We start from the raw sequence: 144,179 nt of genomic DNA, 5'->3' as shown, positions 1-144,179 counted from the left end.
AAGCACAAGAGAAGCTAGTACACATGGTCAACCATCAAACTCTATCGAATATGAGCTAAAAAGTTACTGAGGCAAAGATGATACTTACCTTACAGCATGGCTTTCTATCTATGCTTAAGTAGGCATTACAGTAGGGCTTTCTATCCTCCCTTCAGTAGGCCTAACAAGAAGTTCTTTAGTAGGTCATATCCCTAACACTAAATCAGCCATTATATCTTACTATTGATGCTGCTTTTTCATCTCGCAACCTTTTTTTTTTTTTTTTTTTGTGTCATTCCTTGCAGCAATAGGAGCATTTCATCTTTGCCTTAGTTCTACTCATCCTCTTCCTGCTACATTCTTCATCTCCTTTTAGCCTTCCTATTTGCTTCTTCAGTAGCAAAGGTAGAGAGGTTTCATGATTTGTTGGCTCCCAAAATTTGTTACTTCTGATAGGCTGCATCATGAATTGGTACAAAGCAAGATATGAGCTTTTTTTGTACCAATTATTTAGGTAATCATCTGGGTTTTCTTGCTTCATCTGAATAGCACAAATGATATGATCACAGGGAATTCCATTCAGTTGCTAGGCTCGACATGAACACTTTCTTCTATCCAGCTTGACAACATACTCATCATGATTTTAATAATCTCATATCCATTATCTCTATTCTAAACTGGATGGTAGAACCTACTAGCAACAATGTTTGCATTCAATCTTTTCACAATCCTAGGACCACAGTCTCTAGTCCACTTTGTAGCCTCATCTTTTTGCCTATGTAGTCTAGTCATGACCATAACTCGAATATCATCAAGCATGTTGATAATTGGTTTGCACCTGACCTTTGAAATTCTGCCATCGAAAGCTTTACTAAGGTTGTTATCAATAATATCGCATTTGAACTCTTCACTGAAGAAGGCTCGACACTAGTGCTTAGCTTCTATTTGAAGAGTGCATCAAAACTTTTCTTTGTCAGCTACAACAATCCCTATTTGGCTAATCTAAAATCAACCATGTTGGTACTCTTCGCTATCTACCAGAACTGCTTCTTTGAAGTTCTTCCTTATACTCACTCGTCAATATTTTCATCACCATCATCTTAACTCTCTTGCATTGATTCATTGACACATTAACCCCTAATTAATCATTCACTAACAATTGAAATTAAGGACTTTTGATCTCGGGCATTGCTTTGATAGTTTTGAAAAAATGCTTTAATAACCACACACTTGTTACCATTTTATTGTTAAATATAATTGGACAAGTATGCTTCTCTTGGAATGACCTAATTTAGAATGACCCATTCTTACTCAGCGTGCCATAGAGCTTTCATGAACAATTGGGTTGTAAGCACTTAGCTCTTACAAATTCCTTCGTGTTTCTAATGAATTCAACGCTCCTCTGTTTAGCAATGAAGTTCTTGACAACAGCTTCCTTGAACTATTTGACATCGTCAAATCTCACGCCCACAAACAAAACAGGTTTATCAACAGTTGGATCATAGCAAGGATACTTACTTTTTCTTCTACGAGCAGATTCTTCATCATTATTGTCAAGCTCATTCTCCAAACCAGCAACTTCATCGATGTAGCTTTCTTCATCTTCACTTTTATTACCTTCAACTGGAGCTCTATCCCTATTTACTAGCTCAAGCCTCTTTGCTGAAGTTGTAATTTTTTTTTCTGAGAAATTTTCTTTGCTTTTGTCTTGATTGTGCGAGTTCATCATCATCTTTGTCACTTGGGAAATTTACTGAAACCAAATATTCATCTTCCGATTCACTTGATATAGCAATTTCTCATTCTAATCCAATGAAGTTTTCATCGTTCACATCTTCACCCAATATTTTAAGACATCTCCCTATTTATTCATCTCTATCAATATGACTTCTCCCCCTCTCATTTTGCCCTTCATCTAACCTAAACTCATCCCCGACCTAATTACTCACTTGATAGGATCCCTCATTTCTCCTCTTTGAGTGGTGGTCTACTCATCCTCATCCCCATCCTCATCCTCATCCTCACCATCCTTATTATCACTATAATACTCAACATATATTCTAGCTTCTTCATAGTGAAGATAATGGTAAATGATATCTTTAATACCATTATCGTCATTAAAAAGTCTCAAATCATCCTTCAATTCCTTCCCAGGAACACCGTAATGTAGTTTTTGCACTTTGCATCGTAAAAAATACACAAAATCCCTCAAAAAATCAATATATGATGGCTTCCGAACATTGACATAGATAGTACCTTTATTTCTACTAGTATATTCCCAATCCTTGGTGTCAATAACAAACTCTCCACCATAGCAAACAATGACGCCCACCTGATTCTCGTCCATATCAATGCTGCACCTAATGGAAAAAAAAAAAAAAAAAAAGTCATTAGTTTTTGGGACCACATGACAGAATGAGCAACTTCACATGCATGTCCTTGTCGTTTTGTTGTCAAGAAACTAATGCGACCAATTTATTCAATTTGGTGCCTTTACAGAAACAAAGGAAACCGAATTGAATAAACAAAGTAAGGTCCCCACCACCCTTTTTTCAATTCAATCACATTCGATCCCCACAGAAGCAATCCAATTAACTAAACAAAGTAAGGTCCCACCATTGTTTCCCCCTGAGTCGAGCTCCATTTTCCCCTTCACGCCCTATTTTTCTATTCGGTCCCCACAAAAAGAAAAAAAACGAATGAACAACAAAACCCTCAATTTTTCTATTCAGTCCCCATAAAAGTGAGATCCCCACCACTTTCCCCACCACTTTTTCCCTGAGTCGAGCCCTTAATTTGTCCTCCGCGCCCTAACTTGCCTGTCGAAACCCTACATTTTTCACTAAATTAACCCACGTAGAGAATATGACAAACCTGAGTGAGCGAGAGTTGGGGATGCAGCCAGCGAACGACTATAAACAACGGCGCAACTATAGTGGTGGCCAAGCAACGGCAGGCGAGTGAACGACGGTGGGTGAGCAAGCTACGGCCAGCATCGAGCAAGAATTGTATATGAACCCTATTTTACTCCCTCTTCAGCGACACCATTTTTTGCCATAGAGCAATGTGGCATCGTTTTGTAAGTGAATCCACATAAAATGGTATAAAATGACGTTGTTTCTTACGAAGAAAGGAAAACGGCGTCGTTTTATGCCATCCACCGTGGACAATCTTAAGCCACGTTAACTTTTTTTTTTTAATATAAAATCAATGTAATCATTTTGGCCAAAATCTCTTGCTGGTGGCACCAAAGTAATCGTTTTTTCTCCGATTTGGCACTTAAGTGATCCGACGGTGTTGACACCTAAATTTTCCCATTTTTCATTTAGGATTTAATTGTCTACAGATTATGAATTAGCCACTAAAAATAAAATAAAAACAAAAACAAACAAACAAACAAAAAAAAAAAATTTAAAAAAAAATTAATTAAAAATTAAAAAAATTAAAAAAAAATTAAAAAATTTCGAAAATCCAAAAAATGTAGGTTTTGTTTAGGAATGGCCATGTATTGCATTTATAGTGTATTTAGGCCTTAAATTGCTTGTATTGATTATATTGCATGTTTAATTCACCTATTTAAGTATGTTTGCAATTGCTTAGTGGTATGTGTTAATTTTACTGCAATTAAGATCTTGGTAGTTATGATTTACTTTAATGATTACGCACCTGCATGATCACCTCACATGTTAGTGGATAAATATGAAATCAATCCAAATTGCCTGCCAAAAATCATTTTGTTAAAATGAACAAGATTAGGTACCGAAAGGGCACTAATTGGTTAATTAGTGTAATCAAGTCCCCGAACCTAAATTCTCTGGTTGCGTAGGAAGTGAGGCACACGCTCATGCCTCACTTGGTTTCTAGCCGACCCTAATAGGCTAGTGGCGACTCCTTTTGTGCAAAATTTCTTAAGAATATCCCAACGTCACGCGGGGTATGGGCTTGAGAAATTTTTGACATCAAACCTGTTCCCTCCCCCCGAGGGTAGGTCGCGACAGACGGAAATTTTTGACATCAAAGTAAGTGTCGTACACAACTTTTGGCATTGATAGTGTACTTATCCCATTTTAAAATGAATGTAAATTAAGTTTATAAGTGACCCCGAGTTAAAATCATGCTCATTGACCACTGTCCCAGGTTTTGGAGAAATTTTGGTAACTAGTTCAATCTCCTCATTGGTATCACCCTCTAGTATATAATGGTCGACTTTAGCTTTATAGAACTTCGGCAGCTAACCTACCATTTTCTTATTAAATGCTCGTTGATGATGTTTCCCCTAGTTGGCCTTTTTTCACGTTATTCAAACTTGGCTTCTGAGGTCATCCATGGCATTAACGCACACCTAACTTTCCCAAGGACAATTTGTTTTCCAGTTGGAGTCATCCCTATTCACTACTTGATTACTCCCTCCATTCACTCATTTTCCTTATTCTATCCTATGCCATACCAAGCTCATGGGTTGATCCAATCTGAATTCATCCCTAGCTCCTTGTTTCTCTTTTCCAGTTTTCTCACTCGCCACGTGGAACAGCCTTTTCCTTTTCCATGGCGCACTTTATTTCCATCCCCCTTTTCTGAGTCCTAGTTTGTCTCGATCCGCTTTTGAGAGGACTGGTCCGCTTCTTGGGTTTAGTTTTAAATCACTCTCCAAAAGGTGGATCCCCTAGCACTTTTACCATTCTTGACATGATGTTAGGTTTTCATTCACCATAGAGGTCCCTGCGTTGCTCTTGTCGTGGTTGATAGTTCGTCATGGCGATGACATTAGATAATGCAACCTTGAGAAAGCATTTTCTGAATGGCTACTATACTAACATTAGGACAATGCCAACCTTGCCAATCTTGGCGTGGCTAGCATGTATACCAACCTCCATAATATGATGGTGAGGCTTTTGGATAATGACGGGCCGGTCCTCTTTTATCCTCAGTCCTATGCTGGCATCGAGTGCACATATAGACCATGCACCCTTCTTTTACCTCTAATGCCAATCATCCACACATTCACTGGCAAAGGATACCCATCTACACCCATCTTTTCTTTCCCTTTCCTTCCTCAGCAGATTTCAATTGTCCACCATGTAGTTATTCCCGTATCACTTTTTTGATAACAATACAGTTATGAACTTATGAGCATTATAACTCCTCAAATGGTGCCGCTTATAGTACTTGTTATTCTTCATTTCCTTAGATGTTTGATTTTTATGACCTTCTAGCAACTATATTCGTCTATTTTTTTTAACAAGAAATCAAAATTTTGGTCAGCTTTGAAACGTGGAATGAAAAAGTTGGCTTTCCTAAGCTTTTGGCATTATAGTTTCTTGGGTCCAGTTCGACATAAGTTCTAAACATTCGTATGGCTTCCCCATAGTTTATTTCATCATTGTTATTTTGCATTGGTCTTTTACCTCCAAAATCAATTACAGTGGCAAAATGTTCTTTAGCCTAATAAAATTGATGATTTTTTTCTTTCATCAACTATTCATACTTCACCACGGGTTGCCAACTAAAATAAGTTCATAAACACTTGACCCTCAAACTTTTCCCAAAAAATTACTGTAAACCATTGTATGCAATTTCTGTAGAAAATTATGCACATGAGCAATTAATCAATCAAGAAGAATTGGATCCATATATGATTCTAAAATACTAAGATCAATAAACACAGTAGAATTAAAGCATGCCTATTTGAGCCATTGTGTCAGAAATTTAAGTGAAAAATTGGAGGATAAGTGTATTATATATTGCTTTTCAACGATTAATGATATACAATCCGGTTCCTGTTTATAATACATAGGAGCAAAATTATCTTAGGAAGAAAAATATACATAATGTGGAAAAGAAATATTTCCTAATACACAATATTCTAATTTTCTAACAATAGACTAATCAGCATCAATGAAAATCAATGTCAAGATGGCAACAATATCTTCAACACTCCCCCTGAAATCGGCGGTCTATACACATCCAGAATGCCTAATTTGCTCAATAGATATAAATGTTGCCTTTGACATAAAGGTTTAGTGAAGATGTCCACGGGCTACTCCGTAGTTCTTATCCCTCTTGTCTTGATCAATTCGTCTTGAATTTTGTCTCTGACGAAATGGCAATCGACTTCTATATGCTTTGTCCTCTTATGGAAAATTGGTTTCGCTGCAAGTTTAAGCGCAGCATCATTATCACAAAATAGAACAGTTGGTTCCTTTATCCAAATGCCAAGATCTTGGAGTAATCCTCTTTTCTAGACTATCTCACAATTGGTCTTCGCCATTGCTCGATATTCCTCCTCAGTAGATGATAACGAAACGGTTGTAGTCATAAGTTGCCAATTTGTTTTGGATTATGCATAAACTGGCTAAGGATCTGCACTGCATAACATATGTCGGGTCTGGTCATGGTTAAGTTTATAAGCTTCCCAACAAGTCTCTGATAAATGAAAGGATCTTTGAGTAAAGGATCCTCATCCAAGGGTGATAAACCCTTATCATACTCAGCTGTAGTCAGTTTGACATTCTATTCAATTGGGATAATAGCTTGTTTGGATCCCGAAAGTTCGGCTTCTAATATGATCTCCGAGACAAACTTGTGTTGGCTGAGATGGATACCCTTATCTGATCGTGCAATCTCTATCCCAAGAAAATATTTGAGAGGCCGCAAATCCTTAATGTGAAAGCTCGAAGCAAATACCGCTTAGACTTCTTGATGACAGTCTCATCATTCCCCATAATAAGTATGTCATCAACATATATAAGTAAATTGATGCTATACCTTATCTCCATGTGAATAAGTTATAGTCATGTTTGGACTGCTGGAATTTTGCAGCTGTGGCTGCATTGATAAATTTCGCATACCATTGACGAGAAGCTTGTTTGAGTCCGTATAGGGATTTACAGAGACAACACACTCAGTCCTCTCCCTGTCTACATAAACCTGGCAGAAGGTCCATGTAGATTTCCTCTTCAAGATCACCATGAAGGAATGCATTATGAACATCCATCTAATGAAGAGGCTAATCACAAATAGCAGCAATAGAGAAAAATGAACGTGTAGTGACTTCCTTTGCTACTGGAGAAAAGGTTTCAGTGTAATCAAAACCTTCTTGTTAAGTAAACCCCTTAGCCACTAGTCTTGCTTTTATAACGCTCAATTGAACCATCTGCCTTGTATTTGATCTTGTATACCCACTTGCACCCAATTGACTTCCGATGAGTGGGTAAATGAACTATGTCCCAAGTCTTATTCTCTGTTAGAGCTTGCAATTCATCCGCCATTGCTTGTTGCCAACAAGGGTCTCATATAGCTTCTTCATATGAAGATGGCTCCTATCCTTAAGATATTTTACTAATGCAACACATGTGCTCTGGTGAAAGATTAGCAAAGCTAACATATAATGAGACAAGGTATTGTGTACCAGATGACTTCATTGTAGGGCAATGTAGTCTACTATCCAAGTGAGCAGTCGAGTAATGCGATTTGAATGTCGAGGGGCAGCTGGTGTGATTGATGGAGCACACTCATGTGATCCAGGGGAGATATCATCCAAAGATGTTGGTGATGAAGAACTACAAGAGATGTTGATATCCCTTCCTATGGAAAATCTGGAGTCATGTCATGTATATCTGATGGTGAGCCTGCATCGTATTTCGGAGGTGAAGATTCAATGGGAGATACATGAGGAATCTAAGTGGGAGTCGAGATATCGTCATCAGCCAGAAATTGGCAACTCTCAATAGTTGGATCATTTGGTTAAGAAGATAATTCTTCTTGAAAAAGGAAAACATCCTCATGGAATATAACATCTCCATTGACGAAGAAGTGTTGGGTGGAAAGATCATATACTGAATATCCCTTCTGAAGATTAGGATATCCCATGAAAACACATTTGATGGCACAAGGTCCAAGTTTGTCACAAGTGCCTATGGTGGATGCATAACATAAACAACCAAATGCACAAAGATGGCGAATATCGGGATATTTCCCCAAAACCAATTCGATTGGACTTTTGCCATTGAGGATCCTAGATGGCATCCTATTGATCAAGTATGCTGCCATGACCACATAGTCTCCCTAGAACATTTTAGGAATAGAAGCTTGATATTTGAGGGCACAAGCAACTTCTAGGAGATGACGATGTTTTCTTTCGACAACACCATTCTACTAAGGGGTATATGTGCAAGAACTTTCGTGAAGAATGCCATTTGCATTGACCAAGGCTGAACATTCACAATTAAAAAATTCCCGAGCATTGTCAATGCAAATTCGTTGTATGAATTTATGAAACTGATTTTTGATGAGGCTGAAAAAATCTCTTAGGTAAAAAGGAACTTGGGCCTTGGACTACATTAAGAAACCCAAGTTGCTCGTGTATGATCGTCCACAATTGTGAGAAAGAAGCGGGATCCGTCACGATGTGGAATGTGATATGGTCCCTAGATATCCATGTGCAAAAGAGAGAAAGCTGTTTTGGCACGAGAAGTGCTTTGTGGAAAAAGTAATCATGATTGTTTAGCTAAAGGACAAACATGACACTTTGGATGAGGAAAAGATGTTCTATGCCCTAACCGCTGATGAAATAAAATACTTTTATTGATGCCGGCATTGCATAGAGTGCCCTTATTTAATGGAAAATGTAAAAAAAAAAAATGGAAGAGTAGCCCAGAAATAAAGCCCCTCATGATTGCTACCAAAGCCCATCAGTTTCCCAGTCGAAAGGGCCTGAAAGAAACAAATGTCAGAATTGAAAAGGACTTGACAGGAGTTATCTTCACAAAGTTTCAACACAAAGATTAGGTTAAATTGGAATTTGGGAATGAGTAAGACATTTTTTAGAGTAATGGAAGGACTAAGCTGAGTGTCCACAATCTTAGTGACAAATGTGTCTTCCCCATTTGGAAGCTATACGAATGTATGAGGAGATGCTTTATAGGTTTTAGAAAGAAAACGTTAATTTCAAACTATGCGGTCACTAGCACCTGAATCAATAATTCATGCTTTATTGGAAATAGAGCTTAAGTAGTGAGAAGTACCTACATAGCTGCTCATTTTTTCCTCTGTTTCCAGTTGACTTATAATGCTCATAATCTGCTGTAGTTGATCTTTGTTGATAGGTTGGTAAGCCTTTGCATGTGCTGCAATAGAGATTTCTCGTCCTTTCTTTTCTTTTTCTCCTGGTTTTCCATGCAACTTCCAATAATTTCCTCGAGTATGATAGGGGTGTTTGCAATAATCACAAAATTTACCTTTTCCTTTAGAATTCTTGGCATATGATTTATGGAAGATGATGAAGAATTCTGTCCATTTGATCCTTTCCAAGCTAGTGTCGATGTGGCTCGATTTGGGCCGTTTGATCTTGGAGCCACAAGGATAAAACTAGAGCCGTCTAATCGGGCAGGATTGTTGAGCCCATCGTCCGATTGAGCAAAATAATGTGGGCCGTCCATTTGAGAGATTAGATCTGGACCATTTGTGCTTAATGGGTAACATGCCCGTCCTAGGTCGTTGGATTGCCGAATCCAATCTTGGCCGTCCATCCGAAATGAAGATGGGTTCTCATCTTCTTTCTCCATAAGCCTTATTCCTTGCATAGCTACTGCCTTGCTCGATCCCCTGAAGACTCCATGATCGGACCTTGCCACGAGTAGGCGCTGGTCTGGCGTCGCTTTGGCCACAAGAACAACCCGATCTCCAACCTTGAGGTACTCCGTTGAAGCTAGCTATTGTGATTCCTCCTATACTACAAGCTGATAGATCCGGCCAAGTGGAGGAACCGGCTCCATATCAAGAATTTGGTTGCGAAATAGCAGGTAAGTTTCATTTCGGATCAACAAATAATGTGTCACTTTCTCTCTTTCTCTAATTGCTTGGTATTGAGCTAGGGTTTCTTTTGGCCCTTGAAGTTTCTTTTCTGCCTCTTCTAATTCGTTCCACAACACCGACAGTTTATTGAAAATGGTCGAAATAGATAGATTTCTTTGTTTTAGCTCCAATAGGGCTTGGATTATCGAGAAAATTCTAGCCTTATTGAGCTTGCCATACATTTCTTGTATGCTTTTCAAGAATTGGTGAGCGTCCTCGGTCGGAGGAAGTCTAGCGGCGACCTCTGGCGTGAGGCAATTACCAATCCAAGTTCGAACTAACTGGTTGAATTTCTTCAATGCCGAGCTAGTCATTCATCGGCTGAAATGGGTATGGATCCATTTATAAAGCCATCTTTGTCCTTTGTTATAAGTGTCTGCCAAAGCTCCCGGGACCAAACGGAGTAGTTCTCCGATCCCAAGAGTTGCTGCAAAATCAGGCAAAGCTTGGGTCCATCGATGGCGGTTGTGTACAAGCCGTCTCCTGGTTTTGGCCGGTCGCCGAAGGTGCCTGCAAAAGGAAAAAAACTGAGTTTGAATCCCAAGTAAAGGAGACCCATCAAACCCAAGAGATTCGAGTTCGGATAGGACCGAGCAGATTCGAATCCTGGGTTGAACTCGAGTCCTACTGTTGAGCCTCCTCCTGGTCCGACGATCTTTGTGTGGGTCCTTTCTATAGAACCTGTAGTGCTCTAGGCTGGTTGAACTTGAATAGGAATCCATTGTACATATGGACCCTGAAAAAATTGCCCCGGATTGGGCTGAACCGAACGCTGTCGCACTTCATTGAGTTGTGTTTGATCCCGTTCTTGTGTCTAGTTTTCTATTACCGGATCTAGATGTTGATCCGAAGGTGAATCTAGATTTGATGTTGGAGGAGGCTTCTAGATCTTGAGAGACTCTAGATTTGGTTGTTGGGTTTCTCGGCATACCGTTCCTACTGCTTATCTAGCTCAAAAAAAAATTGCAAGATGGGGGCAAAAGTTCTACAGGATGGGAGCAAATTTTCTGCAAAATCGAGGGTGAAAGGTGGAAAAAAAATGAAGAGTTTAAAGAAAAATGGAGCGGAAGCTAGAAGACTCGCTTTGATACCATGTTAGAAATTTGAGTGAAAAATTAGAGGATAAGTTTATTGTATATTGCTTTTCACTGATTAATGATATACAATATGGTTCTTGTTTATAATACATAGGAGCAAAACTATCTTAGGAAGAAAAATATACATAATGTGGAAAAGAAATATTCCTAATACTTAATATTCTAATTTTCCAACAATAGACTAATCAGCATCAATTAAAATCAATGTCAAGATGGCAACGGTATCTTCAACACATTGCTACACTTGAAGAAAAATATATCACTCTGATAATCAGAGATCTATTGGAATGCCGGATCTTCTTCTCTATAACATATTTCAATATAGCAACTTTCAATGAGATTCAAACAATTGATAGGTATAACCACCCTTTTATATGCCAGAGAGGGGACCTAACAAATCATAATCTATAGTATGTCAACTGGGCTCTTCCCATTACGAGCTTTAGTTAAACACAATTGTCTACACTTTGCTACTTAACTAAGCCCGTTATTAATAGATACCAAAACTCAATTCAATAAGATTACTCAAGGGTTTAATAGTTATTGAAATATTCATTAACCCGATTATTTAAAATAAAAAATTAATTAATTAATGTAAGCCCATATTATAGAAAATTTCCATCAATTTCAACATACTAAGCAGTTGACATTTCCCTCTTGGAGATATGGACTTGTTTTTGCATACCAACATGCTCTTACCTAGCTTATGCCTGACCCCATTCTAAATGGATTGTCTGCCAATCGTCTCTACTACCAGTGCTTGCTAGTGCTTTATAGATGGTCATAGTTTGTATTGTGAGTTGACTCTTCTTAGGAACTCTGGCTAATCTCTAGTAATCACAGCAGTTGAACATCTAGATTATGATACAAACTAGCAATCATTGGTTTGAGCACTTCAACCATGTTTTTAAGCGTAACACCTGCATTTTGTATAAGCTATGATTTGTTTCTTGCCTAAACATGTTCATATCCACATCAATCATGTCAACAATTAAATTAGAGCCTTGCGGGACTAGCCAACTCATTTTCTGCAATATCTACTCTCAAATTTTCCTCAGCATTTTGATAAGGTTCATCTTTTAAAGAAACTTGCACATTTCATCTAGCATTATGTCTCACTAGCTCTTCGCTTTGGGTCCAACCAAGCGTGCTAAAATGTATTTCCTCCAAAATTCGCTAATGAGTGTTAGGTCTCTCAAGGAAGACTCCTCAATGGAAAGCAAGCTCATTGAGGACTAGCCTAAACATGCTCATATCCACATTAGCCATGCCGACATTAACATTAGAGTCATGCGAACTAGTGAGCTAATTGTCTCCAATATCTACACTCACATGTTCATTAGCATCTTGATTAAATGCATCTTCTACAGCAGCTTACGTGTTTCGTCAAGCATTACTTCTCATTGGTTTATTTTGCTCTGGGTGCAATCAGACGTGCCAAATTGTATTTGTCCCAAGATTCACTAAATGGGTGTCGGCCCTCTCAAGGAAGACTCCTGAATGAAAACCAAGCTCAGAATTGGCAACTATGAAAACAACATAATACTGTTGTTTATAAGACAATTTACATCTCAGAAAGGCACATGACCAAGTTTTTGAATGACTCACGGCTAAAAACCGACAACACAAGTTCAAATCAGACTCATAAGAGCTAGAGTTTGGTAAAATGAAAGAAAAGAAACAAGAAACTTGAATGATATTCATAAATCTTGCGATTTAGTTGTGTCATTCAAGTTTTGAGCTTGCTTTTAAAATATTTGGTTCCTTGCTCGCCATGCCATTGGTGATTATCACGTGCCTCATTGCTTCTTAAATGAGTTTGGTGGTCTTCCTTGCTCCTCAATCTTCGAAATCGGCACCTGTCTTTCTCCGTAGCTGTCGGGTTGGCATTGTTGAGGTTTGGCACGGTTGTTCACTGCGCCCCAAAATATTGTGGATGCTCCGCAACTAACTCTAATTTTTTTGAGTTGACATCGAAAAAGTCTAGTATCTTTAGCTGATCAATTATGAGATTCTAGGGTTTTTATTTGTATCTAATTCTCTCATACTAGCACTACTGAAATGTGGTGTTGTCCACCAACCTCCTCTTAGATTTTATAGATTTTCGCAACTTCCTTAGTCCCCATCATGAAAGTTTGGCACGTTCGCAAGCCAATAGCTTACTGTTCTTCAACAAAAAAGTGGAGTAATCACCCAAAAAGTCATAAATCTATTGTATAAATGTCAATTCAATTATAAACATTTCTATATAGGTCAATTTAGTCCTAATTATTATGATAATTAGCCAATTTTGCTCGAAAGCGCTGACGTGAACCCTAATCATTCTACATGACATGACTGACGTAGAATGACCAACATTAACATAAATAATTTCTACAATTTTTTTTTATAATTCTTTTCCTTTATTTGCTTTCTTTTGACTATGGTCGGCAACCCTTGCTTGAAGCCCTCATTAGCCATAAGGCAAGGGCTTTCGGCCCGTCACTCAGATTTGGTGAGGGTTACACCATTTAGATCTCACAAGGGTGTTACAACCCCTGCCCATAACCAGTGAGGGCTGTAGTACCCTTGCTTAGTGCCGACAAGGGTGTCCCAACCCTTATATGTTCGCCTACCATTGCCAAGGCTGTCAATTGGCATAGGGAAATAAGGAAAAATAAATAAAAGGGAAAAGGAAAGGAAAATGAAGCAAAGGAAAAAAAATAAAATAAGTTATCCACGTCAGCATCAGTTGTACCACATGGGATGGCTAGTGTTTTCCCGCTAACATTGGCCAGAAGGATTATATTAGCATATTGTTAAATGATTTAGAATTAAATTAATCAAATTAAAAAGGTTTAAGAGTAAATTGACATCCGTATAATATATTTAGAACTTTGTTGATAATTTTCTTGTGAAAAAGTTTGATGCTTTTCTCATGTCAGCTGTGTCAAATTTTTGTGCTTACATAAGTAAAGGGATAAGAACAGTAAGAGTGTCAAAACTAGTGAGCGCCAAAACTTTTTCTTCACTAACTTAAGTGCAACATTGAAGTAAAATCGTTAAGTTAAGTGTTATTTCCAACCAAGCATCCCATGCAGATTTTTATTTATTTTTTTGCTTTTTCCTTTAAGGCCAGCGAAGATTACCCGATGGTCATTGGTGACTCTTGCCAGCCGTGAAACCCTCGTCTAATCTAGGTGAAGCTGTCAAGGCCTTGCCAGCTATTGGCGAGGCCGCGAGGGCCCTTATTGGCTTTGGGCAATAGCGGGTGAGGGTTCTTGCAGCCTCGCCTATTACCAACGAAGCCATGACGCTTGCGCCTAAGGCCTTCACCTCAAGGGCAAGGTAGTGAAGGCCCTTGTCAATGGCTAGCAAGGCCTCAATAGCCTCACCTAGGGCCTTCGCGACAGTAGGCAAGGTGGCCCTTGCCCAATCTAGATGAGGATTTTGTAGCTGGCGAACCCTTGCTGAACCTTAAGGAAAAAAAAAAAAAAATATTTAAAAAATTGTCAACATCAACGTCAATAAATCCAAGTTAGATAATTAGCATCTATGTCAGATTTTCTAGCAAGACAAATCAAAAATGAAACTCAAGTGATTTATTTTTTAAATTTGTGACACTTAAGTAAACGATTTTTCTTTTTCGTAGACTTTCGCCCAACTCTCCCTTCCGGGTACTGTTCACAAATCCTCCCTTCCTCTCTCGTGTGAACATTGTTCTTTCAACCGATTCTATAGCTCGTTCCGGAGTTCTGGTGATCTGTTGGTGCCGATTCTCGGTGGCTCGGTTTCTCTAAGCCTCATTTCCATCTTTACCGAATCTTTTTGGTTGGATTATCCTATTCAAGTAACAATGCTCATTCTCTATTAAGGTTCTGTGGGTTTCTTCTTTCTACTAGTTTTGTTGGGCTTTGCACCCAATTTTGACCATGGATACACCTACAAATGAGCTTGTCATTTCGTTGGAGGCCCAGGAAGCTGGGCGTCAAGGCCACCCATGGACAGGGGAAAATCCATTGTTTCTGAAGCAGAGCCCTCTGCCCCTCCTGCTTCAGCAACTCACAAGGTTGCTGGTATGTAAATAGCTAATTTTCAACCCCAAAGTAGCCATTCACGAGCCCCTCAAGGACGAGCTCCTATTCGAGTCGCCTCTTCTCGTGTTGCTATAAAGCAGCCGGCTCGGTCTTCAGCAAGTGTGGCTAAATCGGCCACCAAATGATACAATCTCACTTACATGCCTCAAGATATCATTGATTGCAAACCAGTTGTGCGTATTTCACAGGAAATACTGGAGGCTAGCAACCCCAAGTGGTGGGAATGTTTGGTCGGCTACTACGTTGGCAAGAAACTACCCTTCAAGCTAACAAAGATCGCCTTGAAGCATGTCTGAGGCCCCTACTTATTGGAAGTTATGGCAAATGTTGATGGGTTTTACTTCTTCCACATTTCGGATCCTTAGTTCCGTAGGAAAATACTCGAAAGTGGCCCACTTACGGTGGCTAAGGTGCCGCTTATACTCTAGCAGCGGCACCCAATGATGGAGCTCAAGAGAGGCCTCCACAAGTCAGTCCCAATTTGGGTTCGTTTGAGAAATATCCCCTACTCTCTTTGGTCGACTATAGGCATTAGCGCCATCACTAGCGCTATTGGCAGGCCTCTTTATGTGGATCAATAGATGGAACTTATGAAGATGATTTCCCATGTGCACGTCTATGTGGAGATCAGTACGAACCACGCCCCTTGTAAGTCAATCCCTGTTGATCTTAATGGAGTAACCCGCCTAGTAAGTGTTGAATATGAGTGGAAGCCTATTATTTGCCACTCTTGTCGATCCTTTGGCCATAGATATGATCCTCTTAATGCCATTCTTGGTTTTGGAATTACGCCTGACACCAACCTCAAGTCGAAAACAGAAGAAGATTGATAGAGCTCTTGTCAACTCTTCATGGAGCATTGTTTTCTCCTTTTCTGAGGCGTCTTTTCTCCTGCCTGGAATTTCGGATCACTCCCCCATGGTCATTAGAATCTTCCCTACTCCTCACTTGAGGAAGTCTCTTAAATTCTTCAATTTTTGGATGAAACACCCAACTTTCAGTCAGATTGTTCGACAAACTTGAGACATTCCAGTGACTGGAACGGCTATGTTCATCCTCTGTTACAAGCTGAAACGGCTGAAAGCTAGGCTTAAGCAACTCAATAAAGACTCTTTCTTCGACATCTCATCCAGGACCGCTAAAGCTAGAACTGCTTTAGCTTCCATCTATGAGGCTCTTCAACTAGATCCCTTCAACCAAGACTTGGTTGACGGTGAAAGAGACCATCTCCAGGTTTTTATGGACCTCTATCTCCAGGAAGAAATGTTCTAGAGATAGAAATCCAGAATTCAATGGTTGAAGGAGGGAGACCTCAATACTAAGTTCTTCCATCATTTCGTTAGCAGAAGACAACTCCATAATAGAATCTTATTGGTGAGAGATGAAGCTGGGAATATGATTCGGGATTTGCCTCTTATTCACTAGCATTTTGTCTCCCATTTTGAAGGTCTTCTTGCACCTTCTAACCTCTCTACCCTTCCCTCGATCCAAGAAATCTACTCGATGTTGGCACATTTTCTTAGTGATGATCAGGTGCTTCTTCTCTCTAAGCCTGTTCTCGTTACCTTCTGGTAAGGCTCCTGGTTCTAATGGATTTGGTGTGGAGTTCTGCAAGCATAGCTGGGACATTGTTGGCCTATCGGTAATCTTTGACAATTAATGACTTTTTTAGTTCAGGCAAATTCCTCCGTGAGATTAACAACATTATCCTAGCCTTGATACCGAAATGCCCTAATGCTACATCGGTCAATGATTATAGATTTATTGCTTGCTGCTATACCATCTATAAATGTATCATTAAGATTATGGCAAATCTAATGGCTTTTGTCTTGCCGTCAATCATTAGCCCTCCACATAATGCTTTTGTTCATGGACAACGCATTAGTGATAATATCCTTTTAGCCCAGGAACTTTTTGCAGGCTTTCACTCGCAGCCTTATTTGCCTAAATGTGTCATCAAAGTCGACTTTCGCAAGGCGTATGATACAATGAATTAGGAGTTTATTGAGCTAACAACGCAAGCATTTGGTTTTCCCATGCACTTGATTAAGCTGATTATGATATGCATCCGGACGCCTAAATTCTCAGTCTCTCTCAACGGTGAGCTCCATGGCTTCTTTCCCAGTGGTGAAGGAATCAAACAAGGTGATCCCATGTCACCTTACCTATTTACTATGGTGATGGAGGTATTTACAGGTATCCTTAACTTGCAAACTACCCACCCTACTTTCAAGTTTTTTTGGAGATGTAGGCATTAGCAACTTTCTCATTTATTTTTTACAGATGATATCCTGCTCTTTGTTGAAGCAAATATGCATTCCTTATCTATTCTAAAGACTACAATTAATAGGTTCTCCCTCTGGAGTGGTTTAATTCCAAACAAGCATAAAAGTGAGAGTTTCTTTTCTGGAGTCTCCCTTGAAGCCCGTAACCTCTTTACAGACTTCCTTGGATTTCAAGTAGGCTCATTGCCATTTCGGTATTTGGGTGTGCTGATTATTCCTTCAAGACTTCACAAGGTCGATTGCTCTACATTGGTCAATACAATCACATCAAGAGTGCAGCTGTGGACATAGCGCTTTCTCCCATTTGTGGGCTGGCTACAACTTATCAAGTCAGTCCTTTATTCTATCCAAGTCTATTGGGCTAACGTCTTTATTCTACCAAAGTCAATGCTTGATAAAATTGAACAAATCCTGCGCCAATTCCTTTGGAAGGGTCTGAACCTAGGAACAGGAGATGCCAAAGTTGCTTGGAATGATGTTTGCCTCCCAAAGAATGAAGGAGGCCTGGGTATTAGGAGATTGCGTGAAAGCAACAAGGTGACCATGCTTAAACACATATGGTTCTTATTCACGGATAATGAATTTTTATGGTGCAAATGGATCCACACCACCTTTTTGAAGAATAAGAACTTCTGGATAGCTGCAAAACCAACTTGCTGCTCTTGGTCATGGAAGAAGTTGCTTGACCTTCAGCAGGACTTCCGCCAAATCTTTTGTTGGTGGGTAGGCAATGGACGATCCATATCCTTTTGGTTTGATAATTGGCACCCTAGAGGACCCCTCAATCTTATCTTCTTTGACCTAGACATCTACCTCTCGAATTTACCAAGGAAAGCTTTGGTCGCTAATTTATTTTTTTTCTAGTGCAGCTTCTAAACTTATGAATGATATCGCTTCATGGAATGAGCCCCTACCTATTCTTAATCAAGTACATGATCGTTTCTGTTGGTTGCCCCATCGGACTGGAGTTTTCATTGCTACTTCGGCTTGGGATGTCATTTGGCCGAGAGGTCAATCCATGGTTTGGGCCCCTCTTATTTGGAACAGCTCACTAGTTCCCCGGCATCAGTTCCTTTTGTGGTTGATTTCTAGGAATAGACTGCCCACTCAGGTTATGCTTCTTGCTTATGGTAGAATCCCCGATGCTAATTGTGCTTTTTGCTTTTGTCGACCTGATTCTGTTGATCATCTCTTCTTTAGGTGTAGCATTATTGGGGCTTTTGCTCTTTTTTAGGCAGCTAGATGTAATCTTCCTTGGCAAAACAACTCGTGGAGGGATAATCTTTGGTGGGCCATTTAGTATTTATTTGGTGATTCCTTTCACATCATCATGTCTCAATTCGCTTTTGCAACTTTATGTGATTATTTGGAAGGAAATGAATAATATCATTTCCCATAATCAAACGTGCCAGCTATGAAGGAAGGGCTTGACAAGGTTGTTAGGAATAAGGCATTAACCTTCCATTAGGTGCCGGATTCTCCTGCCAATAGAAGATTATAGTAGTCCTGGAGCCTTAACCCATCTATCTTTTTGGATTGAGTTGTCTTCTTCTTTCTGTATTGTCTTTGTTTTGTGGAGGGAGTTTCCCTTCCTTTTATTTCTTGATTGGTTACCATGACACCCTTGCACCCTTGTTGATAGTCCTTTTGTCATATTGGGTGCAAGGCCTTCTATTGGTGTTAGGTCTCATTTCTTTTGTATATTCTTGTTTCAGGTGAAAGTTTATATACACATTACCTTTACCAAAAAAAAAAAAAAAAATTGCATTCAAATGAGTACCATACGAAAGTTTTGATATTTCTAGTTTTTTTTTTTTTTTTTTTGGTCGGTTACTTCTAGTATTCTTAATTCCAAGTAAACCATTAGTTCACCATATCATTGAGTACTGATTCCTTAAATCAATATCCTTGTATCAAATATTATTCTCTAGCATGACAAACAATGTCATCCTATGTCTAGTAAAAACACTAGCACGCATGGATGATGAAAAAATATTGAATATAGTTGTGATTGACAACTCACGTTTATGCTAGTAGAGTTAATGAGCGACATGTGTCACACTTGGCCCCACTTGTCAGAAATTGGCAAAGTCTCTCTCCCTCCACGGTCTCTCTCCCTCCCAACTCATGCTTTACCCTCGAGGAGGGTCCTAGGTGATCAGCTATCGATAGTGGTCACCCCCCTCTTGGTCAACGGTGGAGCCCATGGTGGTGAAATCATGGTGGATCTGGGATGCTAAAATGACGAGCTCCGCCGTCGCCCTCCAAGCACCACACCAAGATCGCCATTATTGGGTTAGCAACGGCGGCATGGCCATCGCCTAGACCATCCTCACCCAAGACCTCGCCAATGAGCTAAGCCCCATCGATGCCTAGCCCAACAAGCTCTGCGGCAAGATGCTTGACCTCCAACAGGCCACCGCCTTCCTCCACGAACCAAGATCTTGGCCTCCATCGACTACTCCGTCACCGGCCGGCGATTGAGGTCAAGATCTTGACGAAGGAAAGACCAACTTCCATAAATGCCGAGATCTCAGCCTCCGTTTCTGAAGGGAAGAGACGGAGCAGAGATGAGACGGAGGAAGGAGAAAGTGGGAAGAAGGCGAGAGAGAGATTTGTGAAATATCTAAAATGTGGGCCCACGGGACACGTATCAATCAACATATGGGCTGTTATATTGTTGAGTGTCAATCATAAGTATACCCAATATGTTCTCCATGGATTATAGCGCGCCTTCACAGGTTCAAAGATCCAACATGAATAAAAAGTTAATATAAATGCATAGATAGAGTGTATTGGGATGTCAATTATAGTTAACTGCGATTCTATGTTAAAATTTAGGTAATATATATTCCATCATTTTTATTCGGTAAAAACAAAAACAAAAAAAGTCCCTCGAAGTTAATCATGAATACTGTCAATAATAAAAACTATCTTCTCCACCTGCAATTTTTTTCTTAGAGATTGGTACCTATGGTGCATTTGTTTGGGGAAAATTTTATGAAAAAGGAAAATACTCTCAATAAATCATTTTTCAAGGAAAAACTTAGTTTTCTTTTGTTTGGTGTGCAACCAAAAACGTTCTCTAGTGTTTGGATCTTATTTGGAAAATAATTTAAATCTCATGACTTTATCTCACGAAAAAAAAACTCATTTTTTAATAACTTTTATTTTTCTTTTTTTTCTTTATCTTTCTTTCTTACTCCTCCACTTGTTATCAGGCTTTGGCGACGATCGCAATAGGCCACTGATGTTATCGCTGAGACCCAATGAGGGCTAACTTAGCCTAGATCTAGCGAGGCTCGAGCTCGCTTTAGGGTGGCCCTCCTGGCCTACACCGGCTCACACCTATTGTTGGTCACTGAGGCATGGCGATCGGTGAAGAAGGAAGAAGGAAAAGAAAAAAGAAAAAGAAAGAAAAGGAAAAAAGAAAAGAAAAATATCTAAAAAATCAATTTTTTTAAATAAAAGAAAAAAAAATATCAAAAATTTAAGATGAACAATTCTGAAAAGTGTTTTCACATTCTTAGATTTAGGAATTCACTTTCCTAATTACATATATAAATATTTTCTCTAATCAAAAAATATTTTCGGTTGATTAATCATTTTTAGTGAACCAAAAAAGTGAAAGTTCAGAAAACTAATTCCGAGAAAACACTTTCCTTCAAACAAATGTATCCTTAAATTACTTTTATCAAATCGTGCAACTTTAAATTTCTAAGCCTAATATTATTGCAGTGCGGGGCGAGGAGAGTATGATAATCCATGACTATTATGGTTTGGGACGGGATAAATTAAGTATGACCTGCGTCGAGCATGACGGACAATGGGTCACTGTCGAGCCAACACCCGCTCCGCCCCATTTCCATATTCGAGAGTGTACTAATTCTTTTTCTTTTTTCTTTATGAGAGAGATTGTATGAGATTGCAATGCCAAAACGAAATCAATTGCTTTACGTAGAGTCCACTTCTTAATGAAGCAATTGATCAACGCATTGACTAATGCTGTCACACCAATGTACCGTGTTCAGCAAACGCGCCCTAGTCCTACTCCTAAACGTAGATAAGATGATGACTCTGATGACTAACCTTCCCTAGATAGGTTAAGTCAAAAAGAGTAGGAGCTACCGCCATTCACCGCCACCACCAGTAAAGACCTTCTCTTTCTCTGACTTCTCCGTTGGATTTTCTCATGCTGACATTTTTATTAGGGGTGTGCAATCCAGCCCTATTCTGGAATCAAATCGGACATAACCAAACTGACTAATTTTGGGTTATTATTTTAGATTGGTCCGTTTCCCAACTTCAAAAATATAGAATTGGAATCGGTTTACTTGAGAAACCAGACTGAGTAGACCAATAGGCCGATCAAAATCTCTTAAATTTTTGTAATTCTTAAATAAACTCTAATTAATTATTTTTTTTTAATTCTCACCTGTAGCGTATAAAGGAAACAAAAAAGAAAAAATCACCCTTAATAAAAGAAACAAAAGAATAAATCATCCTTAATTTAACTCTCACTTGTGGCTTACATATTTTCCAGAGTAGGAATCGACCTATTTTAGGATCGATCACCCTTCATTTTTGCCATAATAAACGGCACCAAATAGGGAACAAAGAATGGAATAAAATCATAATCATAATTTACCAACGAAGCTTCCTGATCATTACCATCTCCATCTCCCAACCCAAGAAAAAGAAACACCGCAAAAGAAAAGGGGAAAGAAGAACCCCAGCTTTACAACATTCAACTCGGAATGAATTTGGAATCAGCGGACAAAATCTCGACGCCGTCGTTGCCGACGACCGAGCTCGCCTTGATTGCGAGATCGCACAAATCGGGGAGCCTCAGGGGCTTGTGGGCGAGAGCCAGCGGCAGCAAGAAGTAGATTTGGCCGGCCTGCAGCTCTTCTTCCTCGGCGACCTGAGGCGGGCAAGAATCGAGGGACAGCGACTCGGAGCTGCAGAGGAAGAAGCTCGGGTTCTGGGAGGTGATGAGCCTCGCTTGCAGCGGCTCTTTGTACTGTCGAACTTTGCCGTCGGCTCGGACGATCTTGACTGTTGCTGCCGATGACCCTTTTGAGCATTCTCGTGTCTGATGAGATCGCTTTGTGCTTCGGGAAGAAAGGCAAGCGCCCATTATGACTCGCGTGCGATTTAGAGAGAGAGAGAGAGAGTCGTTGGTTTCGATGTATGGATGAGAAGACCGCGGAAAGAATGCAGGAATGGGCTCCGAGGGTAAAGGTTTTCAGTTTTCCGTTCATATCATAAACGGGTTGACACTAATAACAAGAAACGTGTGATATACATGTTTCTTCTAACCCGATTGCCTTAATAACGACACGTCATGACCCGTTTGGTTATCCAGGCCAACATGAAATTAGCATCAACATAACACTTTTAGATATATTTAGGTGCGTTTAAATATGTTTAGACACATTTATGTATAGACGCATTTATGCACGTCCAATAAATACATATTTACAAGTACAAATAAGAATTCTCATCTTAAACTAGTCGTCTTGTATAAACAGCTTAATAAACATGGCGTGTTTCCTATCGCAATTATTAAACATTTTATATCAGATTAGGCCTAAATTTGACACGATTCCATTACAAGAGACATGAAGACATGAGCACCCATCCCCAAAAATGAGTCTATAATCCCTCTTTGCGATTTTTTGCCTTTCTCTTTCAATCTCTCTCCCCCATTTCTCTCGAATGCAAGGGGATAATCTCCAAATCAATTCTAAATTCGTTATAACATGTCATATATATGTTGATCTTTCAATAAGGACACGTCAAGACTTGTTTGGAAATACAAGTCAACATGTCATTGGCATCTACATAAGACTTTTAGATATATTTAGACACGTTTATGCGCATCTAATAAATACATACTTACAAGTACATGTGATCATTCATATCTTAGACAAGTTGTCTTGCATAACCCGATTAATAAACAATTTATATCAAATTAGACCTAAATTTGACATGATTCCATTACAAGACGACATGAAGACATGAACAATCAACCCTAAAAATGAGTCCGAGTCCCTCCTTGCGATTCTCTGCCTTCTCTTTTTAGCTCTCTCCTCGTTACTATCTCTTTCCACCATCTCTCTCGATTGCAAGGGGATAATTATCAAATCAACTTAAATTTGTTATAACGTGTCATCTATGTGATGATCTTTTAAACAGATTTCATTAATAAGGACACGTCAAGCCCTCTTTGGTATTACAGGTCAACATGTTATAGCATTAATGTAACACTTTTATATATGTATAGATGCATTTAAATATTTTTAGACACATTTATGTGCACCCAATAGATACATATTTACACGTATATGTGAGAATTCATATCTTAAACAAGTCATCTTGCATGACCCTCTTAATAAACATGTTGTGTTTTCTGATACGTTTAATAAACATGTCATATCAAATTAGACTTAAATTTGACACAATTCAAATATGAGAGGATATGAAGACATGAACCATCAACCCAAAAAATAAATCTATAATCCCTCCTTACGATTCTCTCTCTTCTCTTTCTAGGTCTCTCCTCACTATTATCTCTATCAGTTGAAAGGTGATAATTACCAAATTAATCCTAAATTTATTATACAGATATCAATTCAATCATAAATATTTCAATATAATCTTTCATATTTACACAAAATTCATAGATATTCCGTTCGGTCAATTGTCGCAGGAAATTGTTGACGTGTTATCTAATCATCATTAATTAGCGATAAAACATGTATGACTCTTGATGATATGATGCCGTTTTGCATATATTATTTTCTCTTCTTTCCTTTTTTGTGCTACTGTGTGCCTCCACATAAATTGGCTTCGGCCAGGGCAAAATGGGCCGGGCCTGGGGTCGCTGGGATCCCCAGGAGATCCTTAAAATTCAGCCACATTCTCGTCATTTTCGGCACTTCCTGTTCTCAACTATAATGTGTAAAAGGTATACATCAAAACATCAAACCAAATACTTCCTTTACAAATTTATTGTTAACCCTAGGAAGTTTAGTGATTACAAGCCTTTACACCGGCAACTTCCAACCAACCAACAAAACCAATAGTGGATGAGGGTTAATCTAAACTTCACTAATGCCAGGACAAACTCTCATCTCCAATGTAACCTCGAACCGAACATGACGATTCTCCATACTACGAGCCTGAAAAAGGTTAAACCACGATGGGGTGAGATATAAATATCTCAGTGAGTGAACTCCCTAGACCTCGCGTAGGGAAGTCATTCACCTCGGAAACACCTAAACGTGCAAGTTATCTATCGACGACGGATCAAAAGCAAAGCAACCTCTACTTTGCCTTGACTATAATACAAATCGTTATCCCACTTCCATAAACAATTCTTTAAACACCTCATACACTCAGGAGCCAAACATAAAAACGTGCAATATAACATAGTCATGCAGCCATGCCATGCAATAATCTAGACCTGCTCATATATTAATCTCATATCACACATGTGCCGACTATAGCATCACTTCTCAAAACATGCATTTGTGCACTCATGCACTTTTCACACAACCATGTCCAAATTATTATGGCCACTCAGGACCCAAGGCTAACCCGAAGGTTCGCAGTCATCCGGCATAACTGGGTATCATCCCGCCCCATCAGGCACGGCATCATCCCCCGTATGCATACGCCTCAGGACAACATTCCAATAAGGAGCTTCGTTCCGAAATCCATCCACGAACGGCATCCCCTTGACTTGGGGGCATCCAAACTTAATCGGGTATCGTCCCGCATAATCATATGCATCAAGGTATTTAGGTGATCACACGAGCATACATTCACCCCGCATAATCATACACATCAGGGTATTTAAGTGATCACATGAGCATACAACACTCCAAACTTAATTAGGCGTCGTCCCGCATAATCATACGCATCAGGATGGCCATCATCCCGCATAATCATACGCATTAGGGTATTTAAGTAATCACATGAGTATACAACACTCCAAATTTAATTAGGTATCATCCCGCATAATCATACGCATTAGGACGGAGCCATCACCCCGCATAATCATACACATCAGGGTATTTAGGTGATCACACGAGCATACATCACTCCAAGCTCATTTCATATCTTTCTCATTAATCGATGGAAGAGTATGTAATGCTCATACAATATGCGACAACACTAATTCCATACAACCATATCATGCTATCATGCCATGTGATCACATCTCAATCATGCATTTGTCAAATTAATCACACTTCTATCTCATGGCATATTATCTCATAACAGTGTTTTGAACACTTCATCATACTATCTTGTTACATATTCATACATACACTCTAATTAGTCACATACCATCATGTTATACTTGTATCTCATATCATATCACCCAAGTACATCGCTTGAACACTTCAACATGCCATCTTTCCACATATCTCACATGCTTATTAATTGGCTAGAATCAACGAATACCCTAACCTTTAGTATTTTCCCATTCTAATAGGTACATAAGTATGCACTATATTCAACTTTAGCGACCAACAATAAATCAATAAATTAGGATTCATGGCATATAGAACTCTCATCAAGGTAAGATAAATCGTTACAATTGTGTATAAGTTATCAAAATAATCTATCACATGCCTTCATAACCTATACAATGACTTATTTCACATTATTATAACATGTCATCATAACTAACACTCATCACATATCACAACATAATAACTTATCATATCTCCACTTATAACATTTCAATAACTTATCAGATATTAGGAAGGCTTATCACGATAACCTATCGCAGTCTACGATATTCTATCAAGATAACCTATCGGAAACACATGATAACCTATCGCGATAACTTATCGGCAAAGCATGATAACCTATCCCGATAACCTATCGACAAAGCATGACATCATATCCCGATAACCTATCGGCAAAGCATGATAACCTATCCAAACCCTATGATCACTTATCATGCAAAACCCACTTATCACATCAAAAAAACATCATTTAACATTAATCTAGCCCTAAACTAACTCCAAAAGTGCAATAACAGCCCTATCAAGAGCTAGAAAGCCACTCACTCTCGATTCCAAGCTCAGCAAGTGATAGCGAAGGTGTGACAAGAGTTGGATGGTTGCTGTGGCGCTTAGCGATGGCTAATTGGCTGTCGATAGCCCACGGAAAGACTAGAACAACCAAGGAATAGTAGCACATGACTTGAGGGAGGTCCAGCAATGGCTTGGGACTTGTGGCCAACACGTGGGAACGACGGCACGGTGAGATGTCGCGACAAGAGTAGCCCTGAGAGCTTAATGGTGGACGGTGTCTCATGGCCACACAACCAAGAGGAAAATGAGAGAGAAATGGGTATGAGATGAGGGAGAGTGATGGAGCAAATTTGTCCAAATGAGGGGTAGAGAGAGAAAGTGAGAGAAATGATGGACAAAGAGGAAAACTTGGGGAAGAAGTGGCCATTCAATGCCCCTTGACTTATTGTTCTAACTTGGGGAGCAAGAACACATCTTGGCCCTCCATCCCAACTTGGGGAGCAAGAATAAATCATATCCCTCAATCTTGCCACAAAAGTCAAAGCCTTTTTAGAAGCTAGGTTATTATTCACACGCACTATTCATGTATGTTACTATTCACCACATGGGCAGGTCCAAGATGACCCAATTGTCTTAATGGGCTTGGCCTTGGGCTTGATAAACTTGGGCTTGGGCTTAGTTAATCCAATTTGGGCCTAAAAGGGCAAAAATGTAATTACCATCTATTTGGGCCCTTGTGGACGAAATTTAAAGGGAAAGTGGCCCATTGGGCCTTTCCAAATTCGTGGGCCCCCATTGGGCTTCTAATTTCCGGCCCAATTCCACTTATCCAAAATTCAAGGTTTATTGATAAATAAGGAATTTGATTAAGTAATGTCCCTCATTGATCCTTATGATTGAGTTGTCAATCCATGGTTAAGTTCTCTGGTCGTGTGCATTGAAATCCTAAATTGCCTTTCCCAATAGGTTTAATACTCTTGAATGGCTCACAAACCAATTCAAAGTCTAATTCTACTAATTTCGCATTGATAGAAGTAAAACCCTTATTATATCTTTCCAAAATAAGGTCGAATTTTGAGGATGTCACAATTTAGGTTTGCAGAAATTGACTTGGACATTACTAAAACTATACGAGGGAAAAAAAAAAACAAACACCACAATTTTGCAATAATCTATTATGAGGATATTGTCCTTCTTCGTTTAGATACAAGCCTTTTCTTCTCAAGCATCCATGTAAGAAGAAAAGTGCATTTTAATATTCCACATGGTCCTTAAACCTTTAAAAAAAAAATATTTAATGTGATTCCTAAATTATTTTTTTCTTTTTAATTTAATTCCGAAACTTTGATCAATGTATAGCTTCTGTTAAGTATATTGCCACGTCACCTTTATTTTTCAAAGGTGCACTGCCACGTCAGTCTTTAGTGAACCAAAATAATGATGTGGATTGCAGTGCCATTTTCCTAAATCAACCAATCTGTTTTAACCGTATGTATGCCATGTGGACGCCGTCATGGTAAATCTAATATCAGGTTATAATAGTTGTAACAAATAATTGCATTGGAATTTTTAACAAAAGGACTAAATTGAGCAGATTTTCCAAAAATTCACGGAGTAGATTGAACAACAATAAGTTCAGGGACGTACAAACCATATGTATGGCATAGGGATGATAATATGGCAAGTCTAACTTCAACTTAAGAGAAATTATAGTCACTTGAGCTAATGGCATTATAAATTTTAACAAAATGACTATATTGAGTAGATTTTTTAGAATTCACGGACTAGAATTAATAAAATTAAGTTGATTGACCACTTTGAATATTGAAGAGAAGTTCTTGAACTATCTATATCATTATCAAATTTTGAAAAAGAGAAAGCCCTGGTTGATTTGGCATACTAATTAGAGCGAGGATTAAATACGGTATTTTATCGTGAAAATGTTTGATGAATATGAATTTGCCATTGTTGAAGGCACATTTCTAATATAATTCTATCAAATAAATAAAAGTGAATACATAAACAAAAAGGCATATGGTTTTGGTCAACCAAAATGTCAATTTTACTACTTCGATGATCATAAAGTAATGCATTGTAAATACCTGAACGTTAAATCATGATTTTTATGAATGCCCGAACTTTTTTCCTATTCAAATATGTACCTCAACTTTCAATATCGGTTTGATGTGATGCTTTCGTTGAATGGAGCGCCACATTACGCGTTTCATATCAACGAATATTGCCAAACTCAAAATTGATTTTAAAAAAAAAAAAATCATGACGGACCTTCTTGTCAACTTTCATCTCGATTGGCAACATTTTTTTTTTTTTTTTTTTTTGAACAAGAGGAACCTTGCACCGACAAAGCACCGGCGCAGCCGTAAACCCCTAGTTCTTTTCTTTCCTAATCATAATCCCCACATAGCACCTATTCCTTCCCTCCTCCACCAGAGGGCCAAGGATCTGGCCATCAACCTTTTTCTTTCCTTTTCTTTCCTAATCATAATCCCCCCGCACCTATTCCTTCCCTCCTCTGAGTTGGCCATCACCATCGTGGTGGCTATCAGAGTTAGCTGGACCTTACCACCATCGCCATCAATGCCACCAAACCAGCATCAGAAGAAGGTAACCATTCACCTACGAATAGAGAATTCATAGAGAAGAACTTATATTGGTATCTCAATTTCAATTCAAACCTGGGTTTGATTAACATTCCATGTTCTGAGAAATATTTATCATCCGAAAATAGAAAATCATGGAAAAATCCAAGCGACTCTTTTTCTTAGAGGAATTATTTCATTGTGGCTTGACTCCAAATGATTTCCATCGAATAAAATCGAATTTGAGGCCGTAAGTTTTTCTGAGGCACGAGATTCCGGTCGTCTTCACTACTACTCGATCAAGTTATTGTTGTAGGAATTCTCTATTATTTAGTGTTTGCTGTCCACGTGCACCATTTCATAAATAAAGAGGCCGAGCGTTCGTGAATTTCAAGCCCATCACACATTTGTTTTGTGGTTTTTTTTTTTCCTACTCACATGGGTATCTCTAATTGGATGATGTTGGTAAGGCAAAGCTGATTTAGATAATGCATCTACTATTATAAATTAGGCTTAAGAGTCCTCTAATAAGCACTAGATTTCTTTAGATCAGCATCGTCATCAAGAATGAAATTCACGTGCAGATTGGTTGGCTAATTATGCATACTTCAAATGGCTACGAAACAGGAACATTATCAAAAAGTCTTTAAAATATTGCAATTGTGTTTGTTCAGTCCTAAACTTTTTTTTTTTTTTGGGGGGAAGGGGGCAATTAATTCTAAACCTTTTACATAGTGTCAATTCAATCCACTTGGCTAATTTTGATCGGACGGCACTAACATGAACAACAATTGTTCTATGTGGAGCCGCTAGTGTTGACATGAAATTTTTTTAATAATATTTGAATATTAATTTATTTATTTTTCTTTTTCTTTTCTTTTTTTTTCCCTTCATTCTTCCTCCAACTAGTCTCTAACTCGATGACTAACTAGAGGCAAAGCTAACAAGGGACCTCGCTAGCCTCAAGCAAGTCTTGCCTAGCCCATAGTGAGGTTCAAATCCTCACCAAAGGCCACAAGGGTGGCCTTGCCCGTGCCACTCACCAGGCTTGTGAGGCTCACCCTCTCCAACCATGGGCAAGGTCGTTGCCTAGCGAGGGCAAGCTAGGCAAGGCTACCCTCATGGCCTTTGTCAAGGCCTAAGCCTCGCCAGGGGCAAGCAAGGCCCACCTTAGGTCAACCTCACTAGCCCTCACCTTTAAAAAATTGTCGAACCAACAATTAGAGGAGGAATAAGAGAAGAAAAAAAAAAGGAAAAAGAAAAGAATAAACAAATAAATAATTTGAAAAATATTAAAATATTATTAAAATTTGTCCATATTAACGCCAATGGTGCCATATAGAATTAATCGACATCCATGTTAGCGCCAATCAGCCAAAATTAGCCGAACGGATAGAATTAGCATAAATGCAAGGTTTTGGACTCAATTAACACACACAAAAATAGGTTTAAGACTGAATTGGCACAATTACAATAGGTTTAAAACTTTTTAGTAATTTTCCCACCAAAAAACTTCTCTTAGATTGTCTCATCCTTTAAATTAAGTCATTTTCAATATCCGTTCAAGAAAGATTGTTCATTCCAAACTCTTTTTCAAGTATTATCATTTGTTGGGCGTCAACGTCTTTTCTCCAATGCATGAGTTTTTGGATGGCGATGAGGCAACCATCCATGTCTCGTGAAGTGGGATAAAGATAGATATGGTGAGCCTTGCCTCATGACCCCACCTTGCTTGGCTCCACAATCTTCGTTTGATGAATTCTCATCCCTTAGTTTCTTTAGATAATTTGCTAAATTTTGATAGTATATGTATTTTGGAAAAATTATCAAATCATTCCTAAACCTATCATATGGTGTCAAATTGTCGATTTAGTTATAGATTTTTCAATTTTTCCAATTTAGTCCTAAATTTTTGCATAGAATTTCAGTTTTTTCATCAATAAACGCTGACATGATAGTCCACTCAGCGCCAATTGTCATTTGTGGTATAGCCAACGTCTAAAGTGAATAACTTTAAAGCTCCGTTTATTTTGCAAAAAAAATTATTTGAAAAAAAAAATATTTTTCTCAAAATGATCGTATGTATCATTTGGAATAATTAATTAATAAAAAAATTATTATCAACAACAATTTATATCTAAACATTTTCTGAACAATGAAAATATTTTGCATTCATTCATTTTATAAGTGATATAAGTGATTGTTTTCAGGAATACAACTTTCCAATTACTCATTTTCCATGACACAAATGAAGCCCGAGTAAAATGACATCACTCTGCTTGATATATTAATTTTCTCAGATATTTTCCCCTTTATTACTGTTCACCTTCTTTCTCTCCTCCCCCTCTTTCTTATTGTTCATTTCGTCTCGCTCAAGCTAGGAGGCGCTATGGTCGAGCTCAAGGGTTTGGGTCCTCTACCGAGCACGTCAATTCTAGTACAGATGGCGACCTACCTCGGCAGGGAGCGGCGCCCGGCCGCAAGCTGGAGCTTGCGACCTCCATTTTGGCTGTTAACGGCGGCCCTCGAAACCGACGCTGGCCAAGTCAAGCCTCGGCTAACCCGTTTGGATCTCAGATCAACGTAGACCCCACGCTGACTGAGTCCCCCAAGCCGAGCCTTGGACCTCACCTGTCCCTATCGCCACACCTCCTAAGCATCGTTCCAGGATAGAATCGGAAATTGAGAACTAAGTTCTAAGACATGCAAGTTTAATTCTAAGTTTCAAGCGAAATCAGAAACTTAGAAGTTAGAGCGAGTTTTTGTGTTTTTCTTATTTTATGTATCCACGCAATTTGAGTCCAATAATAAGTATGCAATCTAAAACCGTTAGTCTGAATTTTTATTTCCAGCAATATCTATTACTAAGATTTTTACTTTATTAAAATTTCATAATCTTCATATGTTTAAGTATGAATTGTAATCAATAAATTGTAGTAAATTGTGGTCATTAGTTTAATTAAAAGTACCGAGTGAAACCTAAAAATATCATGGAACCTATCACAGGAGGATAGGTTCCAAGTTCCTCGACATGCGGTCTACATTTAAGGTTCCAAAATTAGAGAGTAGATACTATGAATCTGGAACCTAAATTTGTTCGCCTTTATCGTCAACGGCGACGAGGAGCAACTACGAGTCGCGTTGCACTTCAGATGGCCGATTGTTGGTGTCTGAGTGAGCTGCAGACATGGCTTCAACGCTTTGGGAAGATGAATAGTAACCAAAAAATTGAAAAAGAGAAAAGATATTAAAAAAAAAAATAAAAACAGAAGAAAATTTTCAGAAAATTTTAAAAAGTATGTAAAACAGCATAATTTTGATTGAGTTCTTTCACGTCAGACGCCGATCATGCTACATAAAATAGTCAACTAATTGGATTGACACGCTAATGTTTCTGGCAAAATTGACCAGAAGAAATTATATTGAAAGCTCCAACTACATTAACAAATTTAAAAAGTCTAGAATTAAACTCACATCGGTGCTATAATTTGAAATTGACTTGGTACCTTTCCTCTTTCTTTTTGCCTCTTCATTTCTTATTCAAATCACGAATGCTTCCACTACCCATGAAGTTGGAGATGGGGTAGATAAACTTTCCTTGCATGAGGAACGGGAACAAGGACGTAGATGCGAACTCTAACACCCGTCTTAGCCCCCATCGCCGCCCCAACTCTAAAGCCGGTTAGTTGAAATCAGCATATCCGTCACTGCCGGCAAGAGCCTGACTAATTTGCCACCCATAGACTCGCAACCAATGTCGGAGACTAATGTCCCAACGATTAATAATTTAAAAATCAAATTTCTGGGGATCAAATTTCTTGTTGGCTCTAAGACACATCAGCTCCAATTAGCCGAATTTGAAGTCAAAAGGGAATTACTTTGGAAAACTATCCAAGTTTGGGTATTCCATTGGGTAAATTCAAAGTCGAAGGACTTAATTGCAGATGACGCACATGTTTGAAAAGCTAAAATGGAGTATTTTTTCAGAGAGAGAGAGAGAGAGAGAGAGAGAGAGAGAGAGAGAGAGAGAGAGAGAGAGAGAGAGAGAGAGAGAGAGAGAGAGAGAGATATATATATATATATGAAAAATTAATTCCACACGCACTTAAAAGGGTGCTCGGTTGACTCTTGTTTCGCCATGCCCAAAATATAAAAGAGGTTTCGCAATTAAAATTGTAAATATTGTGTTCTGAAAAATATGACAACAGAGGTGAACTTTAATTGTGAACATTGATATATATTATAGATCTGAGATGTTCATTAGTGAATGCCACTTCGGTTCCAATATGTTAGACCGAAAGCTGAAAGCTAATAGAAGTTATCTCAAATTCACTTTCGTGTTTTCATTTGCTTATCTCACAAAGCCGCTCGCAAGAATGGCTATTTCTCCGTACTATGTATAATAGCCATTTCGTTGTTCGGTTTAAAAAATTAAAGTAAAAATAGCCATTTGACTGGAATAGCTATCATATAGAGCAGGAATAGTTATTCCATGCGACAAAGAATAGCATTAATTTTGCGAAAATGACAGTCTCTAAATTTTTGCCCAATATGCAGTTTGGTCCATAAACTTTTAATTTATTCAATGTAACATCTAAACTTTTGATGCATGTTCAATACAGTCCTTGAACTATATGAAAAAATCAGTATAGTCCTTTCATTAATTCAATATCAGGGAGTACATTGAACGTTTTTATATAGCTCATGGACTATATTAAAAATATACAAAAAGTTCAAAGAGTACATTAAGTTCGGGGATCACATCTCATATCGGATGAAAGTTCAGGGATTACATTGAAGAAATTAAAAATTTATTGATCAAATTACACAATGGGACAAAAGTTCAGGGACCATTTGTGTCATTATCCCTTTGGTTTTTTATTTCACAACAACCTTGAAATAACTATAACTAGATAAAACTTACAACCACTTTAAATTAAAATTATTTAACTAATAGAATTTGAATTACCAACTTAATATAACTTATATTCTAAATATAGTTTGTAATTATGAAGTAACTAATCATAATAATAGTTATCAAAATTTAGTTTGTGATAATTGTTAATAATTATTGTGTAATCTTTAAACAATATCATTATTGATCATAGTTTCAAAATTTGATAACCCTAGGAGTTTCAAATTATCATTTATATTCATGGTAAATGGGAAGTAATAATATTGTTTATAGTGTAAAATTTTTGAAATATGATAAATAATAGGAAGTTGACACTAAAAGTGTCATGACTTTCCTAAATTGCTCACTTTAGAACAATCAAAACTTTTCGAACGATTACTTGAATGTCATTCAGTAAAATATAAACGATCACTTCAATGCTATTAATGATTCAAGTAATTGGAAAATCCAAGATAACATTATTTAAAAATTAAGGATCCGATGTGACTTGGCACCAAAATAAAGTCGGCAAAATAAGAGCTAAACAACGCGGTCTATCATATACATGTTTGCCCCCAGTTGTCCTCACTTATTGGGCAATTTACACCACAACATCCAAACCGAAAGAAAAGCCAATTTCCCCCTAATCCTTCTCTCTCTCGCCTTCGTCTTTAGTCACCGTCGGCCTCTATACCGGGCCCCATAGCGTGGACCACCGTTGTAAACTCCCGACCCCGTGCAAGTGGCCCGAGCGTCACCCATCAGCCAGCCCACGATTCGTGTCCTTGTCTCTCTCCTCCAGGGTCGCGACCACTGCAGATGGCGTCGCTGGAGCCTCTCCATGGGCAAAACCAAATCGAAGGTTGCCCGTGGCTAGTAAACCTGGATCTGGGCTCAGCGACATCGAACCTGACATCCCGAGCCAAGGTCCGATGCGCGATGCACGAGGACAGAGGGTCGGGCTTGTTGGCTTGGGGATCGATGCTCAAGGCAACGCCTGGTGGCTCGTTGCCGAGCTTGCGACAACAGCGGGAGCGGCGACGAGGCAGGGAGCTGTAGTGTTCAAAATGCTTGGCTGGAGATTCATAACCTTTAATTTCTCTAAGTGCGACTAAGTCAACATCATTGAACTCTTCCTCTGTCAAATTTCATGGAGTCGGTGTCCTTCGAGTACGATGAGAACTACCTTTTTTGCTGTAGATGATATGTGAGCCCCTCCTCTCGCTCCTGCTCAGTGCTCACGTCACGAACTTTGCCAAGAAATTGAAACTGACTACTCATTGGGAGTCGAACGCATTAAAGCTAAGGTTACGTTTTTTCAAATCGGTTTAGCCTTTCGACCAAAAAAAAAAAAATCGGTTTAGCCTAAATTCCTCACACAAGTCCACGTTGGACTTCAAATTTATTTTATTTTTTTCAAAGAGCTAAGGACTTATAAATTCATTAAAAGAGCCATGCAAGTGACACGGGTCGGTAGTTTCTTAACCGCAAAATAACCCGTGCGGTGCTTGGCAAGTGGCAATCGCCAAGTTAGCCTTTCTTCTATAATTGTTCCAAAGAACAATATAACAAATAGCTTCTTTATACGAGATCATACTAGGCTTAGTTTCACTCGGGCGTCTAGTTCATCAAATGAGACAACAAATTGCTTTGGGCTCAACCCTTGGTTTTGGCCTGCCATGACCTTATCAGGAAAGTGATATCAGCTCCCAACTAGTTTGTGCACGCAAGGTCAACCCTACCCTCAAAGCTCCTAAGTAATACAATATTTTTATATTATAACTCCTAGCACCAACCATCTTAACGCCACTTTCCACGGACCAGTTGTGTTCATCCCCTCTACGTCCTCACTCTTCATTCAATAACCCCAAGCTTTGCTCCCAAGAATTTACGGGTACGGAGAATCACAGACCGTAACAAACTCCCCCACTCAATTCCGCAACACCCTCGTTCTAGGTTGTTCTATTGCTTCCCTGTGTTTCCCTAACCATCAATGCCACTCCTTATGACTTCAATAGATGGCAATGCTTGCCCAATAAAACAAGTCACTCCAATCCATTGTTTGCTTCCCCCTATCAAAGCTTTTCGCAAATCTCTAGTCATTTGTGCTCCTCGACAAGTGTGGCACCCCTAGCCAACTACACCCTTGTGGCAGCACTTTCTTTCGCCTGTGAAGCTCCTCCTAATCTCTGCAAGCTAACAAAGGGTCTCCCTTGGTAGAAACATGATCGCGGACCTCTTCTTAAGATTTTCCTATTGATCCAGAACGTTATCCTCATTCAACAAGCAATCCGGTTCCTTCCTATGCCCCCATTACCATCCTAGAAGCTAGACAAGAGCCACACATTGTCTGAGCTCCTCTGGCCCCGACAATCACTCTTCGCCTTCACAAGACCAGGAAGACCACAAGCTTATCCCCGAATCACCCACCTATTGGAAGGATCCCCACTATGATACCATTTTTCATGGGTCGATAGTTCCTTGGCCGCAAAATAAACCATGCGGTGCCTAGCAAGCGGAAGTGGCCAAGCCAACCTTCTTTCTATAATTGTTCTAGAGAATAATATGGCAAAAAACTTCTTTATATGAGATCGTACCATGCCCAATTTCGCTCGGGCGTCTAGTCCATCGAGTGAGATAATGAATCTCTTTAGGCTCAACAATTAATTTCAGCCTATCATGGCTTCATCAGGAAAGCGGCATCAGCTCTCGTAATATAATTCTTCTATTATAAAACTCTTAGCACCAACCGTCCTAACGCTATTCCCACGGACCAGTTTTGTTCATCCCCTCTGCATCCTCACTCTTCACTAGATAACCCTAAACTTCACTCTCAAGGGTTCACGGGTACGGGAGAATCACAGATTGTGACACAAGACTCTTTGTTGAAATATGCCATCGGATGCAATAAAGTGGTCATTTTTAACCATGTTGGCAATCATGTGATTTTTCAAAAAATTTGACACTAAAATAGACTTCATAAGATTATTATGGTACTTATAGTATCAATTTCCCGATGAATAAGTATTGAGGCAACTTTCCAAGAATCTGGCTTTCATTATCCCATGGATTTTAACTGACAAAAACTGTTTTGGATATTCGGATGGTATCCCTTTCTTGTGCAATTATAGTGAATCATATAAAAAACTTTGTCCCCAAACATTGAATAAATAGATATGCTAAGGGGTTCTCTGGGCTTTGACTCTCTCTTAGTAACTATCTGAAGTGATTAGGTTTATACTCCATGTCCTTAAATGACGATAAAGCTGATGATTGATTAGTGAACCCCAACGTGGATAAATAGTGGGTCGAAATATGTAAGGAAAAAATCTCATGATCAAACTATTTCTTTGGTGGAAATTGCTATTGAGATTAATCTGTGAGAAGAGAGACTGCGTGTGAAGTCTGGCGTTATGGCATAGTAATGTGGTCTTGAGTTGGTTAGTAATGGTGGTTGCGTACATAGCTACAAGTTGATCACCGTGAACTTGAGATACGTTCGCGCAAAATATGATACTTGATTAAATGAGAGGATTGCTTGCATTGAAACTCACGTGTGAGGATTAGAGAAATTCCCTCGTCAAAGATTGGTATGTTATTGACTGGTTAATATATATTAATTGATCCATAATTTATTAATTTAAGCTTGAGTGAAGTCTAATTGAATATATCAAAGGGCTTGAACTTAATCTCTCCCGGTGATCTCTTAAAAGCATTGATATCGGTTTTTGCAATGCATCCCAACAATAATGTAGGTGTTGTACCTATTTCATAATCATAAGTACCGCAATTAAACTATATCCAACAAAAGTACAATTGTCACTCTTTAACCATTTTTCCGCCCTTTCTAACTATATATACTTTGAAGGTGCATTTGTTTCAAGAAATATTTCATAATTAAGAAAAATATTTTAAGGAAATCATTTTTTAGAAAAATATTTTCCCATTTTCAGGTTAGAGAAATTCATTTTCCAAACCTTGAGCTTGCATTTTTTTTCTTACTTTAAATGGTTTTCCATTGACTGGTCATTTTTAGCATATCAAACACGTGAAAGTCTAAAAATTAATTTGCAAAAAAAAAAAAAAAAATTCACTCAAATAAACATATTATTAATTTTGAGTATTCTCATATTGTTAGATTTGACTTCTTTTTACGATTTTAGTGCTTGATTGAAATCTTTCTTGTATAGCATAAGTTCAATTGCAGATTTCTCCCAATCCGCTTAGTTCCGCCATTTCATGTTGTCATAATTCTTTTTCCTATTTTCGTGTTCACTTTTTGTTAGGTTGACATCGCCTTAAAAGAAGGCCATTGTAACCGAAGATGAAAATGTGTTCTCTTAAAACCCATAAGGGTCCAATCTGATTGAACTTTAATTTTTTAAAACCCACCGTTTGTGTTTATTGATCTATTATGGGGTTCTTTAAAAAACTGCTTTAAATCAATGGCAGTCTTATTCCGATCAAAAAAAAAAAATGTTTAAACTTCTCACATGGACTCTGAATCTATAGAGTTGAGTCGAATAATGGATTTACAACCCATTTCGACACCTCTACACAGAAGAACTCAATAAACAGATTACTAGTCGTTGCATATATTTAAATTTCTATTTCAAGAGGAGTATGGATATTTGTACAAACACAAGGAGCCTATGAAGAGGAGAGCCAAATACCCTAATTTGGTTATTCCATTAATGGATGATTAATAGTCATTCCAAAGTCCCAAGTAGATGCTTCATAATGTGAATAGGACTCTCCATTAGCGCGAAAACTGAAAAGGTCCTTCACTTTATTCCATCATAAATAGAACGACTCTTCCTAGTCAGTTTTCCCTGTGATTCGACTTTTCCTTCAAGTATTGTCCCAGTTATCAGAATATTAAAAGATAGGGAAAAAAAAACAGAAGATCAATGCAAGCTGCCATTTTAAGTACAGTATCCTATGCAGACTATGTTGTAGTGCTAAAACTCCTACTAGCATCTGCTCGTTCCTAATTTTTCTAGATTCTATTGCAATTCCTGCGGTGTCATTGTGGTCAAGTTATTTCATTTCGCTAACTACAAAGCTCGTGTCTAGCGTTGCGATGTTTCAAACTAATAGTGTCGGCACCCGTATGATGTTCGAGCTTCTCCAATGTTCGTATCAAACTCCGATGATTTTCTCGCGTCGTTTTCACCCACCAACCAGCCAATCCCGTTTCTCGATCCATCTGAATGTGGATAATAATGATAATGATGATGTAACAAGTGGAGACTTTGAGGAGATGGAGCCATGCGCTCCTGTGTCTTTCTTTCTGTTGGGTAATACAAGTTGCCGAGAGGAGGAAAGGAACAAGAAAGAGGAAGAAAAGAGAGGACATTAGCTGGATCCAAAGTTATTCTCTGCTCTCGAGGGGACCCAAGAACCATCAATAATGCGCCTCACAAAAAGGAGGGACGAAAGATAAATAAATTGGGCTAGTGGGAAATGGAGAATGTGCCAAATAGAGATTTCTTTTATTATAATTTCTGCAACTCTCGTGCAAAGTGTCGTAATTTTACAGGATGGTTACCATGAGCAAAGACAGAGATTGGCCCCCACCCCCGAAAACTGTGGCGGAGCCCCCAAAATTGTCCAAAAGGAATCTCCACGGTGGCGCTGCAGATGAGGAAAGTGATTGCATTATGGCATTTCTCAGATCCTTTTCACTAGTCAGCAGCATCTGACGTGCAGCGCATGGCACTTGGAAGCTTCTTCTGTATTGGGGCCAACTCCTTGCCATTCGTCTCGTTTAAATTTTTTATGATACATGGGAATGGATTAGGTCGATTCGTGCTATCGCCGTCAGACATCGTCGTCTTCGGTCACTGCATTTATGGAGTACTAGGCTGTCTTGTAGCTCAAGGTGGGGAAGGCACTGTGGAGATGCACCTCCCCGAAGTTAAGTGCATGCGGACTCATCAACAGCTAAGAAGGTTGTACCAATGTCCGGGAAAAGTAAATTCACGGGAAAGGTCTCGAAGCTCACTTCCTGCCATATCCTAGGTTAATAAGTGCCCCGAGCCATTAGGCGTCCTCCCTTATATCGCCCTCCATCTCTTGAAAAGTCTGCAAAACTTAAATTTGTCCACGTTATGAGATCAAACGTGTTTACTTTTCGCTGTTTGCCGCCCGAGACATGATCACAATACCTCCTTTACGACCATTCCATTCAACCTCCCTTTGGTGTTAAGATTTAGGATATTTTTCACCGTCAACTGATAGCTTGGTATTTTGGAATAAACAATTGATTGCATGTTCAATTTTGACTAGGGGTGATCGGTTTTCTGAGTAGTCCCTAGGAATCGGAAATCGGACCAAACCGGTCCAATTCCCAGGTGAGTAAAATTTCCTTTGAGATCAATTGCATCAAAGTCTGAAAAGTGGCCCTCTCCTAGAAAGCCAGGGGGAAAATTTTCCCTTGCCTATCCTCAAAGACCCAACATCGATCAATACCGACACTTTTATAAATAACTACCTCTTCCACTCCATCCTATATAAACAAATTCCTCTATAAAATCCTTCAAACTTGTCCTCTAAGTGAAGAAATGATTTGGAAGTACATAGTTGAGAGATTCATGCACTTCTCAAAATGTGAAGGAATAAAGGATTATGTTTAGTTATTTTACAAACTTGTGATAAAATTAGAAAAAAAAAATAATCGGTCCTATCCCAATAGGTAGTTTTAGTATTGAAATTGAGAACCAGACCAAAATTTACTAAATCAGGAACTGCTCAAAACTAATCGATTCAGTCTAGTACAACGTTCTTGCTTTGGACAATTTATTTTACTCACCCCTAATTTTAATGCAGCATCGTATCGAAAAATCACCACTTCCATTTATCACGTGGGATATCTCCTCTATTAACCCACCAAGGGTTTCAAAAATTCATCCCCTCGCATTTCGCGTTCTTTTATCTAATAATTTTCTGAGCCTTTGACATGAACGGTGCACGCCCAACTTGATCTCCCTAGAGGAGCAAATTATTGCCGCCCACTTTATCACCTGAAGACAAATTAGGTACTGGCCATCATAGGAAAAAGGATGAAAGCCACCCAAAGATTCAAGGTGTGTTGACCCGAAGTTTGGACACCTTCGACGGTGGCTCAAGTCGCATCATCTGGCTCCATCGCTGTCGCTTTAATGAATCATCGACCGATTTACAAAATTGATTGACCGAGTAACGTATTAGACCAGCGAGCAAGCTCTTAAACTAATTGGTCATATGCAAGAATCAATTATAGCCGGCATATCGGTGTAGCATCTTTGTTAGCAATATAATGAGCCTAAAGTCTACCCTAATTGATCCGAAACTAAACACCGCCGTAGCCATCCATGAGCCACTTGCCTTGGACGCCTTTGTCGTCTTCTTCTTCTCACCACCAACCCACTTACACACACGTGCCAACCAGAAAGACGTAAAACGAGGGGAGAGAAAACCAAAATAAAATTATTGTGGACCAGTCGGGAATCATCGTGGAAACTAACATATATGCCTAATAAAAAGAAATGGAAAATAACAATTTTTGGATTTGAAATCATGACCAGTTTTTCGCATATGAAAAGGTAGTATGGAGTCCAGCCTAGTCAGCAATACTATATGAAAAGAAATATTTTTGACATTACTAAAAACCAACTATAGTACTTATGTTCGATCTACTTTAAAGCCAGAAAAAATTAAGTCGTCACTTTTTCAAACAAGGAAGAACTAGTTAGAGTTATGTTGCAATCGCGCTCACCATTGCTCATCCTTTTTGAAGACTTTTCAGATTGGATGAGCAGATAATTGCTCTTCTCTCACTTCATTGCAACTCGGAATTACATTTTTTTTTTCCAACGTAGTCACAACATGACGTGTTGTAAAATAAGTGATCAAAATAAGATATCTTAAAATCATACCACGTTAAAGCTAGGCAGATGAAATATTATGACGTGTTAACACTTCTCCAACCCTGACCAACCTTTATAAAATTGTATTATATTATATATAATTCTTTTAGTTGATTACAAACGGCATCCAATTCCAAAAGGCGTGAAGTTTACGCCGTAAAGGTCTTCAAGGACCAAGGACTCCTCATAGTCATGGACTCTGGCGCGAATTTAAGTAAAATGAGATCCCGCTCGCCTCGGTTGCCCGCGCCGCACCACTTGCCGCTATATAACACTTGGCGAAACCCTAATGCTCAGCTTGCCCTTGCTTTCCAAACACAACTTGACTAGTGAGATTTGATTGGTATTTATAGTTTAGTTGCACAATACGAATGGGAAATTGAATATGTGAAATAAAATTGAGGGGAAATTGATCTTGATTCCAAATTAGAAAAATTTAATCTAATAGATTAAAATAATAAATAAACCGGTAGATCAATCATTTGTAATTATTTAATGATATGAAGTGTGCTGGTGACATTTCGATTTTTGCATTGCTTTCTCGTTAACTTTTTTAGCTTATCTCCAAGGGCAATATCTTGAATTCGAATCCATTAACGTACGCAGCAAGTCAAGCTTTTTGTTTGGCTCACTTCCCATTTGTAATTTCTTATAATTATATTTAGAAACCTAAGAACACTAAATTATGCATGAAGAATGGAAAAAATAAAAGTCAAAGCTTCTTCTTTGGTTCGTTACCCATTTACCATTTTATTTAGGGTTAATACCTTAAAAAACCCCAAACTTGGTTTTTTTTGACCATGAAAAACCCAAAACGTTACCCATTTACCATTTTATTTAATTATATTTAGAGACCTTAGAACACTAAAATATGCATGAAGGATAGAAAAAATTTAAAATTTGCCCAACGGGTCATGAAGGATAGAAAAAATTTAAAATTTGCCCAAAGGGTCTTCTCTTCTCTTTCCCCATTATCACATCTTCTGATTTTCAGGAGCGGCTCTACAATCGATTGAAGATTCAGCCAAAAAATAAAAGTGGAAACTCACTAATATATATTTACACCTTCCAAAACCTACAAATATTTTCAAAAATGCCCCTACTCCGGGATCGCACTCAACATCGCCTTCCTCCTCCCACCCCGACCGCCCCTCCTGCCGCCGCCGCTGGCTGCAGCCGCCGCGGCATCCCTACAGCTATTCGTCTCCTCGTCGGAGAACCACGCCGGCGACACCGACTTCCGGCGGCACCCGCATTTGTCGCCGCCGCTCCTCATGAGGGCGGAGCTGGCCTTGACGGCGAGCGCGGCCATCTCCTCCGCCTGCAGGGGCCGCTTCAGGCGGCTGAGGGGCAGGGCGAAGTAGAGGCGGCCGGGGAGGAGCTCGTCGTCGGCGTCGACGGCGGAGACGACGTCGTCGAACTCCATCTCGTCGGAGTTGCAGATGAAGCAGTCGCGGTTCTTCTGGAGGACGTAGGAGGCCTTGACAGGGTACGAGAACTCCTGGAGCCTCCCGTCCATGAGGATGAGCTTGGCCGTCGCGACGGTGGTGGATTCGCAGGAACTGCAGATACCCATTGACGGTTTACGTCTCCTCTCGAGCCTCGCCGGGTCAAATGGGCGACGGAGAGAGAGAGCAAGCTCTGCAAATGAGCTGTTCTAGAGAGAGAGAGAAGAGAAGGTAGGGGATGGAGCGAAGGTGGAGGGGCTAGAGAATGTATAAATAGGGAGAGATTGGGACAGGGACGCCACGTCGGACTTTTTGACGGATTGTTTTGACATTTAATGTTCCTGGGGAAGACTTGTGACGATCTGTGCGAGGGCAAGACAGGCTGGGAGAGATGGATGACAGCCAGGAATGTGCGCCCCTCCTTCCTTCGAACACTCATTACTTCATTAGCAATGATGCCCTCTCTCTCTCTCTCTCTCTAAAAGTTACGTCAGGAGGGGTTTTATTAGGGAGTGGGAACCACCTCTAAGACCTAATTATAAGACCGGCTTGTTTCATCTTTACTTAAACGTGCCATTTCACTGTAAGCATACCGAATCAGAACTCCCTAAAATCTTTTCGGAGTATAACTTACGACCATATCAATAATCAGGGGTTAACCTCTACATGGACCACCATCGTGTGTGAAACATTTGCAAAAAATCGCTAAAGGTTGACCCTTTTTAGTAAATATAGAGAGACACTATGACGGAGAAGAATTTTTATTAATCCCTCGTAGAAAAACAATGCACAAATGTTTCTTATCTTTACCAAAAAAAAAAAAACAAAAACAAAGCACAAGTGTGATCATATTGCGCAACTACAAAGGTGAGGCAATTGATTGAGTTCATCAATATCTCACTAACACATCGCATGAAATGCATATTACCTAATATATGTTCTCATTGAAAGATAATTAAAAAATATCATCTAACCACAACAAATTGACTATGGATTAATGATTTTGACACATTTCGACTTAAGAAGAAGGACTAACAAGTTAAAAGCCTTGGAATTGATTAATCACTAAAGGGTTTTGAAACATTGGAAGTGTGTGTATATACATTTCTCACATGTTACACGAAATGAACTATGATGCATATGACTAGGTTCGCCATACATATACCCCACATTGCTTTTTGGGGATCATTAGTCCATGATTACAAGATTCATGCACTGACAATGGGCATCAACCTTCGATTACTTTTGCGTTTAAATGCCTCGGTGCCTTTTCTCTTTTATGCCTTTTGGTCCGATTTATAAATGCCGGTTTCCAAAAAGAAACTCGTGACTTTAGTCAAGGCAAAAAAGAAATGTAAAAAAATTAGAATAAATAATTTAGTGAGAGAGAGAGAGCTAGTGAGACTGTATTTATATGGAGGATACCTAATACCCAACTTTAAATCGAATAATTGCACCTTCCAAATCTCGGCAAACTGTGCAAAAGTGCTCCCCAATGAGCGAATCCCCAAGCGCGACCGCGAAAGGGACGGATCGAAAGTTGGTTCAGCTACATGCGGGTGTTGTGCTTTAGTGGGATTGAACTAAGCTTCTTTTTTCCGTGTTTGATTCGCACGCAAAGTGCTCGAGTTCAACGAACGGGTGACGTGTCCGAAAGCTAGCCGAGGTAGGATGACGTGGACGTTGGCTATGAACCTTTGTACGTCGAGAGTAGGAAACGTGGCGAAATTTGGAAAGGAGTAAGCAACCGTGCGAGGGTGAATCGAGGGGACACCTGGGCGACGACGAGTCCTCGGGAATCGCAAGACCAACAGCCCGACAGCCGATGATCTGGTTCTGCCGAGTTCATGTGGCTCCATGACGCTCTTGTATTCATAATCGTACCAAAGGCGAATTCATTAATAGTATGATGTACCTCCACGTTGCGGCATGCTCCATTGTCTGGTAAATCGATTTGATGTACTTATATGTCAAAGTTATAATGTATTGCCGGTTTACTATTTTTCGAGGATCGCTTCGCCCACTTTGTTATTCAAAGTTTTTAATCTTCAATTTGCTCGTTCTTGGGTGTCTATTCATTATATGTGGACTTAATAAGGGATCCAAAATCTCTCTTGACTAATTTGTTGACCAGCAATTCGATTTGAGTGTCTCCATACAATATATTATGTGATTTTTGGCTCATCATCAAAACTTTGATATGTAATGCTAAATGTGATATAAGGTGTAGTTAGTAATGTGATGTTTCGATGTTTATTCTTATCTTCTACTCCCATCACATCTAACTAATTTGGTCTAATGTCATTTGTAGCCCTAGGAACCCTAGTTTGTACTTGTTATGATCCAATGCATGTGTGTTTGGCCTAGTGGCATGGCATTAGTTAAACAACATCGTGTCCTCCTCTTGCAAGACAACCCCTGTATCCTCATTTTTTAATCTATTCGGCAAACTTATTCCATTCTTATTCTGAAAGTTTTTTTGCAGGCCTTTTCAATTTTCAGTTGCTTGTTTAATAATTAATTAATCAAGGGAATTGATGCTCTTGTACCCAGGCTGCCCCACACTTGCTGCGAAACTTCCCCAGTTGGGTCCTTCACCCCTACAGATCACAAGCGAAAATTTCAACCAAGTTGGTCCAACATCTTAATCTTTAAGTTAAGGACAAGAAAGATCTAGCTTTAGACCTTTTCTGAATATATTCTATTATTATGTGGTGTGGACCCTATATTCATCTTTGCACGCATTTTAAGAAAACTCATCACTACTGAAGCCTACCTTTTTCTGTGGTTACTCTGAGCCTAATTTTGGTTTTGGGCCTAGATTGACTGAGTAATTTTATCACATCTATCTATTGCTCTATTTGCTTTGTGCTCAATAAATCGAAAAACTTAAAACGGTTAAAAAAACTCACCAATGTACTTGTAGAGATTCCTTAAAACTTCTGCTAAGTGTAAGTGGTCCCTTATACACGCGAAACAAGAAACAAGACAGAATATCGAGAGAGTGCACTACAGCATTAAACCCTTAAATTATGCCGCCGGTATCCCATAACTCGTAGATGGTTAGAAGGATTCTATGTATCTGCTTTTAGCGTCATTGATTTCAGTCGGGAAGGGCCAACCGCAACGTGAGTGGTAAGTATATATATAATTGAACGAAAAAAAATCACACTTCAATCTTTGGCTACATTCTAAACACGCAAGTCTGTATCTGCGGGCTATTTTTATTCATACATGGTGGTACGTAAACTTTGGCCATAAATGAATGAGTCTATGCTCTACATACATCAGGTTGCAGACCATAGCTTTCCAGCACCAAGTGGCTTGAAAATTGTTTCGATTCCAAGACATGGAGACCGAGACATAACGCCTAAATAAGAACACAACTCGAGACGAAAAAACATACCATATCATCATGCGAATTTTTTGGAAGGACTCAAAACAAATTTTCTTGGTATTATTTGGTGGCATGGTGCGACAACGCCAGATATCCACGTCACACTAGAAAGATAAAAGAATTCCCAACTGTGAGGGAAATGGGAAGGCCACATCACCTTGCATTTTGACGATTAATATATTTATTTTCGCGTCTGAAAGTGCATTTTTGTAGATAATATTAATTATATATGCATGAAATATGACATTTCTTGCATATAATTGCCCTTGCCCCCATTGATTGGAAAGCTGGAAATTGAAGAAGCGAAAGACTACTGGCAACTGAGACGCTGAGCCTACCAACAACCGGCAAAGTTCGGATACAATCTAGTCACGCTTATGTATGGACTGTACTGTCGGGACAGGCTAAGAATAAATACTTTATATTTTTTCGTTAGGCTAGTAAATAATACCTTAAAATTATGACAATCAATCTTCAGTGTCCCATCCATTATCAGCGAAATCGTATTTATTTAATTTTTTGGGGGAAAAAAAAAGAGGACGGAAAGTGGAAATAGATTTGGTTCTTGTCACACCCATGAAAGTTCCTAATTTTTGGACCTTCGATCATTGCATTTGACCAGCTGCGCTAAATAATATGCGATACACCATAGTGAATAAATACAAGTTGGTTACTCTGAAAATACATCAACTTTTAATTATTATCAATGTGCGATAGACTTAATCAATAAAAGAAAAGTTAATTATTTATAAATAGAATTATCAAAACTTAAAGAAATTAACAAAAAGCGGAGTTGATAATATCGGATACAACTATCAAAAAGTAACCGTCAATGTAGCAGAAACGACTGCCTTACTCCCCTGTTTCTCTCGTCTTCTCATTAGGTTTACAAGACGCGAGACAAACGCACCTATGGACTAGGCTGCCAAGGCCCATTTTCGCAGGTCCCTGTCTTTCACTGATGTCTTTCCCCCTCCCCCAGCTTTGTTTAATTTACTGCTTTCGGATGCAGTACAAGTGGGTTGTTTTTAGGTGTTACTTAAATGAAACGTCTCATTACGATCAAAAAAAAAAAAAGTAGTGGAATAGGCAATTGTTAATATAGTAGTGGAATAGGCAATTGTTAATATGTGAATCGTTGATCGAACCATCAAGGTTTATAACTTGTGTTAATCGTCGTCAATTATAGACTTTAAATAGTTACATCACACTTTTCGGAAACCCCATAGCAAAAACAAACAAACATATTATCTTTCATTTCCTGCACAATAGTTATAATTTATAGACTTGCATCACCAATTAAATCTTGGTGTATTTATTAGCTATAATTTTCAAATTCGCATCGTCAATTAAATCTCGGCATAAATTCTTTGGTGTTTATCATGTGTGCCGCGTCTTTGATCTTTACATTCTCATGCTTTGTCGTCAATTAAATTCTAGCATAATTTAAGTATGTTTGGTTTTGTTTAAAGTGATTAAATTCTCAAGTTTTGTCATTGATTAAATTCTTGCACAATTTGTATATGTTCAACTCGGTTTGAGATAAAGCTGTCGATTCTCTTATCTGCCTATGATATTTATGTTTGGAATTGCCACAGAACCTATCTCCTCTAATAAAATTGAAAAATGACTTTTGATTAATGATATTTTGTCGAAAAGTCAAATTCTAAGGAAACATTTTTTTAGCACGCCCGATAGGACCAGCATGGTCAATTTGAAGAGAATAATGAATCATCTAAAGGCTAATCATGTTGCAAGTGACAACCCCAGTGGTACGACTACCCCATCCAAGACCTCAACAACTCTAGCAATAGAGCCAAGTCAGGGGGCATCAAAGAAGTAATCGTCAATGTAGTGGAATAAAATAACTGGATTGAATAAACTGTCAAGGTAAGTCAATTAATGAAATATGAGTTGATGAGATCGTCAAGGGATTGGAATTAATATAATCATCAATGTAATTGTTTGGTAAATATTTGTGACCTCTATTTGTAATTTCTATTGGTAACTATCAATTGTAGAATTTAAATAATCATAGTGTACTCTTCAAAGACCTCCCTACCCCTACATGCATGTGCATGTGCATGTGCGAGTACACACACAAACATTTTATTTAATTATTGTCTATTTCCTACACAACAGTTATAGTTTTCAAACTTTTACACTTGGTTCCATTTGAAGAGACTACATTCCCTAACTTTGCCGTCAATTAAATTGTGGTATAGTTTATGTACATTCAATTCCATTTGAAGCTACTCTTTCTCTTATCTACATGTGATATTTCCTATTCAAAATCGTCATAAAACCTATCTCCTTTAGTAAAACTAAAAAATGACTTTTAATGAAAGATATGTTGCCGTGGAGTCAAATCCTGACACAACACAAATTAAGTATAGCTTTGAGTTTGACTAATCGTAATTAATTAACCTTTACAAAAAAAAAAATCGATATAAATCATTCACGAGATTAGCTATAACCCAAAACCAACTTATGCTAAACGATCTAACCCCCTCGCCCCCCCCCGGGGGGCCGGGGGCCAAAAGCTATTCATGCTGCATTTTATAAGGGAATGGAGATCGCTACAAAAACCTAATTATAAAACCGGTTTATTTTATCTTATCCTATTTTACTTGAACGAATTATTTCAATGTAAGCGTATCGAGTCAAATCGCATTCTCTAACAACAAAAGTGAAGCGATTGATGGAATTTGCCAATATCTCACTATCACATCGCAAGAAATGAATATTACTATATGTTCTCATTGATCAATGTAAGTATACGTACGCTCTAGCAATTCTTGCTCGAGTTAGACGAAATGATGACGTGTCTAAAACTTAGTCCCGATAAGATGACGTGCACATAAACTTTAGGCTGCGTTTGGTCGTCCGGATTTTTAAATGGGATAGGATTTGATAGGATAGGATAAAAAATCCATTGATTTCTTCATATCCCATCAACTGTTTGGTGAACTACGGATTTAAAGTCGGATATCTTCATATCCTATCCAATTTACTGTTTGGTGAACTACGGATTTAAAATTGGATATCCTCATATCTTATCAAATCTATGATTTGGTGAACTACGGATTTAAATTCAGATATTTTAAAAACAATAACTTAGGCAAGTACAAATTTATAGGTTTAATATTCACAAAATCATCCAAAACAATATATCTTTTTCAAATTAACAGATTCTCATCAAATTTCATGATTACGCATCGTAATAATCTTTTCCGTTCCTTTGAACTAATCTTTTGGATACCCCTTCAAATCAAACGTTTTTAGAATAACCTCAATTTCAATATATTCACTTTGAAACATGAATTCTTTTTCTCTCTTACAAGTTTTTCATTTGTTTCCATTTTGTTACAGGTCCAATACCAAATCAAACAAATGCCCAATTAGAACAAAGCATAAAGTCCAAAGTCATTCGTTTTTTTTTTTTTTTCAAATGTCACGAGAATGCAATGACAGTTAATCACGTTAACAAACGATTTTTGAACAATTCACATTTATAAAGTACGTTACATTTCATTGTGGTTCCTGGGTCTCTAGAGAGCGGGGAAAAAAGACCTCTGAGCTTCAATAAGAACTCATTCAAGTAACGGATTAGTAACTAGATCGCCTCTTCCTCTCCCAAAAACACAGCTGCTATCATCTATATCTACATAACCTTTGAAATAAATTTCATAAATCCAATAAAAAGAAGAAAAAATCACAAATTGATTGATCAATTAACTCATAACACATGTTAATGAGTGAGCTGAAAATTACCCGCAAACAATGGGTCTGTACATAAAAAGTATCGTAAGACAGAACAAACCCAGATAAGAAATTGCAGTGATGAAGCTGCAGAAGAGAAAACCCAACAAATAATTTTTATTTTCATCCTCCTGTTCTGAGAAATGGGTGTGGATGAATACATACTCTCTCTCAAGAGCCATATATTAAAACCACTCACTCTAAATTTGTGGCAGGCGAGACTCGCTAATTGATTAGAACCAATGAAATGAGCCTTGATCGAACTAGTACGCAAAGAGCGAAACAAGCTAACAACTAACATCGCCATCCTCGCGAAGCAGGTAAATGGAGACAGAGCAGAGAGAGAACATGGCAAACCCAGACCCTAGGCAATCCAGCCCCGCATTCGTCGATCCACACGAGCGAACCCAGACCCTAGGCAAACCTCAGCCACCCTCGGCCACCCTCGGTGACCATCGGTGGGGCATCAGCCCGGCAACCGGATTTGCATTTGGAATTCAAACCTGGGCTCATGGGCAGACCGGCAAGCCTAGGTGACCCGGCGAGTGGGGGAATCGATTGGGAGGGCGACCGGCGGGCGATCGCCAACGGACGGGGGTCTTACCTTGGCGGAGGAAGAAGGCTTTCGTAAAATTTTGATGAGAATCGGAGAGCTATTGAGGAGAAGGCTTCAACGTCGATACTTTGGAAACAGAGAGTCGTATGTGGGTGAACGACGGAGAAATAATAAAAAAAGCATAGGGTTTTAGGTTTCGGATAAAAGAAATCCTATCCGACCTTATCTCACCTCCCCTCTCGGATTTTTTTATCCGGTTTATATCTTGTCTATATCCGACCTTATCCTATCCTAGACAACTACCAAACACAAGATAGGATAAAACATATTTATCCAGTCGACCAAACGGCCATAGTATACGAACTTTCCCGAACATTTAATGGTCAGCAACATTCCTATCCAAATAATTGACGTAGGAAGGAGGAAATAGGACACGTGGACAACGAGAGGCCTCGGGAATTATAAGACCAACAACTACGACAGTAGATGCTGTGGCTCCACTGTGTCCATACGACGCCGTGCTCTTACTACATTCATTTTCATATTCCGGGGACGATGCAACTTCGAATAAATTGGTTAGAAGATAGCGGTAAAGATATTAAGAATGACATACCAAAAAAAAAAAAAAAAAATATGTTTCATGAACTATATTAACTTACATAGTGTTTATTAATTCACCAATGATCGATTATCACTTCTCTCGTGCACTTCATTGTTTATGTCTATTTCTTGACCCACACGTTTTTGGTTGTTTATTCATTTTATACAGAATTGACAAGTGAGCTAGATTCTTTATTGACTAATATGTTGGCAAGCACTTTGATATGGGTATGTGCATCTAGCATGTTATATGGTCTTTTACTCATTGATTAAATTTGACGCGTTTCGAATTCTGATGTACAAAATTTGGTATGAGATAAATTATAGTTAGTGACATGATGTCTTGAAGTAATCTTGATCACCTATTGCATCAATCTAACTTTTAATATGATGTTAGTTACTTGCAAACTTAGGAATAGTCGTCGGAATGTGAGACAGGATCTACTTAGTGATATGATGCTTAGATGTCATCCTTATCGCCTCTCGTGTCAATCCTAATTTATAATCTAATTTTACTTGTAACCCTAGGAACACTCTGTATTTGTTTCAGAGCCACGTATGTGAGCTGGCCTAGAGGCATGGAATTTCTTAATAGAGAGACATTTTTGTCTTCCTCTTGGAGAACAACCGCTGCATCCTCACTTTAATATATTCGGCTAACTTATTCCATTCTTAGACTGAAAGTTTTGTGGGCCTCTCTTTTGTCAACCCCCTCTAATCTCTGCTATCCTGTGTGCTTGATTAGCAATTAATTAATCAAGGGATTTGCTGTTCTTGCACCCACCCTCCCCAACACTTGCTGCGAAGCTTCACCAGTTGGGGGTCCTCCCCCCAACAGATCACAAGTTAAAGACAAGATAGATCTAGATTTAGACTGTTAAAATTTATTTTGTTATCCCCTTTTACCTCCCATTTCGGTACTTTTTACTATCTTCCATCTCTCTCTATTTTTATGTGGTGTGGACCCTTTAATCTTCTCATACGTTTTGAGTAAACCCATTACTAATCAAGCCTACCTTTATCTGTCGTTACTCTGAGCCTAATTTGTTTTTAGACTTATATTTATGAGTGATATTATAACAACAATCTATTAATCTATTTACTTTGTGCTAGATAAAGCATTTTTCCTGAAAAACTCGAATGGTATCAACAATGTACTTGTAGAGATTTTGTATCCTTTCTGCTCGAGTGTAGCCGGTCACTTATAGATGCAAAACAGGACTTTTGGACATGATCATCTTAACGAGTGTTTCATCGGAATTTCTCCTGCAATGAAACATCTTACACTGAAAGTCATTCTTTGATTTTTAATTCAAAAAAAAAAAAAAAAAACAAGTTGCACGCCAACTCCCAATAGAAAATATCACAGATAATAAGGAAATCGACAACTTTACTTTGAACAGAACTGTACAAACACAAACCGTGTCAACATTTAATTGATGATAGGGCCTGGAAAATACGGACTCTACAACAGAACTAAACATAAATAAACTATGCCAAAATTTAATCAAAAATAAAACTTGAGAATGCAAAGATGTTACGCCGAAATTTAATCGACGATGCAAATATTGGGACTACAACTAAAAATTGCAAGAATTTAATTAATGATGCGAGTTTGAAAGATAAAAGTGAAATGCACAAAAGTAAAGATAATTGAAAGAAAACAGATATATTTGATTTGTGTGTGAGGTTTCCATTAGATGATTGGTGGTAATCATAGTAGTTGTGCCATAATTGCTCTTGAGCGGTTTTTCACTTATTGTATCCATGTCCCTCCATCTTCAAATTTTTTTGCGCCCATACACTCACAATACCACGATCATTTTCTTGACCTGTTGCTCATTTGAAATGTGTGCTATTGCTCCATGACCTCAATCACTTTGGTTTCTTCAATAACTTTCCTCCTTGTAAATGCAACTGGATACTCTCTATCCGTCTAACTTTCTCTCAATGCCTTGACAGCTCACCAATCTCATTAATCAATATCTTTGTTGACCATCGTTCCCTAAGTTGTCATGTTGTACATCAACAACTAATCGGCATTGATCATCATTGTGCATCATCAACATTGGGTCACGTGCTTTTCATTATTCACACTCTAGTCATATGCTTATCCATATCGACAATTTGGTCACTTTTTGGTGCAAACTACATGATAACCTAAAGAGGTGGAATATTGAGAGAGAGCACCATAGTACAAACCCTTAATTGATGTTGCCAATACCATGTGACTCTAAAACCGCTAGAATACTTGTCAATAATCTACTTATAGGATATATACAACAGAGAAATTCACTTTTTTTCGTTATTTTTGTTTGCTGAAACTTTATACAATTGAACAAAAAATTATACTCGAATCTTTGACTGCATTATACATATGCAAGTCTCTATTGACGGGCTACTTGTATTCATACATTGTGAAACGCAAACTTTGACCATAAATCAATGAGTTTATGTTCTACATACATCAGATTGCTTTACCACACCTTCCCAACACCAAATGGCTTTGAACATTGTTTCGATTCCAAGACATGGAGACCGAGATGGAAAAAAAATCAAAACCATGCAAATTTTGATAATCGATTCCCATCTAATTCCAAACGAGGACTCGACATTTTCCTAGATTTTATTTGGTGATATAATAAAAATAATTCCCAACCGTGAGGGAAATGGGAAGGCCACCCCATCCTGTAGTTTGACGATTAATATATTTATTTTCACGGCTAAACGTGCAATTTCTATATTATTAATTATGTATGCATGTATTTTTTTGACATTTCATGCATACAACTGCCCCAATTGATTGGAGAGCTTGAAATTGAAGCAAGAAAATGCTGGCAACTGAGATGGTGAAACCCACCAACCGGACTGTACTGCTGGGACAGGCTAAGGATGAATATCCTTAATTATTTTTCTCTTTTGGCTAAGAAATAATACCTTAAATTATTACGATCAATCTTGAGTGTCCCATCCAATATCAACAAAATTGGTATTTATTTATTTTTTCAAAAAAAGGAACAAAAAGTGCAAACAGAATTGGCTCTTGTCACTCTCGTGAAAGTTCCAAACTTGGACTTTGGATCCTTGCATCTGTGGACTCCACCAAGGAACCCATGCCAAAACAATATTGGCTAATTATTACTTCCTGATATATTTATTATATTTTAGGTCCTTGCAGGATAAACATTGTTTAATAGTGGATAAATACAAATTAAGAGCTCCAAGTTTGACTAACCATAACTACTTAAGCTAACCCAAAAAAAAAAAAGTCGATTTAAATCCTTCACGTGCACTAAGATTAGATTTTAGCTAAAACCCGAAACCAACTCATGCTAAACGATTTTTTGACTTCCTCTCTCTGTCGCTCGCTCTCAAAATTATACAGACCGAGTTTTATAAGGGAGTTGGAACCGCTACAAGACTGAAAACCCTAATTATGAGACTGACTTACCTTCTCTTCTTTATTCTAACGAGTCATTTGAATGTAAGCTGCCGAATCAAAACCCTCTGAAATCTTTTCGGAAGACAACTTATAACCACGTCGACTAGGGGTTAATCTCTGCACGGACCCTTGTCGAGTGCAACATTTGCAAAAATCCCTGAAGATCGGCCCTTTCTTAATACATATAGAGAAACACTATAGTAGAGAAGAATTCCCATTGATCCCATGTAGAAAAACAATGCACAATCATGATTAGACTACGCAATTCTCCGTTGACAAAGGGAGGCTATTGATTGAATTCATCAATGTCTCGCTAACATTTCGCCGAAAATGAATATTGTTATATCTTCTCATTGATTAATGTAACTTTACATGGTCATAAATGTTTGGTGGATTGAACTAGCTACTTTATGTGTTTATTTGCATGTAACGGGATCGAGTCAGACGAAAAGATGACGTGTCCCGGACTTTCTCGCAATAGGTTGACGTGACAATAACATGAACTTTAGTATATGCACTTTTACGAATATTTAATGCCCGTCAACCTTACTATCCAATAATTGACGTAGAAAGGGGGACATAGGACACGTAACAAACTGTGGAAAGGAGTGGGAGGGACACGTGGACAACCGAAGGTCCACGGAAATTTGCCAGACGAGCTGACCGACAGCCGATGATCTCGTTCTGCCGGTGCCCATATGACTCCATCAGGATAGCTTTAAAGATATTGAGAATGGCAATACCAAAATGAATTCATAAGTAGCAAATTGATTTCATGAACTATGTTGAGTTTTGACATTCAAATTGGTAACAAAGGCATTTTAAATCATGTACATTTATTATAAGATTTTTGAAGAGAAATCATAAAAAAAAGATGTGTTGCACAACCTATCTCTAATCCTAACCTCTACAATCTCTCCTTCTTCATTTTTTTCTTATTTTTTGTTAAATATTTAGATTTTGTGACTCACCATTTCATTGAGGATTGTACTAATATATTCATTTTTGAAGATAGTAACATCCCTCTCTCTTCTTGTGATTTTTTTTTTATTATGTGTTTTTATGTATATTTTGTGTATCGTGTGATTTCCATTTTACTTTCATCCTCTACTCTTTATGCTTCGATTGGTGCAATTTTTTGTATTGTTCCCTAGCAAACTATTTTAACTAGGGTGAAAAAGTGCTTTCGTTGTTGTGGAATAAAAAGCCTTCGTATCTTAATGCATGTATTGTCATTAATTCATTAATGATTGATGATTGCCCCTCCTGTACACTTCATTATCCGTACCTTCTCTTCTCAATTTGCCTTACTCAGCTTTTTATTCATTTCATATAAAATCAACAAGGGATCCGAACCCTCTCTCGACTAATTTGTCGGTGAGCACTTTGATTCGGGTGTATGTGTCCAGCATATTACAATGTGTAGTTAGTGACAGTGACATGATGTCTAGATGTTATTCTTATCGTCTCCCACATCAATCTAATTTATATTCTAATATCAATTGCTTGTAACCTTAGGAACAGTCCTTAGAATGCGAGAGAATATGTAATTCGTGACACGATGTCTGGATGCTTCCTGATGCTATTTTCATCGTCTCCCCCGCATCAATCTAACTAATAGTCCAATGTTACTTGTAACCCTAGGAACAGTCTGTACTTGTTGTAGTGCAAGGCATGTGATTGTCCTCCTCCTGGAGGACAACCACTGCATCCTCATTCTAATCTACTCGGGAGAAATTATTCCATTCTTATGCTGAAAGTTTTGCAGGCCCTTTCGTTTTTTTCAATGCCCTCTAATCTTGTCATTACGTGGGGTTTGATTGGCAATTAATTAATCAAGGGATTTGCCGTTCTTGTACCCAACACTTAGCTGCGAAACTTCACCAGTTGAGTCCTCCCCCAACTCAACAGATCACAAGTGCAAATTTCAACCAAGTTGGTGCAATATCTTAATCTTTAGTTTAAGGACAAGATAGATCTACCTTTACAGCTTTTAAAATTTGTTTTGTTATCCTTTTTTACCTCCCATTTGGTATTCTTTTACTATCTTCTACCGAAATTTTCTCTGTTTTTATGCAGTGTGGACCCTTTATTCATCTTTTCATACGCTTTAAGAAAATCCATTACCACTCAAACCTACCTTTATCTGTGGTTACCCGAAACCCGATTTGGGTGTGGACTTGATTGACTGAGTGATATTATGACAGCTATATATTTTCTATTATTTTGTGGCAAATAAGTCGTTTCTCTAGAAAACTTAAACCGCTGAAGAATTGAGTCACTAATGCATATGTAGATATTCATTAACGAGTCCACTCAAGAGTATTTGAATTAATAAATACAACAATTTTTTTTTTTTTGGTTGAAAAAAAAATGACATGTGAAGGGATAAGAAGATTAAAGATAGAATCAAAAGATTGATGACTTATCCCTGCCCCTCTTTTCTTTTCTTTTTTTCAAGATAAAATAGCCGATCTCTTATACAAAAAAAAAAAAAAAAAAAAACATATATTTTGACCGCAATCAATGAGATAGCACGAGAATAGGATAAGAGACAGAATATTAAAAGAGAGCGCCACAAGGTGAACCCTTAATTCAAGTTATTGGTGCTAGATGACTATGACTGTAACTGTTAAAACTGTCAGAAAATGTATTCATAATGAACTTATTAGATACTACTTAACACTTTTTTTATTATATTTTTACTTTTTGATGAGATTGGTTTCAATCGGAAAATGTCATTTGATAATGTGACGAGTAAGGAGATATGAAACGCAAAACTCTCTTTTTATTCCGATATTTTTCTTTAAAGAAAGTTATATAATTAGAAAATCGAATTTTGATAATTCATTTCACGAGCTATACATCAATCCTTGACTAAAATTGCAAATATGCAAGTCTCTCTTCAAGGTCTATTTTGTATTCCTATATGGCGGTACGGGAATTCTTAGAATAATTTAAGATGTCCATGCTCTAACATGGATGGAATTGCCAACAATTCCAAGACATAGAGACCGAGACACAGAGCACACAACTCGAGATGGAAAAATCAAATTTTGATAATTCATTTTGCATCTTATACCCAGACAAGGACTGGACAAATTTTTTTCTAGATTTTTATTTGGTGCTATGGTGCGACAACGTTAGATATCCATGTCACGTTACAAATTAAAAAATTCCCAACTGTGAGGGATATGGGAAGGCCACGCCATCCTGTGTTGGGACGATTATTATATTTATTTTCACTATAATTATGTGTACATTATTTTTATATTTCATGCACCTAAAGTGGCATTTTTAAAAAATAAAAAAATAAAAAAGGGACCGAAAAGTGCAGATAAAGTTGGTTCTTGTCACTTCAACGAAAATTCCTGACTTGGACTTTCGATCATTGCATTTTGAATTTTGACCGGCAATGCTGACTCACATGGAAAATAGTTCACCGTCCCTACCCTTCTTAATTATGTCAATTTAATTTTTAATAATTTTTTTTACATTTTCCTCGTTATGTTTTTTTTATGAAAAAAATTATCCAAAAAATCTTAAACTTATTGTATGGCGGTCAATTTAGTCTTATTTATTTTAATTGTACAAATTTAGTCATAAACTTATCGTACAATAATCAATTTAGTCATAAACATTTCCATTAAATAAATTTAATTCTGTATAGTTTGATGATTTACCACTTTAATCATAAATCTTTTAATAGATTGTCAACATAGTTATTTCAGCTAATTATAATCTTAAATCATTAATGTGCCGGTTCAGTCGATCCTACATTGCATTTTGAATTTTTTACCAACAACACTGATTCACATGGAAAATAGTTCACCGTCTCCTAAGCTTCTTAATTATGTCAATTTAATTCTCAATAATTTTTTACCTTCGCCTTGCTATGTTTTTTTATGGAGAAAATTACCCAAAAAATCCTAAACTTGTTGTACACCGGCCAATTTAGTCTTATTTTTTTTTTCAATTGTATCAATTTAGTCATAAACTTATCGTGTAATAGCCAATTTAGTCATAAATCTTTTCATTAAACAAATTTAATTATGAATAGTTTGATGATTTACCACTTTAATTATAAAACTTTTAATGGATTGTCAATTGAGTTATTTCAGCTAATTGTGATCTTAAATCGTTGATGTGCTGGTTTAGTCGATCCTACATTGTGCAATTAGCACTATCATGAATAATTTTTAATTTTTTAAAAATTTTCCCTATTTTAATATTTTTATTGATTGATTTCTTATTTTCTTTTTCGTTTTTTCTTCAGTGTGCCAACAAGGCCCCTGCCGACCTTTGTTGGCCTCTAGGCTAGGGCCAACAACCCCTGCCAACTCTTGGGTGAGGGTCACAAACCTCGTCGAATTTGGCCGAGGCCTCACGAGCCACAACAACGGTGTTGCGGCCCTCACTATAGCTGGCCCTACACATTTATAGTAGGATTTTTGGACGTAATCACATCAATAAAATGACAGGGCAACAAGAAAATAGGCATAATATGGAGGAAGAGCGCCAAAATTTGGATCCTTAACCTATGCTCTGGTACTTTGTTATTCTTAAAGCTGGTAGAAGACATGCCAACAATATATTTATGGGATATTCCTCAACACTTTCAACATTACGTATTTCCTTTTAATATCACTACTTCCAGTCAGAAAAGGTCATTCAATAACATGACGGTAAGGAGATAAACAACGAAAAACTCACTCTTTTTTTCTGTACTTTTGTTTAGAGAAAGTTTGGTAATTGAACAAAGAATTGTGCTTCATTCTTCAACTACATTGTAAATATGAAATTTTCTATTTGCGGGCTATTTATATTCATAAATTGCAGTACGTGAATTCTTATTATAATCTAATTCATTACACGACTCCAGATGAAAATTCAAAGTTTTGAAACTTATTCCAAACAAGGACTCGACATTTTTCCAGACTTTTATTTGGTGCTGTTGTATGCCAGATTTCCATATTAAATCGAAAAGATAAAAGAATTCACAACTGTGCGGAAAATAGGAGGGCCACGTCGTCCTTTTATTTTATTTTTGCCGATTAACACGGTTATTTTTCGCTATAATTATATGTATATTATTTTTTATATTTCATGCATATACAATGCTATCTAGTTTACTTTTTCGAGAAAAGAGAAAAAGGGACCGAAAGCTGCACGAATAAATCGGTGGTCGTTCCTTCCAATGAAAGTTCCTAACTTGGACTTTCGATCATTGCGTTTGACAGCTGTGCTGATTCATGTTTGACTAAATTAAGAACACTTCCAAGTTTGCCTGAACCACAACTAATTAAGCATTGCAAAAAATTTCGATCCGATCCATCCACGTGCAATCCATTAGACTCCAAAACCCAAACCCAACTCCAGCTAAACGATTTTTTGCCTCCCTCCTGCCATGTTTACTTCCTTTTTTTCTCGTGAGATCGATCATATTGGAATATGTGTCGATTATCGTCAAATTAAGGGTCCGATTGCTTGGTAGACCATAGAGTAACTTGGATTTGAGGGCAAGAAAATCCATATCCAGTGCTCAGAGGAGCAAATCGAAAGTGCAACCCGGTTGCATCAAATATCCAGCCTTGTCGACCACAAGCTCGATTGGTCAACGGGTACGATACCGTTGTGTGACCAAATCACATTGGTTGCATGCCTGTTCAGTTTCCGGTATTCAATCTTAGTCACTTCTGCTTTCGCCATCTTTGAATCCTAAAGGACCGCGACAAAGGATAATAGGAAATACCTCATGTAGAATGAATCTAAAATCAAGAAAACTACTTTATAGGCTTGCAACTTTCTTTTAGGATTGATTGCTTTTAATATTTTCAGTATTGAGAAAAGATCACCAAAAATCCCAAACTTTGCCCAAAGTAATAAATTTATCCGATTTTTTTTTTTTGACATGAAAAACCCCAAACTTTACAAATTATGACACATTCACTTCACTAAAAGCATTTTCGTTTTATTTTTTCTTTATTTTTCTTCTTCTTCTTCTCTCTTCCCTTTGCCGGCCATGGCGGAGCCGGCGGAGGGAAGCCAACATCCGGCGAGGGCAGCCCTTGGCCGAGTCGGGTGAGGGCCTCCCTCGCCGATACCGACGAGGCACCCCCCACTCGAGTACGCCCTCGCCCGATGCCGACGAGGGTCACCCAACGTCGACAAGGACGACCCTCGCCAGATCTAGTAAGGACACCCCTCACCCGACACTGGAGAGGGCCTAGCGAGGGGTGCCCTCGTCGACGTAGGCCCTCGCTGGCGTCGGGCAAGGGGTGCCCTCGCCCAACACCGGCGAGGGCGACCCTAGCCAGCCTAGGCGAGGGTGACTCTCGCAGGACGCCGGCTTCCCTTTGGTATGGCTAGCGAAGGGAAGAGAAAAGAAGAAGAAGAAAAATTTAGAAAGTAAAAGGATTAAAATGTCCTATAATTTGGAGTAAATGTGTCACACGGATAAAAGTTTATGATTTTTTATGTCACGAAAAAAAAAAAAAGTTTGGGGTAAATATGTACAATTGACAAAATTCGGGGTTTTTCACATCCAAAAAAAAAAAAAAATTAAAGTAAATTTGTCATTTTAGGCAAAATTTAGAATTTTTTTGTGATTTTTTCCTTTCAGTGTTTTATTCTTTGGGAAAACGAAATAGTAAGACTGGAAGTGGGTGATCCGCATGGCACCGCAACAGCAAATGCATGGTACATGAAAAGCGGGAAAGTACGACACCCTAAATACAAAAGCCAAATCTGCAAAAAGAACATAATGCGCTTGTAGTCAAGGGATCAAGATGATCTCACATTTTACATGTTAAAAAGTATTATACATAGATAAAATTGACCACCATTTATTTCAATTGATACAGTGTGACAGATGACGCGACTAATAAATGCCGAAGTGATACATTGGCGTGACACTTTTTCTTATGAAAAAATTAAAATAGAATTGTAGGTCTTAAAATAAAAATCAGTTTTCTTTGGTATGAAAGAAAGGGTCCCACGCTAATTTTCACCAATCCTCCATTTTTACAGAAGAGCTTATTTTCAAATTCTTTCTTTTTTTCCCTCCGTTTTTCCCAATTGATTCCGAAACCAACACCTGAGTAAAAGCCATATGATCAAATCTAAAAAAGTTTAAACATCCCACAGGAATGCAAAAGACCATTGACAATACACAGATAGAGCGGTCTCTTCTACTTCTTTTTTTTTTTTTTCTTCTTCTTTTTTTTTCTTTTGAGTTAGAAATATGAAAGTGAACAAGAAATTTGCAGAGACAAATGAACTTCTGGACCAAGATGGGAATCCCCATCACCAGAGACTCCAACAGCCGCCGCAGCGCTCAGGCTCGAGCAATGCCCAAGCTGATGCGTATTGGACAAAGCCCGCCGATATGTGGGCTTTGCAATGAGAACCAAGGGTCTCCCATGGCCTTGGCCATGCCGATCTAGTCCGGATCCAAGGTCATTGGACCTCCGTATGGACCAGATCCAAAGCAACAATAGTCACCAACCTTAGATCCAATAGTCAGGACAGCCGGGAAGCAACCAGAGAGGGGCAACAACCAGTAGCCGAAGGCTGCCATGCCTCTTTGGGTGCGTTTGGGAACTACTTTTGGGTGCGTTTGGGAACTACTTTTGGGAAATGTCTTTGGAAAATCGCAAATACCTTTGACTTAAAAGTGTTTTCAAAACGCAACCGTGTTTGCTAAATCGCACTTTGAAAGCTCTTTGTAAAGTATTTTGAGCAAAATAGCGTTTGGGAAATTACACTTGCAAAAGATCTTTGTGGTAAAAAAAAATTATCAAAAGAAAAATTAAAAAATTGACCAAAAGGGCGGGTGGCGCCGGCGACCTTCGGCGACCTCCCGGACCTCCGGTGCCTGATCCGGATCACGGGCGACGAGGTCGCGCGCGCGTCGCGACCTCCGGCGACCTCCGGCGACGCCGGATCTGAGGCGAGGTCGCGGGAGGACCGCCGCCCCGGGATCTGGTCGTCGCGGGGTCATGTGACCGCACGCCGCCCTCGGGCCCCGGGCGGCGAGGTCGCGGGAGGTCGCGCGGCACGCCGCGACCCGATCCGAGGGCCGCGAGGTCGCGCAACCCCGGATCGGGCGGCAAGGTCCTCCCGCGACCTGCGCCCCCCAGATCTGGTCGCGGTGACCCGCACGGGCCGTGGGTCGCGGCGGTCGCGCCACCGCCCGGCGTCGCTGTCGAACCGCTCGCGGAAGAAGAAGCTCGCGGAAGGAGAAGACCGTCTGCCGCCCCGGATGGTTTGCGGTGACCGGCGCCACCTCCGGCGTCGGTTGCGCCATCTCCGTCGATCGCGCCACCCAACGATCGCCGGCGTCCCTCTGGAGCGTATGCCGCTCCACCAACCCGAATCCCTAGAGAAGATGAAAAACAAAATTGTCACGACAAGGGCAAGAACCGGAAAAACAAAATATTCGTGAGGACAATTTCGGAAAAAAAAAGTTATGAACAGAAGTGTGGGCATGCCAAGCCGAAAGCCCAAGGCGGGTCCCCCCGGGCCGGCTTCATTCACGCCTGCATTCCATTCCCTGAATGCGGGCTCAAATTTTTTCCCAAACGGCCTAGCATTTGGCCAAGTACCTTTAGGCTTCAAAGGGGCTTTGGGAAGTGGTTCCCAAACGCACCCAACTGCTCAACCCTTTTCTTTCCTCAGTGAAAACTACTTTATTTTAAAATCCACGATCCTATGTTTAAATATTCTAACAACTAAAAGCGTCGCATCAGCGTCATTAACCAAATGTCAGCTGACATGTAGGATTTTTTTGGACGGAAGCGGTGACCATTTTAATCCCTCCACTAAAGAATACGTGATCTTGCTTTTATGTCAATTTTTTCATATATTTGAAATGTGAGACCATTTTTATCCCCCAAGTACTACATGATTTTTCTGTATAGCAAGACATTGCTTTGTAACTCTGTATAGCAAGACTTGGGAGTGAAGTGAGATGTGACCATTTTTTTACAAGGGGTCCGCTACTTCTGCTATGAAAACATTCCAAGTAGACAAAAAAACTTAGCCAATAATCGGATGCGAGAAGAAATTACCACAGTTCTCAGAAAGCAAAGTCTTCCTCTGCGCCAATTTGAATTACTCTGTCTCCCATCTCTTGAATGGCCGCTGCAGTCGAGTCACTGATGCCAAGCAGATATTGCAATCTGGATAGTTTTTCCGGAGCAGACTCGCTCTTCATGTATATAGAAAATAAGTCAGCCATTTCTTCTGGGACTTCCCAAGACAGCGGATTCGCGGGTACAGCTTTGTCGCAAGCCAGCAGATCGTTAAGCGAGGAAACCTACAAAAAATGATGATTGTGGCTTACTGATAATGTAAAGCTAGCATCTGGACTCTTTCTATGATAACTAGGTCCACAAGCTTCAACAAATTGGAAAAATGTAGAGAGAGCGAAAAAGGACTTTATCTCCGTACCACTCCTTTTTGGTTCCTTTGTCGTAGCAAGGCTACAGCCTGAATGAGTGAATTTGACAATCTACTTTGAGCAAGTTCGTGAACCACCTCCCTAGCTTTCTCAGCATTAATATTCAGGTCAGCTGGTATTTTCTCATAGACTTCCTCCTGATCAAATTCACCGGTCCCGGCAGAGAAAATTTCATCCACAGTTTTCTTGAAGAGGTTCTCCCGCAAGCTCTCAGATATCATGCTGTCCAAATCTACGCTCGCTTCCTTGAGTTCTCTTATCTGCTTTATGTTGAGCCTCCCCTGACTGACAGCAGTTTCTATTGCAGCTGCCATTTTCGTAGTTGTAATGCTCTTGATTACTTTCTGAGCATACTGTGGAGGCAAGCCAACTTGCTTCTGCACCTCATTAAGCTGCTCAATCCTAGCTTTTGTCAGCTGACCATCAGCCAGTATAACCTCTGCTTGTTGTCTGAATGCCTGCTCAGCAAGACTCCGGTGAACTTCCACAATCTCCTTAGGGGACAAACCAAGGATACCACCAAGCTGGTTTAGCAGTACATATTCGGAGTCATCCTTTTTCGTTGTGATTTGTGCCCCAAACGGGATATTGGTGACTTCTCCTGTTAGGCAGAACAACAGGTAGGTTTTATAGAGGTCTGTCCTATCCCTCTCTGGAAGATCGTCCTTCAGATTTATCTCTGTTTGGCCTTGCTTTCCTAACTTGGCCGTAAGTTCTCTGTTGGGTCTTATCTTTCTAAGGGTCTGGAGTGACTCCCATTCTTCATCCACTTCAATTTGTCTTTCTACCTCCTTAGCAGCCTCTTCAGATACAGCTTCAGGGGATTCCCCTTTTATGTCTGCCACCAGTTCCGTAACGACCAACGTATTGAAAGCAATCATCTTCTTAAGCTCCCTTGCAGATTCAGTACGATTCTGAGCTGCCCGTGCTCGTTTAATGTAACTTATGAAAATCTTTCTGACCTGCATGGGTTATGAGGCAATGGAAGGTCATGTTTGCCTGAAATAAATCAACCAATGTACTTCTTTTCATCCTAGACAATACATAACCAAAAGATTGATTCTCAAACCTTAAAACAATGCAAGTTCACATGCTTGTTGCATCAGCTTGCATGCACAAGACAAATACAAATCTGAATAGCATATTTTACGGCAAAATAGCACCAAGAAGTGCTAGCTGGTATGAAGGACAGTCAGATATTAGTCAGCTTTGTGTGATTTTTTAGTAGGAACATTGATATCTCGTATGACCAGCATGAACCTTGTGAAAAAGGTAAGGTTGCTCCTCTGTAGCCTGATCCAAAGACATATATCAAAGAAGAAAAAATACTTTCAATCTGGCTTTGCCAAAAAATCTTTCCTCAAAAGGATAGTTGTCTTCCATTATATACGTAGCTACACACTCAAGCTGGGATCTGTGCTATCCTCCCCCAAGGAGGAGAAGGTAGGCATAGATGGCTACTTATCTCTTGAGCATAGACTGCATTCATCCTCAAAAAAATAAATGTACAACTCCCAAACAGTTTTATAGAGCACCTACCCATCTATGTCGGCATTGGTTATTAGTTTAACTTGTTACAAGTACACTGATCTTTTTACAAGTTAAAGGCTCCTCTTGTAAAGACAGCCATTTTAAAACTATATGGAGAAGCAAAGGTCAGCACATCCAATTAAATCACTGCAAAAATATCTTATCATCTCACACTTGCACATGCAACTCTCCAAACTTTTTGCCACCATTTGAAATATCATCCTATAAGCATGACATGAAAAGTCCTTGCAAGTTATAAGACTGAGTTTTAGATGAGGTGGATACTCATACAATCACACTATACAAAAGAAGTAATGCCATAAAAGATTGATTGCAAATTCTCTGAAGTCGTAATTTCATGCATTTTAGATACTCAAACTCAGTATCATTCCTAGGTTGGTTAGTCGCACAAACACATTTGAAACATTCATATTGATGTCCAGTAACTCTCATCGATGTCCTGATGAAGAGAAAGATACAATTCAACCAAAAACAAAAAAAAAAATGGTAAAGGAAGATAAATTCTTTGGGTAAAGAGAAAACCATATTATATTGGTCCATCGATCATCAGAAGAAGAATTAGGCCAAAAATTACTCACAGCTGTGCTGGTGATAGACATGGCAGCCTCCCTTGTCAAGCGCAAGCCATGAGCTGCTTTTCTCACCGATTTCTTCACTTCAGCATCATATCCATCAACACCTGAGGCAATTGCATCCTTCACAACCTGGATCCAATAGTTCAGTAAGTCAGCAAAGAGAAAAGATAAAAGACAATGATTTTCTCCATTTACCTAAGACATCAGAAAAATATGTTCCTGACCATTGTGGATAAACTGAAGGCTTTCCTTGTCATTGCAAATGGAAAAAAGATTTACATTTAGAGGTCCACAACATCTCCTTGCATCTTTATCTTAAGATGATAATTCAGAGATAAAACTTCTTAATGACTACCCAAAACCCACAGGCTGCACTTTGGTCATACAAATGACAAAATTATCAACACGATATGGTAGTCTTCATACTAACTGAAGTTCCAAAGCATACAAAAACTGCTGTCAAACTGTAACTTACAGTACGCAAATTACAAGCGAAAAAGTACAAAGTAGAAAGAACTCTAGAGAAACAGGAATTCATCAGAGGAGACAAAACTTTACCTTCTCAAATAAACTGCCACATATACTGGAGTGAGCTGCTTCAACTGTCTGCTGAGGGATACAGAGCATAACTCGTATTCTTAGCAAAGCTTTAACATCCTCTTCACTCAATTCTCCATCAGTAACACACTGCTGAAGCTTCTGCCGGTAAATTTCTTAATGTGAAAATGAAAGAGCATGCGATCAATACTTTGGTGAGACAATGGTATACGTGACATAGTACACAAGTATCATAAGAATTTTAGTCCTAAATAGTTCAGAAAATTGTCCCACATATGCCCAAAGGACGTTTTTTTATTTTCCATTCAAGAAAATTCTTCTTTTTGAACTCCTTAAGTGATTAGAAGTTTTACCAAGTAGATAAGCATGAAGAACCACTGGATCACAGCATGAATACACACACACACACACACACACACACACACACATCATATATGACACAGGAACACTCCAAAACTAGGAATCAGTGAATATACCTTCATGAATCTCACTGGCCTTTTGAGGATCAAAGTGTAACTCTTCACATAGATTCTGGAGGAAGGCCGCTTTGCTATCTGCAGCTTCCAGTTCACCACCAGTGAAGGCAAGTTGAAGTCGTTTACGATACACCTTTGCAGATACATCAAGCATGATGGCTTCAGCCTCGCGTTTTCCCAAACCAAAGATATTCCTCAGTTGACTCAATGCATCAAGCTATGAAACAGAGAAACAACAGAAGTAAGGTTATCAGGAAGCAAAGACAACATTAGCCAGGTAATATACAAGAAAGGGCAGGTAAGAGGCAGACGATATTTTAATAGAAAAAATCCCATACCTTGCTTTCCTCCAGTCTACCACTTGAGAAAGACTCTGCAACATATGCTCTATAAAGTATCTTCAAGTCATCCATTTTTCGGTCAGTGTCATATTCACCACCTGAGGTAGAAGAAGAGAAGTAGTAATTCAAGACTTCCATGAAAACACACTTCATGGCCAATAAACCAAGATTTAAAGGTTCCTCACCAAATAAGGAAATTGGACCAATCCCACGAGCAAAGTGATCAGCATTTGGATGGTTCTTTAATGAGACAAGTAAATTGTTGAATGCTAGTATCTCATCTAGCTGTTCTACAACTTGAGTGACTGCCGTCCTGGATAATCGAAATAAATAAGACAATGACAAGTAGCCTTTAGGCAAAGCTAATAAAATAAGCAAGCGCCATTCAATTTCTAAACAATAAAACCTTTGACACTGATTCCATCATAACTATGCTGCCAACTTCTCTTGAAATTCTCAGTTGATTGACTTATTCAGTCAGTACACATCTAGAGTAAGCATTTCATTATTTTTTGTGGAGGAGAAATAGATTAGTAGCTGATTTTTTTTTTTTTTTTTTGGGTAGCAAAAGTATGATAGATAATTTTTTATGATATGAAAAATTCATTCCTTTCAATCATTATATGGATGTGACTCACTTAATAACCTTTTAAGTAGGATAATGGCTCTTGACTTATAGGACTATAAACACCATATATTTCTTTCCTCAAAACTCTCTAAAAGCTAATTGAGCATAAACGTTTATGGATACTTAATGTTACTAAAATAACTATAGATCCAATAGTAAATACAATCTTCCCTTTTACACAGAAGTAAATTATTTTCAAGTTTTTTAAAATTCACAAGAGATGGAGAAACAAAACACCTAATGCATGTGTTTTTCAAATCTCCAAATCCTGCTTAATCATTTCTCCAAATTGGACATAACATCATTCACTTCACCATAATCATAATTAGAAGCACTATCAATGAAAGATTTAACTTTTAAAATTGGATGATTTTACTATAGATTCCACATTACTTCCTTCAACATCGGAATTTGAAAAAACTTGAAAATTTTGGGGAGTGACAAGACTTACGTATATATTTGTGAAGTACTTTCCTATATTTGGGCCCCACAGAGAAATTTAGAAAGTTGGGGTGGGGTCCCCCCTCCCCCTTTAAATTTGTCCCATGCTAAAAATATTTAAAGAACTTGAGAAACAGCATTTACAGACTAAAGGTACAAATGGAACTTGGGCAAGTGACATACGCTGCTCTTGTTCTTGATTTCACCACATTCACAGCCGCGGAAACATTTTCCTCCACAAGTTTCCTCGTATGTTCCTTAAACAAATCTTCGGCAAGCTGCACCGACGAATAAAGTGTATGGAAGATATGCCACCAAAAACTACAGTAAATCAAATCTATTTAAGCAGAAGATAAATGATGAAGTTACCTCATCAGAAAGTCGATAAGATAGTTGTGCTGCTCGAAGATTTTCAAGCTGCTCCGCCTTGAGATCTAACACAGATATCAAATTCTACTTATAATTACAAATTACCATATTCAACTCTAGCAAAGCCCAACATCAACTAAAAAAGGCTGCAATCACAAAATGCAGTTCAAAGTCCAAGTTTTATTAATATGCCTCGACATAAACTATTATAACCAGGTTGATAAGCAGTTGAAACTCCAGGGTTGTTTGAATTAAGCATTAATATGGTTAAATTACAAAGTCCATAATACAAAAACAAACATTTTTTTTAGTGGCAGGACAAGCGATTTCAACAGTATAAAATAACTTTGCCGACCAAATAGTTTCTTTCATCACCATTATCCCGAAAAAAAAGGCGGGCTTATCTTGTGTCCAAACTTACAATGTTAGCCTAATTTTGTTGCTAAAGGTCAAGATTTTCATTTTTGCAATGGATCATGTAATTATTATACACACCTCTTCCAATTGCTTTTAGCTTGGACACATACAACCTCTGTGCATTATCGCGAACGGCAACCTCAATCTGCAAGCACATGGATACATGACTGATTCAATGAAGAAGCTAAATATGACAGATATATTAGTAGATCCTCATGTCATAAGTATGATAATAAAAGTAGAGTTTGGATAGGCTAGAATAACAGGAGGAGATCTTGTAATTCATAACCCTAAGATCGGACTTCTGACCAACCATGCAACACCAAAATAATTGCACAGGCAGACATTGCCTAAAGAAATGACATATACCTGCGCATCAGTAACTTTGAATATGCGCTTCCAAGGTAAAAGGAAACTTGACGCTTCTCCAAACACAAGTGTGGAAACATATATCAGCTTTTGAAATGCCTGTACTGAAGAGGAACCGAAAATGATAAAGTTCCATAACACTCTTGAAAAAGTATCCAAGTTGCTGGCTAATAATGTGTTTGCAAAGAAACCACAAGAATTCGGATTTCATACCCGACGCTGCTCCACATCAGCTTCACGATCCCCAGTTTCAAGCCTTTGCCTGAAAATACACCTACCAATCTGGAAGACACAAGTGGACCCGATTTCAACCAGTCATTACTCCATCACGCTTCCTCTGCTAATTTGGTATTCTTAAGCATTCACAAGTAGCGAGAGCAATAGTACCTCCATATGCATGGATGCTGCCTCTGGATCATCAATTCCCAGAGCACTCTTAAACTTCACAATTTTTTCGACTTCATCTCCTTTAAGTTCTTCATTTCCAGGAGGAAGGACAGATGAGACAAACCTGCACAACACATATCATATGCAATTCAACCGACTGAAAGTCAACTACAACTCAAGCCAGCTCCTGTCTGAAATTTTAAACCTTACATACAGAGAAATCAAAAATAAATTATGTGCTTGAAAGACAACAGATGCATGATTAGTTCATTGTTTTAGCTCACCTGAGGTACAAATCACAAAGCTCCGCATTGAAGGCCTCATCTTGTTTGCTCACGCCGTACCTGACAGATTAGATGTTAAAAATATAAGTAGATTATGAAAATCAAACACAATTAAAGCACGACAATCAGATGAAGAAAAACATTGCTCAAGCTGATTCTACGCACTGCTACAGACGGAATCCGATCGATATCTCGTAATCCAATTAGTGAATTAGAAAGTTGTAATCTAATTCCACTGATATACAAAAGAACTATAGGGAGAAATGTGATCTCTAGTACAAGCCTCATCCAGAACCAACCATACGTCACCGGAGAAGGCGTAAACCAAAACGAAGCAGCGATTAAGAAACTATATATCAAGAACGGAACTGACCTGCCGGCAATCTCTTCTATATCCTCTTTCCGGACCGCCTGAGGATCGTCGCAGCCGGCGACGTAGTTATGCAAATCGGCGGCGGCGACCTCGGGCACACAAGCCCTCACCGCGTACGCGGCGGCCCCGCCGGCAGCCCCGAGCACGGCGGCCCCACCGAGGGCGGCATTGCGGGAGCCGCCGCCGAAGCGGAGGCCCAGGCGATACCCGGCGGCAAGCGCGCCGGCCACCACGATGGCGGAGGCGGCCAACCGCGCGGGCGGGGGGAAGCTCTTGACGAGGGGCTGGAGGCCGGCAAGCTCCCTCGGGCCGCCGAAGACGTCGGGACCGCGCGCGGGAGAGGGAGAGGCAGAGGGAGAGGCGGACGGCTGCCGATCGAGGTCGGCGGAGACGGCGAGGCTGCGGCGGCGGCGGCGGCGGCGGCTGGCGGAGGAGGGGAGAGAGAAGGGAGAGGGGTTGAGGAGTGAAGAGGAGGGAGAGTGAGTGAGGAAGGTGGAGGAGTTCATGGTTCGGCGGGAGGGAGACGCTCCTCTCGAAGCTCTACTTCGATAGCAATGGAACTCTCTCTCTCTCTCTCTCTCTCTCTTTCGACCCCGCGCTGTCGAGAAGAAGAAGAAGAAAGGGAGGAGGATTGGAGGTGGCCTGCGGATAGACGTACGGGGAAGCGCGCTGTGCTGAAAGAACCGGGTTCGCAGTTGGCACGACGTCGAACCAGCGGAAGTCGCCGGAAAGAGCGAACGAACCGGACAAAGAATTATCTGGTTTTCGCGGGTGCCCCGGGGAAGGGGAAGGGAAGGGGAAGGGGGGGATGGGTGGCGAATCGAACCGGTTGAATACAAACCGGTCCGGTATACAAACTGCATCATTTGCATTTTGTTGGAGCAGTAGTTTGCCTTCCGGACTAATTTGGAGGCACTACCTAAGGGTAAGGGTGTGCAAAAAAATTGGTGAACCGCCGGAACCATTTGAAACCGAACTAAACCACTCATGAACCTGCAATTTTCATGGGGACCAGTCTGGTTCATGATTCTAATTTAGTGAAACCGATGAGTACCGGTCCAATTGTTAGTTTTAGGCATGAAACTGCTCACCCGAACTCAACCGGTGTATGTATACATATATATATATATATATATATATTTGTAGTTATTGAACATTATTGATTAATTTTATTTCTCTAGTGTGTAATAAAATTAACTCCCTACTCTCTCTGTTTTTTTTTTTTTTCATTCTAATAATTCATTTACTTAATTTCTCAAATAAAACAAAATGAAGCAGAAGGAGAGAATCGATTGGAGATGCCCATAAATGTTGAAGTGCTTTGTTGTCATGATACAAAATTTATAACTAATGACGTGTTTTAAAAGCATAATTAGAAATTTCCTTAACCATCCCCATGATTAGATTAGGTTAATATTGAAAAAAAATTAATCAAGTAATTAATGTTTTAACTTTCGTTGAGATTAAGACTTTTAACCTAAAATATAATTTTCCACATGTTCCCGATGTCAAGAAATCCTAAGAGGACCACATCATGATCTTTGAAAAAATTAAATTCCTAACTAATGAGTATAATCTATACATTCCTCCAACGAGCCGTGCCAAGTCGAGCTGAGCCTAGGGTTGCTCTAAAGCTGATGCTTGGCCAACTCAATCTGAATATGATGGGGCTTCAATGATCAATGTCATCTTGTAATTTGCATACAATTAATATCATGAAAAATTTCAAATTAGTACACTTGTATCATTCACAATTAATTTTTTTACCACCAAAAATCACGAAATGATATATTTGTGACAAGTTTATTTTTCATTAGTTTTCGTTAAATTTTACTATCAGATTATTGAGTTTGATAAGACATGATACTTGACTGATATACAAATTTGTGATTTTACTCACCATTTATCACAAGTGTAACAGTTTATAGTTTTTTTGTAATATTAACTTTATTTAACGGAAATTAACAAAAAATGAATTTATTCCATGTTTACTAATTTAAGATTTTTTTTTAATCATAGGTATACCATTTTGAGTTTTTATGGTTAAAAAAATAATTTCGAGTGAATTTGTTACATGTGAAATAATTTTGATTTTGAATTTTTTGTACTAATCTAATTTCATATTAGCATGGCCTCTCTCCTCTTTTTTTTTTTTTTTTTTTTTCAGTCTACTCTATTCCTACTTTACACTCACTCTCAGACTTTTGCCTCACCTCTTGCAGGGTATGGGAGTCGAAATCCACTCCTGAATCGAGCATCGATCTCATCGTCTGTCGTTGCATTTAAATGATCTAATCGGGTTCTCCATCTCACGATGGACGACGACGGTGTCCGAATGGACGAAGGTGCTACTGTGCCCCCTGGCTAGAACATGTTCGAGTCCTTGAATGAGTTCCAAGCGCCTTACGTGCCCCCAATCCAACCGAGCAACGACAACAATTCGTGCGACGCGGAGACACAACAAGCAAGCGATTGGGAGGAATTGCAAGGGCGAACGCCGCGAGCTCCCCGGCCAAACCGCTACCCTCGGCGAAACGAAAGAATGTTGTCGCCGGCGGCTCCATGGAGAAGAATATCCACTTTGTGGCAAATATTCCAGATCGATACTAACACTACCAAGGCCAAAGGTGAGAAGCAGGTCATTTGCTTAATACGCTCCCAAAGATTTATTTGATGACTCCACAGGGGGACGAGCCACCTAAAAAGGCACCAAGCCAATCACGAGACTGAAATGGTCAACGGGAGCTCTAAAATTGTAACAAAAAGTGAACGATTTGAGAAATATCTTCTTAAAAAAATTGCCAATCTCGCTTATAAAAATAAACATACGACAAAAGATTTCATTGTTGAAGAAAATATTCAGATATAAATTATTGTCAATAATGAACTATTTTTCATTGAATAGTTATTTCACATGAGGCAGGGAATTATTTTAAATATATATATTTTAAATAATTTATTTTACACACACCCTTAAGTTCTTTCTCTTCCCATTTCAATTACTCCAGGACAGTCCCATTACAGGTAGGATTCTCAAAGTGGGATCCCCTAATAGGTGGATTCTCTTCCAATTTCAATTGATGTACATGATAATTGCTCGCACAAAAGAAATTTTGGTGGTGGCAGCCCCTGCCAACGGCGATGATTCCAGTTGCGGAATTTTGTTTGTGCTTTTTGAGAAAAAGAACAATTATATATCTTATTGGACGCATAACTCAAAATTCGAGAGTCGTCCTATGATGTGTTAATCGAAAAGAGGTAATTTGTTTTTGTTGACGTCATTAATCTAGTAAAGCCACTAAATTCATTGCTTTCTCATCTATAAGTTTCTTGAAATTGTATCATCGAACTAATTCTCTATTTTAGAGATGAAATGAAAGAATATTACGTCACCGCATTTGATTAATAAAGTGATTGAATGTTAAAATCACAAGATACTTGCATCCTTGCATTACCAAAACGGTAATGAGGACCATGCCACATTGATGCAATTGGCAGACTCGATGGTTTTGCTCGACAACCCCAAATACCCCTCCAATTTTCTACGCATGAATGAAACTAACATGATATAAGGACTATGATAATACAATTGAGGTTTGTGCTCAAATTATAATTTGCCATTTACATTGGTGATAAAGTACATGCTTTTACCGCTCTTGTACCTACTCAAACTTGAATCTTTGGGTTTTCAGGTACACCTCAACGTATATTTGAACCGACTCTCTCTCTCTCTCTCTCTCTCTATAGAGATGCAGGAACGTCAATGCGTGAAAACTGAAAGCCCTTCACCAAACAGAGTCAAATACCTAATCTTATTGCTTGGTTGCTCGTGAGAAAAATACTACTTATCAGAGTCAAATCTTGGACTGTTTTCAAAACCTAAACATCGATTAGCACTCTGCTTCTTTTCCCTAATGAAGAAGGGAGTTTGAAGCAGTTCCAACGGTGTAAACCGGCAAAAAAATTACGTGCCAAATCAAAGGAAATCAACCCGTTCTTCAAGGTTTTCGGCTATGTTTTTACCGATCTAGAAGAGGGGAGCCCTCTGGGGATTGGATTGCTTTCTCGGACGCTTCCTGAAAGACACGCCTGCAGCGACGTTCTTCGGAGCGTCGCTAGGGCTCTCGCCGTCCGTCGTCTCCGGCTTCCTCTTCGCTCGGTTCAAAGCCTCTTCTTCTTCTTTCTCTTCAATCTTCTTCAAAACAGCCTTCACCTGCAAAAATCGTCGTACGCACACCAGCGAGAAACCAAGTTATGCAGAGGGTATGATGTCAAATGGACGGCTCGCGACGCCTTTGCTAGATAAATTTCATAAGGAAAACTACAAGTTTGCAAAACCCTAGCGACCCGCCTCGTAAGGATAGTAAATGCACTGAAAACTAGAGTCTTGTTTCATAACCGTGCCATGAAACGCGGTACAGGAGGGTAAAATTTCACTGACTTTGCATTCCACTGAGCAGAAGTTGTTTGGGGCTAAGATCTTGTACTGGCAAGTCCTGCACTTGGCGTCGCCGTTGGAGGAGCCCGTGCGATGGGCTCCTCCTTTCTGATTGACGTACACGATCGCCCGCCGGTTGATCGTGTACCGCTGGATGCCGGACCAACACCACACCTGTTTCAGGTCCTCTATTCTGAACGCGGCCACCCCCGAAGACTTGTATGCCTAAGTTTTTTCAATGTATTTTACGAAGTATCAAGATGCATTCAAGAACTTGTATTCGTAATGCCATGCGATCGAACGGAGTTCAAGAACTTGTATTCATAATGCTATAAGATCGAACGGAGTTTTAATTACCGTCAAAATTGAGTGGCCGGAACTCTTGTGATGCTGCTCCATGCCATCCTCGCAGACGACGATCATGCAGGCCATGCAGTAGTACTTGGCAGGCTTCGAGCAGCGGTCCTTGCAGTCGCAGGGATCGTAGAATTTGCTGGCGGCGAACATCCGCTCCAGCCACGTCGGGACGCTGCCGGTCATCTCGTCTTCCGGACGCTCCATCGTCTCAAGCGCCGTCAGGTTTTTCTTTCCTCCCTTCTCTTTTCTCCGTGCTTTATAGACAGTGGCAACAGCCGGAGCAGACGTAAATTTCTTCTGGTGTTCCGAAATAGGAAACTACTTGAGAAAATTCAAATAGGAATATTTCGGATATGTGCGAAGTACAGAGTCATTATCAGTTTCCCAAGCGGGTCTGTTAAGGAATTTCACTTGGAATTCGAATTTGTTTCCTTCCTCGATCTGCGACCGGGGGAAGTTGGAGGAAGCAATCTGAACGTTAATCATCGTCATCTCCATCAAAGTAAATAATACTATTAGTATTTGATGAGCGTCCTACAACTAAAAAAACATACGAAATTGTAATTTTTAAGAATAACGACACAAATGATTCCTAAACTTTGGCTTAATGTGTAACGTAATCCCTGAACTTTTAATTTGTTCAATATGATTTTTAAACTTTAGCTCAATGTAAAATGTGATCCATGAAATTTTTAATTTATTCAATATGATCTCGGAACTTTTGATACATATTTAACTTAGTTTCTGAACTATATGAAGTTAGGAAGAACAATTTGAATTATGATGATGATCATCTCCAGCAAAGTAAATACAATTTAGTATTCGATAAGCATCTTGCAACTTAAAAATGTATGGTTCTATACAAACTGTAACTTTTATATGTTAATGTCAAATGTTTTATCAGTCGATGCAGGGACATTCGAAAAGATTTATTTCGCATACCCACGTTCAGTTACCTCGGCCTTGAAGGGATCTTATCTGGTTTATCATAGAGATTTTATCCTGCAATTGGCATGTCTGAACAGCATGGAATCCATGATACTGCTCTCTTTTAAAGCCAGCACATAATTTGTTTGATTTTTCTTCACCATTGCATGGACTTATTGATTAATTTAATCAAATTGATTCTTCCTATGAAATAGACTATCAAAATGGGTCCATAACCCACTTATGAACATTAAGTTATTTTGACTCAACCCACCCCATTTGACAAGTAAACTACCGAACCACGAAAATTGCAGCCAATTTGTTGACGGGCTAAATTTCTTTAAAGTATTCCATAAGTTCATAACTAAATTGATTTTAGTCTTTGAGAGAAAATTGTTCAAAAAATCCTAAACTTATTATACTTGTGTCAATTTAATCATAAACATTTCAATTTTCCCAATTGAATTTTAATTATTTTTACATTTTGACTTAAATCCATCCGGCCAATTTTAATTGAAAATCGCTGACGTGGACGCCGGCCATCCTATGAGGTATAAACAGTACTAACATGAAAAATATTTAAATATTTTTCATTTTTCATTTTTTTTTTTTTCATCTCTTGTCCTTCTTTTTTTTTTTTTTTTTTTTTTCATCCTCTCTTCTTCTTCTTTTTTCTTTCTTTTTCCCTTTTTCCCACTCCACCGCCTGTCTTTTCATCATCCGGTCGCTCCACCGTTTCGAGCACCGCCAGGTTTTTTTCTTCCCCCTTCTATTTTCTTCGGCTTTAATGACAGTAGTAACAAACAGAGCCGTAATTTCTCTTAGGTGATCCGAAAGGGAAAACTACCTAGTAAATTTAATAGGAAACCATCTCAAGATTTCAGATATGTGCGAAGTAGAGAGATCATTATCAGTTTCGGAAGGGGGTTTGTTCGAGGATTTTCACTTGGAATTCGAATTTGTTTCCTTGGTCGATCGGCGACCAGAGGGAAGCCGGAAGAAACAATCCGAATGATGACGATGATCATCATCTCCAGCAAAGTAAGCAATATTATTAGTATTCGATAAGTGCCTTGCAATTGAAAAATATTTTAGATTTTTGTTTGAGCTGTACAAGATGAAATTCTCAAATACGGTTCTTTGAAAAACGTACGGTTCCATTCAAATTGTAATTTTTAGATATAACAGCACAAATTATCTCTAGATTTTGACTTAATGTGCAAGAATAACGACGTAAATGATCCATAAACTTTGACTTAATCTGCAGTGTGGTCTTTCAATTTTTAATTTATTCAATATGATTCTTAAACTTTAGCTCAATATAAAATGTGTTCCATAAAATTTTTAAATTGTTCAATATGATTCTTGAACATTTGATACATGTTTATCTTAATCCCTAAACTATATGAAATTGGAAGAAGCAATTTGAATTATGATGATGATCATCTCCAGCAAAGTAAATATTATTAGTATTCGATAAGCGTCTTTCAACTTAAAAAACGAATGGTTCCATCTAAATTGGAATATTAATTTGCTGAAGTCCACTGTTTTATCAGTCAATGTAGTGAAATTCGAGAAGATTTATTTCGCGTACCCACGTTCAGATACGTTGCCCTTGCAGGGATCTCATCTGGTTTATGATAGTGATTATCTCCTGCAATCGGCATGTTTGAACAGCATAGAATCCATGATACTGCTCCAATTCTCTTTTTATGGCTAGCACGTAATTTTGTTTGATTTTTATGAATGGATTTATTGATTAATAATCAAATCGATCGTTACTGTGGAATAAATCTGTCAAAATGGGTCCACCACCCATTCACGAACTCATGTTCAATCACCTTGACTTGACTCATCCGTTTAATTGACCGATGGCGGAACCACGAGAAATGCAGCCGATTTTTTAATGGACCTAATTTCTTTAAAGCAATTTGGCTGCGTTTGTGAATGGCCTTGGGATGGGGATTTGGTGTCCAAAACCCATTTGGCCAAATATTGAGTGTTTTGGAAAAATTTTGCTAACCCCATTAGGTAAAAGTCGGCCCTCATATAAGGCTGAAAGCCCACGATAGGTCTTAAGTTGTCTTAGGCTTTCGGCATTCTCGGCATACCCTCCTTAGGTTTTAATATAAAAATTTTGTTCCAAAACTATCCTCACTCAATTTTTGTTTTTCATTTTTGCCCTCGTGATATCATTGTTGATCTTCTTCTCAGTTGAGTCGATTATCATGGTTATGCATGGCTACGAGGGGTCGGCAACAGGCTGAAGAGAGGTTAGCGTGGTTGCGGCTACCTCAGCAACTATCATCGGCCAGTCGCGCAACCTCAGTAGTTATGACAACCCAAATCTGGGTCACGTGACCTCCATAAAAGGCCACTTGAGGTCTCGCGACTAGGTGACCCTCACTGAGGTCGCGCGACCCCCTGTGAGTTGCAGTGACCCAAATCTGCGTTGCGCGACCTCCATGAGAAGTTGCGAAGGTTGCACGACCAAGCCACCCTTGCTGAGGTCGCTCGGGTCGAACAACCTTCATCGAGGCTCGCTTGACCCTAGACGACCTTCACCGGTTGTCTCCAAGAGCCACCTGAGGTCTTGCAACTTCAAATGTTAGCCACTGGAGACAAATTTCGATCGCTAGTGGTCGCTTAACCTTCGCCAGCCAACTTTTCTTTTTCTTTTAACTAATTTTTTTCTTTTATCAATCACAAAAGCCCTTTTGTAAATATAATCTCTCCAAACACTATTCTGCCCAAATTTTCTTTACAATGGATTTTCAAATTACAATTTAACAAACACAATTTATATTTCAGAAAACCTCTTTGACTTAAAATCCTTTGTATTTTCTCAAAAAATTTCCCCAAAAGTCCAACCAAACGCATCCTTATGAACTAAATTGTTTTTAGTTTAAAGGAAAATTGTCTAAAAAATCCTAAAATTATTGTATTTTTTTTTTCAATTCAATTTTAAACCTTTCAATTTTATCAACTGAACCCTAAATATTTTCACATTTTTTAAATTGAGACATTCAGCCAATTTTGGCCAGAAATTGGTACGTGCCATATCGGGCACTGTCATGAGCAATCTATGATATTTTAATATTTTTGAATTTTTTTATTAATTTTTGTTTTCTTCTTTTCCTTCTTTTCTTTTTTCCTTCTCTTTTTGTTTTCCTTTTTCTTTTTCCCTTTCTGCCTCCACCGACTTCCACCGAACCTTGTCATTGGCCAGCGGAGGCCACCAACCTCAAGTGAGGATCGCCCTTGCTGGCCTTGGGCAAGGAAGGCTCTAGCCTGGGCTAGTTGGCTTGGAAAGGGTGACCCTCACCTAAAATCGCAACCTCTACATCATTAAAATATTATTAAAATTTGAAAAATATTAAAAAATTATCATTGATTGTCCGCGTTAAAGTCGGTCATGCTAAATAGACGGCCAATGGCCGAATGGACATAATTGATAAAAATGTAATAGGTTTAGAATTTTTGGATATTTGTCTTAGTCTTTGACCTTGAAACTTAGAATGATATTATTAATGAAAAAGGGTTAATATACAAACAAGATGATAGTCTCAGCAGCTTACGACTTCTTAGCAAAATCTGAACCCAGAAATAGACACATTCATTCGTCGAATTCGTTCATTCAAAAGATAAACAATTAAAAGCCCCTCTACGACTCGAGCTGAGCATACCAGACACCCTGGATCTTCACATCCTTAGGCACCTTAGCTCCCAAATCAGTATCCGATGGCTGGACGCTCTCAAACACGCCGATCACCTCTCCGGTCTCGGGCTTGGTCTTGGTCACGCTCAGCGTGATCTTCCCGGTCGATGACGAGGCGTTCTTGATGTTCTCCTTGGTCAAGTCCTCCTCGTCTCCTCTCCCTCCGGCAGGCAAGGCCACAGCATTGTCGTACCCGGTGGAACCACCACGGCCCTTTGGGTCGAGGAATGACGAGCCACGGTATGAGGGCACGAGGAACTCCCCGCTGAAGCTCTCGGGCTTCCCTGAGGCCACGAGCTGCTTGATGGTGAAGAGGAAGGGCACGCGCTCACCCCCAGGGAGCTGCACAGTGACGGCCGCGTAGTCGATCCCATCCTTCTCCTCGAATTTGACAGTGCCATCAGGGGAGACCTCAAAGGGGCCCTCGATCTCGTCGAGGGTGTAGGTGAGGCGGGTCATGAGCTTGGTGTTCTGGAACTCCGGGGGAGCGTTCTTGCTCACGCTCTCGGCCTTTACGGTGAAGGAGGTTGGCTCGAGGCAGATTTTCTTGGCATTGTACTTGCCAGGCTTGAAGGCGAACGAGTCGAGCCCACCGTCAATGGTGGGGCACTGGTTGGCCGTGCCTGTCCCCTTGACTTCCATGTAGGTCTTGCTCTGGATCTCGTCATAAGTCAGTCTCTTCGGGGCTCCCTCCGCACCGGCTCCCTGAGAAAGACCAGAAGCTCTCGTCACAAACATATTCAACTATCTATCTATAAAAGCAGACCAAAAATGTGCAAATGAGAAACTAAACTGTACTCCTGAAATGTTTTATCGGGATCCAAGTTGGGAACCTCCATAAAAAATGTGTTTATTAGCATGGCCAAGGACTTAGTTTCAATTACACTCTCTTGGAGTAAAGCATTGATCTCTCAGTTCTTGATCAAACCAGTATATGCATCTTGGTGGCAGGAATGCTTCAAACATCAATCCGGACGATCCAATCAATTACCGAAGACTCAACGCCTCTACGACTTCATCATTAGAGCCTACCGACCATATCAAGAACTGATTTCAGCCCGTGAACTCTCGGCAGCTAAGGACAAATGCATAGTTTCGCAAGGCGTGCTGAAAAGAGATTAGGATAACTTTGGCATCTGGAGAAGGGAAACGATCTATCTAGCACAACCCGACATCACTATTCGAATGTTTAATGACCTTCTCTAGATTGGCCCCTCGATCTATTAAATAACAATCTTCCAATTTCGAGCACCATCCATCGCCCACACAACATAACATGAAAGGAGCAGAGAGAACAGCAGTAATTACTAAAAGGACACTAATAATTCAACCATGTTAGCCTCTAAAGGTTAGGGAGCAACATAAACTGACAAGGGTGGCTCGATCTCCATACCGAGACGACGAGGGCCGAGGTGGCGAGCGCGAAGCCGGCGATCTTGGTGGCGTCAGCGCACTTCTGGGCCAAGTCCTTGAGATCAGCCTGGAGAGAACAGGTCACCCTGGAGCCGGCACCGCATTCCAGCCCGAAGGTCTTGGACACGTTCTGCGACGACCGCAGCTGCGAGCTGCTGATCCTCCCCACCTTGGTGGGCTGCATGAGAGTAGCTGCCGCCTGTAGTGAAGCAGCCATTTTTTCTCCCTACTCTCGCTCTCAAACACTCTGTGCGAAGTCTGTGGGAGAAGGAAGGAAAAAGGGTTTTGCAGATAAGCGAGGTTGAAAACGAGGGCGGGGAGGGGAATTAAGCTGGTGGACGTGGTTCGGGTAAGATAAAGAGATAGGATAAGGCGGTCTTTGATTGGCTGGTTCGAGGTGATGCATCTGGCTCCAGGGCTCACCACGTGGCGCTGTCCACGTGTGCGATAAAGATACTTCGGGTCGGAAGAGTTGTGGATGATGATGGTGGCCGGGTGGGAGAATCTCTATTTGCTTTGTTGCTTGAGTTCTGCTCTCTCTCTCTCTCTCTCTCTCTCTCTCTCTCTCTCTCTCTCTCTCTCAAGGGCAGCATCAGAATGAATGCATCTAATGTGGACTTTCAAAATCTGACAGCAACCCTATTTTAATCTTTATCTTCTCTTGTATTTGCCTTCTCTGATTGATTTTCATGTAATGTACATTTTAAAGAGGAGGAGGATCAACTAAAAGCAAATGGAACACTTGGGCAAAACACAATTCAAAGCTCCTTATGCATTCAACCAAGGGATCTTACATTGGATCTTCCCTCCTTCTTTTCCCTTTATTTTGTTACTCTTCACCTTAGGTTATTTCTTGAGATCTTAACATTTGGAGCAACAAATTGTTATAAAACAAACATGGCTATTTTGTAGAAAATTATTCACATAAAATAATTTAATTAATTAAGAACAATCGGATCTATATATGACTGTAAAACACCAAAATTAATAATTACAGTGGAATTAAAACTTACTTGATCGAGCCATTGCTTCACTTGAAGAAAAATAATAGATCAAACTGATAATTAGAAATCTATTGGAATGTTAGATCTTTCTCTCTATGACTTATTTCAGTATAGCAATTTTCAATGAGATTAAGCAACTGATAGGTATAACCTACCCTTTTATAGGTTAGAGAGGAGACCTAGCCAGCATGTTTACTGGACCCCTCCCATTATATGCTTCAGTTAAATATAATTGCCTACAGTTTGCTACTCAACTAAGCCCGTTATTAATAAATGCCAAAATCGAGTTCAATAAAATCACTTAAGGTTTTAACAAATATTGGAATATTCATTAACCCGATTATTTAAAATAGAAAATTAATTAATTAATGTAAGCCCATATTATAGGAAATTTCCAACATTCTCCCACTTGGCCTATATTAATTAACTTATTTTTATTTTGAAAAAGATCTTATATTGAAAACGACACTATTGGGTTAATAATTGAAAATTTTGTTTTATGTGGCCACAATTTAAAAAAATAATATTCCTATAACGGCATCTCAAAACCAATCCAATCATATATAACTTTAGTATAGGATTATGGAGATCAATGTATTAAGAAAATATCGTAACACATGACCTTCCATAATTACATATAATAACCGTTATATTTTCATGAATCATGGGTCTAGTAGTGTAGTAAGAAATAATGCCAATATGTGATCAAAATATACATTATTTTCTATTGATCCTTAGTGCAATTTCTCAACGACACAAAACTGCATCAAGGCAATTTCTAAACAACATGAAATTACACAATTATGTCATAATTCAATATGAGATCTCATAATTAGTGACATCCAATCGTCTTTAAACTAAAATTTGTTTAAAGATACTATTTTATACTTCAATTTCTTAGTCAACAGAAAAAAAGATAATAATAGAATCAACAATAATAATCATTGAAAATAAATGCTCTAATAGATATCATAAAAAGCATTATAAATTTTCATATAACTATAATATCTAGAAATATAAATTATATAACTCCCACTAACAAAAGAAATCAAAAGAATCTAAAATTCTCGTATTCTTCACATATTCTTTAAACAAAATAAGTCATAAGTCTTTTGTTATAGGATCGGCCAACATAGACTCAGTTTTGATATTTTTTTTTATCACAATGTCTCTTTTTTACCAAGTCTTTAACAATATAATATTTTATCAAGTTAACATTTCAACTATGGCATTGTTGTTATTTACAGCAAATGTAACTATTTCACACATAATGCAATAAGATCAATTATGGGCAATAAGCAATTCAACAAAAATAATTAGTACATTATCAACTCACTTTTGGGTAGAGTGTACAATGCACCATTATTTTCCACAGCATGAAATTTATAAAGTAACAACAAGAAGAATTACATATAATTGTCAAGGATCCATCCATTTTAGGTAGACAAATCCTTTAGATTATATATCTCCATAATATCAATATAGAGGGGAATTACAAATAATTTTCAAAACATTTATTCCCTTTGGGCAGATAAATATTTTTTAATTATACATCTCAATCTTTTAAATTGGGAATTAATCTTCATGCAATTTTTCAAATTAATATACACAATAACTCCCTTTGGGCGAGTAATATATATATTAATTTTTATTTTTATCAATAGGGAACTCCAAAAATTTATACCCAAAATTCATCTAACAATACTTTACAACATGTGCTTCCCAAGATCATATTGAATTTATCAAACAACAATTTTTGCCACAATTTTTTTTAATTTTTATTTTAAAAAATAATTTTATTAAAATTATTATTATTTTATTATTATTATTATTATTATTATTATTATTATTATTATTATTTTTATTTTTTAAACTATTGGACCCTTCCGCGGGGCCCTGACCCACGAGCAGCCTAAAACGGATGGCGTAGCCCAAGCCCAGCTCTCTATGTGGAAAGGGCGTGCCAGCATATTGCAAAAGGCCCAAACCTGCGCAAGCCCAAGATTTTGGGCTTGGTTCATGGGCACCCCATGACCCATGAAGAAAAACAAAGGTTGATGGGCGTGAGCCCATGAACAAGAACAAAAGAAATGTTGATGGGCGTGAGCCCGTCAACCATGAAGAAAAGAAAGGTTGTGGGCTCACGCCCCGAACTAGTAACAAAAAACAAAATAAAAGAACAATGGGCTTACGCCCATGTTACAAGCCCGGCCTATAATGAATTAAACAAAGAACAAACGAGAAAATCTTTCATATTCAAGTTTCAAAATTTCGGATCTAAACACCAATGGCTGAAATTCGTTTTTCTCTTGTTTAAGCTAAAAAAAAACTTACCTTAATGCAACCAAAAGATGCTAAAACATATATGAAACAATACCCATGCAATAATTTATAACAAACATCAATCAATTGCATGTAATTTAAAATTCTAGAACTTTTTCCATGTATAAATCCTATAATTTCAAATTTCAAATTCTCACTCAATTCTCAACGAAATTATACAAATTATATATGATTGAAAAGATCTTGACATATAAAACAAAAATCCTAAGGCTTCAGAATTAATCGATTAAAAAATCCACATGAAAAAATAACGCTAAATTCGGCTCAAAAAGGAAAATTTCGAATTTATTCATAAAAAAAAAAAATAATTTTAGGTTCTACAATTATATATGACTTGCTCTGATACCACATGTAGAAAATTATTCATATAAAATAATTTAATTAATCAAGAAAAATCGAATTCATATATGACTCGTAAAACACCGAGATTAATAAGCATAGCGGAATTAAAACTTACATGTTTGAGCCATTGTTTCACTTAAAGAAAAATAAATAGATCAACCTGATAATTAAAGATCTATTGGAATGTTATATCTTTCTCTCAATGACCTATTTCAAGTATAGCAACTGCAACTAATAGGTATAACCTATCATTTTATAAGATAGAGAGGGGACCTAGCAAACCCTAATTAATAGCGTGTCAATTAAACCCCTTTTTGTTAAACACAATTGCTTACACTTTGCTGTTCAACTAGGACCGTTATTAATAGATGCCAAAACCCAATTCAATAAAATCATTTAAGGGTTTAACAAATATTGAAATATCCATTAACCCAATTATTTAAAATAAAAAATTAATTAATTAACATAAGTCCATATTATATGAAATTTCCAACATGTTTCACTCATTAACATACCCCCATACATGTAGTTCTATTTCATTAATGTAGAAGATATTCTTCCAGTCGAATAATCCAAATACAGAATATTGCTTAAAAACCCTCTAAATGAAGATTAGCAAGTCAAACCATATTCTTGAAAGATCAAATCCTTGGCCTAACGGAATATATCATATTCCAACACTCATCCTACTTGATCCGATATATTAGGCCAAACCCACATAATCAAGTTATGCGACAAAAACATAGCTTCGACTAAGGAAAATTAATCTAAAAGTTCTAAACATATTGTACAATAGTCAATTCAGTCCTAAATTTGCTGATGATTACCTATATAATTCTAAACCTTTGGATTATGCCAATTAAGTTCCAAACATTTAAATGATTTGCCAATTTAGTGTTAAATATTTTATAATTTGTCAATTTAGTTATTCTAGCTAATTTTAGCCGAAAATTATTGATGTGGCAGTCCAATCAGCGTTAGTCACCTTACGTGGCATGACCAACACCGACATTTAATGATTTTTGTAATTTTTAAAAAAAATTATAAATTTTTTTTGTGATGTCCCCACACATCACGGCTACCGTGACGTTCCAATTTTTTTTTTTTTTTTTGCATGCGGAAACGTGTAATGACAACTTAATGCATTATAATTTAAATCAACGCACATAGAAATATAAAACTAGGCACTTTTATTTATTCATATATTGTAAATGACCTAGGTCGGTACATCAGGGTCAAAAGGTTTCTTCTCCCAGCTATATCCAAAATACTGTCCTGACCATTCTACTGTCTATTTACACGGCCGCCAACGTAACAAGTCCTAGTCTCGCCAAAAAATGCCACCCTAATCCCCCGGGCCCTCCTCCTATTCGACTTCGATGTTGCCATCGTCATCGCCATCTAGAAGTGGGAGTGGCCCCACCGTACGCCCACCGATCCGGGTGTAGAGGGAGACAAATCCAATCAGCATGGAGCCCGATGGGAGGCTAGCATCAACAATTAGGATCGCAGTGATCCAAATAAATGTAACCTCTGGGAAGTCGAGGTCGACCTACTCCGTCTGGTCCAACATGAGATCTGTCGGGACACCATAGAGCATCATGGATGACCCGAGTAGCAGAGGCATACCTACGACTTTGAAAAAAAATGATAATCCACCAAAGGTGAGCATGATACTCAACAAGCAAAAGTCTACTAGACTATATTACGTGAATCTATCACTATCTGTTTGACGGAATCCTAAAAATAAAATATATAAAATCAAAATAATTCAACTTGCAACGGCTCTAAAAGAAATTCATGAAAACGTTATACTAGGAAGCAAAATGGAAATTTGGGAACTTCAATTAGTCTAAATTCAACTGCCACCATCTTTCAAAAGGAACCATGTTACACTTCTCCAGGCATCTCGCATCCCAACTGGTATCGCGAGGACCTTCAAGGGCCCTTATCACATTCCCCAAGCATTCAAAGGGTGTCGTGTTACGCCCCTCCAAGCATCTCACACCCCACCTGGCATTGCGAGGACCTCCGAGGGACCCTTATTATATCTCCTAAGCATTTGGAGGGCACCGTGTTATACCCCTCCAAGCATCCTGACACCCGAGGCATTGTCGTTATGGGGATCAATGGCATTAACCACATTTATATTATTGCAAGTAATTCAATAACTCAATTTGAAATATTCTTTTATAATTTCCAATGCAAAATAAAACATTTCAAGTTTCAAAATCCAAGATAATATAAAACCAGGTATAAGCAAAGCCCCAAAATTTGTAATACAAAAATCGGCGACATTAGAATAATCATCTCTTCACCCCCAAAAATGATAAACTGAAGGACAAATCTAAATAAAAAATTAGTGTTCAAAGTGTTTTGTTCAAAAAACTTGATATGACAAAAAAACAATCTCTCTCTTGCGATGTAGAGTCTCTCCCTACCAAAATGATAGTTTTCCTCTTCCTTCTGAACCCTAATTTTCAGAAAATCTCATTCTCCTTCGGGCCTTTTGTCTAAAGTTCTTGGTTTATCCGTAAGTTTCACCCATGATTTATTTGGATGGGTTCCATTTCCTCGCCTTTGGAATTATCGTCATCAAATACCTCTTAATCTTGTTTCTTCGTCTTATCTCATAACCCTAAGTTTCAAATGTTTTAATTTCAAGTCTCTTTCTTTGCTGTTTCTGCATAGATTTCGCATGCCTTCAATAAGCCCTCCATCCCGCTACTTACAAATTCTGCATGCGACCGATTTAGTGTCCCACCTTGTCTGAACCTCTAATTGAAGCTATTCCCCTAATAGACAATACATATGCGGCTGAGGAGGCTTAGTTAGCTACTTTATGTAGTCGTTTAGGCCGATTTTGGTCAACCCAGGAAATTGATGTGTGAGACGAAGCACCTCCTGCAGAGAAAGTCAAAGAATGTAAGTTGATCATTGTAGGTAAAGTTCTTGCAAATACCTCTGTTAACTTTCCAGCATTCCAGCACACGATGAAAAGAGCTTGGCGTTTAGACCAAGTCGATATTTCTCAGAGAGAAGCAGGACTTTATGTGTTCAAATTTAATTCAAAGGGGGGAAAAACAGCGTGTACTAGAAAATGGACCCTGGTTATTCTTCAGCAATTTGGTTATACTCAAAACTTGGACCCCCAACATGCCCCTACATTGCTATAACTTTAATACTTGTGCTTTTTGGGTGCAAGTATTTGGTCTCCCCTTAGAGAGATGTACGGATCAGCTATTAAGTAAGGCAGTTCGTGATGTTGGCAAGGTTGGACGTTAGAATTGAGGCGAAAGAAGGATCGACTTTAAGAGCAGGGAGAGTTAGAGTGGACATTAATCTATATGAACCTCTTAAACTGGGTAAAATCATTCGCGTGGCGGGGAAAAGCATTTGGCTTGATTTCCGTTATGAACGGTTACCACATTATTGCTATTCATGTGGTGTTTTAGGCCACTATGCATCCTATTGTAAAGATATTCCATACGATGAGGCCAAATTTGAAGGGAGGGACAAGATGTACCATGGATAATAATTACGGGTTGAAAGTCAGGGAACACAACCCTTCCTGGCAAGCATTCTATGAACTTAACACTACTCAAGAGGATATTGAAGAAACAGTACCTGAAACACCTCAACCTGGGTTGTTGTAACTCCATACTGCACCTTGCGACATAAATACACAACCAGCCCCTATGGACACTTAGACAGTTCAACATATAAATGCCTCAACTGTAAACTTAATGCCCACCTCCCTTCATGTTGGCACTTCACAATGAGTTATTCAGAACAAGTTGGAATCCGCTGCATCCCCTGCATCAGTAAAAAAGACAGACGTCAAAGAATTTACAGCTGAAGTGTCATCATCCAAAAAATCCAAAAACTCTCGCTTGCAGACTAAGACTAATCCTTTAAAGAAAGCAAAGAGATTTTCTCCTTATGGGTCACGTCCTTTCTGCCAAACAATCTCGATGAAAGTAATCTGATGGAAACTCCAGTACTTCAGGCCGAAAGGGCTAGTGATTGGACTGTGGTGGCTTGCCTAAATAAGTCACCATTTGACAAATGAAGATCCTAAGTTGGAACTGTCAGGGATTGGGCAATTCTTTGACAGTTCGAGCACTGAGGGCCGTAGTGGCTCAAGATCAACCCGATATCATCTTTTTTATGGAGACTCGGAATCAGGAACCTATTATCAAGTAAATCCAACGGAGATTGAATTATTGTAAGAGTTTTGTGGTGAATCCTCAAGGTTTGGCTAGAGGAATGGTTCTTTTTTGGACTGACCAGATCTCACTTAGTGTCAAGGCCCATAACTCACATTTGATTGATACTGTTTATTCTGAAGATAGTGGCGTAACACCCATGTGCCTTACCTGTTTACATGCTCTAGCTATTTATCAACAAAAATAGCTTTTCTAGGCAAAATTGAGGCAACTCAGTCACTCAAACACTCAAACTTGGGTGTGTATAGGGGATTTTAATGAAGTTTTATATCACTGGGAGAAAATAAGTAAGCAACCAGCTGAGCCTTATAGATTGCACTTCTTTCAGGAATTACTACATGATTGTGCTTTGATGAATCTTGAGACTAAGGGTTGTGCCTACACTTGGGTCAACAACAGAAGTGGACAGGAAATTGTCAAAGAGAGATTGGACCAAGCTTTGTGTACTATTGAATGGCGTTTAAATTATCCAAAAGCTGAAGTTGTGGCTTTACCTACCATAGGGTTGGATCACAATCTGATACTTTTAAATACCAATATCAAACCAGTAAGGAGGAGAAAAATCTTTACCTTTGAATCCTTTTGGCTTGAACATGAAGAATGCCCAAAGGTAGTATTTGATTCTTGGTCAGCCTTATCACTCAATAACTCCACATTCTCTCAAAAGTTTTGGGCTACAACTAGCGCACTGGCCAAGAGGAGCAAATCAACTTTTACAGCAGGTCGTCTTCAAATAAATCTTCTGCAGCAGCAACTTCAACAATATACAAATCAACCTACTTGCAATTATGACAAACATTAGATTACTTCATTGAGGGAAAAAATTCAGAAAATATGGTTACAAGAAGAACAATATTAAGGGATGTGCTCGAGGATTAAATGAATGCGATGGGGGGACAGAAACACGAAATTCTTTTATGCCACCATAGTACAAAAATGGAAAAGAAACAAAATCAGCATCTTAAAAGATGAAAATGAAGAGTGGATCAGAGAACCAGATCAGCTGAAGCATAAGACTTTTATTTTCTTTAAGAATCTTTACACTTCGTGTGGACATTGAGCCTATGAATCTATTTTAATGCAATGTCATCGAGTAGTAATAGCAGCTATGAATATGCAACTAACAGCTGAAATCACGCAAGAGGAAGTAAAGAAGGCAAAATTTCAATTAGGAGCCACACAAGTGCCAGGACTTGACGGTTTAAATGAACTATTTTACCACAGTTATTGAGACTTTATTCATGAAGATGTTTTTAAAACAGTCCAAAAAATTTTCACTACAGGAAGGATGCTAGCTAATATTAACAAAACAGCCATATCCTCGATCCCCAAGATTTTGAACCTCGAGAGGTTAGATCAATTTCTCCCTATCAATTTATGTAATTTCATCTATAAGATTATTTCGAAAGTTCTAGCAAATCGCCTGAAGCCTTGGCTACCGGAGCTGATTTCCAAAGAACAAAGTGCCTTTGTATCAGGCAAACAAATACAAGATAATATCCTGATAGTTCAAGAGGTACTTCATCAGTTAAAGATTCGAAATAGAAAGAAAAGATTTCAGGGGATCCTTAAATTGGATATGCATAAAGCATATGATAGGGTGGAGTGGGACTTTTTACAAGCTTATCTTTGTCGAATGGGATTTCAAGATTGTTGGGTAAATTAGTTGATGCAGTGTGTTACTATGACCTCTCTAAGTGTAAAGCTCAACGGTGATCCTCTCACTTATTTTCAACCATCGCGGGGACTCAGACAAGGTGACCCTCTCTCCCCTTACTTATTTATCCTGTTGGCAAATTTGCTCTCCGCCCTCATCCAGCAAGCTGTCGACATGGGCAATCTACGGGGAATCAAACTTAATAGGTGGTGTCCAACTTTATCCCATTTTTTTTTGCCGATGATGCTATCTTTTTCCTTGATGGTAGAACCCAAGAATGTCAAAACTTAGCAAGCATCCTAAATTAGTATTGCCTAGCTACAAGCGAAGAAATTAATAAGAACAAATCTGGTTTGTTCCTTGGTAAACATTATCCTCAGCTTCTTAAGACAAACTTGGCTAGAGAATTAAGGGTACCACTGTTGGACAAAACTGGAAAATATCTAGGCATACCTTCTGATTGGGGATCATAAAAAAAAGATATGTTTGCTTGGATTCTAGGATGAGTAAATGCTAAATTGGAGGGGTGGAAAGAAAATCTAATTTCTAAAGGAGGGAAAGAGATTCTGTTGAAATCAATGGTTCAGGCATTACCACAGTATGCTATGATGATATTTAAAGTTCCTGTATTTATTTGCAAATCTATTGAACAAAGAATAGCTCGGATTTGGTGGCAAAACAACGGTAACAAATCTGGTATTCATTGGAAAAGTTGGGATCTTCTAAAAGAGAGTAAAGATAAAGGAGGGATTGGATTTAAAGACCTATTATCCTTTAATAAAGCCCTTTTAGGAAAGCAAGCTTGGCGACTCTTTCAAAATCCTTCCTCTTTATGGAGCAGTGTTTTCAAAGCTTTATATTTTCACTCTACAAACTTCTGGCAGGCGAATAAGGGGACTAGACCTTTTTGGGGATGGCGAGTCTTCTTCTAGGGAGAGATTCTATTTTAGACAAGCTTAAATGGTCAGTAGGTAACGGTAAATTGATCAGAGTCAGAGAGGACAAATGGTTGAATATGGGCATTCTCGGTGGGCCAGCAAATATAGAGAAACCGAAATTAGTAGCAGGTTTTATTATCTCTGATCAAAATGAATGGAATGTTGAACTTCTTAATCAAACATTTCGGAAACAAACTGTTGAGGAAATTCTAACTATAAAGCTATGGATAGCTTCATCTGAAGATAAACTCCTATGGATAGCAACACAAGATGGACATTATACTATGAAGAGCGGCTCATTTCATCAAGCAAACAGCATCTGGAAAGGTAAATTCTCATGCATCATCTTCCTATAATACACCCAAAAAGCTATGGAAGCAGATTTGGAAAACACAGATAGCCCCAAAAATTCGTACCTTTCTCTGGTCTTTATGTTAAAATGCGTTACCTACTAAAGATAATCTTTTTTGACGAAGAATTACCCCCGACCCACTTTGTAAATTCTGTTCATCTAACACCCCTGAAACCCTAGAACATTTGTTTCTGTTTTGTCCCTGGACACATTATATCTGGAGCCACCCCAAAGTGCATATCAACATTCCAAGTTATACAACAAACCGCATAGATGCATGGCTTGCAAATATTATAGAACATAAGGGGAACATACCAAATTTTGAGACCATTGCGGCCTTATTATGGCAAATTTGGAAAGCTCTTTCACCATCAATGTACCCATTCGGATCTACTTGTTGATACAACTCTAACTTTGGCACAATTCAGTCTCAGAACTCAAAAGTAGGAATCGAGTAAAGGGACGACTTGGCTGAACCCTAATCGAATCTGGCAACCACCAAAGCAAGGTGTTATTAAGGTAAATATGGACGACGTCTTTCCTACTGTCAATCATATGGGAGCGATCGCCTGTATAGCTCGCGATCGCACCGGCAGAATGATCGAAGGCTTTACACGCAGCATTTAGGTATCTTCTGCACTCGAGACGGAGACCCAAGCCCGTTTGTATACACTTAAGGACCTATTGCAAAAGGAAAAATCGAATCTCACCTACCGCTTGAATCCGATAATCTCATTCTTGTCGAGACCATCAACCGGTGTCATATGCCGCCATGGGATCGACGTGCTCTGTTCGCCGAATGTGCAGCCTTGATGCTCTGTTTTCCAAATCTCACAATGAAGCACTGTTGACATGAGGCAAATGTCCTAGCTGATTGGGCCGCGAAGGCCCACGGTCAAGGCCTCCTTTCATCAAACGGGGTTCATTCTCCTCCTCAAGTTATGTTGGATATGACATGTACTAATGCCATTGTTAAGGGTTGTTCTTTCTTCCCTACTTGAATAGAAATCTATCCTTTTTCGACCAAAAAAAAAAGTTTTATTCTTAGTGCCCTCTGAAGAAATGAAAGATCATTTCATCAATACCACCCAACAAAATTTCTTTGAATCATCTACTACCCACTGACTTCACAAATCCCACGATGATTTCCAAAATCAAAGCACACAAAGAAAAGCAAAAAAAAAAAAAAAAATGTAACTGGCCCAATGAAAAGCCGCGACCACAAGAACCCCAAAACACTAAAATCAAGTCAAACAGAATACCAACAAATTGGCACAAGGAAGATCGGCATAATTCCAACATGAACATCTAAACTGATCCATTGTAGCAATGGACAATGTTTAGAAATTGAGGATTCCGATAGCATCACCACTGAAATTACTGGTTTTTAACCATGACCCAACTGATCATCCAATCACGGTCTCATTCCCAATTTCATGTTATACAAGTCGAAACGTATTTAAAATTCATAATTTAGTACCTCTATCCATTATAATCCTAGATGCAAGGCAAAATTTCCAAATTCACCAACGAGCACGACTTGCACAAAATAGCAATAACTTGCAGAAATCCAAAGGAATACATCTCGTCGAGCATGATGGAATTCACAAAGTATAGAATAGTAGACATCTACTTGCTTTGTGTTCTTGTCGACAATGGTTGGAACAACAAGACGACGTGAGCGAATGGTGGCATAGGGCGTGTGTGACATTCTAAATTTTCCGACCCTATAAGTATAATCGGGTTATTATGGGCTTGAATTATTTTAAAGCGGGCCAGATGACAAGTCCGATGGCCCATGACGAAAGTATGGGCTTAAATAGTTAACATGCTACACTAAGACATTGAGCACAGGCTTGATCGACCAAAGGATGAGCTACGGACTTGGGCTTGATTTGGAACGAGCCAAGAGTCAAGTTCCTTTAAATTATGAATTAAGTATAGTGGGCCATGAAATGTCGTGGGATGAGCTCGGTGGGGGCAGAGACGGGTATTTAGGCCCAAGCACTTTAATTTTTTCGATTAAGATTATAAGTTAAGTCTTATGCGATATTTAATTAGAATTTTATTAAAACTTATAAGTGATTGTAATTTTATTATCGAACACTAACTTTAGTAATTTCTCGTGAGTAATTCTTATTTGTATCGTAGATTAGCGCCGAGACGTTAATACGTCAATTAGATTCATGCGGACTCATGGACTCGTATAGTTATCAAAGGATAAAAAAATTTGTGGATTCGAAATGAAATTAAATAAAGGATGTTAGAAACTATTAGACTAATTAACGACACAAATTAGAACTTGATCTTAACCATTCTCGAGCGCCAAATGTCAACCATGAAGAAGAATGCGTGCATGGGAGTCACGACTTTCATCTCTTCCCTCTTAGTTTCTCTCCAACCCGAACCCTTCAGAGGAGACATCATCATTTCTTTCTAATAATATCTATTATTGGGATTTAAAATAAAATCTATACACTCATATTTGATTTTCCTCAGAACTCACACCATTTCTTCTCCCTAAACAGACCCAAATCCTCTCTCTCTCTACTTCTCTCTTTTCTCTCTCGCACGGCTTGCACAAAAGCAAAGCTTAATGACCCCAGCTTCTTCTTCTTCTTGTGTGTGTTTGAGGGCAGAATTTCAAAGAGCAGCGGGCCACCAAAAAACCAAGCCACAAGTAAGGAAATGATGAGGTCCTAAACAATAATTTATCCAATGTTTGTTGAGGGAACTTGCGAAACAGCTGGATGGTGGGAGATTAAGTTTTGATGCTTCTGTTTTGAGTTGGAATAAGTTAGATGGGCACTCAAATGGAGCTATTGGTCTTTACATGTGATGATCGGGGTTCGGATGGTTAAAGAATCGAGCGCAAGGCAGATCCCTATATGGATGATACACATTCCAGTTGACCAAGCCCAATTCTAGTTGTTTTGTTCCGAAGTAAAGATATCCATAAAACAATTCATACTATTTAGATATTCACGATCAAGAAGTATTGTATTCTCTGTTGAATAGGCCCTAAAAAGAGAAGGAAGGCTAGAATGCCAATAGTTGTCTAGTGTGTTTGTTGAGATGGTGGGTAGATGACCATTGAGTGATAGACAGGTGTTGCATGTTGGTTTTGAGGGGTTGAGAGGCAAATTCTAGCCACGGGTTAAACTGTAGGTTGCTGTGTAGTCTATGAGCTATTGAGATCACTTGTGGATTCTATTGAAGCGATGTCGAGGTACTAAAAGAGATTGTAGACAAACTAAATAACCTAATGTAGTTGTAGATGGAGACAAGGGCTCGAGATGCTCTGTTTGAGGGAGATACGGGTAGAAATTAATAGTTTATGCCAAGGGTGAGCATGGTCCGAGTTGGTCCAAGCCACCCTCTAACCTTAGGACCAACCCATATAGTGTCAGTTCTCAAATTTTAGAATCGAAGACCGACCCTATTGAGCTTGGGACCAAGGATCGGACCGACCCAATGGATTTGGTCTAGTTCCAGGGTCAACCCAAGACCGATTGATAATTTTTTCGTCTTGTTTTTTATACTCCCTAAAAAAACAAACCTATAAATTCAAATTACACATCCATCAACGATGTGACATTGTGCAACTAAACTATAAATACCAATACATATTCAACAAATTTAAGATGATACAGTAATAGAAATTTCGTACCTGCTAACCACTCATCAAAATATACGACAATATGGGAAGTTCTTGTAATCATTTATCTTTAATATTTGTAACACCATATGCAAAAACGTTTTCCTACATTTGTTCATGTAGAATCCACTCAACCAAAAAATGAGCTTCACACCACTTGACTAGCATTTGATCATGTAGAGTCCACTAAATCAAAAAATGAGCTTCACACCACTTGACTAGTAAATCACCGTCACAACTACAGTACTACTCTTCAAAAACTTCTACCATTTGACACAAATTGAAAAGCAAAGAGCAGTTGAAACTCATTAATAAAATACAATTAAACCATAAAAAAGTTCAAAATACTTAATATAAACCATGAATATATAACTTCGCATCTTGTTAATTCACTTGAACTTCTAAACACCTGAAAACAAAACAAACAACACATAATTAATACTCAACAAAAGTTTTAAATTGAAATTACTATTAGTGTTATTGATGGAACATCTCACCATATATATTCATTATGACACCCCAGATTTTCTTTTGCTTGTCAATTAAGTTAAGTATATTATAGATTAAAGATACTGATTAGATTAAAACACCAAGTATTCTTTTAGTGAAGTCACAACCCACTCTTCCGTGCAAATGGGGATTTTCTTTCAAGGGGAATTTTATTCCCCACGTTGCAGCCGGGTGATGCTAAGATGAAAAGGGGAAACGACACTTGTATTTTTTTAAAATTATTTTCCTTCCCCGAACTGCTTGACACCCTCTAGCTCATGAATAGACCTGCGTTTTCTCCTCCTCTCAATCGAGACACCCATTTCTCATCTTCTCTAATTTTTGCTTTGTTCCGCCAAAACCCGACCCGATCTCTGCCCCTCTCCGCCTCGTGCCTTCATCTAGTAGCGGAATCGTCGCTGCTTTGTCCCGTTTGGAGCTGCCGCCGCAAACTGCGAAGCCCCCAGCTTGCTCGACGCCTCCTCCCTCTTCCGCCGGTGAAAGATCTAGGCAAGTGGAGCTGTCCTTGTAATCTTGTGTTCATGAATTTGCTTGTATGGTGTTGCATGTTGGTTTAAGGCTGGGTAGCTGCGATGGAGGTGTAGGGGATGATTGGTAAAGCTATGTCCATGGTTGGGATCGGTAGCCGATGAAGCCGGTTGCTGTCCAGTTGTGACAAGGTGTCGCTCTTGGAGTCCCATCTATATGGGTAAACCAGAGGGAGCCATGCGTGCGTGCATCCGTTCTCTGTTCTTTTTTTGTTACACGTTTCTTTGACTTCATTTTTTGGGATCAACCTTCCTTGAGCGGCGGGTCGCTATTTTTAGAGAATATCGATGTTTCTGGGGGCTGTTATTCTTGTTATCGCTTGAGGAATTTTGGGTCACTGGACTCGAAATTAAGGACCGAAACGCTATTCTTGATTAGAGTTTATTATAGAAGATTCTAGATTTTGTGCGACAATTGCTGGTGGGATATGGATGTCGGGTTTTAACCGACTTGGCAACCCACGGACCCCAAGCGCTATGAGTGGCTCCCTTGGGCTTAGTTCTGGTCACGGGTATTGAGGGAGGGGGTAGTAGTGTCATAGGGGAAATTGCCAAGTATTAGATTATTTCATTTCCTTTTGGGCACGGAGGAAGGCTGGTTTAGTTTCATTAAGTTTAATTGAAAATGAGCCTTGTATGTGGTCTGGAACTTGTGATTTTGGTGTGTTTTTAAGTTAAGATTTGCACGTGATTGTAGTGTTGCAATTTAGTTTGCAATTCAGTATAGATTCCTAGAACTAGACTTACTGGACCTTATTTATTTGTTAATTTTATAACTTTTACTGTGGAAGATTCTAGGTGAGTGAAAATGTGCTATGGTTACCTTAGATGCTATGGAAGAGTGTCGAAATACTACAAGAGGGTTTGGTTGAGAAACTAATGGTTTAGTTGAGCTAGAGATGAAGAAAACAATGCAAAACATTTTGTTCTAGAGAAATATAGATGGAAAGCCTTTTTGTTTTGTGTTGCTTTGATTTCTAATGATGGAAATAAGGAAAATAACAAGTTTACATGAGAGAACATCCATTAGATTAAGTTCGACATCTAATCATAGAAAGATTGATGAGAAAATGTGTTGCTAAAGTATTTCTCTTTGAAACAATAAGCTGTATTGTAGAAAACAACAAGACCTTTGATGATTCTACGAATTTTCTATAATTCCTCTTGGTTGTTAGTTCTGTTCGACAGAAGGAATTTTAAGCTGCATAGACCACATTGTTGCTCTCTTTACAGAAGAAACCGAGCTTGGTTTCCTTCATGAAAAGTGTTCATTGAGGGTCTTTCTATCACATATTAAAATTTGAGAATTTTCAGTGATGGCTTACATAGTTTTGGCCCTAAATACTGAGATTACTCGATTTTGCTTTGTTTTATCCATGTTGGCAGATTTTGAGTTTTTTGTAGGAAAATATTGGCTCTTACTTTGATGCCTCTAATGGGGTGTTCCTATATATCTTGAAGCATCTAATAATGCATGTTTAGAACTATTTGTGATTGTTCACATACTGCAGTTGTTGGTGTTGCAACAAGGCGGATTATGAATGTGTATTGTTGGCTAAGGAGCCAATGAGAGACACCAGGTGTCGGGATGCTTGGAGAGGGGTGACAAGTAGTAGTGGTAATCTCTCAAGAGGGCTGAGAAGGGTTAAAAAAACTTCTCAGGGGACCTCATGATGCTAGGTTGGGTGCGAGGGGTACAAGGTGGAGTGTCATCTCCTCCTGGGTGATCGTGGACCTCGTGATGCCAAGTTGGGTGCGAGGGTTTAAGGCGGAGTGTTGTCACCCCTTGGGTGATTGTTGTAACTAGACTTCCATGGATTTAGCAAATTTATGGTTTGTTTATCTATTTGTCTTACTATTGGCCAAATCCAACTTAGGACTAACCGACCACTTGCTAAGTTTTTATTTTGAAAACTTACACTTGTTTATTGTGTCTTTTCTTCAGATTAGAAAGTGATCAAGGAGTGCTCGACGTGTGTGAGAGTTTTGTTTTTGTTTTTGTTGTTTTGATAGTATGCACATACTCGACAGGATGTGGGATATTTAGTGTTTGTGGCTCCTAGTGTTTTTGTAGAAATCCCCTCCTTAGCCTCATCTCCTAATGTGTATGAAAAAAAAGTTTTTAGTAAATATAGTCGAGTGCACTCAGTTTCTTATGACTCAACTTAGAATGAAATTTATTTTATGATCTGAAATTAATATCTCCCCTAATTTATAAAGCAAGTCATGTGACTTGATCTAAGATCCTAGGTGCCACATTCATTCAATGTGCAAGCTCTATTTATTGATGATAATCTCATTGGTAAGACAATCCATATCTAAAAAAAAGAATTCATTCATTAGATCTACAAGTGAATTAACAAGGAAAAAGAAATATGCATAATTTAAGCTTACCCAATTCAAACTTTTCAGTATTTTCAATACACTCTTCAACATTGATAGGCACACGAGCAGCTTTTAATCAGTCTTGAGTACAAATTAGAGCTTCCACCACTCTAGGAGTCAAAGAACTTCAAAAACCATCAAACACACGGCTCAAAGTACTAAAAGCCGACTTTGAAGCAACGGTACTTACAAGAATGGACAAAACATCTCAAGCTATCAAAGATAAGATTTTATATTTCAAACCAGTACTCTTCCACCACATCAAAATGTCAAGATCAAGAATATCTTCAGATTCCTCTTCAAGATACTATTCAAGCTCTATTTTGTTGTCATCATGCCCCATTTTCTTTTGGTGGAAAAAGTTTTTCCGCCAAGCTTTGATATTAACTTCATTACTCTCATCATTTCCATCGATATTGGAAGCACTGTTGCTATCAATAGATATAGATTAACCACCCAAATATTGATGACCATGACTGGAAAAAAAATTGCTCATAAAATGCATACAAATGCTCCAACACGTACTTCACCTTATCATGCATTTCATCAATTTTTGTTTCATCATCATAAATTTGCTCAAAATAGAACTTCACATAATGCAACTTTTTTGTAGGATTTAATGTCACTGCAATTAAAACCATCATGTTTACCTTTTCTAAATTCCCATAATATTTATCAAACTTCCTCTTCATCTTTACACCCATAGCTCTAAACTTAGGATCTAAAGCATTACTCGCATCTTTCAAATATTTATATAAAAAAGCTATATTCTCAAAATAATCATTCGAAGTGGTATATAAACTCCCTAACATTTGATTGGTAGCATCATAAAATTGCTTCAGAAATTTGGAAAGAATAGTGGCATTTTCTCAATCTTCATTTTTAGGAGGATCATTGTTAAGCTCATATTTGAAAAGACAAATCATCTTTTGCCATCATTTCTAAATCTTTTCTGAATTTTATGGCCGTGTGTAACATGAGATAAGTGGAATTCTATCTAGTGACAACATCTAAACAAACCGAACCCTTATGAGTGATTCTTTCAACCTAAATGCAAGATTTGAATGCTTTAACTCTCATGAGAGAACTCTTTACATATCTAACAATGTTTCAGATGCATGCAATAGAACCACGTACCTTAGACAAGCCATCTTTTACAATCAAGTTCAATAAATGAACAGTGCACCTCATGTGTAAAGCCTCACCAACTAAGACCAATGACCCATCTCTTGATTGTAGACACATTTTTTTGAGAGGATATCTTTCAAATAATCAATAACAACATCATTCATACTAGCATTATCTATTGTGATTGTAGACACATTTTTTTCTATTCCCCATTCATAGATGCATTTTTAAAGTATTTTCCCAAACTCCTTGCCCTTTGTGACTATGTATCACCACAAAATTGATGATTATTTTATGTAATTTCAAGTCTTCATCAAGGAAATGTGCAGTAAGATATAAATAGTTCAGATTTTGAACAGAAGTCCATGTATCAATTGTGAGTGCAATTCTTGATTTAAGCTTACCAAAAAAAGCCTTCAAAGAACTTTTTTCATTCATATACAACTTAATGCAATCTCTAGTCACCGTAAATCGTGACAAATGTATGAAAAGAGGTTGTATCTCAGTCACAAAATCACGATATCCAACACATTCAACCAAAGAAAATGGTTGTTCATCAACGATGATCATCGCATGTACCTAGACCAGTCTTCATCAAATTTCCATGTCGTTAAGATTTTACCACTATTATTACCGGTACTAGTATCCCCCCTACCTTACCAAGCACATGTGCATCACGTGGTGCAAACAATTTTTGCCTCTTATCTATATTGGGAGGATACTTATTGCACTTTTTCAAATGCTTCAACATTGTTGAAGTACCATTGTTAACAGTATACAATATATGAATACTCATTCCCACAATGAATACACTTTACCTTACATGTTTCTTTTTGTCTTCTTATGTATGATTCTTGAAAAATTATCCCACGCAATAGATTTATGCATTTTTCATTTCTTACAAAGAGGAGGATGACTAGTGGATACCTTGGTTGACGATTCCATCATAGGACTGATCTCGTAACATCCCTCCACTTCAATTGAAATATTATTTAAATCCATCAAGTTCACCTAAATATTTAAGTACTAGCACATAAGTTTTAGCGCTGCACTCACTGATGAAACAACAAATATCAGCTATGGTTTCATTTTTGAGGTGTCAACATCAAATAGCTATTCAGAAACTACATGCAGCAAACAATAGAAAAAATGCATCATATAACTATTTATATGTTAGATGGTTGAGAATCATGACCGCCACTGATCTTGACAAGGAAAATGTTGAGGGGGGAAAAGAAATTTTACCATGAAAGAAAATGTGGAAGTTAAGTGATAAAAAAAAAAAAAAGGGATCTTTAGAATGATTTCCCTGAAGAGCAGGAATATTGACAAACTTGGGATCTACGGAAAGTTATTCATGTTAAATAAGATTGTACCACTTTTCAAGGGTGTGATTCATTCAAATTAGTAGTAGAATAGCACATCAGAACCTTGTGATAGACACTTCACTAGATCCGAATATTTGCCAACAGAAGGCATCGGGCAGAATTTATGAAGGCCTAAACATAGTAAGAGGAGCTGAAGTAATCAATAAAATCATAAATTGAGGTTAAAAGAGCAAAAGGACACAAAGCTAGAAAGAAAAAGTGTGCACTTCGTTTTGAAATTTAATTATTATTCGGATTAAACTATAGCTACGTAGCATCCACAATTACTCGATAATGAGGAGTTCACAAAGTTTAGAGAGTTTGCCGGTGCATATCTATAATAAAGTGATTTTTTACCTTGCCACACAACTCCCAAGTCAAGTGAATTTGGCCTGATTCTTATGCCAAATTAAGTTGATTCTCTGGGAATGTCGTTAACACTACAATGATGGAGCCTGCAACCAATAAAAAAGTAGTTTCTCAGAAAATCCACAGGACAATTTGAACCCATACTTGCATGAAATTCTTATATCATCCAAAATGCTGCAATTCTTTTTGAGCATTACCAACTGTATGCTCATTGTCACATTGATATCCTCAGCAGGAATCGATTTGGAAATAAATAAGAACTAGTCATTAGAAACCCATTCAAGAGAAACTCACAGACAAATCATTCATCAATAATGAGCAAGATGAATAGTTGCTTGAGTATCTTCTTTACTATATGCAAACACACTTATATCTCGAGAACCTCTAGTCTTAAAGTCGGTATTTTGCTCATGTGCAACTCCTAAAGTGATATGACTATACCCACTGAATTTTGAATTAACAAGCAAATTGCAATCAACAAAAGTGACATTTTACCATATTATCTCACCTTTATTGTGTGATTTAGCAAATTATTTGTGGCATGTTAGCCAGTGTACACAACATTGGTAATATCATGGGACTTCTCTTTGATTGTTGCATTGATCCCAAACCCAATGGACTCAAATCCCACATAATTTACAAGGCAATCTCTAGTCTCAACAAACAACACCTCGACACTTCCACCATAATTTGCAATAGCTAGTCTTAAATTAAAAAATGACATATTTAAAGCGACATCAACTAAAATTGGGGGACATCACCAAAATTTCCTTTCTTTTCCCAGCAAAACTTTGGCATTTTTTACCTAATTACAAGCTCGTGTCTTTGTCGAGTTTGTTGTTCCAACATGCAACGATCTAGATTTTAAAAACATGACATCAATACGGTTTGATTGCTACTTCAGTTAAAATCACAATGAATGATGAGCACGATTTGGTTCTCCAATCAAAGCTAAAACCCATCTCCAAAAAAAGGAAGAAAAGCCCAAAAAGAACACATCGGATGCAATCGCCCCGTCAATCGAGGGTCCAAAAGGGGAGGTCACGGGGACTAATACCTAGCCAAATTGATCACGTACGCAAAGCAAACATGGAAAAATAAAAATTCAACACAAATCAAGAGCATACATGAGTTTGAATATCTCAAATGAAGCACAAAATAGAAGTCACTAGCCAAGTTGTGTTCGGAAAGCAAGGGCGAGCTGAGCATTAGGGTTTATAATCAGGGGGTTTTTTTTTCCTTCTGATTTACTTGACAAGAAGCGAGGCGACCGGCGCGAGTGGCGAGCAGCAAGCGTCGAGCATCGAGTGGGGCAAGCATCAACTGGCGAGCAACAAGCGGCGAAAGTTGAGTGAGGCTAGCGGTGAGTGGTGAGTGGCGAGTGGCGAGTGTTGAGCGAGGCCAGCAATGACATCAAAAGGCAAGCGACGAGCGGCGAGTGGCGTGCATGGTCAGAGGTGAGCGGCGTGGGAAACCAGAAGCGAGCGGGGATGTTGCTACTTTTGATCTTGGCAAATTGAAGAATAAAAAAGATAGAATGGAAGAGAATGTACTTTGGGGAAGGAAGTCGTGAGGAGATTTACGGCGTAAACTTTGCACCGTTTTGGATGTTGCGAGTCCGTGACTATGAGGACTCCTTAGTCCTCACGGTGAAGTAACATACTCTGGACTGTGGAGGAGGACGCTGTGAAAACCTTTACGGCGTAAACTTCACGCCTTTTGGATGCCGTTTGTCCGTGACTATGAGCCTGAGGAGTCAATAGCTTTAACATCATTTTACTTAGGTTTGAATATATAAAAGAATTACAAATAATAGAATATAATAGAATATACAAGGTTGGTCCGGGTTTGACCGACCCAAAAACTCTTAGGACCAATAATCAACCCGCGTAGTGTTGGTTTTGGAATTTCGAGACCAAGGACCGACCTAGTTCCCTTGGGAACTGAACCAGGACCAACAGGGTTGGGCCGGTCCAGGGTCGACCCTAGATCGCTGCTCACCCCTAGTTTATGCGTCATTTTGGAGTCTTAAATGTGTAGTCGAGGAAAATAACTAAGTTTCTTAAGAGCACACCAACTATTTTAGGCTTCCACTACTGGTTGTTAGAGATTTCTTACATAAATTAGCTAGCAAGAACATTCATCCCTTAGAATAGCAAACTGACCTGTGGAAAACAACAGAACCTTAGGTAGTTTTATGAATTTTATGAAATTTTCTAGGTGGAGTTGGACCTTAAACCTTTCATGAAAGTTGTAGGACACATCTTTAGAAATAACATATTAAAATTTGAGAACAAACAGTTGAGGTTTGAATAGCGAAACGAATTTTCTTCAGTACGTACATAAATTGGAAGTTGCTGTAGAATTTAGGGATAAAGACAGCAAGTTACTGCTCTTTATACAATGAGAAATAGGCTTAGGCTTCTTCATGGAAAATGTTAATCTATGTCTCTTCTATAACTACTGAAATTTCGTAACATTTTGATGAGATTTGATGAACTTTTGCCTGTATGATTAAAACTGCTCGTGTTAATCTTTGTTCTGCCTTGATATGAGACTATGCAATAGATATTGTGCCTATTGTACCTGGTTTTCATGGCATAAAGTGAGTCTAATGGTCTTGTAATAATGGTTAGTTTGTGCATGAGTATGTCTCTTCCATGATTCGAAGTTTGGTCATTGTATGGTTACTTATTATGGCACACGTGTGCAATGAGTGCGACATGAATGAAATGCTATGTGAGCATTGAGCGCTACTTAAAGTGATTATGTGCTCTTGAGGTCTTATGCATGTTGTGATGGGATATGACTCAGAGGTGTGATATGTGGAATGTGTGAATTAAATGAGTAAGAGATTTCCATCGGTACTAAGATACCGATGATGCCCTGGCAAGTGGGATGCCCATACTGTGTGATCTTGGATGCCTCGGTTGAGTGAGATACCGAGATGCCTTGGAGTTGGGATGCCCATTTGTGATCTGGGATGCCTTGGTTGTAGGATACCAAGATGCCTCGAAGTGAGATGCCCTATGCTATATGATCTAGAGATGTCTCGAAGTGAGATGCCGTATACTATGTGATCTGGGATGCCTCAGTTTTGTGATAATGGGATGCCTCAAAGTGATATGCCTATGATAGCAATATCGTGGAAGTCCAAATGTGGGATTCTGGAAGTGACTCGATCGGGCCAGTTTGAGTTTCGGTAGGTAAACTGATCAAGGGTGGACCTTGACATACACACTATAATATAATTCAACTTGGCGTGTGAGTTCACATGTTGTTGTTGCATCTCATCTAGATTATGGTTAGAAATAGGAGATATACATGCATATTTTGTGTGCTTGATATGAAGTGATCATTCGTGTGACATCTTAGCATTCATTTAGCTATACTTGGATGATTCAGTCTTAGTAAGTATGCGCTATTTGGTTATGTCATTTTGTTTTCTTTGGCGACTGTGGATTGTCTAGTTTAGGATCTTATTATTTCTTTACTGGGCGTTACCCATTCCTTTCTATTTTTTAGATCGTTAGTATGGATGTGCCACCCCTTGCACGATAACGGTGATAGCATACATTGATATTTCTTTTCACGACGTCTATGACCCCGATATCGAGCTAACCTATATGAGATATGAGGCTATGCTTTGGATGGACGATGGCAGGATAGACTAGATCCTAATGAGGTTCATTGCTTGGTTCATAAACCATGAAAGGGAGCTGTTTGGCCCTCTTTAGTTCAATGCTGGAGGACCTAAAGCTGGGGCAAGAGTGCTTAGGTGCCCAGTTTGTGACGTAGCCAGACTTTTGTTTTTGATAGACATGGGCTAGCGTAAGGAGTAGTGAAGTTAGGAACCTCTCTCAGCCTTTCCCTAGCTAATTACTTACACTTTTGTTCAAAAATATGTAAATATATGTTCTTATAGGGTGATTGGGTGTTAGAAAAGCTTCAAATCATAAAATATCCATGTTATACATGCTAACCAACTAGGTTTGGACACTATAATGTGATAATTGAAATCAACAGGTCATGCCATGATGATAATCTGTATAATTTCCGTTTGCACTTAGTATGTAACGCTACTGGGACGTCACAACATGTTATAGATGAAAATGATAAGGAAAGCCACGCAAGATGGATGACCGAAGAGAGAATGAGAGGCTGTAGTCTTTTTTGGGGGTGATGAAGAGTTCTAGGGTGAAGATGACGAAGTTGTAGGAAATGGCATTGGTTTATGCTTATATTGCCTTCTTCCACCTCCTCATGCATGCACCACAGGAGATTAAATTGCCACATTTCCGTCAACGTTGGCAATTTAGGGGAAATTCTGCTAGGGAAAAGAAACATGGCTGTCTGGTGGTAATTCTCAATTTACCACTCGACAACTCAAGGAGTTTGTTGTCTATTTAACAAAGGGATGACTGGAGGTAGACGTGGGCTTTGGTGAGCAACTTTCATTTAGCCCTTTGACAGCTCAACTTGAAATGGCCACATCACTCAACTTGTGGCTTTACAAGAAGAAACTGGCTATGGGTTTGGGGACGTGATGAGATGGTGTCGAGGTGTTACGGCGGCATGAGGCGATGGGGCATGGTGACTTGACAATATGGCGGCAAGACATGGTGACTATAGCTCAAATGGTGTGGTTTGGTGATAAGCTCGTTGACGTGGCATGAACCGCTAAATATTCGAGGCTTGAGCGAAAATCCGGATATCACATTTTTCCTTTCTTTGTTTTTTTGTTTTTATTTTTTTTCCTTGTTTCTCTTCATCAATTCCTTGTGAGGGGACCCTCACCAGAGGTTGCCAAGGGCCACCTTCCCCTATGGCCAATGATCGGTAGAGGGAAATACGAAATAAAGAAAAAGAGAAAGGCAAAAAAGTAAAGAAAAATGGAAAAAACAAATTTTAAAAATTTTTAAAAAAATATCCATATCAACTTTGGTCGTGCCACGTAGGATGGGCTGCATTCATCTATGGTTGGCAATCGAAAAGGGCAAATATGGAAAAAAGAAAAAATAGAAAAAAAAGAAGAAGAAAAAAAAAAATGCGGAATTTTTTAAAAAATTGCAAAAATCTTCAGCATTAGTTGCGTTACATAGGATCACATTAATAGGACCATCACATCAAATTAAAATTAGTTTGAAATGACTAAATTGACAAATCATCAAAAGATTTAAAACTAAATTAGTAAATTATCTAATAGTTTACGAATAAATTGGCATAATTGAAAACTTTCGAACTAATGTAATAAATTATCAAAAGGTTTAAAACTAAATTTGCACAATTGAAAAGTTTAGAATTAAATTGACTACCGTATAATAAGTTTAGGACTTTTGGACCCGCTTTGACTATGTTGCATCATATATACAACTAGTTCTTTTGCTCCTTAAACTTCAATTTTTATTAGGGGCCTATTTGGTTCAGATTTAAGGAAATTATTTTGGCAAAATGCGAATACATTTAGGGTAAAGGGGTCTTCCAAAATGCTTTAGTGTTTGGCAAATTGTAATTTTAAAATGTATTGAAAAGTAATTTTGGCTTAAATACTACTTAGTAAACCCTACATTTGCAAAAAGGCTTTTATTAATTTAAAAATTATTAAAATCAAATATGATGAAGCTTCGTCGTTGACCAATGGCCGACTAACCACTGGCAGCCAGATCTAGCCATCAGCAAGGTTGTCTAAGGTCACCTAGTCGCCGACAAGGCTATCTGAGGTCACACAACCTTAAGTGAAGCTATCCAATGGCTAGATCTGGCCGTCGGTGGTTGCTGGCCTTCAGCAACTATGGGGAAGATGAATGGTTAAAAAAAGGGGTAAATGGGTGAATAGTATAAAGTGGACTTGTATTTTCAAAATGCTAAAAGCTCAAAGTAAGTTCAGACCTATTTTGAGCTTTTGGCCTTCTTAGTGCTGACATTTGATCAATGGACTTCTGAAAATACTTGCCAAATGCCTTATATTTTTCCCAATGGGCTTTGGGGCTCAAAGCCTATTGGAAAAACTAAACCAAACGGAGCCTAAGTTTTGCGTATTGATTTATTAAAATCGTCCAATTTGGTCTATATCGTTAGACCTTTTTTTTTTGTCAAAAAAATTTGCTTCATTCATTGCTTTAAGTGCTCCCACTACATGAAAATTTGGCCTAAGAACATATGAGATCCGATAGGATTTTCGGGGGATTGGAGGTCCAACAACTAGAGAGCTACTTTCGTCTGTGGGCCTTAGAGACTCAACCCCCACTAGATTTGTTTCCCTTGGACAGTGGGCCAATTTTATGCTTTAGAAGTGGCCCATCAGAGTTTTGTACGCAGATACCATCAACTGTACTTCCCAGGATGGCTTATCTTCATTTGTGAGGGCCTTTATCAAAGAGCAACGGTCCAATGCAAGCTGGTACTTTTGGTCAGAGCACTAACTGATGTGGCAAAGTGCTTCCAAACATGCTAGGGTTTCGATTTGCTCCGGAGAAGACGCTTGCACCTTCTTTGCAAAACCATCAATGATCTTCCCGGAGGCTTCTTGGCATAGAAAGGAGACATTACCTTTGTTTTCTTCTTCCACAAATGACCCATCAACGTTATTTTGGGGGTCCCTTCTAGCGGTGGCTTCCATATGGCAGGTGGGTGAGCTCTCGATCGATTATGTTTGTTCTTTCCCTGGTTCCATAGGATCTTGGCTATTATAGCTCTGGTGAGGTAATTTTGTTAAAATTGTTTACTTTCTCCAGGAACCAAACTTCCATTCAGTCTCAAGCCTTGATCTATGATTATGTCCAAATCAGGGTGCATCTAGACCTCTTTGGTCCATCTTTGGGTGCTTGCCACAAAGAGGGCATATGGACTCAAGTAAGATTTTTCTTGTACGCAAGTTCTCTGCTGTGGGAATAGCATTTTGGCATAGACTCCAAATAAACATCTTGACTTATGGGGAAGCGCAAAAACTACGCAAACAGAGGCCTTGAACTAGAAAGCACGGACCTGAAGCCAGGCCCTCAAGCCACGCTTAATTCGTCAAGCGACTTGCCCATCAACCCAAAGACAGAGATAGGGCAAGCTTGACTAGAGCCCGACCCGACTTTCGCAACCGAATGCCTAAGCCGAAAATTCAATCTGATTTAACCTAAAAATGCCAATCGCAAACTTTGGAACTTTTTTAGGGGGGCAATCAGTATGAGTAGGAGGTTCAATTGAATCGTCACCTCGTTAATCTGATGACAATAAAACTCATCATCACTTTGCCCCCCGTCCACTCCCAAAATTTTCCCATTTCGCAACCCGAAGCAAGCAAGCAAAGACGAATTGCTAAGCAAAAAATCCCGGCCGAAACAAGTTTTCCTTTCGAAAACAAAAAAAAAAGTTCAAAACGAGGAAGCAAGCTTGCGTTTCTCTCGGACAAATGCCTCGATTTGTCGTCACGATATGAGAAAGAATGGAAAATTATCGGACTCGTCATCGATTGTTGTTCGTCACTGAGAAACGAAACCGAGTGCTTCGAAAAATCGCTCGGTTTCCAAAAGGGGAAATAAAAATCGACCGTTGGAAACAGATACGGAACACAAGTTCGCAAATCAGAGCATTTACGCTGACTGGAGTGATTCGGATCCCGGCGGCGGAGGCGGAGGCGGAGGCGGCGGCGGCGGCGGCGGCGGCGGCGAGGAACTTGAAAGGGATGAGGATCGTCGGTGCGGAAGATGTGGGAGTCGAGCTCGGTTTATATAGCCGGGAGCGAACGGCGTGCTAGGGTTTCGACCGTTAATCGAGGCGAGTGGGAAAGGAAAGTGAATGGGTCGGGGCACCGCGAGAAATCGGGTTGGGCCCGCTAGACCTTCTTGTTGGGCTGGACTAGGCCCAACGGGCTTCGATGGGGAGCGAATTGATTCGACAGGGGGGAGCGAGTTGTTGATTCACAGGTCCCACTCAACCACGTAATTACCGTGGGACGTACCAAATCAACCGTTTCCCTGGATCCGCGCCCAATGGACCGGGTCCAAGGGAAGAGTTCTCTTGATTTTTTTTTTTTTGATAAAAAAATTGATCGAATTTTAAAATATATAATATATATGATATATATTGTATGTATCATTTAGTTCGGATTGAATCAACTCTAAAATTCTAAAAAGAGGAGCAACTCATATAGTGTGAAGTCCAAGGGTCCGTAGAGATTTAAGGGTCTTAGAACCAACAACTGACCTAGTAGGACCAGCCTAGGTTCGGTAGGTCCTACTAGGCTATTCCAGGGTTGGTCGATACTCACCCTACTAGATGGTGACTTGATATGATTATGGTAAATACCATCATTGGTATGCTCATTAGTCGGAAAAAAATGTTTATGTGGAGCTATACTTAAAAAAAAAAAAATAGAGCTAGATGACGATATTTTTCCATCTTTAAGCTTTAAGCTAAAATCGTTTCTAATTAAACTAGAAATAGAAAGAAAAGAGTACTAGCAAGTGATGACATTTCATCATTGGGTTGGTTGTTGACTTGAGGCTGCATATGGAAATTGATAATTGGAAAGACAAATAGCAGATCATTAATGATCTAATTTGAATCTTCCTTTTCCGGTATCAAGTAGAAATTTATGTGATTACTATCCATTATTTTAAAATTTTAAATTGTAAAAAAAAAAAAAAAAAAGCCGGTGTACCATTGGTTCTCTCACGTGAAACATGGTTACTAGGTCAAAATTTACGGGTTTGGTTACCTTAAACTATCCTCGATCTTAACAAACTTTGATTAGTTTGGGAAGGATGATGGATGTGGGCTAAGATGTATCAACTCTCTCGGGCTTCCTCACTCACCCCCAATGAGGCTGTGGTGATGGACTCGCTTATTGGGTAGTCATTGCTTTGCCGATGCCTTAAACCGAACATTCCCGTAGCGCAGCAGATGGCACCGTTTTTTACACAAAAAATGGAGCTAGATGGATAGGAAGATGGTGCCATTTTTAATACTGCTCGGTGTTACAGTTCATTAGTACAACCAAACACAACAAAGCATCATCGCAAGTTAACTGAGAACCTGCCCTAGAATGCATCTCACCTCTAGGAACCAGGATCCCTCAGTTCAAGCATTGACATACACTTGGATCGAAGCCAAAGTACAAATCAGGACAGTAGAGAGGCATTAATAGGATGGATGATCCCTAGAAGAAATGGATCAGGAGCGCCCAGACCGGGAATATGATCAGGATCACGATCCCGAGTGTGTTGGATATCCCGTGCGACTGCGTGAGGGCATTCCTGAACCCGCCCGACGCGCGGATGTGCTCTTGCAGCAGGTAGCACCCGATGAGGAGGCATATCAGGACCCCAAACCAGCGGTCCCTTAGGGAGTGTGCGAAGAAGTGGGGCGCCACCGCTACGAGCAGGATCAATGAGCCCGGCATCTCCAACCATTCTGCAGCGATCAACCAGGAAAATGAATTATATATATGTGAAGCAGATTATAGATGTCAGTTTAATAACTGCACGGTCGATTGCCATTCTGTTGTATCGTTTGATGCGTGTAATTCGAATGGTGAACCGACCGGAGCCTTAAGGATCTACCTGGGAAATGGCGGGGGAAGAAGAGCTTCAGCACCACTGTAACAAAAGCAACCCATTTTCCAAAATCTTCCCTGTGAAAATCACAGCTCGATAAGGACATACTATCCACAAATATATTCGAGGAAAAACTTACAGATCTCGAGCTATTAATGATGCTTAAATTCAACTGCTCGTCGGCGATGTCACGAAACAACGTGTCTTGAAAATATAGGCCCTATTCAATACAAACTTCTGTTTGGCAGTTCAATTTAAGGTTGGCAAAAGACATGTCATTAACATTACCAATTGTGTTGCATCTGTCAAATTCGTTCGAGCGATCGTACTGTAACAAAGGCTTAAAGTGTTTAAAGAACAGTTCTTCGCATACACGTAATGACTGTTTAAAAACCTATATAGCTGTGTTGAAGTCAATAGGAAAAATCGACCGGCTGGTCCGAACGTGCTTATACAGGTTGATTCATTCAACATACAAGCACAGGTAAGCTCGAGCTGAACCGGCTACAACATATGTAATGCATAAAGATCTTGATCTTGTCCTGAGCTCGCGATTCAATTATTTCGTGCTCTAACAATCGAAACAGCGCGATCATCACCTCAGCATGTGAAACAAGGACGGAGGCAGGCTGAAGAATACGTAAGGGACCAGGAGCGAGGTCAGCATGTTGGTCCTCCAGTTCGTGCGATCCAACACCAACAGGTATCTGCCAAGTCAACCACAAAACAGGCTCGTCTAAACCCATTCGCCGTGCGAAAGAAACGGCGACCGGCGGAGAAAGAAAGAAAGAGAGAGAGAAGCCATAAAGAACTCACATGGCGGCAGCAGAGGCGGTCCACTTGAGGAAAGTGGTGCCGAAGCGGATGCCGCCAAGCCGGGCAGCGTGACCGAAGAGCTTCTTGGCAGCAACCTTGAGCTCATTGATGTCAGTGCTGATCTGGTCGTCCATGGCCGGATCGGTCTTCATCGCGAGATAATCCATCCTCCCCATTTCTTCAAGCGTCCCGCCCCGCCGGAAGGGAAAGCCGAGGAAAATGCTGCAGCGGATCTTTGGAGAACGGGTTCAGAGAAGAGAGAGCGGCGACGGTGGCGGCGATCTCACTCTGCAACTGGGAGTCGATGGTGGCGACAAGGGTACAGTTTTGTACGCTCCTCGGAGGGATGGTTCGTGGTTGGGGAGGACACTGCGAAGGTTCGGATCTTGAACCGTTTCCTGCTTTTGACTGTCGAGTTCGGTGTCCTTCCCCTCCATGCAAATTCGACGACGAAGGAGGCCTGCTCACGTGGCGCCTTCCGCTTGGACGACACCGCCTTTACTTTACTTATTTTACCAGAGAGCTCTGTTTACGTGACGTGTGGACAATACCCGAAAATGCGCCATGGATAGACTCCGACGTCACATGATGAAGAAGATTGAATCACGAGGTAGAAACTATTTAGGATCAGGTGCGAGTTCGGTTTTCTAAACTTAGATTAGCCAAAAGGTCAAGAATTCGATCTGTCACGATTGGAATCTGGGAGTGTAGAAGCCCTGTAGGATCACCGATCGCCACACTAGAAAAAGCATGGGAAGAGTGGGAGAGTCGATGCACCTCGGAAACTTTACGATGGGGCAATGGATTTTAGATTTAAGGCCCTCTCTTTGCCAAGATTGGACCCGCACAAGCTGCATTAAACACTAGCATTAGCAACACACGATCTCATAAGTAGAGGCGACAAATGGGTAGGTTGGGTCAAATTTGGACAAGTCATAAATGAGTTTAACCTAAATCTACCCATTTAACCTACGTTGTATTTACCAAGTAATTTAAATAACCCATACCAATCCAAGCCAAATTTAGTCATATAATCCATGAGAATAAAAATGCACAACAATTCTTCAAAATTATCTAAACAAAAAATAAAAATAAAAGAATTTGCAAAATAAAATGAAAACCCTAGCCATAGAAGAAGTTCAAGCTTGAGAAGGCTAGGGCTTCGGACCTAACAGTAGCTACCTCAGCCCCGAGGGTAACACCTCGGATGATGGCGGCCCCACAAAGGCCCTCCGATAGGATAAAAAGTAGGAAAATCACATAATTCAATTGAATCCACGTATCCATATGCCTCCTAAATTATGACATGGCAAAGGTTGGAATACCCCAACGTTGAAAATGGGCCAATTCCATAAAAAAGCACAGACTTTAGAAGTTGTCTCAAATATGGCCCAAACTTTATTTTGTCTAAAAAAAAAAAAAAACACAAACTTTCACTCGTGTTCCAAATTTGGCCCTCCATTAACCCTCATTCCACAGTCATCCGACATGGCATTAAATTTAGGAACGAGACCCAAAAGAACGAGAAAACAGCTTGCCAATTGTTAATTGTTAAATTTAATCTGCTCTCCGATTAGGTGAACTTTACAGATGATTCTCATGGGAAAAATAATTCAATAACTTCAGTTCTAGGAGATGAGGCACATAGCTAGGGCCATTAGATCAATTAACAATTGGCAAGCTATTTTCAATGTCATAAGCTGGGTTGGGAGTAGAAGATTACATAGTTTTAAAGCAAGATATTAAAAGCGTATGCATCTTGTAGTTAAATAGAGATGTGAAACCTATTTGTAATAGACTTACTTCATTTATCTTCAAATAGACTTTGAGTGGAAATGCCACATCGGATGTTTGTGGAAGGAGGGTTAACGAAGGGCCAAATTTGGGACATGAGTGAAAATTGGTACTTTTTTTTTAGACAAAATAAAATTCGGACCAAATTCGGGACAACACCAAAAGTTCGTGTTTTTTTATGGAATTGGCCCCGTTGAAAATATGCTTCTCCGATGCGAGCTATTCTAATGTTGAGTTGCGAATCATATTTGAATTTTGGTGTCTTGAATAGAGGACATATAGCTTTACATTTTCCATCCAAAACTAGGGGTGAGCATTGGTCCAGGGTCAACCCTAGACCGACTTTGGACCGGCCTAACCTTGCCAGTCTTGGTCTAGTTCCCAGGGAGACTAGGTCGATCCTTGGTCCTAGAATTCCTAGATCAACACTATGCGGGTTGGTCATCAATTTTGAGAGTTTTGGATCGATCCAACCCGAATCAATCTTGACTATATATATAATATTATTTATAATTTTTTTATATAGAGAAAATCTTAAAATAAACGAAGTCAACAATATTAAATAGCTCTTTAGTGAGGAATTCAAATAATTTTATATTGTTCTTTAATAACTTACGTTTTTAATGTCTTTTACAACTTCAATAGTCATAATTTAGTCCTTACGACATCCAAAAAGATACCTTATAGCATTCTTCTCTAGTAATCATTCTCTTGTGTTTTATTTGTCCTCTTAGTCTTCAATTTGCTGAAATTGAAATATCACCACTTGACACTCGCGTCGCTTGCTTTGGGTCACTTGTGCCGCTCGCAGCTTGATGCTCGCTTGGCTTGTTGCTCCCTGCTCAACATTCAATGCTCATTTTGTTTGACACTCACCCAACTTGACTCTCATCGCTTACCTTTCTTAGCTGACCTCGCTTATCATCGAACCCATTAGGTAGATACAGTCATCGGTTGCCCTTTCAAAAAATACAAAAAATGAAATAAAAAATTATTGATTGATCCTAGGTTAACTTTGAAACTAGATCAAATCGATTGGGTCAGTATGGTCCTTAACCATTTTGTTGAGTACAAAAAATGAAATAAAAAATTATCGGTCGGTCTCGAGTTGACCCTGGAACCGGACCGAATCCATTAGGTTGGTCTGGTCTTTAATCCTAAGCTCAATAGGGTCGGTCCTCGGTCCCAAAAATTGAGGACTAGCACTGTGCGGGTTGATCTTAGGGTTAGAAAATGGATCGGCCCAACCCGGACCATGCTCACCCTTACCCAGAATATATTCCAGCATGTCTCTAGGAAGGAAAAGTAAGATAATTTGAAAAAGCCTGGTGAATCAGCCACAATTTTTTTTTTCTTTTTTTTTTGCCCGTGTAAAATTTATGATCATTATGTGGGATTCGACCCAATTTGCAAAATAACTGAAAGATTAGTCACAAAACAAGGCCGGCAAATATTAGGGGGCCAAAAATATAAAATGGATCGTCCTTTTGATCATCACCGAGTCGCGTTATTCAGCAAGCTGTTCGATGAAGGTGAGCTGTGATCATCACTCAACCAAGGGTCCTGAACAGAGACCGGGGAGCTATCCTTGACCACTTCCAAGCTCGATATCTCGGCCGGCTTGGGCGGAACGAACAGCTTCTGGCTCACCGTGCCGGCCTTCCTCTTCAATGTGCCTCCCGTCGACCTCTCGCTCACGGCATAAGGCGACGAGCAGATGGACACCACAGCTGATGCGGCACATGCCACGTCCTCATCCAACGGTGCCCACCCGCTCTGCCTGACGTGCTCGAGCTCTTCCGCCACCTCTGTCATGGATGGCCTCATGTCGCTGTGGAAGGCGAGGCACCGGAAGGCCAGCTCGGCCACCTTGTAGATTGATGAGAGCGTCCAGGCGTCCCTATGCGGGTCCAGGAATGGGTCTATGATCTCATCCACGCACCCCCTGCCGATCCTGTCAATCGCAAGGGCGGCAAGGTTGATCTCAGTGTGCGGCCGGGAGAAGTCAACCACCTTCTGCCCGGTTATGATCTCCACGAGGACCACACCAAAGCTGTACACGTCACTCTTGTCTGAGAGATGGAAGTTCTGATGGTACTGAGGGTCAAGGTACCCTGGAGTCCCCTGTGGAGCTGTCGAGATGTGGGACAGCTCCGACTCCACCATCCCGAGCCTGGAGAGGCCGAAGTCCGCCACCTTCGAGTTGTAGTTGACATCCAAGAGGATGTTGCTGGACTTGATGTCTCTGTGATAGATGGGTGGGTTGACGGCCGAGTGGAGGTACGCGATGGCATTTGCCGTCTCGGCCGCAATGGTGAGCCTCACGGTCCAAGGAAGCCCTTTCCCTCTCTCTTTCTGCAAGTGCTGCGACAAAGTTCCGTTTGGCATGTACTCGTAGACGAGTATCTGCTGATCTCTCTCAATGCAGCATCCGAGGAGGCGGACGAGGTTCGGGTGACTGACGGATGAGAGGAGCTTGATCTCGTTCATGACTTGCTCGATACTGTCAGTGTCTCGATTCTTTATTCTCTTCACGGCAACCCACTCGTTGCTGTGGAGCTTCCCCGCGTAAACCGTCCCGTAGGCGCCGTTCCCCAATCTCTGCTTCTCGGAAAATCCGTTAGTAGCTTTCTCGATGTACTTGAATGGATACAGAGGGATGCTGGAGCTCCCAGCAGCTTCATCCAGAAGCCGCTTCGCGCTCTTCTGGCTTCTGAGTGAACTCGACCGTCGGCGGATGAAAAAATATGTACCGACCAGACCAGCCATTATCGAAGCTCCGGCAATCAGCCCTAACAGCAAAACAATGTAAGATAGTGCTTTTCTTGTATCTAAGAGATTGCAGATTGTGAGAGACCAAAACCCTTCTCAATCTAGTATCCGATTCAATGCAAAATGCAAATCGAGTTGGTCATCAAAGTGAGAAAATCAGTTCGACCTTCACCAAGTTAACTATTAGCTTCAAATCTCAAAAGGCGATATGTTGAAGTGCAAGCATTGATTTTAAGTGTTAATCCAGTCTAATTAATGTGTTGCAGGAGGAAAAAAATCCTCCGGATGACATTAAGTAACAGTGTCGATGGCAGCATGACAGACGGAGTCAAGAAATCTGCAGCTAGCAATATGTTCCCAGATAGTCAAGATTACATACCTCCAACAAGAAGACGCATCCTTGAACTTCCTTTACAATCACCAGAGAAGTACTTCGAAGCATTGCAACTTGAAACTGCAGAGAAGCAACGTGTACAGAAATGGATTAGCAGAGACGTTTTTCAGCACCAGATCAGAGTTTAACGAATGGCATCAAAGCCTTCAAAAGTGCGTGCTATCAGGGATGCTTGCACGTCTTCCCGTTCTTGCTGCCATATGCATAAGTATCCTGGACATAATAAATCTTTTGCAAGGCATTCAAACAATATACTCCAACTAGGGTCTGAAAATTTTTCACCTATTCAGATTGGAAGGATGAAGAAATGTGAATTCATAGAAACTAGTTCCTCAGAGCACTCCACTTATCGGACAAGCATTCAAATGTTTCTAGAGTTATCAGTCAGTTCCACTCCATTCGGTAAACCTACTTCATTAACAATATACGACGTGATACTGGATTAACTGTTTAGGTACCAAACGATAAGCAGAGTTCCTTAGCACAAAATCAAGCCGAAAGTTGTTTCTGTAGCTCTTATTCATCAGCAGAGGAGCAAATGCAGCATCTGCTGGTATTAACCTGAACAAACAAGCTAAGTTCAATCCCAAAAGTTCTCATTTTCAACAGAATCAGAATTGGTCATTTCCATGTTCCTTCTCTTAGTTAAGGGGTCATCGTTATGCCACGTCACACTACGATGCTATTGGCACTGCACCCTCATAAATACATTTCAATTCTTGCAATAGAGAGTAACTGCAACTCGTGATTCTCAGGCGAATTTTGGCACAACCACTTGACATTATTCACGAAAAACTACTAAAGCGCATCCTCAAGAGAGGACGTAACAACCCGGACCGCCAGAAACCCGTCCACATTCGCTAAAACCAGAGAGCAGCTTCCTCATGCCAATCCGAAATGGAAAGCCGAGAGGCACGAAAGTCTCTGACTTCGACAAGAAGAGTCCTCCACGCCTCTTTTCCTATTCTCAGCACATGAATCTTTCCAGCCCATCGTTCAAAGGGGCCGAAAAAAAGCAAGCTGTACTACTTTACTCGACGCCTACCCACATGCGCACGATGGTCAAATATCTCACACGGCACCTTATCTTATCATGATCTAAACTGCTGCATTCCCACCATACCAAAGAGAAAACCTGAACTAGAAACGCGTTGACCCTGGGGCTGCCGGGTCAAAAGTTCTGCCTTCTTCCGCCTCCTTCCCTCATGTTAATGGAGCTCCACAACCCCTCAAAACCCCCCCTTCAAAACAGGGATCCTACCAGGAATTAGTAAACAAGAAAACCCTCTTTTCATAACCTACTTCCGCCTCCTTCCCTCATGTTAATGGAGCTCCACAACCCCTCAAAACCCTCCCTTCAAAACAGGGGGATTCGAGTGCAAAGATCCTACCAGGAATTAGTAAACAAGAAAACCCTCTTTTCATAACCTATATTAGAGTCAACCAAATGATTTGTTTAATCAAATTATAACAGGGGGCGCACGTATCCACCATCTTTGACCGGTCGCAGGGAGAGTTTTGCTGACAAACCCTCTTTCCATTTCCCTATTACTGGACTGGCTCTTTTATTGCTACAAGTTTTAGCCTTTACGACCGACCGTACTTTGACCAAATCAAAGGACGTGCGCTTCCTCCTGTATGTTTTTTCTTTTTCCTGGTCGAATTGTTACCACGTGAGTTTCAGTCGCACACGAATGTTTACTTTCTATTGTCGCTCTTTGTCAAAAAGCAAAATTAGGCCGACCCGCAGAAGAACTTTTGAAAGGTAAATCTAAGAAAAAGAAAGTGATTCTAACAGCTACATGATAATGACATGAGAAATGTTCACACGAATGCTCATTTCATGGCCTGAATATTATGGACCGATGGTTATTAGTTCAAGTACATACCGTGACTTTTCTTTACTATTTCCTGTAGTAATTTACTAATGACGTGGTGATGACCGCTTGATATTTAAAGAAGCAAAACGCCAGCCGTTTTCACGTGGGACAATGACTCAGTCGCCCGAGTAACGTCGCTTGTAAATCTCGATAGCACCACCAAAACGTCACTAAAACCTACTCCTATGAAGTAAATTTCCGCGTGGATTACTTAGAAATTTCATCAATCGCGTCGGCTAGGTCGGAATCCAATTTAATATGGATTAGGCTCATGTAATACTTAATCAAGGACGGCAGGTATTTCTTATCGAGATTCACTAATGCGTCATGCCACATCACATTCCCGGCACATAAGAAAATTCACCGTGCATTTCGATTTTTTTTTTTTTATCTATAGACATCTATTATTCTGACGAAATAAAACGAGCTTCTTATCGATTTAGAAAATGGAATAAATCAAATGTGTGAAGAGCGTGAATGGATATGATAATGATGCATCGTGCGTGTTCGTCGGGTCGAATCAGACTCACCTCTCTTGCAACCGTGGCCGGCGGCGAACCCGTCGCCCTCGAACCCATCCTCGCACTCGCACCGGAACCCGTGCCCGCCGGCGGGGAGCCGCACCGCCGTGCAGTTCGCGTTCTCCGCGCACGTGCGGTTGCCTCCGCAGGAACCTTCCAGCCACCAGCTGAGCTCGATCACCTGGAACTCGAGCGAGTTCCCGTCCGGGCCCACCGCGGACACCGCCGAGAACAGGATCTTGCACTCGGTCACGCCCAGCACCGCGTCGTACCGCATCACGTCGAACGGTCTGTCCGCCGGCGAGAAGCAGCTTATGTTGTCGCTCCCGGCCCCGCAGCCGGCGGCCCCGAACCGGTCATCCATGAAGAAGCTGGTCGGGATGAGGCAGCCGCCGCCTCCGATCGGGGGATGCGAGCAGTTCTGGAGGAGGAAGCCGTTGGCCCAGGAGGGCGCGTAGCGGGCGGCGAAGAGCGGCAAGGCCAAGCCGACGGAGCGGTTGCAGGCGGCGGGGAGGCTGACCAGGATGCTGGACCGGGTCACGTTGAGGACCCGGAATCCGCCGATCGCGATCTCGCTCTCGGTGGCGTTGGCGGTGGCGTTGGCGGCCCTGCAGTTCAATTCGATCTCGCATCCGCTCGAGAACCCAAATGGGTAGTCAACGCGTTTCGCCCACTTCCCGGTCCCGCACGTCTGGCTGCAGTTGGGAGTCGAGCTCTGAGCTCTGGCTCGAGGCGTCGTGACGGCGGCGACGCAGGCGACGACGACGAAGGCGGCGACTGCGATGTCGAGTCTCGCTCGGTGGAGGAGGGTCATGTCCGAACTAATCGCTCACGACCCTCTTCTTCTCAACGAGAAACGGAGCAAAATTCAGCGAATTCTCGACTCTGCCCGCCGAGTGCTCGATGCAGACACACCCAGAAAGACCATCAACAGCCAACGGGGGAGTTTAAAGACGGGGACGCTGGCGAGCCATCCGTCTCCATAAATGCTCCTGGAAGAAAAGAGGGAACCGGGGACGGACAAGTTCTGCAGGAGGAAGGAAACCGAGGCGGGGTTTGACTATTTTTCCCTCCGGAGCTCTGCTCCAATGGAGGTCGCCCCGTCGTTATTGCTCTGGCTTCGATCTCCGATTGGGCCGCGATTCCGAGTCCCGGAGCGTGCACGAGCTCCGTGCTTTCTCGATCGCAAGGAGGAGAAACGGAGGGAGGGAAGAAAGGACCGTGAGAAAGCTCGCTCCTGTTGATTTGACTCTCTCTCTCTCTTGGTGGAATTGCCAGTGGAGGAGAATTTGGTATTTTGGTAATGAAAGGACCGTTGGGGAAGGATGTCAAGGAGCGGCCAAGTTTTCCATAAACGTCCATCTACTATTTAAGAGAAAGAGAGAGGCAAAATATCAAAGCTTTGACCACCACCACCGCCGCCAAGGCTTTGATGATGTCGACTTGGAAATGGCAAAGTATATCTGATAACTATTAAGAAAGTTATTATTTTTATAACCACATTTTATTTCACAAAGAGTAAATAATTCAAAAACATTTTATTCTATAATAAATTATGGCTTGGATTCCCTGTAGCGGATAATAACTTATGTATAAATACTTCTCTAGATGATGAGAATACTTTTTATTCGTTCATTTCCGTGAGTGATGCATCAATCACTTTTAAAGAAAAAGTTCTTTGAATCTTTCGAAACAAATGGAGCAAGTATTTTGAAAATTGTATTAACGTGTTTTTTGTTTTTTTTAGCATGAGTTGTGTTCGGGATTAACAGTTTGCATCTCCGTGTATAATTGCAGACTGTAATCACTTTGTTGTGTGTGGGTAGGTGACAAAGTTTCTCATTTTTAAACCTCACAAGAAAACTATAAGTGCACGAGTATTATTTGGATATTTGCATGAAATAACTTAATTGAAAAACATAATACCAAAAGGGCTTATGGGGGACACTCTCATCCCCTCCGCATAATTTCTTCACATGTGCATTTAGAATTTTCAATAATTCTCAAATAATCCTCACAATTACAGTTTCCAACGCATAGATTGGCATCGTGATATTTATTATAAATACTTTGAAAAAAATTAATTACCTTTTCTTTATTAATAAAAATCTGCACAATTTTCATTTCGACTAACCTTTTTTCTGCTCGATTATGCTCGATTGATATAATCGAGCTACTGCTAAACTAATGCAACTTGTCATCTTATTTTTTTTGTGGGGGTCGGTAATCACGCCCATGTACAAGGGCATTATAGTCAAAGAGTCACTGTTTTTGGCGTGCATTTATTTATTTGTTTTTGGCCTTTTTTTTTTTTTTTGTCGATGTTTTCGGCCATTTGACTCCCATGCCTTTCCTGAATTTTTAAAGGCGGTGCCGTCCAATGTCGCGTAGGAAGGGTAAAAAAACCTAAAAATACTCAGGAAAAGACCATAACACCCCACCCTCCTCCCCCACCAATGTTGACTCTAAGGCGCGGGTTCCTTAGATTCCCATCCTCTCACCTATAGTCATCTCGTTGACTTTTCTCCCCCTATTGCAACAAAAGTCTCACATCACCTGCTCCTCTCATCAAATGGATTTATTTAATAGAGAAAAAGGAAAACTAACAATAATTACATCTGGTCATGTCCCCCTCGATATTGAATGCGATTTGTCCATTTCAATAAATATTTTGAAGGATGTCGTGATCTATACTAATGGTGAACCATCCTAGGGTTTGATTTATGAATTATTTAGTTCACATCTAATTCAGGTTCTCCCAAACTCATGTGAATTTACAATTTAGATTCAAATTCTTAACATATAAGATTGATTCATTTCAAAGTCACCATTAACTGGTATTAGGTGGATTGATTAAAAACTCAATTAAAGTGTATTTTACTTCTATAAATCAAAGATCAGATGTATTCGGAAATTTGATTATGCTAGATTGCTCTAATACCCTTTTGATATATTTTCTCTTTATTTTAAAAAACATATATTTGTCACACAACATGAATTGATTTTAATCTCCTTCGGTTACATGCAAGGGGAGATCATACGGGTGCTCAATCGATGAAATCAAAACTCAATAATCAAAGCAAGTAAATAAATTGCTAAAATAAGGAAGGAATTTACTTACCTCAAAGCAAAGTAATTAGAGACACTGTTAATTAAAATTGAGTATTTAACTTAAATATGATTTTCAATTACCACATGACTCCACTTAATTATTTTTGAGTTCTTCTTTTTAATTAAAACTAAATTATGTAATTATTTAAGGTTAGATATGCATGATGTACTATTCTGATGATGTATGACTTGACCTAGTTCTGACATAGCATAGAATTCCAAATTGATTAATGCTAAATATGCAATCACTAAATTATATGGCATATATGACATGTAATTTATGATATCTAATCCAATATGACATGCACATGACATGCTTTTTTTTTCCTATTAAAGTCTGTAATTAAAAATTAATGAATATAATTATCTAAAATAAGGTATCGCCCATTTTATATTAGGAAGTAGTCTAGGTTAAATCACATTCTAACTTGGAATTTTATCAGTCTTCTAGAAACTATCTAGGATGCAATTCTCTTCAAAATTCTATCCTACCAAGAAATATTATTTTGATACTTATTCTAATTTATCATACAATCTTTTTTGGAATTTTTCGAATAAGAAATAAATCAAATAGGATAAGCAACCAATTGCACGAAATAAACATCAACTCAAATAAGACAATCATGAAGATCACACAAGGTAAACATAAAGTCACCAAAAGATATCCAATTGTGACAAATTTGCAAGCAAAAAAAAATAAAAATTGATAACCTAATCTTAGGACTTTAGAGATAGAATTATCAATTGTGCGGACGTTGCTAAATAGGAAATAAACATAATTAGATATGCCTAATATCTCAAAATATGCAAGTTAGATGAAGATGCCAATTAAGTAGGTAATAAAATATTTGAATCAAATCGGATAAATTTTTTATCTTATTTGAATATTTGACTTCCAAATTTGAAACGATGGACGGTGGATCACGATGATCGGTGTGGTATGACATGGTCAAGGATAGCTGTGGCGATGGCTCGCGGCTATGGAAGACGGCAATGGGGGGGGCTATGGGGACAACTAGGTTGCACTGACACTCCCCGAGACCCTTCGTGTCATGTCCAACACTCCGACACGTGGTCAACGGGTGTCAGAAAATTTGACATGCGGTCAACTGCCTTCAACACACTCCAACACATGACTCAGAAATTCCGACACACACAGGGTTATTTTTACAAATTTCCAAAACTTCTGGGATCTAAATATAAATATATATATATATAAAAGCTAAAACAAATTTCAAATACTCATTTGAAAATGTTGGGGTGCTTGAAGTTTTTTTTTTTTTTTTTTTGTCGATCCTACTTTATTCCTACTCTACACTCACTCTCGGACTTTTGCCTTGCCTCTTGCAGGGCGTGGAAGTCGAAACCACTCCCGAAACTTACGCATCCTCATCCCATCCCCCTAAGAAGGTAGGAATTTGAACCCCTCACCTCCCCCTTCCCCTGAAACTTACGCGTCCCCACCCCATCCCCATCCCCCTAAGAAGGTAGGGATTTGAACCCCTCACCTCCCCCTTCCATGTTGGAAAGGTGGTCATTGGGGCGAATCCCAGTGGTTTTGGGGTGCTTGAAGTTGCAAAGCAAGAAAATGAGTCTTTTTTTTCTTCGGAAGTGGATAATGTAGATGAATGAATGTTGATTGTTTTTTTTTCTTATTTTTAAATTTTAAATTTAATAGTGAAACTTGGATTACTTGTTTTTTCCTCCAAATTTTATAGATTATTATAATAAATGTAGTTGAATTTGTCAAATTAAAGCAATGAATGATATTAACAAATATAGAATTAATGTTTTTAGTATAGATTAATTCTAGGCTCTTTTTTATTATTATTATTATTTAGTTATTTATGCATTTATATATTAAAATATTTATTTAATATATACGTGTCGAATGTCGAAATTCTACTTTTGAAAATGGTGTAGCAGTGTCGTGTCGTGTGTCGCATGTCCGTGTAACCTAGGGGGACAACTATTGCAACGGCAATTCCTCGGCTCGGTGGTGCTCAACTGGGATGCTCAGCCGAGGAGGCTGCCTCATGCTGGTTTGCGGTTTTCGACTATGGTGGTCTCGGTACAAGGATCAACAAAGGCAACAAACTCGGGCACCTGCAAAACAGAAGCGCAACACCACTCGACTCAGTGAAAATCAGGAAAGGCTTGGTCGGAGGGGAGCACGACAATGCGGATCAAGACAGCAAGCTCGTCATCGGCATAGGCTGGCGGATTGACTAGCCCCGGTCGCGGGACGAAACGGGGAGGTCGGGGGTGTTGCTGTAGTTGGCCAAAGGAATTTGCGGTGACTCGTGCGAAGCTGGAGTGGAGCGACGATGGCTCGAGAAAGTCATAATAGGGTCGCGGCTCGATCAACCTGGAGGGCAGCGTCGTCATTAAGGGCTAGTCTAATATCGTCATCGCCGGCTAGCAAAGAAGCAATACCGCGAGGCAAAGCAACTGCTGCTAGGAGGTGTTCGACTCGGAGGAGGAAAGGCAACAGTCGCTTTGATCGCTAACGAGGAGCGACAGCCCCATCAGTGTGAGGTAGGGTTGCGGGTGCAGGAACTCCTCTCTCTCTTTCTCTATGTATTCTGAAATTTTTCACCTAATGTGACCCCGTCAATTTGCGAGGCTAACATGTTTATATAGTGTTAACCCAGGTTTAATTGACTTTCATGGGCTTAATTTCGACCTTTCTAAGATAATGGGCTCTAATAACCTAAGGCCTTTTACTAATTTCCAGCTCCCAGGGATGTTTCAATTAAGTCCAATAGGCCCTTCCTTTCATCAAATTTCGGTCACTACAATCCTTATGGGCTTGGTCAATTGATTAAGATCAGCATCATTCATCACCGATCCAATTATATGCAATAAACTTATCTATACAATGAATGTTCTTAAAACTATATGCAATCTAATTAATTAATTTTTTTGCTAGGGGTCAGGGCCATTCCTTATTTTCAATGCAATTAATTCCTGAATGATTAACCAAAATTTAGGTATTAACAAAGGAAAAAAAATACTAGCCAAAATACTAGCCAAAATACTACATTTAATTGGTAATTAACTCTATGTAATAATTTGATCATCATCAAATGCAAGTTTTTTATTTCTTAATTAGACCAGAAAGTAAAAGTAGTGAAAACCTAAGCGGTGTCGATTTTCAAAGTTGGAGCAAATAATAGCTAGGAAGTTTGATGTGATGCCCCAAGCACGTCATATACTATGAGTGTCCTTTCCATTTAATTTTTATACTCAATACGCATGCAAAAGCACTATAAAATGCATCACAACATACCATACAAGAAATTCACATGAAGTTAATACATATGCTTCTTCTTTATACAAACGTTAGTATTTATTGTCAAAACATATAGTCCCAACGCAACACTTGTGGTTTATGGCCCCTCTAGTACTACTTTCATACTATTCCATAAGCGAGCCACCATCCAATCTGGGAGTTGATGGTCTCATGTATCACTCCATTCCTTCCACCATTATATCCCAAAGGGACCATCCTACACACTAAAAAATAAGAGATGAGCTGAAACTTAGTAAATGAAATCCCCAAGTCTAAAGTAGGCAATTGTCTTAATACTCAACCTGGCACTAAGTCAATAAACATGCATAAATAAGTTCACAATATGCCAATAACAAGTCATTAACCATAATGCAAGTTAATCAACTCATAGGCAAATTCACTTGTCATACACTTCATCACCATACACACAAGTGAATTCATACATGTCAAGATGCATTTTACCACCACTTATATATATAAGTTCATACTTGTCATGAATCTCACCACTACACACATAAGTGAGTTCATACATATCATGCATTCTACCACCAATGTACATATATTCCATCTTGTCAAGAAGCTCATCAATATACATACGTAAGTTCATACTTATCATAAGTCTCCTCATCATTCACAAGTGAGTTCATACTAGTCATGAAGCTCAAACATATATGCATTTATATTGGTAATGAAGCTCACTAACACTTACACAAGTGACTTCATACCTATCACTAGCCGTGATACATTTAACCTCAAAAGGCATTATGAACACTCCGAGGTATACCCAACATGCTCTCCCCTTTTTTCAATATCCAATTTGGTTCATTTCTACCCCCTTCACCATCCCAGATGTCTATTCGGAGCTACTCTTTGTCCAGGCTCTCTTGTCCCGATGATCACTATTAGCTCTCATCAGATCGAGTCATTATAAGCCCAATAGTTTGCCCAGGTTCATCCTCAAACTACACACCTTCCAAAGGGGGTCCCGCTTTGGCATATCTAGATTATCTTATATAACCTGCAACTTAACATTGATCACTCATATAATCGATATCGTGAACATCGACAACTCAAATAATCGATATTGTGAACATCAACAATGCAAAAATTGACCATGTGATTAATTAATAACACTTAATTAGTGATTCAATAACTTAGTCAAGTCACAAAAATATCATTTTCAAGTTCATACAAAAAAAATATGTCATCACAAATTTAGAGAAATAATCAAACACTCCCTAAGAAATCCTCATAGGTACGGAACAAGCTTAACAATCCAATTTAAATGAACACAAGATTTCACAAACCATCATTTAGATTCAATTTTACATAACAACAAAAGCCAAGCACAAATTAACAACTAACGACTAATCAAGTCAAGAGCACTAAGTGGATCAACCCAACTTAGCGCCTATGATTTTCACTTATCTCAAATATAAGGCTTGCAAAAACCAAAACTTTAATCATCTTCAAAATAATGTAATCAAGAACAAAAGTTAACATCTCTTAACCTTTTTATCAAAACTAGTTTAATAAGAGAGAAACCCACAAGTTCACCTTGTAAGTTCTTGAAAAATGGAATTTTGAAACTTTGACAACATAAGAATGAAATTTCTTCTTTCGCACTAAAGATTGGAATGTGAACATAAAAAAAGGAGATCTCTTTTTTTTTTCTTTGCAAGAACAAGTTGAAATTCTTTTTGAAACTTGAAAACATATGAAGACTTATTTATAGGCCAAGAGAGGTAAGAACAAGTAACTCAAGATAAGAGAAATGATGACTTGAAGTTAAGGAGCATGCTAGGTGGAAGTGCAAGAAATGTATTCAAGTTATAGAATCACAAGTGGCATGATCATATGGTTCCTTTCAAATGATGCGGCTAAAGGGAATGCACTCAGAAGACCAAGACTAAAAGGTAAATAATGACTTTAAGTACACATGGCCAAATTTAGTTTGCTTGAACACATAACCAAGATTGAAGATAATAAGGACCTTGGGTTAAAATTATGAAGTCTATAGGTAGATAAGTTTTGTATTCCAATAGAAATGCTTCAAGTGTTCCTATGTGAGTAGGCGGGTGCTAATAGCCCAATGATAATCTGCCACAAAGAGATGCTTTGATGGAGATGAAGATGAGCTCCTCTTCTTTGGCTAGGTGGGTGCATGAATAACCAAAAAAATAATGAACTATAGGCATGCCTCACCAAAACAATAGTGAACTATAGGTACGAGTCATCCAAAACATTAATGAACTATAGTTGAAATTGATGATGTAAAAGCCAACCAAATTAAATGTTTGAAACCAAATCATAGGTTTAAAATTTTCAATAGAGAAAAAAAAGTGGCATGCCTATTGAAGAGAAATAGAGATTTAGGAAATCAATTTTTGTTTAGAAAATCTTATTCTAAACATTCTTATGTCTGAAAATATTTTAATTCTAAACATCTAATTTTGACCCTTCACGAGTGTAAATATAATTTAGTTCTAAACATCCAATGTGTCTAAAATATTACCCACTAAATCATAAATGAATGATATCAAAATTAGGGAAACTTCAATTCAATAAATTTGTAAGTTGAATATCATAAAGTTCGAAATTTAGAGCATAACAATCCTTTTCTACAACTAATAAAACTGTTATGAATCATGCTAGATACAATTGTCAAGCGTAGAAAATCCAGGATGTCACATTTGATGCTGAAAAGCACTTGATTTCCAATTAATGGTTTGTTTCATTTGAAAGAAAATTGTTTCAGAAAAATTATTTTTCGATTTTTTGGTGTATGTATTAATGGTGATCAGTTTCCACCCTAGAATAGGGAGTCGGACTAGGACTAGTTCCCAGTTTTTGGAATAAGGAAACCAAAGTGCCTGGTCTTGTGGCCGAACCAAACTGACTGGTCTCGTCTAGTTCCCAGGCGGTCCAATGGAATCAGTGGATTCACAATAATTGTGGCAAAATTCAATTTTAAAACACCACCGGACCACCACTACCACATTAACAGCCACCACCAGCCACCATCCAAAAGCACCAAGATAAATGAGAATAGAGAAACAAGGCAAGGCCAGGACATACAATCGTAAACTAGAATAGCAAGAAAGTGAATGTAAAATAGATTAACCAAAGACAAAAGTGGGATGGACATATAAGTGTTTTGATTCAAAAGATTTTCTTAAATAAGAAACATCTTCATTTAAGCATGATTACACACACATAGCAACCAGTATGGATACACATCACAAAGATAAGTTTGCACGAGTTTGGTTCAAGCATTTCATCAAACATGTGATGAGTACGGAGTAAGGAGAAGATGTTGACCATTTTTCAAAACTCGAATCCAAAATTAAAACAACTATCAAGAGACGCTCGACATAAAAAAAGAAAAAATTAACTCAATTGGACACAAAACTCTCGAAAATCAGAAAAATCGAGCTCAACTCGTCCTTTAAATAGAACAAGGCGGAGCAAAAGGTGTTCGCAGGGACAAGCATTTAATTGCGGGCGCTACCTAAGTTCGAAGACGGCGGGACGAGTTCCAGATGAATAGAACTATGGTTGACCACCTCATCATGTTTCAAGCTAGGATCCCTAGGAAAGAGTGGGTGCAAGAGGCTGAGGGAAAGAACAAGTGTGAAACTAGCGAGGGAACAACCAAATAGGGAAAGAAAAGAGGGAGGGCTTGGGGAAACTGTAAATAATTTTAATAAATAAAAGTAAAATAATCAGTTTGGTCCTGGTGGGCAATTCCATTTCTAGAATTGGAAATCGAACCGGACACTAGGAATTGGTCAATCTGGGCGATTCCTAGCATGGGTGGTTCTTTTTGCATACTCAGAAAAATAGTCAATTGATGGATAACTTTTTCCATAAACTAAAAATAACAAACTTAGATTAGAGAAAACAACTTCCCTTTTTAACAAGAAAGAAATCACTTTCCTTAGACCCACCAATAAACTTTCTTACATGGCCAATGGTGCTTTTAATCTCCAATGAGCTTGCTTGCTTAGGACATCATTGTTTCGAATGACCTATTAAAGAGGAAACATAACTCTGGGTTCAATCCTATGGGGCTCATTCTAAATTAAGTAGGTCTTATCATAAGAAGCATTGAAAAAATCCTAAAAAACTAAAAAATAAGAAATTTTTTATTTAATCTCTAAAATAGCATTATGTATAGACATTTTCATGATTTTAAGGATTGAAATACTTGACATCAAGCCTCATACATATTGTAGAGAATATATACGTTCAATTCTTAGAAAAATTTAGAAGTGTTATAGATTTCTTTGAAGAATAATAATCGGATCTTACAATTTCAAAAATTCAAGTAGTGACCCAACTCGTAGTTACGAGCCTAAGAAAAAGGTCTTTTTTGGCAGTCATGGCTCAACCTTCAATAGATGTTTCATCTAAAATTATAATGCTTCGAAAGAAATCAAGGTCAACAATTGGTCCATTCTTGAGAAGTGAGCCACACAAGTTTGCATAAGCAAAACGAAAAATTTTTAAGTGCATCGAGTGCATGTGAGCACAGCATGTTGCAACCTGCAATTTTGATGAATTCCACATGATTTTAAGTATTTGGGATGCCTTTCATAAGTGCTAAAAATCAATGTTAAGAGAGTCCCAGGATATTTGCATGCTTATTTGGTCGAGCCTTTCTTTGATGGAGATTAATCGCTCTTGGAATTAGAAAACAAGCTTCCTGACTGGTCTTATGTTAAGAGCTTTCGATCCTACAGTATACCGTTTTTTAGTTTATTATCACTATTGATGTTATTGTTACTTGACAAATGAGGGCTCAACTAGCTTTCTGGGGGCCGATCTAATATATGGTATGCTAGAGAAGGCCTGTACTTTGTGGCAAACAAAATGTAAATTTTTCTCCATAATGCTATTTTAACATTAATATTATGATAGCACTTCACAAGACAACTATAATGGATAGGAATATAATGGAATATGGATAGGATGGGTTTAAATCCCTTGTCCCCACTTTGTAAAATAAATCTTGCCACGCCCAACCCGTGCCTCGTACAAGACAGTTTTGCCTTCAAGGGGCAATGGGCCTCATCCTATAATTTTTTTTTGCATGCCACTTGTGAGATAGCCATTTGATATATTTTTTATTCTTTATATTGTTTGGTAAAATATGAAAATCATACCTAAGTTTTCTTTTTCTTTTTTTTTGGGTAAAAAATACCAATATATTAGATTAAACAAGAACACAACCAGATGCTAAAGCATCACTATATACAATATCCTGCAAAATGAAAGGAGGGAATATATTCTAGTTGCGGGCCGGGCCTTGATTCCGGTGGGCTTTTGCAGCACAATCAGCAGCTGCATTTGCTTCTCTGCGACAATGCTGAAGTGAGAGATTAGGGCATCGAGTGAGTAAATCTTCAAGTTCAGCGAAGAGGTGGCGCTCCGTCCATGGTGGCGTCGTCTTCTCCGCGGCAATCTCTGGCGGCGTCGTCTTCTCCGCGACAATCTCCACCAACAGCAAGCAGTCCGACTCCACCACCAGGCGCTCCAGATTAAGCCCCTGCTGGATCAGATGTTGGATCGACAGAATGAGGGCGTAAATCTCTACCTTGAAGGCCGATTGTCCTGGAGAGCTTCGAGTAAAAACATCAGTAAGTATTCCTTTAAAATTCTTGGAAATACACGCCATTGATCCTTCCACACTCCCTAAATGAAAAGCCCCATCAATATTACATTTGATGCTACCTTTTGCAGGAGGTCTCCATTGTCGATCTGGGCTCAAAGCTGATTTTTGATGACGCTGCGCAATGGGTCGACGATCATCAAGATCCGACTCTGAGCTAGGGCGTTCTCGACAGCTTAGATTGGGTCTAGATTCTACTGCCTGAAGATTGCATTATTTCGCTGGCACCAGATCTCCCACAGCAAACCGGTGAGCACCTCAAAAATAGGGGAAGCCCTGGGATCAGTGGCCTTGGCTGCAACCCACGCATCAAAACGTTGCACAGAGGTAAGTGAGATCCGAACCCTAATCTTAGTATGAGTCCAGATGTCACTAGTCCATGTGCAATAGAAAAAAGAGGTGTTCAATAGTCCCAAGCACGTTTTGGTTGCAAAGGCTACAGATAGGGGTAGGGGAGATATGTCTGTGAAAAAGGTTTGCTTTTGTGGCAAGGGCATTTTGACAAGCTAACCACATAAAAACACGTATTTTAGGAGCAGTTTTCATATGCCATATTTTCCTCCATAACTTAACAGGATTCTAATAAGAGGTTGAGGCTACAATGTATTGGGTATGTTGGGTCAAAGACACCTAATGGTAACAACTTTTTACTGAGTAAACGCCTAATGAAGTAGCAGTCCGAACCAATTGGTCATTAAGAAGTGAAGGATTAATAAGGAGTTTTAAAATCTCTTCACTAACCTGGACATCAAAGAGGTTATAAATAAGATTGGAATTCCATGCGGTATGAGATGAATCAATTAGATAAGTGACTACAACTGGTTCACCCTGAGCTACTGTTCCTCCTAATTTACCAATTGGAAACCAAATGTTTTCTCTGATACTAATCTTGGAGCCATCCCCAACTAACCATCGAAGTCTAGGAAGAATTGTTTATCTTCCCTTTAACAAACTCTGCCAACCCCATGAAGGACGATAGCCTAATTACGCACTTTGAAAATAAGAATTCCTGAAATACAAGCCTTTGAAAAGCTGACTCCATATAACAGTAGGTTGTTGAAAAAGACGCCAAGCTTGCTTACCAAGCATTGCCTTATTTAAATTGACAAGATCTCGGAATCCCATTCCCCCAGAGTCTTTTGATAGTTTTAAATCTGTCCAGTTTCGCCAATGAATCCCTAACTTGCCATTGTTATTGCTCCACCAGAATGCTGATATCTTCCTTTCTATTAATCTGCAGAGTGACAGGGGCAGCTTGAAGATGGACATGGCATACTGAGGTAATGTCTGAATTACTGACTTCAGCAGAATCTCCTTGCCACTTTTTGATAAGAGTCTTTCCTTCCAGCCAGCTAATTTAGCATTTACTTTGTCCAGAATCCAGGAAAACATCTCCCATTTCGAGCGGCCCCAGTCTGAGGGGATTCCCAGGTACTTCCCATAACGACTCACCACAAGTATTCTAAGTTCTCTTGCTAAATTGTTTTGTAAAGTCAGCGGGCAATTTTTGCTGAAAAATAGACCAAATTTGTTCCTATTGATGAGCTGACCCGTAGCTAGACAATACTGGTTTAGAATATTTGCAAGATTTTGGCATTCAGAAACTGTGGCTTTTAAGAAGAAAATTGAGTCATCAGCGAAGAATAGATGGGACAAAGTAGGATAGCTCTATTGAATTTAATCCCCTGTAGTTGACCTATATCCATAACTTGAGTAATGAGGATTGATAGAACATTGAAGAATGAAAATATATGGAGAGAGGCGGTCACCTTGTCTAATGCCTCTAGTAGGTTGAAAATAAGAGAGCCGTTCCCCATTAAAACGAACACTGAAAGAGGTCGTTGTGATGCAAGCCATGACCAAAGTAACCCATCTGTCATTAAAACCCAACTGCTGCAAGTAAGCTTTGAGGAAATCCCACTCGACCCTGTCATACGCTTTCTGCATATCAGTTTTTAAAAGAAGATTGAATCGTTTCTTGCATGTTCTCACTTTAAACTGATGTAGCACTTCTTGCACCACCATTATGTTATCTTGGATCTGCCTGTCACTAACAAAAGCTGCTTGTTCTTTAGATATCAAGCTAGGAAGCCAAGGTTTAAGTCTGTTAGCCATAACTTTTGAAATGATCTTATAAGCAAAATTACAAAGACTTATGGGACGGTATTGATCAATGCTTTCTGGATGATGACACTTGGGAACCAGTGCAATTATCGTTCTGTTCAAACTAGGAGGCATACTACCTGAAGTGAAGAAATCTTGAACTGTTTTAATGACATATGCTTTGATGATATTCCAGTGATGCTGAAAAAAAAAGGTTGTTAAGGCCATCTGGCCCTGGAGCCTTGGAAGCACCCAGTTGAAAAGTAGCCTGGTATACCTCATCTTCTGTTACCACTTTCAGCAATTGTTCATTCATTTATGTTGTTACCACTTCAGGACATTGTTGTAAAAATGGGCCAAAGTCACGATATCCTACTGACTGATATAATTGAGAAAAGAAACCCAAAGTCATTGCCTTTAGCTGTTCTGGCTCCCTTATCCAGTTCTGGTTTTCATCCTTAAGCATACATATTCTGTTTCGTTGTCTTCTTTGCACTGTACTGGCATGAAAATTTTTTGAATTTTTATCTCCCCACTTCAGCCAGTTAATACGTGAACGCATAGCCTAGAAATGCTCCTCTTGATGTCAAAGTTTTTGAATTTCCTCTCGGATGGAATTGGCCAACTCCTTATCGTTATTAAGATATAATTTTCTGTTGGTGATTGTCTGTAGTTGGTGCTGTAAATGAAGTATGCGCAGATGGCCATTGTTGAACCGAGATTTACTCCAGCTTGCTAACTTGTGAGAAACTGCCTACAGTTTAAAGACCAGAGAGGTATTACTGCCTTGCCAGAATTTTGTATTCTTGCTTTGCACTCTTGATCTTGACTCCGAAAAAGCTTCATAATTGAAAGTCTTTGTTCACTTGACGGGCGAGAAGAAGTGTCCAGCGCGAACGGGACAGTAATCCGAGCCTATAGGTGGAAGGGCTAGCACTTTTGCAGAAGGATACGACAACCGCCACTCCAAATAGTAGAAACTCGATCTAATTTCTCCTTTACCAGGTCATCCCCTGTTCTACTATTAGACCAGGTAAATTCACACCATTTACTTTCCAACTCTAGTAAAGAACAATCACTAATCATAGCTCGAAAGGATGCCATACGAGAGTAAATAGCTGGTCGTTTTCCTATTTTCTCCTAGGGGAAAAGAAAGTCATTGAAATCCCCCACGCACAACCAAGGTAAGGAATTTGCTGCACAAATGTCTCTGATAGTATCCCAAAACTCCTACCTAGCCTGATAAGTTGAAGGGGCATGCAGACATGTTAAATGCATAGAAGCAGCAGCAGCAGCAATAGTATCAAAGCAGATGAGATCTAAATAATTCTCCTCCGAATGCAACAAAGTAATATCAAAAAGGTCAATCCAAAATACAGCAAGTCCACCAGCCAAGCCTACTAGATCCCTTAAAAAGGAGTGAGGGAAATCAAACCAACGCTGTAATCTCTTTACAACTGACTCTACATTCTTAGTTTCCATTAAGAACACTATATCGGGCTTTTCAGAGGCTAAACAGCCTTAAGGGCTTGGATTGTCAAGGGATTGCCCAACCCCTGACAATTTCAGCTTAGTAGTTTCATTTGAGATACGGTGGCTGTTGAGGGCTAGCCACCAATGCCCAATGTGTAGGTTCTTCTGCCGCAAACACAGGAGTATCCAAGAGCTGAGTCTCATCCAAATCTGAAGAGTAGCCCGCTCGAGTTTCATACAAGGAGTATCTCTTATGTTTCTTACCTAATCCCACAACAATGATCGTTCGAGGGAGTTTTGGTTTCTTTTGTTTAGGGATTTCCAATGAAGGATGTTGAATACTCTTCAACTTGGCTCTTGCAGGTACCAGGTCAGTAGTTCGCATAACTGGATTGACTGGGTCCATCCAAGAGGAGGAACCTGAGGGGATAACAGAGGTCTAAGTAGGAGCCTTTGAGACAGGAACTATGGGAGGCAGAGCTGGAATAGGCAATTGCATGGCTAGGGGGGTTTCAGGTACGGCCTCATCCATATGCTCTATATGATCTAGACGGTTATAGAAAACATCCCAATATGGGCTAAGCTATCTGACCTCAGCTCGCAACCACAAGCCATAAGCCATTTTTGATAAACCTTCAAATTGAGCTTCCTCGTAAGGATATTTTTACATGTTGCTGTATAATGGCCTAGCTTTCCACAAGAATAGCAGAAATAGGATAGACGTTCATAGCGAAAATCCAGCCACAAATTCTTTCCTTCTATACGAATGAGTTTTCCTGACCGTAAAGGTTCTTTCAGGTCCAATTCAATCTAAACCCTCCCAGAAGTATCTGGTTTCACTTCAAGAACTCGACCCACCTACTGAACAGCCCTGCGGAGAAGCTACCTGTATTCCACTCTAGAGGTAAGCCTATCACATGTACCCAGAATGCACATTTGGAGAAATCATAATAGTGTAAGGGTGTATTGGGTTGCCAGGGACGCAGATGGACCAAATGGCCTAAGAACAACCAAGGACTTCCAACTAATATTCTCTGTTTTTCCATTTCTGATCGAAATTTAACTATATACAGACCACCAGCGCTAGGAGAGATCTCAACTTGATCAACACGCCACACGCGCTTCATAGTAATTTGAAATGCATGAAGATTTACAACAGGATTAGTGAAGATGTTACCCACCAGGATGAGGCGACACTCCTTGAGCTTGTTAGAGGAAGGTACGTCATCCCAAACCTCTAGTTCTTGTTCCGAGCATAAACGTCCCAGACGTTGACACAGCACAGCAATGCGCGAGGGGCTATCACTCTTATCAGTAGCCATAGTAAACCTTCAAGTCACAAAAAACCTACAACTAACTGAAGCCCATGGCAGAAACGTTCGCCTTTGGGTTGCATGTCAAAGATCGAAGACGTACTTCACTGTACCATCAAAATCAGAACAATTGGAGAAGACCCGGACCAAGAGAACATAGGAAAAGTGAAGAAAAAAAGCTTCGATGAACAAGACTCTATGGAGAAGTGGGATGGGAATTCAACCGAGGAAGTTCGAGAAAAGGAGGAGAAGAAGGAAAGGTGAAGAAAAAGAACTCGCATGGAGGTGTTTGGCAATCATCTTCAATGGGCTTTTAATTGAAAGTCCTTCTCACATGACCGGAAAACTTTAATGAAAATAGCAAGTTGTCTATTTTACCCTAAAATTTTATTGAAAAACCACTTTTACCCATATGGTTCTCCCACCTTCCATCGATAAATCTCTTTCCTTCGCCGTCGTGTTCGGTTCGAACACATCCGGTGAAATCTTTTGCAAGAGAACATAGGAAAAGTGAAGAAAAAGCATTCGATGAAACCATTATTTTGGGACAATTTTAAGATTGGATATATCATCTCGAAGTGAGGATTTGTCTGAATATGGAACAATTCATTGATAATTTATTTAAAATTTAGAGGGAGAACTGCTACCAATCACTCGCATCTTTCTTTTAGAACCTTCACTCATCAAGCACGACAAGGAAAAACAGATGCAAGTCAAGCGGAAAACATATGTACCGCTAGTCCAATATCGACTTAAACTGGCGTACACCATGCTTAATCTCTCATCCTCGTTTATTTACACTGTGTGAATATGATGAAGAAAAAACAAAGTACACAAGCATCTTTGGGTGAACATGAAGGTTCGAGAGCTCCCGCGCTACTCTATGGGAGAAGTGGGATGGGAATTCAACCAGATTTATGGACAAGATGAAGTTCCTTTTCCTCGATGAAGAGAGGACGGAGGAGAAGAAGGAACCGGTAGATTTATTGCATCCGAGGAAATTGGATGAACTCTTCACCCCATCGCCGAATCATACATCTTCTACGGGTAAGAAGAACTCCCAAAATTATCGACTTGATTTCCCATTTTTGTCTAATTATGTTGAGTGTAGGATGAGCTCTAATGATGGAATCACCCATGAATCGGCCTCTCATCGCCTTCGAGCGTTAGATATTGAGAGATATTTAGCCTTTGAAAGCATGAATTTGCAATTTGTTTACCTAAGTTTTCACTTGAATAACATTTGTACACCTTATTTTTTTAATTTTAAACTTTTTTATAAATAGCTTTGCAAATGTATTTTTTACAATTTCAAAGCTACTTTTCAAAGCGTAATAAAACTTCAAAACCCTTTAAGCTAAACTGCAAAATTTGTACACCTGCTTTTATAAATATACAATTTCACCCTAACTTCAGCAAAATTGTCGACTTATTAACAATTTTATTATTTTCTTTGTCAAAAATGCCCTCACAAAAAAAAAAAAAAAAAAAAAAAAAAAAAAACCCATATAATTGCAACAATGTATCCCACTCATATCAATCAATCAACTCCTCCTTCCCTCACAAAACATCATCACAAACACACATGAGCCACCAATGCCTAGCTGTGTAGGGTTGTCTATCGACTAACTTGGGAACTAGAAAGCACCACGCCTCCATGTGCACATGAACACCTTGATAAGTATGATAAGTAAGCCAATCATCGTTGGCTTTGTGCTGGAGATGAAGTGTTTGGTGCTAGCTCAAGGTTAGTTGGTTATGGTTACAAGCGAAATGGTCATAGTTATATCCATTGACCATTTTCTATCAACCACACGTCATTGGTCCATTCCGTAAACCAACTATTATTTCTCAATAACTATGTTCGCAATATAACGCCTAGTGAGAAGGCAACAAATATTCCCCATTAACAAGATGCCCACCTATCATCAGCCAAGGGCTGGGCCTAAAAGGGTATACTAAAACTAATATGAATACCCACAAATTGTTAAGGCAAACAATATAACCAAGAAGTGGGTGAATGTGTTATTTGAGAACTATGAAAAACATTTGATGTTTGACAAATGGTGATGATAATGAACAATTGATGCCAATAGTGAAGAGATAGAAGATATGGCAAGCATATGTGTAATGGTTCAACTTTATCCCTAAGCCTACATTTACACTCCACACCAATAGTAAGAAATTTATAATCATCAAATACCGTGTTTATAATAAATCACACTATCAAAACTCACATACGGTTTTGACTCATGTACACTTCCTTTTATCAAAACATTAGCATGAATTGACAGCATGAATACACAACAAACATCAACAAAAATAATGCAAGAAGAAGACTCTAAGCACATGATTCGTTTTGTTCATTTCCACCCAACCTCATTACTTCTTTTGGACTCAATATATAGTCACCCATCCTCGTATAACCGTTCCTCATTGCAATCCTCAAGTGGCTGTTGATTCTACCATACTTAGTAGTAGGTCATCACTAGAAATCATTAGAACTTTCTAATATTGACAACATCTCTTTGAAAGTGGCAATTTCGTTAAACAATGTCTATGTATTTTTGTCGGTCTTCCTCGTTATTGCCATAGTTGCTCATGATGAACTTTGTTGGTCTTTCTTTTGGAATCCAAACCTTTGTAAAGGCAATATTCATCTTGACAAATGTTCTAATCAGATTGTCTAATGACCAAACACCTTTCATGACTAAATATCAACACAATCCTTTACTCATAATTATGACATGGAAATTATTACTAGTCTATTGATGTTGTCCACAAACAAACCATGTGGATAATTCACAATCAATTAGCCAATAATCATCTCAAGTATCTCAGCCTCCAAAGATGTTACCTTGATAATGAGTGACTATACTACCTCCAAGTCATAATGAACATCTCATCATCCTTGTACATAGTCTTCACCGAACTCACATATGTAATTGATACCATCATAGTCTTCTACATCATCTATACAAAGCAAAGTACATAAAATAGATAGATAAATATATTGAATATATAGAATAAAGAAAAGAAAAATAAATAAAGAACAAATACAAAAAATGTGAAGTGATACAAAAAAAAATGAACTTTATTCGATTTTTTATATTTCTATAAGAGATTGTCAGAAAAATGAAACCAATTCTTTCATTTTCCTTAGGTCACTGGTTGACAACCGGCAGTTTCAAATTTAATACCGATATTCAGCAACAAATTCAATAAATCCAAATGTAGTCCTTGATGTATTGATCTTTTTTGGAAATGGAGTGTGCACGAGTTGTTTATTTCAAGAATTGGTTGGACCAAACCAGCTGCACTTTTTTTTCATTATAACTGGTACAAACTAAAGGATGCACGATCCCACGAATTACTTCCAAATAAATTAAGTGAATAAATTAATGAATAATATTTAAGATCCATGGCATTTTGTGATTTATTGGTAAATCCACTTTGATCCTCATTTAACCAATAACGTGAGACCATTAATATGGTTAAAGCTAAATTGTTTGATGTCTAAACGTAGCATGGTATTCTTTCTACTACTATGCTCTCTGTCATCAATTTGCTGCTCCAATCCTTTTAAACTTTACCGAACATTCTCATTCTATGCTTATTTACCATCACCAGGTTCATATAATTGTTCACCAGATCTTTATACCTTCAAGCCATCATGAACATCCTTATTCTTTTTGGCTTGTCCACTCTCAATCAAGATCGTTCCAAATGTTCACTTTATCAGTGGTGGAGCACTCCTCCCATTAGAATCTCATGGTGCTATTTATGGCATCATATGCATATCGATTTGTGCATATATTACATGGTTCTTCTCAATTAATATACACATCAGTAGCCATTGATTGTTTTTGTCATCGTCAAAACAACATAAGGAATTTTCCAACAATTACCACATAGGTGATATTCCCAACACAAATTCCTAACCAAATTCATAATAATAATGAGCATCAAACCATTATCTTCCAATAATCTACAAAACCAATCCAAAATCTATATCATAAGTCATAATACATTTCACAAACCAAAACATATAACTTGTCGTCACTTTGTTCATCAATCAAAATACCTTTTGTAAAGCATTTCTCAAAAAATTTCAAAACTCCTTTCATAGACAAGATTCGCAAGGCAATACATATAACTTTTTACAGTATATTTCATAACACGTTTCTTAAACTATTTACATAAAAGTAGTAAATACCTAATTCAAATTTTGTGCATTAAAATTGCCACTCATAACTTATAATATATCTAATCCATAGCATTTTCGTAATATGACTATACAAACTCAAAGAAGAGATAATCATCACTTACTTGGGAAAGCCTCTAAAACCAAATAACAAATATTACTCAAGATGACAAACACACAATTCTACTGAAGAAGTGAGAAACAACATCAAAATCAAGTAAAATATTACCTCAACTACGAATTGACTAAAATAAATCATATGTGCCAACAAAACACTCGCTCAAAGCAAATTTTCCTAAGTTGTCCATACGCATAGCTTGAGTGCAAAACTTTAAAAATTTGCTTCAATTAAACCGAAACTCAAAATCAATTTCCGTGAAATCCCGCAATTCAAAATGTACGTACCTCCTAACTTATGCCTTAAGTTAGAAAATTCCTTTGATTAGATTAACAAAGAGCTAGAATCCTTACCGATGCTGAGAAACAAAGTTAATTCTGCTTGGCGAGATCTGGTATGCGTGTATGCGTAAACTTTTCTTTTTCTTCTTTCCTTCCATTGGTCTTTTCTATCTTAGGAAGTCCCTCCTTCCCTTTCGTTTCTGTTGTGGTTTTCTTTTCCTTATTTTTATTTTTATATTCCATTTGTTCTTAGGCGGTTGAGTAGAACATGGGCTGTGCTCTCTTTTATTTTTTTTTTTTTTTGGCCCATTCGTTACAACAAGGGCGTCGGTCAGTGGTGGGGGAGGGTGGTGACAAAGGGTTCGGCCGTGTGCTTTGTGTGGGCTTAGTTCTTTTGGGGCTTTCTTCACAGGATAAATATTTTAGTCAGTTTATCGGAGCTGAGATATCGGATATGTACTTCATAAGACACAGGTGCATAAGTGGTATTTACTATTTAGGTAAAAAATCCCATATATGTTCAATGTCATGGGTCAATTTTATAGAAAACAATCACCTCGTGGATTGATTTTATAGAGCCAAACAAGCTCCGACCTGCACAAATTAATAAACCGGGGACAATGTTGATGAAACACGTGAAAAGGAATTGTCCCACGTCGCTTACAGAAAAGAACTTTTTAAGCCCGTATCTCCTATAAAAGTAAGGCTCCTAAGGAGGGGGATAACTCTATTCTACGGTTTTTTTCTTTAAATTAATTATCATCAGCATTAATTCATGTCTTATAACGCATATTATAAGATAAACTAACAGAGCTTTGCTTTAAAAAAAAGAGAACGTACACAACATGGATTCTCAGGGCAGAGCGAGGCAAGGGCTTATCCCATATATGTTCAATGTCATGGGTGAATTTTATTGAAAACAATCACCTCGTGGATTGATTTTATAGAACCAAACAAGCTCCGACCTGCACAAATTAATAAACCGGGGACAATGTTGATGAAACACGTGAAAAGGAATTGTCCCACGTCGCTTACAGAAAAGAACTTTTTAAGCCCGTATCTCCTATAAAAGTAAGGCTCCTAAGGAGGGGGATAACTCTATTCTACGGTTTTTTTCTTTAAATTAATTATCATCAGCATTAATTCATGTCTTATAACGCATATTATAAGATAAACTAACAGAGCTTTGCTTAAAAAAAAAAGAGAACGTACATAACATGGATTCTCAGGGCAGAGCGAGGCAAGGGCTTATGCCCAGTTCGTTCCGCTTGTGGCGTTGCCCAAAGGGACATGCATTGCTCTCGTCCCTTGCCTGAAACCTAGCGATTACAACAGTAGTACGACACGATTACAGTTCAGTTATACTTCTAATATAGCTATACCAAATGGTTGCAGCAAGTGTAATGAGCTTCGTCGTTGCCAGCAAGCTGGGATTAGAGTTTCCAGTTCGAGTAATTTCAGCAATCAACAGATGACATCAGATAATATAAACCGAAAGGTATCATATCGTCAATACAGGGCCTCGAACCAGCTGGGAGTTCTAAGGAGAGGAGAAAGCGTCGTCGTCGAGGGGTTCTTCTTGCACAGAGGACGAGCCACCGAGGATGGAGTCGAAGGCGGTGCGGACTCTGTTGATGCGTCTGTGGTGACGTATGCGTCTGAGCACCGCGTCCTTCTCCAAGGACGAGGCCGCGTCCGACGGCGCTTTGCTCAAGTAGAGCCGTGTCGTCACATGGCCAGCATCACCGCCGGTTCCTCTCTCTTCTTCATGGCCGGCCTTCAGCTTCAACTCCTCGGCCTCAGAGAGAGGCCGCCGGCGGTGCTGGCCCTGCGAAATCAAGAACGCCATTCTTCTTTACTCGGAGAGATGATGATGACAGGAAGGAAGGGGAAGAAAATGGTGTTGGAGGAGAAGATGAAGCTCTCCCTATGGTGTTATATACTCCGGTTTTTCGCCCTCTTCGTTTCTTGGCTTTTGTCTTCGTGCTTGTAGTGATCGGTGGTTTGAGGGGGTCTTTCCTTTTCTGGGGGTCC

The 144,179-nt window shown here is 39.1% G+C and overlaps 7 protein-coding genes and 1 non-coding gene across 8 annotated transcripts; all 8 read right to left on the bottom strand.

The window, feature by feature from the left end:
• Positions 1 to 22,036: 22,036 nt before the first annotated feature.
• On the bottom strand, positions 22,037 to 22,429 carry LOC104420474. The gene has a single exon (XM_010032313.2). The coding sequence runs from the start codon at positions 22,427 to 22,429 to the stop codon at positions 22,037 to 22,039; it is 393 nt and encodes a 130-aa protein (XP_010030615.2).
• A 20,244-nt stretch (positions 22,430 to 42,673) lies between these two features.
• Positions 42,674 to 43,451, bottom strand: LOC104418637. Its single transcript, XM_010030033.3, has one exon. The coding sequence runs from the start codon at positions 43,323 to 43,325 to the stop codon at positions 42,849 to 42,851; it is 477 nt and encodes a 158-aa protein (XP_010028335.1). The 5' UTR covers positions 43,326 to 43,451; the 3' UTR covers positions 42,674 to 42,848.
• Positions 43,452 to 63,862: 20,411 nt separating this feature from the next.
• Positions 63,863 to 71,923, bottom strand: LOC104418636 (protein TIC110, chloroplastic-like). The gene is made up of 15 exons (XM_010030032.3): positions 71,187 to 71,923; positions 70,814 to 70,873; positions 70,530 to 70,653; positions 70,356 to 70,424; positions 70,143 to 70,241; positions 69,852 to 69,918; positions 69,357 to 69,421; positions 69,171 to 69,265; positions 68,104 to 68,231; positions 67,916 to 68,016; positions 67,578 to 67,794; positions 67,102 to 67,256; positions 66,547 to 66,672; positions 64,408 to 65,379; positions 63,863 to 64,273 (listed from the first exon to the last, which is right to left on the bottom strand). The coding sequence occupies exons 1-15, from the start codon at positions 71,690 to 71,692 to the stop codon at positions 64,034 to 64,036; spliced, it is 3,024 nt and encodes a 1,007-aa protein (XP_010028334.2). The 5' UTR covers positions 71,693 to 71,923; the 3' UTR covers positions 63,863 to 64,033.
• A 3,290-nt stretch (positions 71,924 to 75,213) lies between these two features.
• Positions 75,214 to 76,185, bottom strand: LOC120288466. Its single transcript, XM_039302454.1, has 3 exons — positions 75,982 to 76,185; positions 75,628 to 75,849; positions 75,214 to 75,399 (listed from the first exon to the last, which is right to left on the bottom strand). Exons 1-3 carry the CDS (start codon positions 76,183 to 76,185, stop codon positions 75,214 to 75,216), a joined length of 612 nt encoding a protein of 203 aa, XP_039158388.1.
• A 4,222-nt stretch (positions 76,186 to 80,407) lies between these two features.
• On the bottom strand, positions 80,408 to 82,352 carry LOC104418635 (oxygen-evolving enhancer protein 1, chloroplastic). Its single transcript, XM_010030031.2, has 2 exons — positions 82,020 to 82,352; positions 80,408 to 81,331 (listed from the first exon to the last, which is right to left on the bottom strand). Exons 1-2 carry the CDS (start codon positions 82,254 to 82,256, stop codon positions 80,573 to 80,575), a joined length of 996 nt encoding a protein of 331 aa, XP_010028333.1. The 5' UTR covers positions 82,257 to 82,352; the 3' UTR covers positions 80,408 to 80,572.
• A 27,885-nt stretch (positions 82,353 to 110,237) lies between these two features.
• On the bottom strand, positions 110,238 to 110,329 carry LOC120288607. Its single transcript, XR_005546711.1, has one exon. It is a non-coding gene; the product is annotated as a small nucleolar RNA SNOR75 (small nucleolar RNA).
• Positions 110,330 to 111,778: 1,449 nt separating this feature from the next.
• On the bottom strand, positions 111,779 to 113,608 carry LOC104418634 (cold-regulated 413 plasma membrane protein 2). Its single transcript, XM_010030030.3, has 4 exons — positions 113,213 to 113,608; positions 112,996 to 113,103; positions 112,403 to 112,473; positions 111,779 to 112,253 (listed from the first exon to the last, which is right to left on the bottom strand). The coding sequence occupies exons 1-4, from the start codon at positions 113,386 to 113,388 to the stop codon at positions 112,000 to 112,002; spliced, it is 609 nt and encodes a 202-aa protein (XP_010028332.2). The 5' UTR covers positions 113,389 to 113,608; the 3' UTR covers positions 111,779 to 111,999.
• Positions 113,609 to 116,335: 2,727 nt separating this feature from the next.
• Positions 116,336 to 121,928, bottom strand: LOC104418633 (wall-associated receptor kinase-like 14). The gene is made up of 3 exons (XM_010030029.3): positions 120,583 to 121,928; positions 118,158 to 118,232; positions 116,336 to 117,798 (listed from the first exon to the last, which is right to left on the bottom strand). The coding sequence occupies exons 1-3, from the start codon at positions 121,385 to 121,387 to the stop codon at positions 116,501 to 116,503; spliced, it is 2,178 nt and encodes a 725-aa protein (XP_010028331.2). The 5' UTR covers positions 121,388 to 121,928; the 3' UTR covers positions 116,336 to 116,500.
• Between the last annotated feature and the right edge of the window lie 22,251 nt (positions 121,929 to 144,179).

This window comes from Eucalyptus grandis, chromosome 9 (genome assembly GCF_016545825.1).
Source record: "Eucalyptus grandis isolate ANBG69807.140 chromosome 9, ASM1654582v1, whole genome shotgun sequence".
Lineage (NCBI taxonomy): Eukaryota > Viridiplantae > Streptophyta > Magnoliopsida > Myrtales > Myrtaceae > Eucalyptus > Eucalyptus grandis.
This window is presented reverse-complemented; position numbering and strand designations above follow the sequence as displayed.

Bases quoted from the DNA above. Each gene is read 5' to 3' on its own strand.
- LOC104418637 (XM_010030033.3), bottom strand. From the start codon at position 43,325: ATGGGTATCTGCAGTTCCTGCGAATCCACCACCGTCGCGACGGCCAAG.
- LOC104420474 (XM_010032313.2), bottom strand. From the start codon at position 22,429: ATGGGCGCTTGCCTTTCTTCCCGAAGCACAAAGCGATCTCATCAGACA.
- LOC104418634 (XM_010030030.3), bottom strand. From the start codon at position 113,388: ATGGGGAGGATGGATTATCTCGCGATGAAGACCGATCCGGCCATGGAC. The intron at 113,104-113,212 runs GTGAGTTCTTTA...TTGACTTGGCAG, and splicing joins ACCGCCTCTGCTGCCGCCAT to ATACCTGTTGGTGTTGGATC. The intron at 112,254-112,402 runs GTAGATCCTTAA...TGATCGCTGCAG, and splicing joins CTTCCCCCGCCATTTCCCAG to AATGGTTGGAGATGCCGGGC.
- LOC104418635 (XM_010030031.2), bottom strand. From the start codon at position 82,256: ATGGCTGCTTCACTACAGGCGGCAGCTACTCTCATGCAGCCCACCAAG. The intron at 81,332-82,019 runs GTATGGAGATCG...GGTCTTTCTCAG, and splicing joins CCTCGGCCCTCGTCGTCTCG to GGAGCCGGTGCGGAGGGAGC.
- LOC104418636 (XM_010030032.3), bottom strand. From the start codon at position 71,692: ATGAACTCCTCCACCTTCCTCACTCACTCTCCCTCCTCTTCACTCCTC. The intron at 68,017-68,103 runs GTGAGGAACCTT...CTTCTACCTCAG, and splicing joins TGGTCCAATTTCCTTATTTG to GTGGTGAATATGACACTGAC. The intron at 67,795-67,915 runs GTATGGGATTTT...TCTGTTTCATAG, and splicing joins GTAGACTGGAGGAAAGCAAG to CTTGATGCATTGAGTCAACT.
- LOC120288466 (XM_039302454.1), bottom strand. From the start codon at position 76,185: ATGGAGCGTCCGGAAGACGAGATGACCGGCAGCGTCCCGACGTGGCTG. The intron at 75,850-75,981 runs GTAATTAAAACT...GAAAAAACTTAG, and splicing joins CCGGCCACTCAATTTTGACG to GCATACAAGTCTTCGGGGGT. The intron at 75,400-75,627 runs GTCAGTGAAATT...CGATTTTTGCAG, and splicing joins TCTGCTCAGTGGAATGCAAA to GTGAAGGCTGTTTTGAAGAA.
- LOC104418633 (XM_010030029.3), bottom strand. From the start codon at position 121,387: ATGACCCTCCTCCACCGAGCGAGACTCGACATCGCAGTCGCCGCCTTC. The intron at 118,233-120,582 runs GTGAGTCTGATT...GCTTCTCTGCAG, and splicing joins CGGCCACGGTTGCAAGAGAG to TTTCAAGTTGCAATGCTTCG. The intron at 117,799-118,157 runs GTATGTAATCTT...TTTTGCTGTTAG, and splicing joins GATGCGTCTTCTTGTTGGAG to GGCTGATTGCCGGAGCTTCG.